Source organism: Apteryx rowi, unplaced genomic scaffold (genome assembly GCF_003343035.1).
Source record: "Apteryx rowi isolate R43461 unplaced genomic scaffold, aptRow1 scaffold_5, whole genome shotgun sequence".
Lineage (NCBI taxonomy): Eukaryota > Metazoa > Chordata > Aves > Apterygiformes > Apterygidae > Apteryx > Apteryx rowi.
In genome coordinates, this window is record NW_020450760.1 from 9225382 (window position 1) to 9369560 (window position 144179).

The 144179-nt window shown below is 35.3% G+C and overlaps 2 protein-coding genes across 11 annotated transcripts in view; one reads left to right on the plus strand and one right to left on the minus strand.

Annotated features, from left to right (window-relative positions):
- Positions 1-13062: 13062 nt before the first annotated feature.
- On the plus strand, positions 13063-109340 carry EML5 (echinoderm microtubule associated protein like 5). Its single transcript, XM_026079458.1, has 44 exons — positions 13063-13094; positions 13588-13747; positions 16867-16965; positions 17572-17640; positions 20245-20430; positions 29197-29332; positions 33519-33720; positions 34950-35087; positions 35840-36096; positions 38686-38898; positions 40695-40862; positions 44236-44342; positions 44709-44827; positions 51807-51993; positions 53738-53843; positions 55340-55433; positions 57773-57873; positions 59775-59977; positions 62429-62540; positions 63661-63788; positions 64665-64806; positions 66629-66781; positions 67882-68013; positions 68969-69057; positions 69699-69875; positions 70926-71127; positions 72412-72538; positions 73935-73949; positions 79972-79980; positions 87309-87387; positions 88138-88267; positions 89158-89256; positions 91375-91395; positions 94267-94440; positions 95949-96157; positions 98425-98582; positions 102319-102433; positions 102912-103100; positions 103343-103515; positions 105004-105166; positions 106138-106241; positions 107950-108103; positions 108860-108960; positions 109304-109340. The coding sequence occupies exons 1-44, from the start codon at positions 13063-13065 to the stop codon at positions 109338-109340; spliced, it is 5769 nt and encodes a 1922-aa protein (XP_025935243.1).
- An 8722-nt stretch (positions 109341-118062) lies between these two features.
- ZC3H14 (zinc finger CCCH-type containing 14) overlaps positions 118063-144179 on the minus strand; it is a 28145-nt gene continuing 2028 nt past the window's right edge. For 2 of the 10 annotated variants that reach the window (XM_026079534.1, XM_026079533.1), the window contains exons 2-17: positions 142701-142815; positions 139600-139640; positions 139063-139258; positions 138287-138707; positions 136216-136379; positions 134837-134937; positions 132263-132418; positions 130489-130563; positions 129845-130001; positions 127751-127968; positions 126631-126751; positions 125558-125694; positions 124438-124532; positions 120357-120463; positions 119404-119433; positions 118064-119165 (exon numbers count right to left, since the gene is read on the minus strand). In XM_026079534.1, coding sequence (XP_025935319.1) covers positions 119159-119165; positions 119404-119433; positions 120357-120463; positions 124438-124532; positions 125558-125694; positions 126631-126751; positions 127751-127968; positions 129845-130001; positions 130489-130563; positions 132263-132418; positions 134837-134937; positions 136216-136379; positions 138287-138707; positions 139063-139258; positions 139600-139640; positions 142701-142792 — 2118 coding nt within the window. In that variant the 5' untranslated portion in view covers positions 142793-142815 and the 3' untranslated portion in view covers positions 118064-119158. Of the gene's footprint in view, positions 119166-119403; positions 119434-120356; positions 120464-122754; positions 123045-124437; positions 124533-125557; positions 125695-126630; positions 126752-127750; positions 127969-129844; positions 130002-130488; positions 130564-132262; positions 132419-134836; positions 134938-136215; positions 136380-138286; positions 138708-139062; positions 139259-139599; positions 139641-142700; positions 142816-144179 lie in introns of those variants that run through there. The other 8 variants (XM_026079541.1, XM_026079537.1, XM_026079538.1 and 5 more) reach the window with 7 other exon arrangements.

Genomic DNA, 144179 nt, shown 5'->3' on the forward strand with positions numbered 1-144179 from the left:
TAACATAATTTATGTGCCATAGTGTAAAAACTTCCCTGACTATCTTAATAATTCAGTTAAGCAGCTAACCTAGATGCTATTGAATGTTCTCTTAGAAATATATATAGTCAAGATTTTCTGTGCGGTGAGATTCTGCTGCAAGTGCCATCTGGTTTAGTGTTAATTTCCTGGGCGCATCAGTGAAACACCTTACAAAATGTTATAGGTACATATAACTTGCATTAGGGCTCTCACGTTGCTCTGATTACTACAGTGGCTGCAAAAGACTTTCCTTTTTACAAGAAACCACCCAGCTCATTATTATTTGTGTTGTTGTTGTAGCTATTATAATAATAATAGACATTACCCTTCAAAATACAGTGCTTGATTTGCACGAAGGTCAAAATCAGCAGTAAGATTGCCTTAAATCTTGGTAGCAAATTATATGATTGAATTGTTAAGCCAGGTTTATGATTTCTGTCAGTCATATTCCAAAAGATATATGGAAATTTTTCAGTGGCTTCTGTGTACTTGCGTGATAGCAGCAGAAGTTCCAGAAGTTTATTGTTGACCACCTTTACTTTCAAGTTCCTGTCTTTGTCCTTCAGCTTGCTGTTCAGTCACGAACATGCCAAAAGTGATGTCAGGATTACTAAAAAAGTGGACAAACTGTGTTATTTGTTAACGGCTGACAGCTGATTTGAGTGAAATTAGTCTTAGAGATATCTTCATCAGCCTGTGAACATGAAAAAAATCTGTCCTTTAAAGACCATATCCTCACATAGTATTATTATTTTGACAATAGGTGAGATACTCCATTTCTATACTGCATCTGAAGGAAAATTTTTTTGACCATTTCTGTTAGAAAAATGGGTTTTCTTTATATTTTACCTAGCTTCTAGAGAATATCTGTATTATTAATTCTCCAGTGAAATATTGGATCTCTTGTGCAGAATGACTTTCCTAGGCCTAGTTGAAAAAGACTTTCCATTAACTGGAGGTCCTCATTATTATTTAGAGGTTTCTTGATAGACTTCTTTTCAATTGAATCTGTAAGATAGTGCTTGATGCTTATCCTCCAATTAAAGCCTTGGATATTCAGATTTTATTCCGACAGATGCAGGGGACAATCCACCCAGCAGTTTTTCCTGTTTTTCTTGTTTCATGCCACTGCCTGATCTTCCAAGCTTTTTCAGAGGATTTTTTTCTTTATAGTGCCTATTGCTTTGGTCTGGAGATTAAACAGATGAGCATCCTAACCTGTATGCCCAGATCAGTCATTCTTTTGCTTCAAAAACATTGGTTACTTTCTCCCGTGTCAGCAAAAAAAAATAAAAAATCCTATTTTAACTCTCATCCTAATAATGAAGTCCAAGTTCTTCTTGTTTAAATATTCATGGAGTCATCTTTGACAAATATTTTTGAGGGTTCTCTTTTCTCTTTGGGTGTATCTTAGTATTGTTTCTCCATGGAGAAAAGCATTGTTTTGCATGAGAATGATAATCCTGTCCTGAAAATCAGTGGATTAATACAAAAGGAGTAATAACTCCTCTTGACCTCTGAGTTGAAATGCTTCTTTTCCTGAACTCAGGTAAGCCATTTTGTTCACAGGAATAATTTATTTTAGACAGTTCAAATATTAACAATATTACTTCAGATTTATTCCAAGAGATTTCTGTGTTCCATTCAGCTAACACACTGTTGGGATGCATACCCCATCTCGGAGCCAGTCCTCAGCAAATCTTCACTTAGGCATAGGTTGCACTGAAAGGAATCCTAATTTTAATAGCTAGCAGGTGTGATTTGTGGTTAGCATAAGAGGACACTGGAGCTGACCCTAGACTTCTGTTGGGGTTCAAACCTTCCTGTTCACACAGATTGCTGTGGTCTGTAACTTGGAGTGGATGACTGTTTAACTCAAATTTGAGAAACAAATGTTTGTCTAACGTTTGACAGAAGTACAGTTGTAGTGAGGGCAATGAGAGCAGTATGATGCCTTCACAGTGCCTTGTTCTCCCTAGACTGGAGAGCCAGGCCAAAAGGATAGTCTGCACCTTCTTCCCCAGGGACTCTCCATGGCTCTGGATAAAAGTTGCTCTACTTGTACCAGGTGATGGGGAACCTTGTTTCCACGCAAGAAGTTTTTCTAAGGAGGTTGCTGGTTAAGAACTGCATTTTGAGAAAAGTTCAAAGATCTTGTTACCATTTATAGTGTTGAATTCACTAGAATTTAATTCCAGTTTTCAAAATCCCAACTTGTCTCTGAAGGTAGTCAGAGCCTGGAGGACGCTGGTAGAAAGAACGCAACTCTGAGGAGCTAGAGGGAATGATGTGATGTAAAGCCAGTTAAGAATTACACTGTCTATCTTCCATTAATATGTCTTAGCAGACAAATTCATGTAGATCTGTATTGAAATAAAAAACTGCCTGTCTTAAGATTGCTCTAACTACTGTTTTGCTTTCCCACCTCATTAAAGCATTTAAAATTCTGTATGCTTCTGAACTACATTCTTCCAGCCATATTACATTCTAGCAATCGTAATCAACACAAATTTGACCTAAATTTGTTGAATAAATTAGGCTCTTAGAGGTGACTTGAATGTTTTGATGCACGCTTTACATAATAACTTAATGTTGCAGTATCCTTTGGACTTCATAGTTAAAAAAAAAAAAATAAACTAAACCAGGACTTTAATAAGAAGAAAGAAGTTTGTTTATTCTAAAGCAATCCTGTAAAACTGGTTAAAATAGCTGTTTAAAAGGATATCATAGACATTGTCAAAATAAAGCAAAAATAAATGAGCCAGTTGATGAGCAGTATTGCTTAGAGGGAGGTTTTCATAGAGAGGATTAATCTGATTCTTAAATTATTATAAGCCTGTGTTTGCTAGACGTATGCTGAAGATATTTGCATCACTGACTTTGCGTAACAGTCAAGAGCTACCGTTAATTGTAGAATGCTTATACGCTTGTTGAAATATATTAGGTGTAGGGTAGATAGCTTGGTTAGTGAAGGTGTTCAGTTTAGGATGAAAATATGCTCTAATTCTAGGGGTTAAATTTCTTATGTGGGGAAAAAAAAATAATTTTTATTTCAAATGGTCAGACTTTCTTGAAATTCCCCACCACTCCTAACCCCTCAAAAAAGAGAAACCTGTCCAAAGAATTAGTGCTGTAAATCTGGAGAGAATAATGTGTTGTATTGAACAAAGTGGTTGACTTTGTAGCACCACTGGTTGTACTTCCATTGATGGTTCAGTCAGACTTGTGACAGATAACATGCAGGAAAATATTTCTTTTTATGTTGTGTTGACTACTGGGTGTATTACATTTTTAACTTCTTTTTTGTGTGTCTTCATACAAGCTATATTGTATTAAATATTTGACATAAAATTATATATAAATAGAATGCTTAATTAGGGTGAAGTGTTCAACTGAACCAGGGATGGAAGAGAAACAAAATTGTAGTAAATGACAGACCTAACAGTAAAGCAAATGTGTCCAAGCTAAAAATGATGTTTATAAAGTGCCCATAATTATAGTAGGATCATTGTGATCTCATCTCTAACTCATACTTTCCACTTGTGATTACATATTCTATTTTGTCTTTAACAGAATTGGAATATGAAGTTTGTAGATATGACACAGTTATATTCTAAAGATATTCTAAAAGACAAGATGGAAGAGTTGTTTTACTGCTTTGCTTCTTTCTGTTTATGTAGTGCATTTTTTGTGACTAAAACTGCTTTGATATCATGTTGTAAATAATAGTAACTCTACAATTTTCTTAATTGTACAGTAGCTTATTTTAATAGAAAGGCTCCTGAAAATGCCAGACTGTGGTATAGATAAGTGCACACACAGATACTCCTATACAATTTTCTAAAATTAACTGGAAAAAAATAACTAAGGGTAGAAATCACTTAAAAATGTCTAAGCAGTTTAGTCATTTGAAGGTGGTCCACACTGAGTGTGGACCTTGTCGTTAGGCTGATGACATGAGAAGAGATGTCTCATTTTTATCAAGACAGCATGGACACAGAATGAGTGGATTAATTCTACGTTTTGGTTAGCTGACAACTATATAAACCTCCTCCTGACTTTCAGAACTGTGTTAATCCTTGTTCTCTGTTTATAATCCCTCTTACAAGAGCAAGCAAGGTGAATGATGCTTTAGCTTAGGTCAAGACAAAGGCATCTGACAGCATCTGGAAATTGCCTGAAGATTTACTGTGGTGAATGTGACATTTTAAGCTAGATTTTCTTCCAGAGTACTTGCATAGAAAGAACAGAAAAATTTGGAAAACTGGTAAAGGTTTGGGGTTGGGTTTTTTAGATCTAGTTTGCATTTTAGATGGTATTTGCATTTTTAATTACCGGTTACTTTTTTACTTTATGCTTTATCAAGTTCTACCCTAGAAATAAACACCCTAGAATATATAACTTTTGGAACATTATTCAGCAATAAATTCATTTATAAATAACCGAGACTTTATCTTTTGCACATTACAGCGTATATTTATGAAATTACATTCCCTTATGGGGAATTATTCGGCTGGATCCCTATTCTTGAGATAAATATAGTTTTAGACTGAAGAGCTGCATTTTCTGTAAAATATTATTCATGAATGCCATATATCCATCTTCTCCTTTGTGGTGTTTTTTAGTAATGAAGTTTGTGAGTCCACATGCACAACAACCGTCTTTGCCTACCAAAGACACTTAGACCTTGGAGTCCTTTTAGTGTTCTTGCAACTTCCCTTGCTTTCCTGTTTTGTTAATGCTTTTGGTGGGGGGAGGGAGGAGTTATTTTGTTTTAACACACAGTTTTTCATTTAGATACTTCTGTTATATGTCAATGCTGTTGTTTAAGTGGTTAACAAGGCAGAARGCAAAACTGAGAAATTTAAGCACTTCCTTTTGAGTGTTCTGGTCTCCATCTAATTTGTATAGTTTTTCTAAATGATGGTTCAGATGGTTGTCCCAACTTTAAGTGCTACCTTGGTCCTTCTCAACTCTCCGGGCATGAAGTTAGATGCTGGAATGGTAAATTAAAGACAAGTAATATATACGTCTGACTTTACTTTCCTGTAGGAAAGCACCTCTGACTAACACCTGTGGGACACCTATAGGCCTGGTGTTCTCATGAGTTCAGGAAGAAATCTAGGGGTATGCAGTCACCAAAGCTGGCCAGATAAAGGATGCCTTAGTGCTCCTTTCTACTCTAACCCTATCTTGGTTTGTAATAAGATAAACTCTGTTGAAGCACAGAATATTATGCTTATGTCGGCTTATTTCATTAGCAGCTCTGCCTTTGCCTTCTTCCCACCATTCCTTATTTTTAAGCCAAGTGCTAATTTTATCAAGGTGACCTCTGTAAAAGAAAAACCTTTCAAAAGTCACACTAATTATTCCATTACTCCGTTCCTGGATATTCAAATGATAAGATATCCCATATTCAAATAAGTTATTTGTAATATGGGCCAGAGGAGAGAAGAATAAAATGCTGTTTAATCTATGTGGCTTGTTCAGAAATGTGAAAGAAAATTGTATAATACACAATTTTTTTCTTTATAATACTAGAAGATCTGGTATAATTTTCAAAAAGAATAGAAGGAAAATTAATCTAGTAGTTAAAAAGTAACAAATATGTTCTGGAAAGGAAACAAACAGTAATGACAATATGAAATTTGTAACAGTCTTTTGAGATACTTTCATAAAATGTGGTTTGAATATTGTACCATGATAATGAAAGTTTTAGGAATACGAGAATTTTGAACGTCACACAGGCTTATTTAGTTAGCTCATAGAGTTGGGAACATCCAGAATATTTTTTGTTTGGAAAGCATTTATGCTTTGAAATTTTCCTAGCTAACAGATTTGGAGTAAACACATCTTTGACCTTAAGTCTTTTATTCTGTATATTTCTAATTCTTCAAATAGTGCAGTGAGTTTTCTTGCACTGAAAAACGAGAGCAGTTATAATCGTGATAATAATTTGTCTTTCAATTTCCCTTTCTCCCTGTATTTCATTGTAAACATAATTTGAAATTAAATTTGAAATTCAGTGGCTAGAGCATGATAATCTTTACTTGCGTTAATTAAGTAGTTCCTTAGATTGTCACCTGGTTAGAATGGGAGATCAGTATTTACAATTTAATTCTATAGTGCCTCAATTTTTAGCTCTAATCATTTTGTGGATTAGTATACTTTCACCAAATGTGTTTGGGAGTGAAGAACTGGTTTTTAACTTTGTAACTGACAGATTACTGACCATATTATTTAACAGTGCTTGCTGATTTGGTAAGGGATCTCCTGAGGTCATCAAAGTATTTGACCCAGAGGAGCTAAATAGCTGGATTGCTTCACTCTTTTAAGCTATTGACAGTTGATTGCGGTATCTCTTCTTTGCCCAGATCTTGTTCTTTTGCATTCCTTTTTTTTCTTTTTTACTGTTCTTATTGGGTGTGGGGGGTGTTTGACAGTTTATGCCTAACAATGATTTAAAGAATGAGCCAAAGTCATTGCATTGTTTCACGAGGAAAGAACAAACTTGGATTTTTTAGGTGTATTCCATTCCTTGGTTACCTTCAGGCTTTAGTAGGTCACATTGTTGTACCAGCTGTTGTTATAATCAGAAATAAGATATTGCTTCTTTTGTATGAATAATTGCTAAAAGACAATGGGACATTGTCTTAGAAAGCAAGTTATTCTCCAGAACTTTTTTGGAGTGTGTGATATTTCAGGCTTTTCTGAGATCAATATTTGCAGAGATTTGTTCATGAGAAATTCAAATAAATTTGCAGCCTTCTTCTCCAAGGAGCATGTTAAAAAAATTTTTTTTAATTTTCTTTTTAACATTTAAGTGTCAAGATCATGTAGAATATTTGGTTTAAAAAAAACCCAACAACACTACCATCAAAACATGAGTTCTCCTATCTGCGCTAGCAAAATCATTCATATTTCAAAAGAAGTTTTGGAACAGATAAAAGGCCAAAGAAATTTTTATTTTTAACATTCTTTAGGTTGCTTATAAACAAGCCTGCAGACAAAGGAAGTGAAGTTTCGGTTCCACCATCCTGTTAAAGTATTTTGGGGGTCAGTTGAGCCTATAAATGACAGCAACGTCTGTGGACTGTATGAGCATTTCTGATAAACTAGATTTTGGTCCATGCTACTTTGCTGTACGGCTCCCATTGGCGTGAGCCCAGACTTTTGAATTCTCTTGCATTGCTTGTTTGAATGTTATGCAAATGGGCAGCCACAATCAGTAGTTACAAGCTACTGAAATATGAGAGAGGAGGAGACCCCTTTGCAACATGTTTTCTGAGAACGATTAACATCATGTAGAGTGTGTGTGTTGGAGCTGGTTATTTCAATAAATAATAAATAAAAAGTGTGTCCTCAAGAATATGCATAGATTCATATGAAAGTGTCAAGATCCAGATAAACTCTAGCTGATGGAGTAAATTTTGAGGACAAATTTCCAGGTGCTTTCTGAGAGACAATAATTTTTTGTCAGTCTAGAAAAGATGCCCCAATAAGAGCATAGTACCTTATTTTATTCATTGGGAATGCAAAATAACCAAAATTTTAAATCAGCCTTTACAAAAGCTATGTAAGATTTTGACATTTAGGATGAATAAAGAACTGTCCTCCAATTTTTTTGTTACTCAGAAGCGTGCAGATTTTTAACCAGAGCTGTTTGGAATTCAGTTTGTTCAACATTGTATGCATTGGTTGGACTGCTTACTGCTCCCTAAAATTATCTTCAACAGATTGAGATCTTTATGAGCTTTCACTGTAAATCTAAATGATCCTTTTCTTAGTCATCTCCCCAGCAAATTGAATAGTCAAAATGGCCCTTGTTTTTTCTAGATAGATCTGAAAACTATATATGTGGAGGATCTGCCTTACAAAGTGAGAATCCATTGGTGTTTGAAAATATGATGTCTTTTCCAATTAAAATTACAATAAAAGCTATTTTAGTGTATTTCTTATCTTAAAAAAAATTCCTGTATAAAAAATTACATTCCAGCAAAAAAAAAGAAATCTGACACATTTTACCAGAAATAAAAGTAGAAAAATCAAACTTTTAGTGTGTTATCTTGTCAAATTCAATGTTGGAAAGCTTCTTGTTCCAGTTTCCACTTGTCTTTTATAGATCTCCTGTGTTTTATTCTCAGCTGGTCTGGGCAAGAGTGCATCAAAGTTTCTGGAATATCTGGATGGAGAGCTTTGCTTTTATAAGAGAATGGAAAACACAAAGTGTCTAAAACTGTAGTTTTCAGAGCTGATGCCTTGCTATTTTAATCTTCTGAAATTATTTCAGAATAAACTTCAAAATAGAAATTCTGATAGGTACTTTTTGTTATGTCTTAATGATAATGTATTCTTTTTTCAGTGAATGACAAGTATAGTGTGCAGATGATGGACCTACTAGACTCTTCTGACAAGTTTTATGTTAGCCTCAACTCTTATTTCTTGTTAACCTAAAACTATTCAGATCTGGTAGGGTGAGAATTTGGAGCAGTACTGAGAGAAACTGCAGTTGAGAATAATCAGTATATAGTTTCAGTGATTCTTTTTTTCCACCCTAATTCCGAACAGTTTATCAGTCTCTCTTACTTTAAAGTTGTGTGCTATACTATTTAAGAAGTCTTCAAAAAGCTGTCTGTGACATTACTTGTATTATGACAGTAAGTATATGGAAGACCCTAGTAGAGATGCTCCTTGATGGATTCTGTTTTTTTTTTTTCTATGGGAAATACATGTGTCCAGAGATGATCTATTTAAACTTTGATAAGAAAAGTTTGCTGAACCCTTACAACTCTTCCTGCTATAATAACTTACATGGTTTGACAGAAATGATGTGCAGTTTCTCTTGTGATTCTTTCTGGGGAAACACGGGTAGTGGCAACAAATAAGAGAATATCCACAAGTAAACAGAAGAAGTATCTTTAAAACTTCTGTGAACATTTAATGAAAAGATTTTTCTGGATTTTGTCATAGAAGCAATTTTGCGCTTGAAATTAATTGTTAGTTAATAGATAGCTGAGATTTTATTGCAGTATTCTTTTGTGCATTTTACTGGTGCCCTAGTTTTATGAAGCTCGGGAATAGTCACATGAATGTATTCTCAGATTTTCATCCAATATTGTTGCTAAGGAAACATCATCTTTAATACTGTATCCTCGTCTGCAGCCTGTCTGTACTAATCAGTGCCTGTTAATGCTCGGGAGAAAACAAGAAAAGATGGAAAAGTGCTGATTTTTTTTTTTATTATTATAAAAAGTCTGCCGTATAATGTTCTTCTGGATCCCTCGCCACTAAAAATCTAATACAAATTGGAAGGTCACATCCATGTCTCTGTTCTCATCCCAAACAGACATAGTGTTTACAGCTCTTATACTTTTTTTCAAGAGGAAGGCATTAATAATTAACATCATTTATCTAACATAGATACTGTACAATGTGTAGGTCTGTTCAAAATACTGGGAAATGCTTGAGTGCTATTCTAGAAGGGAGTTTTTGTATAAAATATAAAAGAGAAGCTTAAATACCTTGAACTGAGAAACATACCCCTTTTCAATATACTGTTAAAACTGTAATCCTGAATTTCAGCGTGCTTTGAATACCTAGCTATCAGGCAGATGTATCAGTGGAACTCTCTGTTCTCTAAACGTCTGGCTATTTGGTGTTGCTGCAATAGTGGCAGGCAGATTTTTGGAATTTTCTACTGAACTCTTCTGAGAAGAGTGTCAGGTTTTATAGCCAATTTCTGGTAAGTTTGACCTAACACTTTGTTAGCCTAATTTTTATTTTGTTTTAAAACCACTTACGCCTTTTGAATGTATTAATTTAGCTCTGCCTCTTTGGAGGTACTACATTAGATCCAGTTTCTGCTCTAGGAGAGGCCTGGTCCTAAAGGCTGGAGGCAGGCAGGAAGGCCTGCAGAACTTGTCTTGTTAGGAATATTTGTTTCCTTTTTTGGACAGGCAGCGATTTCTCATTCATTGGCTTAGTCATCCCTCGATGAAGAGGAAAGAAATCAGACGCAATTTTACAGTCTAGCTGTATAGGCTAGGTGCAAGCACAGTTTCAGCAATTTAGTCTGGATAGGTCATCCCCGCATTCATTATCAGGACAGTAAAAAGAACTGGTATGACTGCAGAATCATCTTATTTCACTAAGCAATCCCCTCCTTTTCTTCTCTATATGAGAAGAAATGCAAAAAAGTGTGTGTGAGGATAACGTGTTGAAGTCCGTAGAGCCCACACCAATAGCTTTCGCAGCTGAAGAGGTGTCTTGGAGATTCCCACCAGGGGCATCCAGAGAGAACATACACTCATTGTTTGTTCCTGTTAACTGCATGACATCCATGAGTCCAAGTGGTCCCTGGATAGCAAACTTCTATGATTATCCATTTTCAAGCATTCATTCTATTTGTATTTTTTTTCTTTCTGCCACAAGAAGCTGTGTATAGACCATTGTGCAAAGAATGTTCTAATATTGGAAATTCCTGAATCTGTGAACTATATTAATGCTTTTATTCTGCAGGTTAGACCAAGATACAATATTTTGATATTAATAGCTATGTATGTAAGGACTCCTTAACTGTTCATACTCCAACAAAGGAAAGAACACACAAGGGTCTCCAGGTCTCTTAAAACTGCAGTCTAGTTCTTGAGCTTTCATCAGTACTCAACACTACATAGTGCCACGTGGATGAAATAAGTAGTCAGGACTTGAATATTAAGGAGGAGCATCTCCTATCTATCCTGATAGCCACAGCCAGTGAGATAAAATACTTGCAAGTAGTACTTTAACCTGCCCTTTACTCCGCAGTGTGAAACAAATGGTGAGGAAAGTGCTTGCAGGAGATTGTTAATTCTACAATATTGTCTGCTGTGATTAAAATGCAGGCTTTGGATCCTAGTTTGTGCTGCATTATCCCATATCAAGGCAGAGCTTGAGCTCAGTTGTTTAAGCAAGTATTTTGTATCATGATACAGAATGAACAAATACTGTGATATTATTAACTTATTAATTAGAAGGAGGGGAAAAGGATTTTGTATGTTTACCTAATATGCTTAGAATGGAGTTAGTTGCCAAATTTGGGACTAGGATATAACTTTTTCGTCATCATAATGTCAGGCTATGTTAGACTTCCTTTGCCTTCTCTTACAACATGGTGTATGATTCACTTCTTGAAATCATCCATGCTTTTTCATCTGTCAAATTCTGTGGGATTGCAGGTTCCTAAGCCTTTGGTGGCCTTTGCAACGGTTGTCCCTTCTGTCTCTGATGCTTTGCATTGTTTGTGGGTTTTGGACTTTAGTTCTAAGCATGCTAAATTAGTTACAAGGTGCTGGGAAGTGTTTTGTGAGGTATAGTGTACAGGGTGTTCTTGCATGTGTGTGTCCAGAGTGACACCAGGGAGCTTTTCAAACAAATTGTCTAACAACTCTGCAGTTGTGGGATGGTAACCCTAATCTATTCATCCCTTCTAGTATTTCTGTGTTCCTATGATTCATTTGCCTGAAATTGCACAATGCACTAATAGCAGAGCTAAGTATGGGATTGAAGAGCCCTGACATCAGGTTTCATGAATCAGTCATAAAACTGCTTTATTTTTACTTTTTCTCTTAGTTTCAATCTCTGACTTTTTTTTCCTTGCTTAGTCTCTTCACTTCTTTCCCCTTCTTGCATTTCTTTGTTGTCCATCAGGCCTTTGTTTCCCACTTCATGGTGTCTTTGTAAAAATTAGATACTTTTGAATGTGGTGTTTTCTCCTGCTTCAGATGCTTTCTACTATTTCCCCAAACATACATAACCTGCCTGTGCATGCTCTGGGAAGGGATGTGCTTGCAGGTTTTGGTCAGGACTAGGTAGCAGAGCTAGAGAGAAATGTGATAAGTTTTGTTTGCCAGTTCCTTTTTGCACTCTTTTTTAGTTATGAAGTTGCTGTATCAAATAAAGAAGGAACAATAGAACCAGAGAAATAACTGGTATTGATGAGAAGCGAAGTGGGGAAATATTGGTTGTTTGATTCCCGGTACCAAGGATAATGCAGAGTAGCAAGGAAGAGGAATTCCCAAAGAAAAGTTGCAAGATCCAGAGTCTTTACATTTTGTAGAACCTTTGAAGGTTAAAAGGTACTCCTCTCTTTACAGTTGTGCATGTGGAATTTTTCATGCAATAGCAACTATCTAAAACACTATGTTATAATAGAAAAATACAGAAGTATATGGCATGGTATAGCATGACTTACTGAAATACTAAATAAAATCTAATGCAGTTGTCTCTTACTCTTTTTGTACAGAAAAAAAAAATATATCTTTTTAATTTGATCTTTTTCTGATCATTTCCTGATTGCTTTATCCTGCCTGTTTCTACTATGTATATAGACTCCCCTTGTCTCCACGCTTTGAGCTTCATTTATCAAAATCTATGTTCAGGTGTCAGAACTTACTATCATTGCAAAGTGCTTCACCTCTCTCCTTTCCAAGTAATGTTAAGACAAATGCATGTACTGTTTGTTCATAGTTCAGCCCTCCAGTCTCCCAAGATCATTCCTCTATGATTTGTTGGGAGGGTGGGAAGGGGGGGCAAAATTAGCTTAGCAAAGTTAAATAGTCACCTTTCAAAAGCTTGTTTTCCTGTCTCACATATGACATTTCTCATTTCACTTTGGCTTGTTGTACCTAGTTTGTGTAGAATTTCATCAAATACCTCGGTTGGTTTTCTATTAGAATATCTTCTTCTTTCTTACTTTCCTGTATTATGACATACGAATCAACAGACCTCATGTCCCCTCTTGCAGCTTGCTTGCATAAACAAAGCAAAAAACTGTCTTAATGACTAACGTGCTCTTTAGCTTGGTCCCTGATTTGACAAAAATATTGCAGAGATCCTCTGTGGACTTTGAAAGACTGAAATATCAACTCTAAGAAAATTTCTGCAATGTTAAAAGTAAATAATTATTCGAAATCAACTATCTCCAATTGTTCTATAGTAAAATTAAGACATTTAAGGTGATCTTCATCTCACTTAACTGTAGCCATCTAGTCTAAGCTAATCATGCTTTGGCTTGCTACACCGTCAGTGGAGAGGTACCTTGAGAAGGCTATTCAATCCTCTCATGAAAAGACCATCAAATAATATTTGGAATGAAATGCCTCTGGAGATGTATATCTCTCTCCATTGACAGCTAAACACTGCTTTAGTTCCATATCCTTTGTCTTTGTATTTTCAAATGTCAAATGGCAAGAAAGGGAAAATAGATCATTTTTAGCACATGAAAATCTGGCTTAATTTAATAAATTGTGTTTTTTGGAACAGAAGGATAATGAATATTGGAGAGTTTGATTGGAAAAAGGCTTGAAGATTCAAACTGGAGAAAGGTGGGGATATGGACTGTATTAAAGGAAATTTTACAGCTATTGTGAAATCTGTGATACAAGATAACATGTTTATATCTACTATTAATGAAAAATATTATAAAATAATTTTTAAGGAGTAATATTATTGCAAAAAATAGACAAATGCAGAAAGTTTCATGCAAAAATATTTTTGTATTTTAAATGGTTTACTTTTTTTTGGCAGCCTGGCTTTGCATCCTGAGCGTGTGTTGGTGGCAACAGGTCAAGTTGGAAAAGAACCATATATCTGTGTGTGGGACTCGTACACTGTGCAAACTGTATCTGTTCTGAAAGATGTTCACACACATGGTATAGCTTGCTTGGCTTTTGATTTAGATGGTCAGGTATGTAATTAACATTCTTTTTTCACACCCTTAAGAAACTGTATATCTGTCAGAAGTCTTGTTTTGTAGCTTTTTCTTTTTTAAGGAAATGTATTGACCCAGGTTTTATCTGCTTGTTCTCAGGTCCAGAAAAATGTTGGAGTTAGTAGTGACTGACAAATTTTTACATTTGGCAAGAAAAGTGTAACTTCAAAAGAGATTTGAATGAAGATGAGGTGATAGGGAGATTCTTCAAGGTACAGTCAGGCCCAGGGAGGCTGTAAAAACATCTCTTGCTCTCTTTCTTGCTCTCTCTCTCTCTCTCTCTCTTGCTCTTTCTTTTTCTCTTCTCTTTCTCTCATTTCCATCCTGTGGACCACAGTTCAGGGTTGCACCACATGGTTGAAGGCAGCTGACCTCCCCTGTCTTGTGTGCAAAGCCCTGGCCATCTCATTGTGATGCTGATCTTGAACACCAGATGTTCTTGGGCAGTATCCCCTTGTATGTCATGCGTTTTGCATGTGCTCATGGCTCTCCATATTTGGACCACCTGTTTAGCATAATATAAATGCAAAAAAAAAAAAGGAAAAAAAAAAGAAAAAACAAGTAGACTCTCATTCATCTCTCTGGATCCAAGATATAAGAAATAAATTGTATGGGGTTACAGCTATGTTACTTCACAGCATTCTCTGAATAGTAAATTGCTTTCCACAGCTGTTACATATAAGGGAAGTTGTTTTACCGTACACTTGCTTCTATGAGTAGAGAGGCTTGTTTGGTTGGTGTATTACATTAGAAATGAGAAATACATATTAGTTGAGTAGTTGAAGAGGTACTAGCTAGGGAAGTCCTTCCTGCAGTAGTGCTTGCCTGGTCTTATGCAGCACTTCTTCCCTTCCCAATTAGCCTTGCCATGTGATACTCAGATTTAGCTATATTCTCAGTTCCCCCTGCTTGCCAAAAAGAGCAATTTCTGTTATTTATTACCGTGTTCCCAAGTGAAGGTTTAATGTTGGAGAGACCAGTTGCTGTCCTTACTATGATATGAAGCGGAGCGATATTGAACGTAAGTAGCGGAAAGCCTGGTTGTAAGTGTTGGTTTTGTTAAAACATCCTGAAATTATTGTAGGGAAGTTTTGAGTTTGTCATAATGATTTACAAATTTTATATTTTAGACTTCTCACTTTTTACAGCTTTTCAGAGTCAACTGCTTTCTGGAACATCATTTCTAGTTGGCAGTGATGTCTACGTCATCCTTGTCTGTATAAACCCTTTTCTCAGTTGCTCTCATGAACAGCCTTCATAATTGAAGGTCCAAGTTTACCTAAGATTGTTTGTTGAAGTCCCTTCACAATTAAACTTTCTTAGAAAGAGATTAGGTGTTTCCTGTGTGTATTGGAGAGATTTGACTGTAGATGCGTGATTTGTTTTAGGAATATCTGTGGATCTAAAGTACTGATTTTTATATTTAAAGCAATAAATGGACAGAATCTAGACTGCTTTTCTCAGCATTTCCATATGATCACCTTTTTCAAAACACTTGTTAGAATTCTGTGTTCTCAAAGGGAAGCTGCATACAGGTTTTTCAAAATCTATGTCATCAGAATTGTCTCCATATGGGAATGCAGTAAAACATAACCTAGTCCAGAAAGATCTGCAAAATATGTTGTTTTGCCAGCCCTTTTAAATCCAGATTTTCTGGTTCTTAGGAGAAACTGAAAACATCATTTAATCTCCCTTTTTGAGAAGTAAATGTTTCAGCTTATATCTGGTACACACACATTTTGTGTAATGCCTATTTAGTAATTGTAGAGCTAGCCTGCTTTTATTCCTCTCATTCGGAAGTAGGGCTGCAATTGAATTGTTTGGAGGTGTAGCTAGACTTGAAACTAGTGTTCTTTCTGAGAACGTTTCCTCAGGTGGAACAGAAAGGTTGGACTTTGGAGCATCTGAAAACTTGAAGTTGGCATTAGTAAATAAGAAATATGTAGATCACTTGCATTTAACTTCTTTTTTTCTTGTTCTTCCCATGATCTTTGAACTTTTCAGACAGTAAAGAAATAGTATTATTGGAAGTAGATTTCTGTCTTTGGGGAAAGTTTTGCTTATATCTGAGGTTTGTTTTTAATTTTTTTTCAAACTCACTTTGATCTACATAGAAATTAAATTTTCCTGAATATGCATAAGAATTAGCTATTAAACAGTGAAAAAATTGTATCAGAAAGATTTGCAATTCTTTCATCTGTCAAAATTAAGATGTTGCAGTTCATGAATAAACAATAAAATAACTTCACTTCCTTAAAAAAATTACTACACAACTTCATTTTGTATAGTTTTTAATACTGCTAAAATTTTTCTGTTAAGAATTTGTATAGCACAAATAACATTTTCATTGATTAACGGATGTAATAAGTGGACTGTTAGCTATTCTGATCAATGATTTGTATAAAGAAATTTTTGCAATATATCTTCGCAGATGAGAATAAGATCTTAAGGCTTGGAGAGCATAGGAAGATCTTAAATTTTTTTTCTGTGTTTCCTTGGAACAATCTTTTGGTCTGTTCTAGTTTTATAGTTTAATTGGCTTCACACTCTTTCTGCGTATGAGTATACTTGATGAAATCCTTTAGAGAAAGTTTTGGGCCTTGTTGGATTCTGATTTGGTAATGGATTCAGACAGAAAGAGTTATTCATGCATGTTTTGAAGACTCAAACAAAAGACCTTTCAACCTTTAACTATTTTAAATCTTTTATTTGTTGTAGGAATTTTGAAGAAAATCTTTTTTCTATGTATCTCCTGAACTTTTAAAATAAATACTGAAATTTTGCAAGTTATATGTGATTAAATGTAAACACAAATAGTTTCATTAACTTCAGTGATGTTGCTTGTGTTTTTTCTGTAAATTTGTCCAGATTGGTGCTTGCCATATATAATATATATAATTATACATTAAACATTGTAAATCAGCACTATGTTATTATCTGAGATGATGTTAGGTTTTTTTATGATCATGATGCAATTCAACAGATGGATATTGTTTCCACTTCAAATTTATTGTGATTTTGTTATCCCTCAAAATTATGACTTCCTTAATGTTTTGAGTTATTTTTATTTATTTATTTAATTTGGACATTTTTAGCGTTTGGTCTCAGTTGGTTTGGATTCAAAAAATACAGTATGTGTATGGGACTGGAGAAAAGGAAAGTTGTTATCAATGGCACCTGGTCATACAGACAGGGTAAGTATAACTAAACAATATAAGTGTCAATGTACTTTTAGTTTGTTAAAACATGTCTATGTACACATACTAGAGCTTTGTCTGAACAAAAAAATATTTTACAAATAGAAATTGATTTCATTTACATAAAGCCTGGGCTTTAAGATATTGGATATTTAAGATACATAAATCTTTTTCTAAAATAAAACATGTAACTCATTTATTTTTCTATGCTTTTTGTGACTGTGAGTGGGTATGGAAAGTGCTAAATTAAGGTGGTACTTAGACTGTAATCCCACTGTGGAAAATCAAAATACAAATCTCTTAGATTTTTCTAGTCCATAAATGAACCTTTATGTTATTTTATCATGTATTGTACTTACTCTGGAAAAAAACAAAAACAATATAAGGTGCGCACTGCGATTTAACTATTGAATGGAAGGGATGAAAAGGTCATTCCAATAGTCCTATTTAAAACATTTCAAAAATGTTTCTAAATATGTTTTCTGTTGTCTTTTGATCAGTGGAGAGCATATTGTCTGTTAGTTTGATATGAGTTGTTACTGTTTTCACTTGCTCATGCTAGAAAGGCCATCTCTACTGACATTCGTGGGTTTTTTTATGCAGATATTTGATATTTCTTGGGATTTGTACCAGCCAAACAAGCTTGTCAGCTGTGGCGTAAAACACATCAAGGTAATGAAATAAATGTTCATAAAGTATTTAAGGTACTAGTTTATACTTTGTGAAATATGTGAAAAATAGAATCTAACAGGAATATATAATTATAACATAAAAGTTTCTCCATAAGCATAATACTAATTCTTAGGAACTGTATTCATGGATCATACTTGATTACACTAGACATTTTACAATATACACAGTGGAAAACAGACCATCTCTGTTCAAAGGCGTTCATGGTCTGGCAGAGAAAAGCAGAAGGAATGAAACAGTTGTCAGGAGCATCATATGTAATGATCATGATACGATTTAAATTTTAGGTAGTCTAAAATACACTGTTTGAGATCCCAAATAGCATAAGAGAATATAAGAAAAAGTACACTGATTTGAGATTGGTTCAGGTACTCAAGTTTCTGATTCTCCCTGAGAAATTAATGAATTGGCACACTGCAGAGATGAAAAACACATCTTACAGTTTGAGAGAATACAGGGATATAGTGTAAAGATAAAGGAAAAATGCTTGATTTTTTTTTTTAATTCTTTTTCTGTTCGCTGCTGTTTTTCCTGTCTGTGTCATTTTGAACACCAGAATAATACTGCCCATTAGAGGATTCATAATTTGGACAGGTCACACCTTTTTCAAGTATTTCACAGAAACATTCTGCTGCTTTTGATCCATGTACCAACAGGCATACAGAAGCAGTTCCTCCTTCAGCCTTCTGTCAGCGGGATTATCAGTGCTGACTGCCATCACATGTGTTTCTCCCTTCTCCCATGTACTTCTTCTGTGTTACCACATAAAAGCAGTAGATGGCAGCTTGAAAGTTCTGCATTGCTCTTACACCTAGGTTCCCATGGTGGGAAAATTTTGTCGCTTTTTATACAATGAACTCTTAGATGAATATGTATGAATGGTTTATTGATTTAGCATACTGTTTAGTATTTGGTTTAAAGATTTCCACAAGCTTGATTAGTAGTTATCCTTTTCTGCTTCAAGATTTAAAAAGGCCATTATGCCACTAGTGAGCTAACATTTGCCAACCATGATTTAATATATTTAAGGTGTCTTTATGTTGTCAATACCTATCTCTTTAGACAAGTAAAAGTTTGTTTTAGCAACTTCGAGGATTTTGAAAGCGTTTTAAAATAATAATATTCTGAGCATTTTAAAAACAATGTGTTTCCTTAGAGATGACTTTAAATAAAAATCTGAATTCTAGAGAGTTAGAAGTATTTTGATCAGGCAAGAAATTTGTCTTTTTTTTCTTAACACATTCCTTCTTCATGTTTCTTTAGATATCAAATAATTATTTCCATGTTTGTAATATTATTGTGTTTGTTACCTCACAAAGAATTTTAAGCAAATTGTAATATGATTTAAGCTATGTAGACAATTCCAAATGAACAGATATCAAGGAATTACTTTTCTCAGATATGTTATCTGCTTTCGTATTGTGTCTGGATGTCTAATTTATGCAGTAATTGTGCAGTTACTTCTCAAACAACAACATAATCTGTGACTCCATGAGCTGTGATTAAAGAAATAACAGTTAAGATACAGGGATTTGTCTAATCAGTCTATGGTTATTTTTTAATTAAAGTATTGTTAGTACAAAAATCTCTTCACTGATACATTGCTTACATTATCCTGTACTAATTGAGTTCTCTGCTCAGAATTTTGAATAGATTATTGGTAACAAATAAATTTGCTCTGAAATGTAGTTTAGTAAACAAGTATACAGGGAAGATGTGTGACACAATGTAAATGTAAGCTGTTAGCAGTGATGAAGAAATGCTTTCATATTTAGCACTGGATTACGAGTTCTGTCCAGCAGCCTGTTGACTTTCTAATGCACGCTTACATATGTGGACAGGAGGGTTTGACAGGAAGATGCAATTGTTGCTTGTCTGAAGGGATGTCRGAAAATAGAGTGTAGCTGGAGATCTGCTTGGCAAGTGCCATATTCTGACAAGAGATTTGGCATGTTTGTCAAGCCCGTCTTTGGTTTAGGAGTCAATAGTGCACATTGCATCACCAAAGGGGAAATTCATCCTTACATCATTGCCATAATCACATGCTAACAGTTTATTAGAAAGATCTCTCAAATGTCTGCCTTAGACAGATGGCCGCTTTATGTGATCAGTGTTTCTGATGACAAGCGGTAAGTCTATAACAAAATGAGCTACTTGCAAATGGAGCAAGTGGCAACCCTATCTGAAACCTACATACTCAGCTTATAGATGCCTGAAGTAATATAAAGTACAAATGCAGCACTTGCAAATTGAAAATTCACCACTTGTCTTATATCAAAGAAAGATCTACTAATTCTATTATGAAACACTTTTCAAAAATTATTGAAAATACAGCCAACTTAAAAATTACAATTTGCTGAAAGTATTTCAGTCTGATTTGAAACTGATACCAGAAACTCTTGCTCACCTAGTTTACTATGTAGGTTTTATGGAAAGATAAAGTTGGTTGGTTAAATAAAAAATTGTTAAACAGCTGGAGAACTAAAGTAGTGAGAAGAGTATGGAAGATCATGTCTTTTGGAGGCAAGGTACTTTTCTCCTAGATGTACATGCTAAATTATAGAATTTAACCATTTTATCTTGCAGTTCTGGAGCTTGTGTGGGAATTCATTGACACCAAAACGTGGTGTTTTTGGCAAAACTGGTGATCTCCAAACTATATTGTGCCTGGCCTGTGCAAGAGATGAAGTGACATATTCTGGTGCACTTAATGGAGATATATATGTATGGAAAGGAATCAACCTTGTACGGACAATACAGGGAGCACATGCTGTAAGTATGTCTCTTTAAACTAATCTGAAATGTTAAACAGATTTCTGGAGAGCCAGAAAGGGCAGTACAAGATTACCTGATCTGTCTTGCTCGGAGAGAATGAACTGTACTGGTGTCATTCTTGATACGTGTTTGTCTGACTTGTTCTTAAACAATTCTGACGACAGAGGCTCAGTGCTCTGATTCCCCCCCCCCCCGCGCATTACTGAGGATCACTGTTATGGTGGATACTGAGTGGTGGATTGAGAGCTCCATTTAGGTGTCTATTTGTGTATTATGACTCCCATTATAGTCAACGGGGATTTAATCAATAATCAATGGAGCCTGAAATGCATTTTAATTTAGCTTTAATTAGGCATCTGTGGCTCTGTTCATTCGCTCACACATAGGCATCCAGTGCCATTTTAGATACCCAGGCTCAGTATATAGCTGCCTCCCCAAAACATCATGGGTCTGTCTTATCTGTCCTTTGTGGATGTCTGATTTATCCAAAAGCATCTCAGATGGCCTAAACTTCTGTATTTAGGCAATGGATGGTGAAACAATGGGTGGGAACAGATTGCCCAGAGAGGTTGTGGAGTCTCCAACCTTGGAGATACTCAAAACCCAACTGGACACAACCCTGAGCAACCTGCTCTGGCTGACCCTGCTTTGAGCAGGGGAGTTGGACTATATGCTCTCCAGGGGTTCCTTCCAACTTCTGCTATTCTGAATTGAGTGAATTGAGTCCTACTAGCTGGTCATCTGATAGCTCTCTACGTTCCATTGTTTGTACTAACTATGATGCAAACCCTAACACCTAGCTCATTTGTAGGCACCTATGTTTAGTCATGTTAAGTTGACTCAGTCACTTCTTATACTTGTCCTATCTTGCTGCCTTTTACTGCATTAATTCAGCTTTTAGAACAGTATACAGCTGTGAAAAGCGAAGAAATGTCAGTGAAAGTTTGATAATTTTTTTCAAATGTGCTTGGTAAGATTTTATTTATAAACAACAYGCTTAGTGCAACTATGATATGATTATATTTTTTTCTGTATAAGTTTTCATTATTTTTTCAATATTCTTTTACGCCATATGGTTTTCTAATAGAGGCAGGCAGCAAACCCCCCCTCAACTTAATGGTTCATAATCTACTTTGTACATGTCAAGCTATGATAGTCCTTTTCCTCTCATTGTAGTAGGTAATGTATGGCAATATAATGCAAGACTCAACTTCTAAGGTTGTCCGTGTATCACTCAAAAACAAAACCACCAGTTTTTCCTGTTCTTTGAACTTAAAAGGCATTAACTGTCAAGGTAACTTTATGGTGCTATATTATTTGCTGTTTGAAGACTGATTTTTAGTTTTGGAAAGCATTATATCTTCTAGACATTATTTGAAGCTGTTCCCTCATACTAATTGAAATAATGTGAAAATACAAACATATGAGTTCGTATGTTCTAATTTTGAAAGTCTGGATAAAAGCAGTAAAAGTTAATTTTATTTCCTATAAGAAAGAAAATTTCTGTATATTTCTCATATGAATATTTCTATTTCATTCTCTAATATGTCTCATAAACATTTGTAACTGGAACTGGCAGTATTGGACTGGATGTGATGATGCATGCAACTGAAATATTAAAACCACTCTTTATAATTTGTTCAGGTAGAATGGAGAGAACAAAAAAGTGATGAATGATCTATATGTGGGAGAAGTTTCAGTCAGTCTGTAGTAAGAAGACCCTTTTGGTTTACTGGTGATTTAGAAGTGTACATTTGGGAATTACCAATCTAACCCCTTTTAAATTATTAGTTAATTCAGAAAACTGTATAATATGATAGTGTATCTGATTCTGAATAAAAAGTAGAGTTATGAAGAACGTAAGTGTGGGAAACGTATCCTAGACTATATTTCTTGCTTTTGAAATTTCTTCCTATACATATATATGTATGTACAAAAAAATTTATGTACACATACCCTCCTATATGCACCTATTGGAACATGTAAAGTATTCATTAAGGCCCAAATCAGAAGCCAGAAAGTATGAGGGAATATATCCCTGATTCTTACTCTATACCTTAGGACTTTTTTTTTTGTTTGTATTCATATTTTCCTAAGGTGACCTGGATATTTACTTTTTAATATTGAAGTTTGGGAAAAGGAGTTTTTAAATGGTTTAGATGGCATATGCAGACCTGGATACCTAAAGGAAATAGCATACTTTGTCTCCTATCTAAAACTGATTAGGAGAATACCCTTCCATCCGGTTCAGTGCTGTAAAAGACATCTGTCCTGTATATCCACATATTTGTTACTTCAAGTATTCAAAATTTCAACTGCTTTTTGTCAAAATGATGTATTGCTTTTCAGCTGTTTCGGTATGRAAAGGCCCAACCGTTAAAGACAGGATGATGAGAACTTGTTGTTGCATTACCTTAGGTGCTGCATTAGTTCCTTGCTGAGCACAAGATCAAATTTGAAGTGCTCTGTTCCTTATCCTTATCTGTAGCATCAGTGGACAGAGCTCAGGTGACCTTGGAGTAGGTCTCRTCTAACCTGTTTTTGGCTGGGTCCTTTTGGATCAATGGAACTGTTCTCTGCAGTAGGTACACAAGTCCATGACTCTGGAATTCTTTCCACAAGCAGTTAGAGTCTCTACAAATCTCACCAATTTCAGAAAATACAATAAAATCTCTCTAAAAACCTTACTTTCTAACAAAATGAAAGCTAGTTTTATGATAAAATATTAGCTAAAAGGATAATATTGTCAGGCAGTTGTAAACACAAGATAAAAATTTGGAATAACAGTGTCTCCTCAGGCATACGAAGCTATAAAATTAATACAAAATAACTGTAAAATAATAAATTGTTTCTTCTTGTCTATTCTGTTAAAAGAAAATGCAGATATAAATAATATTATTTGTGATGTGAATATGTTGTTGTTAAAGGCACAGAGTGAGCATGGTAGGGAATTGGTATAAATCACCCAATGTTGCATTCAGTATGCTCCTATTGGAATCCTCATCCTTCTTGCATGCCTGATTATCATCCCTCATCATCACTCCCTACCAGGCTTGAATTAGACTGAAAATTTATTCGAGGAAACATGTCTCATTATGTGCATAAAGCACTGTGTATTCCTTTCCTGCAACATAAATAGTAAGGATCTGAGATACAGGAACACATTTTCTGAAGTGCTAGGGATTTGAGGACATAGTCTGTCCAGCTGGTAGTGGTCTGTGTTAATACAGCAAACAGGTTCTTTTCAAAGTTTTGGCTGCCTTTATTATAGTTACCTTAGTTGAAAAGGCATTTTTCATTTTAAGAATAATACAATATGAAAAATAAACAATGGTATGGTGTCCAGTATAGGTAACAGAGGAAATAGATAGCAGCTTTATCACTATCAGACAAAATAAGAATTCACAGCTAAACCAAATTATCTGTCTTCTGTCATAGCAATACTAAGAACTGTAGACAGAGGAAAGAAGAGTTGCTGGCAGATTCATATCAGAGTTTGACTGGGAAACGAAAAGGTGAAAGAAAGYAGCGTGTTGGAATGACTGGGGAATCATTTGGAAGAGGACTACAGTTCCGTCGAACATAGAAGTAGGAGCGAAAGGTAGAAAAGATGAAAATGAGCAGGAGTTAAGAGTAAAGGCACGGCGCTTATATGCAGAGGATGTTAGATAGCAATGGGAAATTGTAGAATTTTGTTTTTGCAAATCTCTCCTGAATAATAATAATAATAATAAAAGTTTTAAAAGGGAGAAGGAAAACAGGGCAACACTAAAGCATATGTAAACTTACTGGCAGTGGCAGTACTTTAGGAGTTTATTTGTAAGCAGTACATCTGATTCTGGAAAGTTAACAATATGTATACACATTGATTTTTTAAAAAAAACCCAGTCTTTTATCAGATGTCACATTTTTGTACCACTGAAAAGAGCAGACAATAGAACCTTTTTATTTTCATCGTCTTGTAACTTCTAAATTTGAGGTAGTTCATAATTATCAAGTATATTAAACATACACACAAGATGTTACTTAAGTACTAAAACTAAATAGTATGCTTATTTTAAAAACACTGTATATTTTAAAGATTCTTGTGTGCTGTGCTTTTGCCTTGCATAGTAAACATACGTAAGATGCTTTCTCAGCAGCTGAATAATTTATTTTGAGATAGTCTTTCAGAGGTACACATTAAAGTTGTGTGGATTGATGTCAGAAACTGAGGTTAAATAACAAGCTCGAGGTTAAATAACAGGCACACTGTTAAAACTATTGCACGTCTATGTTGGTTGGCTGAACGCTGATTAAATATAGATGGAAACAATATAATGAACTTAAATGAATGGTTTTAAGCTGGTATCGTGTACCGGCATATTAAGTTGCACAGTATTTTTCTCCTACTGCTTAGGCTGTTCATGAATTTGAAAGGTAACTGTCCACTTACATCGTTTCAGACATGAGAGGCATGTAAACAATTATTTTTAATTTGTTATAGTAATATGCACATTTTTGATTAACTGTTTTAGGCATAATTTGTTAGGAAGATTAAATTGCACTGTGATGTCTCTCCACTGTAAACACACCAAAACCAATTTTAAACATTTGCAATCCTTTTCCTTGTTAGGCAATATGTTTTTAGAGGGGTTATCTTAGAGTTAGGGCCCAGCATATGAGTTGTTTTATATGTTAGCTTGGATGACCTGTGTTGTATCTAGGAGTAAAAAGGAGCCAGTGCAGTTTTCATAGAACTGGTATAATGTTTCCATTTTCCGTATTGCTCAGTAGAAGACAGTTTCTTCTTGTACCTGCCTGACATTTCCATATATAGCTTGGCCCTAATTGCAGCTAACTGCAGTAATGTGTTTTAGGAATTGTGTAGTCAGGATTAGTGTGGTGGATTTTATATGAACTACTGCATTTTAGATAAATTAAGAATTTTTTGTCTGTTGGAGGCAAAATAGGTCCAGAAGCACTAGGAAACCTATGACTACCTCAGTATTGCAGATTTCTTGGAGATATATATGTGTAATGGAAAAATATTCATGCAGTAGAGACCCTCTTTGTCCAGTTTTTCTTGTGCTTCTCGGAGCAAATATCATTTTTGGTATATCCAGGCATTTATTACTTTGTTTGCTGTCATTCAGTTCTTTCTTTCTCAATTGGATGGAACACAGATGTAATACCAGCTGGTTATATTGGAAAAATAGGAAATGTCTTGCATTTTGCAAAAACTGCCAATCAATTTGAATTATTATTTCCAGGATCTTCCCATTCATTTTGAGCAGGCAAATATAACACAGTAAAAGTGCGTGATCTTTCATGATCTTTCTCATTTTCACGAGAAATTTCTTATAGCAGAAGAACACTGTCTGTAGGTCATATTTTTTAACTTTTAAGGTGGAAGACCTTGATCTATAACTTATTTTGATTCAGGAGGACTATTAATAAAAAAAAAAAATTGTTACACTCTATTTAATTGGAGCAAACAAAGTCAGTGCCTTTGTTTGCCCCTCATTACTGTTAGGAGACTAGTGACCATTAAGAACAGAATTATGTTAATGACAGTTCCAGACTGAAAGGATTAAGGGAAGCTGGAAGGCTCCAAAGTTGCTTTGCTTTAACAATTTTGACATTTTCTAATAGCAAAGATTTAGTGGAAGGATTATGACTGGCCAAGCTAGCCGAGTAAAGAATTTTTTCCCCCTTAAGTGCAGGCCTAACAAGTAAATGAAGGGTAGCTAAGCTCAACTTCCTCCATTACATAGTGACTCTCCCTATTAATAAGGGGCCTTTTTTCACTTTTGCCTGTAATTCTACTATTCCAGCGGCACATAGACTAAAATGAGGATGTCCTATTGCATTTCAAGAGATTGAGCAAGCACATCTGCCAAATCTCCTTGGCAACCAGTATGTTCTTGTCAAGATAAGGATATTCTGTGAAATGGAAAGCAGATTAATCCTGGACCCACTTGATCTTATCTTCAGAACATTCAGCCGGTATCCCATATCACTAAATGTCTGATTTGTTTTTAATACAGACTAATTAAATCATGGATTTTGAAAGGAGTTAATTAGAGAAAAGAAAATAATCTAATTCCATTATCAAGGCTGCATTCCAAAAAGAGCTTTAGAAGATTTAAATAAGCCAGAACTTGGGCAAAATTTGGTACATGATACATAATGAGCCCAAACTCCTTCAGCCTCAAATTTGCTCAATGGTGATAAAAAGTTAATGCAGTAGAACAGATGGGCATACACGCGCAAAACCAAACATAGTTTGGACTGTTTTTTCAAAAATCTTTAGGCTTCTAAAGAAGCAGAAAGAGGATTTTCAGAACATTAGAGATAATGTGAGTTAGCCTTCTAATGTGCCTATGACTTGAAAATTYCACTACATTTCTGTTTAGTCATAAATACTTATGAAAATGTGGCTCATCTTAAAAGCCAATGTCCTGAGGGTGGACATTTCACTTTGAAAAAATTGAGTTCTACCACATTTATCTTTGAGTCTTGATTGTCACTGGACATTTTACCAATGCTTTGCTTTTTTTGTAAAAACTGAGAAAGACTATTTATTTCTCAGCTCTTAGAGTGATGATATCCCTGGTAACTGACCCTGGAGAAGCAAACACAGTCCATACTTCATGATGATCAGTCCATTGTGATACTTGCTTTAGTTATAGTTTGAGGAGAAAAAACAACTTGGTAGGAGAGGATTGTCATGAATCCCTGGAAACTCTCACAAGCCACAACACTGGATTCTAATTTGTTGTGTTCCTGTATAGGTTTATTTGACTTCAAAATTAATCTCCCCTTTGGAAATAGTTTTCACTCTTGGCAGTAATGTGCTTTAATACTTCAAAATTGTGGCCCAGATAGAGAAACTATTGGAACTGTGCTTCTACTCTTTTACAAAACTGAAATTTCAAAACAATATTATAGAAGTTTTATGCTTGTTATTAATTGTTTTACCGTCTCTTGGATAGTAGTTCCAGAACCACATTTTCCCTTCCATAATTTTTAATGATTTCCTGCTTTTTTTTTTCTTGTCATAGCTGAATGTTAAATGTTCTCAATAAGTATAGGAACAATTTTTAAACTTCTCATAGAAGTATTAGCTGAAGTTGTGTTTTCAGTAGCACCACATACTGAAATGCCTGAGATGCTTTGGAAAATAAGTAAGACTGGTGAGTTGTCTTAGTTTTTGTTTTCTGAGGCCCACCTTTAAAATAAAAGCATATATTTTAAAATCACTTGTATAAATCAAGTGGTATAAAATAATCACTGTATTCATTATAAATTAATATTCTTTGTCACAAAATGTAAAAAATCCCAGGTATGTTTATGAACTGGTTGCATAGAAGCTGGCTAATAACAAGAAAGGGCCTCAACCAAGCCTAATGGAGATCACTGGAAACCTTTCTACTGACATTGCTGGGAGCTGGACCAGGCCCTAAGGCAAGAGGATGTGAAACTAAACTCCTTCTAGGRATAAGGAGCAGCAGCCTGAGGATCATCATCATCATGGCTGAAAGCAATATTGCGGCAATTCTCTCAACTTAGTGTTTATCACCAAACATATTAACCTACTGTTTTTGAGTTAGGTAATATGTGGACCAAAAATACTTGAGCAGTTCAGAATCCTTAGCCTGTACCTTCAAAACACGATGCAAAAGGGATTAATTAGAAGTAGTAAATGTTTGTTGTAGGAGTTTGGAGTGGTGAATCATGATAAATAATGTTTGAGAGGTCCAGTCTATGAAATAATTTGAATTCATAGGTTAGATGAGTAAAGTGTTTTAATGGATTTGTTTTTATAATGTGGGCATAGATTAATCTGGTAACTGTGTATACTGTTTTGGTTGTTCATTTGTTTGTTTCTTTTAAACAGTTAATGTGGGAAAGGATGAATGAACAAAATGGATAATCAGCTGAACATGAACCTTTTAGCAGCATCCATCCCTGGATATATAATTGCAATTTTTCTTGTAAAGGTAGAGGAATATAAATGCAGAATATAAAGCCATGGGTATTAACCCTGTGCTTAGCATTACTAAAATATTTACTGGAGTTGAAATGACTCTTGAGAAATTGAATGTGTCTGTTTTGKTTTTTTGTTCTAAAGTCATAAAAATTACTTATGAGAAACAAAGCACAGATATTTCGTATTGATCGTATTAATCACTCAATTTATCAAAGAATATATTTTATTCTGTCTCTTTTTCTTTCAAATGAAGATCAATTGACTTTCCAAAAAAGATTGGGACAACTGAAATGGAAGTTGTTGATTTGCTGCAGGAATTATGAATAAAATGTCATGCTTTGATTAATCAAGATTATAATATACCTTTTTTTTTTTTTTTTAAGAGTAACAACTGTGTATGGACACTTAAGGACACTTAATTGCTTTAACTGGCTTATCTTTGTCTATTTTAAACTTAACTTCATTTTGTCATAAATTAATTGGGATTAAGACAGGTTTGTAAACTGTCAAACGAAATTTGAACTGATGTAGTTCAGTTCAGTTCTGGATGTGCAGTTAAGCTAGCGCATATTTCTTGTGTATACAAGCCCTAAAATCTCATTTTGGGTGACTCTTTCATATGTAAAGCTTGCATTTGTTGCATATGTTTGTGTTTGTTGCCTATGTTTGTGCTATTTTCAACAGCATAACAGGTGGGAAGACATTCTCTACTGTCACAGAGAAGCATTTTGCTTTGCATCATGGTATCTGTAATCCGTATGTACTGTTAAACAGAATTTTATTTTCAGGCAGGAATTTTCAGCATGAATGCCTGTGAAGAGGGGTTTGCCACTGGTGGCAGGGATGGCTGTGTTCGCTTGTGGGATTTAAATTTTAAACCAATTACTGTGATTGATCTCAGGGAAACAGACCAAGGATATAAAGGTAAAAAGAACCCTCTCACTTTTGATATACCATCAGGTAGAAAATTTGTCACTGTTTTGAACAAGAAAAGACTTCTAAAAATACAACAACAACAAAAAAAGAAAGAAAATTGTGGTTTCATGTGTTTTAATATGAATTATTTGCCAGATGAGAAATAGTTTGTGTTTTGACGATGTCCACTTATTGGAAGATCACATAGTCCTTCAAAGATATGCAAAATATCATAAGAAGCAGTAGACACAGAGATTAAACTTTTTTCTTCTAAACTAATAAAATGCACATTTTTCCTGCAGCACAGCAGGTTTTACCAAGGAACGGTAACGCTGAAAGAGAACTTTAAAGACACAGTGAGGTCTATGATGAAAAACAGCAGAGTGCAGAAATTGCCTTACATAGTTAGCCAGATTTTTAGCAAAACTGTTTGGAAACACTAATTTATACTTTCATAGTATTTAGAACTCTGCCTAGATATACCAAATATATGATAAAGGATGACTTCAATTTATGGTTTATGTCACACTAAAGTGTTACATCTAGCAATTTACAGCATATTTAACATAATTGTCCTAGGTATTGTTGCTGTAGTAATTCAGGAAAATAAACTTATACTGCAACACTAATGTCACTTACAATATTGCTTTCATTGGCATTAGTTCCCCCTGCCCCAGTCATTTTGCTTTAACCTTTTCTAAGGTCTGGCCAAGAATTTGACATGTGGTGCAGTGTCTGAAGACAGTTAGATGCATCAGTGGCAATAAATAACTGATTACAAACAAGTAAAATAAATGTTTGTATTCTGTAATTGATTTGGAAATCCCACCAAGATTGTCAAATATTCCAGCAAGATTGAATGCAGTCCATTTTAAATGCCCTGGAGTACAGTGAATGTCATGGCTGGGACAATTTAAGAGAAATAATTCCTTCAATCTCCAAACAAAGGACAAGCATATCCATATTCATACTTTCTTTACTTCATAGGAAGATAGACTCATTTTCTGTCTCCAGTATTTTATAAAACTCCTCCTTAACTGACTTTTCTGGGTAATCATTTCAGTTTCTGTGATATCTGACAGATTTATTTCAAAGCATTAAAAAAAAAATCACAGAATTCATTATTTYTAAATACAATAATTACATATTAGGATTCCATTGAACCCCTAATTAGTGTTTCAAAGTAGGGTGTATATAATGGGACTTGCCCCTTCAAATTAGGAAGATTAAATCTAGTTTTCAATATATTTGTCAAGAGTAAAGGAAAAATATATGTTTGCATTCAGCTATGTTTCTGTCTTCTGGCACCCTATTACCCAATTAACTTCGTGTTCTTTGGAGATACTCCAGATTGGGTAATTAGATTCTAAGTGAATTTATACATTATCAAATGCATTTTGAAATGAAGCTATTCTGCTGTTGTGTCTCATTTTCAAAATGCTACTGATATCAGTGCATCTGTCATTTCTGCTATTGTTAATTAATAGTTTTTCTTCAAAACAATCTATTTGTAGATACTTTTTCTTTCAGTAGTTTATTTAACTGTAGCCCACTTTAAGTCTCTAACGAAATTAGATGTCTTTTTATTTTAGCAACAACAATAAATAATGTAGGGTAGCAGTGACTGTTGTAATAAAATTGTGAAACACTTGTTATAGTTTWGTCAGTCACCTCCAGTTTTTTTTCTTTTGAGCATAAACATAAGTCCATCTTCAACAAGAAGTTTGGTGGTAAAGTCATACACCTTCACACTGTTAAAATTTCCTACAATTTGAACAACCACAGAACATAGTTTATATAAGAATTAATATAAGAACTACGTAAGAACTTGACATTTGCCAAGGAAAATATCCCAAAGCCAGAATTGTGTTTTACCATTAGCGTAAAAATCCATCCAGGTTTGGAAAAGATATATTTGGGGAAGCTGGAAGAGAAAGGGAGATCTGTTTGCCGATATATGCATTAGAAACTTTGGTAGGCTTACTTCTAAATTTGCTGCATTTCTCATTTCTATTGTGTGTAGTTGAAAGCTTCATTTCATTCCCTGTTTTTTTCTTTCAAACTTGTTCTCCACTCCAAATGGTTTCCTTTGCTTTCAGCAGAACACATTCTTGCCAGGAGTTCTGCTGAATTCTTCCTGATCAATTATGAGAACTCTACCTTGTCTTGCTTGACTTGTCAAATGCCTGTAGCACAGCTAACAGTTTTATTAAAATCATATCTATCTTAAATTTAGGTTCCTGAATCTTCTCCCTTTGGTCTTTTACATTGCTGATTATTTTTACCATATCCCTTTGAGGATTGCCTTCRTGACCTCTCTTTCTGTTCATTTTCTTAGTTGCATTCTCTGTTTCTCCTATACCTTGTCTGTGGGTAGTTTTATCTGCAAATGCAAACTCAGGTACCGTTATCTGCATGGATGGCTCACAGAGCTGTCCGTTGACTTTAGATATATCTCTTTGCAACCAAACTGTTTTCCAAATATCTGTATCCACCACAAGAAGCTCCAGATTACTAAAACAGATCTCTTAATCAAACATCCTGGTTATTTCTTTCTTTATTTTTTAATAGCTGTAGACAATATAGCCATATAATGTCTAGATCATGGGAGTGAATGATAGGGTGGTAATGCCTATATTCACCAGTGCAGCACAATAGGAACAAATGTGTAAAGCGACACAGTTGATCCTGAGGGCTTGATGTCCATAATATATATTCATTTTGAGGTATGTTTAATTGAATTACTGCTGGTCTGGTTCTGTGGACTGAACATTGCTTAGCAGTTGGAGCAAATTTAATGCACTCCTGGAGCACATCTTTCAGTTCAGTTTCACATGGAAGAAATCTTGTTTGTGCATTCAGAGGCTGTTCTGGGGCACAAAGCATGGTAAGTAGGCATGATCAGGAGCTTTGCTTCAAAAGCTTGTTTTGTCAGAACTAAAACACCGATGTGATGCACGAGACTGGACTGCTAACCCTCACATTCACTGTTTCTAAGACTTAAATTTTTTTCTTTGTAACTTTAATACCTTCTTTTCCCTTTAAACAGTTAAAAACATTTTTCAGAAACACATCAACTCATACTATTACAATATTCCCTTCCCTAGCCTGATAGGTATAATTTTGCCTCATTTGTGTCAATCCAGAATAGTTTTTCAACAATCATTCTTGACCTGCCCTCCTCAAAAGTCAGTTTTTTGGCAAAGTGAGTTGGAGTTAGGCGTTGTTACCACCTGGTTGTTATCTACACCTGAAACTGCCAGAATTGATTTACACTAGCAGACTGTAGTGAATACAGTTTTAAAAAGTGCGTATTCCTAAAATTGGGCATCTAAGACAGTATTCCCGGTATACAAGTGTCCTAGTTTTCATTTTGTTTATTATTATTTTTTCATTTTGTTTGTTACTGTCCTAGTTTTAGTTTTGTTTATTATATTGCCAACCTTCTCCACAAACAAGTGCAACTTGTGAGTACTTGGCTCTACTGTAAACCTGGAGGCTATGTCTGTTATTCAGAAATGTGTGTTAGATTCCATCCTAATCCCATTTCAACTCTTTGTATGTTGTTGCCAGTAAGATCTATTTTTATTTTTTATTTAGTTGGAAAAATTGTTCCAGATATTATTCAGATGTTAGAAAGATTGGCTTTAAGGGAAACGTCTCAGAAACAGGCTGGGAAGAAGAGAATCAGGCTCTTCGACTGTTTTACATTACTTCTAAGATATGCTCCACTGATACTTCTGTCACTTATATAATTTGGATTAGCCCCATTAGTGATATAGGTTCGCTGTTTGATCAGAAATTGTATTTTATATTGTCAGCTATTTTGAAGTTTAAGAGTATTAAATATATCCTTTCAAATGCAAAGGTTAGTATTATCTTACTCTCTTAGAGATCTCATAATACAAGTATTGGCTACATTACCTTTATTAAATTACAGGCATTTATTAAAATTAGACTTTTTAAAATTGAGTTGAATTGGGTTGAAAAGTTGCTGTTCCAAGGGCAGTGGTATGTGATATAGTTTGGAATAGATAATGGGAGTAAATGGAAAAATAAGTGAAGATATATGGATATTTCTTGATATTTTCTTGTTTTTCATGATTTTGTTATATGTTCTTTGTCATATGTTATGTTACCTTTCTTTTTGCTGGTTCACAGAATGTCCCTCTCTAACAATCTTCTCCTTCTACAGGTCTCTCTGTAAGAAGTGTGTGCTGGAGAGGAGACCATATACTAGTTGGGACACAAGACAGTGAAATTTTTGAAATTGTGGTGCATGAACGTAATAAGCCTTTCCTGATAATGCAGGGGCACTGTGAAGGAGAGCTGTGGGCTTTGGCTGTCCATCCTACAAAACCATTAGCGATGACTGGAAGTGATGATCGATCAGTCAGGTAAAAAGATTTTTTTTTTTTTTTTTATACTGCATACTATTTTATACCCACAACTCATTTTATAGATAATGTAATTGAAATGTACCCATTTTTAATGGCACTAAAATATGGTATTGGAGTGCTTGTGAACCAGTTATATTATGCATGATATTAGGGATCTCCAATACTAAAATGTAGTGGAAATGGATACTTCACAATTTACAGAAAGTACCAAATTTTAACAAATTTAATGTAGCCTAAACTTAAGCACACCTACGTGTGTGCCAGTATGCAGTGTTTCCTTTTCAGAAATTATGATGGACATTCACAGGTTACACAGAAAATAAATTAGATGTCAGGTTAACCACCTGAGCTTTTGGCTGTATCTAGTGAATCATCCGGACTATGGATTTTATCTCTACTTTTATAATGTTTGCATAGTATGGTCAAGCACTTATTTTCACTCTTACCAGATTCACTTTTTTGATATGATGAGAATTAACTTCTCATTTCAGAATTGCAATAAACTTAATGCATCCATAGTAAATAAAATCTATATTCTGAGAAAACTGAGTAATGACTCCCTTCTACAAGTTTATCTTTTCTGCAAAAAAACCTTTTCTCTTCTTTCTTAGAAATTAAGTGTTGACATTTTTGTTAAATATCTAAGTGTAACATAGTTAAGCAAACATTTGTTGAATTATAAATTTTGAAATCCTGCTCTAGAATTCTGTATATATTGTAGATGATAGATGTTGTAAATGTTTTGTGTGATGTRTCTTGTAAATGGCTATTACTAGTAAAACTTAGAAGTTATACTATTACCTAGTTATATGTAGGGAGTTTAGATGTATTGTGAATGATAACTTGTTAATAGGAAAGCATATATTTATACTGTAAAATCTTTAATTGTTCTTTAACCTTTTTTAGGTAAAATGATTAACAGAATAGTTTACTCAGAATTTTCACTGAGTATTTAAAAAATATGTTATTCTCTTTATTTTGAGAAAGTTAAACAAGATTAATCAGCCCCTGAATTTTCTCAATAGACTCTTCCTCATTCTTTTAAATATAAAAGTGTTCTTTTCTGTATGGAAAACTGAGACTTTTGTCTTAAAAGTTCCTGATGGAAAATTATTTTAAAATAGAACACTACCACATCCAGCATTCTACTGAAATTGCAGGCCTCTTGCTTTCTATCACACAATTGCAAACTATTCCCTACATTTTTAATTATTACTTTGTTTTAGAATTTGGAGTTTAATAGACCATGCCCTGATTGCCCGGTGCAATATGGAGGAGCCAATTCGCTGTGCAGCGGTTAGTACTGATGGAATCCATCTTGCACTTGGAATGAAGGACGGCTCTTTCACTGTGCTTCGAGTCAGGTACGTTATAAAAATTAAAAATTGCTACATTATAAACGCCTTCAAACTTATAATCTAATTGTATTTATAAACTATATATATACACCGATACTGTAGTGAGCATACGGGAGGAGATCACTTAATTTCTGTTTGAAATTGCTGGTCCTGAGGGTGCTCAGATGATTTAAATATATTTGTGCCACTCTGATTTGATGGAAGAGACTTTCCATAACAGCACATTTGAAAAAGTATATTGTTCTATTTACAAAGAAAGGCAGGGTTCTAGGATATGATTTACTTTAGGTTGCAGCTTCATTAATTATTTGTGAACTGTTAGGAAATAAATTGTTGTCACTTCCTTAATTGTTCCCGTGTGTTGGAATGCTGCTGTCAGCCCATCACCCAGGCAGAACTGATGCTCTGATCCCACAGTTTTAAAGGGCAGATGAGTTCTGTGGCTCATGTCAGTGAACTTTCCTTCCCCTGAGTGAACGAGGATCTGGTATTCTACCAGATTCTTTTTTTTTTTTCGGTGGCCACAGCTTTTGCACTCTTTCCATCAGCCAATGCAGGACCTTCCTGTGTCAGTGTTCCTTTCTCTTTTTTTGGGACACTAAGACATACCCAACTGTAAAAGTAACAGTGCTGTGTTCGTACATATGGTAGTAAAGTTCACTTTGTCATTTTGTAATTTTGTCATTTTTTAAAACTGGGAACTTGACCATATGATAAGACTTGTCTATACTTATGACCTGCTTTCTTTCATACTACAGAGATATGACTGAGGTTGTTCATATCAAAGACAGGAAAGAAGCTATTCATGAACTAAAATATTCTCCAGATGGGAACTTTCTAGCTGTTGGTTCCAATGACAGCTCTGTGGATATATATGGTGTTGTTCAGCGATACAAAAAAGTTGGGGAATGTATTGGATCTTTAAGTTTCATCACCCATATGGATTGGTCTTCGGACAGTAAATATTTACAGACCAATGATGGCAATGGGAAAAGACTTTTTTACAGGATGCCAAGTAAGATTCTGAGCTGCCTTTATGATAATCGGTACATGTTACAGATGGTGTATATATAGTAGTTTTATGAAAACAGCTAAATATATATCCTGGTTCAAAGCACTGGTTTATAGAAAAAAGTTTTCCTTTTCAAGTTTGTATAAATATTTACTATATTTGAGTAAGTACAGCATTTTCACCAAAGTTACTTAAATATTTTTGTCCTTATATAATTACTCTTCTTTACTACATATATTTTAATGGTAGATATGCTGACTACTTATAATTCATTTTATTTCTCAAAAGTAAAACTTCACTCTCACTTTTTGAGAGAAAGAAAAAAAACCATATATTCAGATTCAGTTTTGCAGTATCTTAATAGCATTGTAGTATTGAGCTTGACTATTAAATGGATTATAGTTTGCACTGCAAAGATCAATAAATTCTGTCTCAGGTCATCTTGTTTTCTAGAACTGTGTTTGCAGCAGAATTGAGGAATTTAATTTACAAGGGCTTTTACAGTGGGAAATTTATATTTGATAGATACAATCACAGCAATAGAACAATAGAACACAAATGTATGTGGCAGTATAACTGGATTAGGCAACTGTATAGAAAATGACAATTGAGATAAAGATTACCTAATGTAAGGATATCAGTCTGTTAGGAATTATTCACTGAATGCAAAAGAAATGTTGAAGCTGTGATACATATATGATTCAAGCCTGCAACCTTCAAAATGAATAAAAATATTACAGTGAAATTTAGCTGGGCAGTTCACGGATAACATAAGTTGAAATGCAGGTTGTATTTCCCTTTTATGGCAGGGGACTATTAAATAATTATATTAATTAATATATTAAGATACAGTTTTTAGATTCAAAGTATGTGGCAGCCCCATTTTTGTAAATATTTCCAAGACAATAGGAACAGGCCATACCCATGAAACTGTTTTTGGTCAAAATAATGCTCTCTGCAGCGGACATTATATGTGCATATTACATAAATCTTCAAATTTTAAGTAGTCGTGATATGGCAGTGTTCTCTGTCACAAGGTTTAACTTGTTTCTTCTGTGTATATGCATTTATTACATAATTGCATTCTATATTTTTCCACTCACAGTATTAGTTTTAATTACTTTTTGTCATCATCACTTACTGTATTGCCCCTTCATTTATTATGTAGTATTTGCACTTTGCACTGTACTTTGTTCATAGTTCCATGGAGCTTTTTGTGACTCTTTTTGCTGAAGTATCTAACTCATTCTGTATACAACTCTGATTCTGTGCACCAAATGAGATGAAAGATGTATAAGAAAAGATAGTGAGAATTTTATTAGACTGTAACCAAATGCATGCACAAAGGAGGAACAAATTGAAGTTAACACAGGTAGCCTTCAGCCTGGAGTTCTTTAATATTAGAGTGCGTGATTTTGAAATCTTGTTAATGTGAAATATTTTAGTGAAGGTAGGGAAGTTAGAGGAATCTCCTAAATATTTTAAAATAATGAACTGAATCGTTTAACACTTGAAATTCTGCTATAAGTGAGTAAGGAACTTACAGCTGCCCAATAGGAGATCTGTAGGACTTAGTCATGGGTATGATCAATATTAGAAGTCATCATTTACATGGATTAGTGACTGGAAGATATACCTTCAGTTATTTCATCTTAGCTGAAGAAAGTTCAAATGGAGCACCTGAGTTCCTCCCAGTTTTTGGAGGAGGATACAGTGGTTACTCTTTTCTCTAATATTTATCATAAAGTTTTTGTTTCCAATTTATTTTCCATTTTGTTCTGTCTCCTCCCCATGGCTGGTCTTTATTCTTTTTATTCTAGTCTACTTCAGTTCTCCCTTGGCCTTTCCCTCCATCCAAAGCTCCTGCATTATGGTACACACGGCTGCTCTCCCCTGCTGACTGCTCAGAACCCTATTAGCATTAAGAAAATTGTAGACAAGGTCCTGCTCAGGTTCTGCAGGTCTGRCAGTTGCACGCTCAGTCCAGTTCACAACTTCTATATTCACTTGCACTGTTCTTGTGTTCCTCCATGGGTATCTGCTTTTGGCCATTCCTGGAGATGCTATATATATTAAATGGGTCTTTGGTCTGACTCAGCACTCGTGCTTGTATGAAACTTTGTGGGAAAGAAACATTCTTGTTATAGGTAGAGTTAATGTGAAATAAAGTAACMAGGATCTAAACGTAAAATTTCAGGAATTTACAATGGCCAAATCTAGATGTTTCTTCAATTTTTGCTCCAAATAATCAAGTTTTTAGAATATTTCAACAACAGAATTCTCTCAAACTTTATTGTACAATGGCTAACTGTATTTGGTAAAGCTTTAAAAATAATACAGCTTCAATCAGGTATCAACAAATAATAAAAACTAAAGTAAAAAAAACCCCTAGGTCTTCTGTTAAGTAGTTTTGATCACAGGCCTTAATATTGATATTGCTAATCATAGAGGATTTCAGATCAGGATGTTATTAGAGTGTCTGTTTTTAGTTCTGTCTCAGTTGGATTTGATTTCTGGATATTTTTTGAAAATTCTACATTATTCAGAAAATGCATAAGTGAATATTGAAAAATAACTGCATTTTTTTCTTAGGTGGAAAAGAAGTAACAAACAAGGAAGAATTAAAAGGCATTCAGTGGGCATCATGGACCTGTGTTTCCGGCCTTGAAGTTAATGGAATCTGGCCCAAATATTCAGATATAAATGATATAAATTCTGTAGATGCAAATTTTATTGGGCAAGTTTTGGTTACAGCTGATGATTATGGAATAGTAAAACTCTTTCGATACCCCTGTCTAAGAAAAGGTAGTACCTTTCTTTGAGTTCAGTTATAAATGCTTATGAATTTTAGTTATTCCTAGAGAAAAGCCTTAGGAAACATTTTTTTGAAAATTATATAAATGGCCAGTATTTATTCTTCGAAGTTTAATTTAAGCTCAAAGGTAGAAAACAGTAGCAGGCTGGTAAAATGACAACTATAAAAGTAACTCATAATGTATTCTTTTGTTTACTTTTGAATAGACTATTCAAAGGTTTTATGCATGTTTTTATTTGTTAAAAGTTTCTTCCTTTTTTGATAGAACTTCGTGAGGTGAAGCAATAGCTACCCTTTCATATGAGATACATGTATGCAAGTACTTCGCCATGGTCTTCACGTAGTTCTCTTTTCTCTGGCCCTGGGATGGAGATTTGGGCCAGGGACTTCCAAAAATAAATTTATTAAGCAGTGTGGGGCAATAAATAAGTGAACAGCAAACTGCTTCTGTAATCAGGCTATCCCACTGTCTGTGTTCTTTGAAGTCTGAAAACTTTTGAAAAACTTTTTACTCAAAAATTTACTAATGGTAAGGACAAATCTCAGGTGAAACTTTTAAAGCTGAAGCCAAAAGCAAGGTATCTCACACCTCAAGACTAAGTAAAGAGGGAGACATGTCTATCTTTAGGCTGTGCTTGGCGAGAAAGACTTCATTCTTCAGAGTTACTCAAGAACTCCATTGTAGGCATCATTCAAATAGAGCCAAAACAGTGCATCAGWCCCAGAGATCTGTTTGTCTTCAAACTTGTAATGTGATGGTGATAAGAGGAGAATCATCATAACCTAAAAGTTTTCCTAGGGACTAGATTAAATGTTAGGTTTTGAAAGAGAGAAAAAAAAAGTCTTATAGTTGCATCATACTGTGTTTAATGCTGTCTGCAACCATATGATCTTCTTGATGGGTCTTAGGATATGTCTTTAAGCAATATGTGTTTTTAGAGAGATGAAATTTTTAAAAAGACTGATATTCCTTCATAATTTTCTCAACTCTAAAATGAAATGCTTTTAATATTATTACCTTTTACAATCTTTCCAGTTTTGTTTTTCAATCTTGAGAGTGCTAAGGCTTTTATTGGCAACTGAGGTGATCCAAAAGTATTCTCTTGAAACCAATCTCCTCTCTAGTTGAAGTAAACTAATAATTTTACCCATTTCATTCAATTTTTGCACTAGAATCATGAAACTAAAGAAATCATGAGAACCTGTATAAGGGAGTGCTCTTAGGAACTTTTTTCAGTAACAGATCCAGTTATTGAGCTGTAATTCTGTCGGAGTCTTTGAAAAAGTTAACTTGACACAGTTATAATAAAAAAGGTGTGAGGATATGAATTGATGGAAGTGCCTAGCACTCAGATTCCACAAAGGGAAAAGTGGGAGCCAGCACTGAGAGCACACATATGGGGTTATTTTCACTATGCTAAATATACATGATTTAAAAATTAAATGAATGCATCGTCTCAATGTAGAAATATTACGTGGCAAAAATCTTCATTTAATTAAAAAAATTATTACACCTCATACTGGATTATCATGTGTCTTCTCTCTTTCTGTTTGACTTGTTAGAGATATTATATCATAAAACCCAAATTAAAATATTTATCTTAAAGACATATTAAAATTTGGGAATAGTGCCAAAAGTTAGTGCTATTAATTAAGGTAGCACTAGTAATTAAGGTTTCTTAATTAAACTATTACTTTATAGAAGGGTTCCTTGATACATTTTTCTAATATGCTTCTGAAAAATTTATTCCACACATATTGAAAGGGATTTTTGTTCTTGTTCTAGGAGCAAAGTTTAAAAAATATCTTGGACATTCTGCCCATGTGACAAATGTGAGGTGGTCCCATGATCACCAGTGGGTTGTTTCCATTGGAGGAGCTGATCATTCTGTCTTTCAGTGGAAATTTGTCCCTGATCGGAAGTTGAAGGACTCTCTTCATATAGCACCCCAAGGTAAGTAACTTATAAGATAAGGGGAGGAAGGGTGTTAATAAGGAAGCAAAGTTGTTTGGTGCAAGTAAAAAAATAAATATTCATAATTGTCAGGTTTTGCAAAGTTTTTGTTCTTTAAACTTTGCAGTTTTGATAGTATCACTTAAAGACTTGCTTGCACCCTGTATATTTGGTCARTCAAGGCTATGAAAATAACACTGAGTTCCCTGTGCAAGGGTAATCTTAAAAGTTCTGGTCATCAATATGAATTTATTCATATTGATACATCTTATTTCACTGAATTGAGGAAAAGTGGAGAAATTTGTGTCACTGTGTTGATGCTCAGATGTCACTGAAAAAAGATGTTGTATATGCTTTTTTTATTAAAATTTTTGATGTATTTTGGTGTGTAAAGTTTTGATGTGATAATTTAACCTTTTTTTTTTTTTAAAGACACACTATCATTAAAGCTGAAGCAGGGTATAGGTGCTTAATATTTGCAAAAAATGTAGATCATGTTTTCACCACTGACAAATTTAGTTATTATTAAAGGCTTTGTTCTATAAATATATTTTAAAATCTTGAACTCTACTCCCAGCATGTGAAGTAAAATACATGTGAATTTCTCTGGAGAATTAGTCATGTTGACTTGCATCAAAATCAAGATGTTAATTTCTTTTTTTTATAGTTCATTATTATCTCTTTTTGAGTAAGTTGAATGGGACGTGGAGAATTTGGCTGTAATTTGGGGAGTTTGTTATAGCTGAGAAGGAAATTTTTCTTCAAAAAGTAATGATTTGATGTAAAAATATGTATGGTGTTGGTTATGTTATTTGATTTTAAATAGAATGGATAAAAATATATTAGATTAATTGTTAAATAATCTTGAGAATTAAAATTCTTATTTATATTGCCCATGAATTCTTGTTGTGTAGTTGTTAATGTCTTAAGTAGACATTTTATAGATACTGTATTAGAATTTCTTAAATTTTAATACACTGATAATCAGATTTCAGGTCCTGTTCTGAGATGCCCTGTTTACATTTTTATTCATGGTTTTGGTCTTAAACTATTTTCTGCAACAGTATGATTGTCCATAATTCTTCTGTAGCCAAAGACAGAATATGTTAATATTGGAGAGTGTTTTTTTCTCTTAATTCTTTGATTTTGGGAAACTCAGAATCTGTGTTCCTTACTCAGAAATTCCTTTAGAGAATGTGTAATTTGAGTATGTGCTCAGTGCTTATGATAGGCTATTTGGGTGAGTCAAATATGCAAAATTGACACATGCTAAATTAGGGATTTTGGAGTGCATTTTTAGGAGAMAAGATAATAATGGGTAAGAAAGAATAGTCTTGATAGTTGGAAAAGCAAAACAAAGTAGAAAAGCAAAATGCTAGGTTTCATACAGAAATATGTTGATTACAAATAAAATATATTACCTAGGACAAGGGATTAACCATTTAAAAAAAAAAAAAAACTTAATTCAGTATTTAGTTAGTTCGTATTAGTCTGACGTTGTCGGAATGATTTTCCAGATTAGATAAATGTTTTGCAAAACCTTAATGTTATTTTAAGATATTTTAAGCACCATGCCTTCAATAACACTCTTCATCTGTAAATCTGTATTAAAATTAGTAATTGAATAAATGACCTTGGTGTAAATTAAACATAGTGACATAATGCTTCTACAAAAAAAGCTACTAGTTAAAACCCTGCATAAAATCTCTGTCAGTCTGCATGTTTATATATAAAGAGGATCTTTGTATGTAAGTGCATAGCATTAACCTCTACACTGATTTTTTTTCATAATACTTACAATAACACTCTTGTAATAAGCTACAGTTAAAATGAAATAAGTTATTTTACCCTTTCATTGGTTAGACTTGAATGAAGCTGTAACAGTTTTTTTAAATCTATGTTTCTCCAAATACACTCATTTTTGATTCGGTATCATTTCAAAATATGTCATGTTTATCCATAATTCCTTTAATTGTTGCTCAAATTCTCTCGGGTCTATCAGTACTTTTCCTGAATGTGAACATCAGAAGTGAGTACTCATTCAATACTGGACCTGTCAGTGCCAAATGAAGAAGCAATAGTTCTCTATATCATCTTGAAATTCTCCAAAAAGCCAGCTGGTTTGGCCCTTCATGTTGGGAACGCATTTTCAATCAATTCTTTCCCATGACCCAAATTTCTCATTAGCCACTGCTTCCCAAGATGAAATTCCCATACTGTAAGTGTAGTTTACATTCCTTGTTCGTACGTATGTGACCTTACTTCAGGCTGCATGACAGTATATACACTGCATACTACTAAATAGTATAGCTTGAAGGATTGTTCTTTATTGCATATTTCTAGAAACATTTCTACTGAATGATGATTCTCTGATTGCAATTACATTCTGAGATCTTTTAAAATTTGTTTGTGTTCTAGATTGATTTTGTGTCGTTTCTTAATCGAAATATTATGCAAGACCCAATCAAATATTGCAGAGATGTCCAAAAGTATTATCATTTATCAACCAGGATTATAATCTCATAAAAATATAAAGTGCAATTAATCGAGCTCTGTTTTTATGGATACTTTTTGATTAGCATTAATCTAATTTCATAATTTAAATTCTGTGCTAATCAACTTCCATTCAATCATTCAGTTGCTGATGTCCAAAATTGTCACAGTGACAGATTTATAATTAATCACAATGTTTAAGCCCCTTGCCTTTTTCTTTCTCTTCTTTTTTTAAACATTTGCTTTCTCTTGGTTTATTAAAAGAAATAGACGTGTTATCCAGACAAGGTGATTTTGAATTCTCTAGCTCCAGTAGCTGTCTATTTAACATTCTTTTTAGTTTCTGTTGGAATGAAAAATGTGATATGACATTATCTGGCTTTCCCCCACATGTAAAACAGAAACATTAAATAACTACACTTTCTGCACAGTCACTGAAAATTTTACCATTTCCATCTTATATATGATTCTTCTTTTTTTTCTTAATCTACCTGAAGAATTTCTACTTTTATGACAAATCTCCTGGCCATAAGTTTCTCTTTGGATCTCTTTACTTCTGGTGTTAGTTTTCTGTGAGTCTTAGTTTCTGCTTTATACTCATTACTTCATTCTCTTCTTTCTTCCTTTCCTCTGAATGCTGAACAAAAACTAGCTTGCTCTCAAAAACAAACATGCCAGAAAATCAGTATACTTTCAAGTTGGCTTATCTGTAGTATCAGCGGAATTCAGGAAAGCCTCATGGGATCCTGCCAAACGTTAGCAGTTAATSTTGAGTCAGTGTAAGCATTGATAATCTAATCAGAAACATTAAGTTGTTGTTTTAAACAACTGTCTCGTAATTAGGTTGCTTCATTTTCTGCTTCTGTTTTCCTGATTACAGAGAGTTTGGTTGATTCTAACAGTGACGAATCAGATTCAGATCAGTCTGATGTTCCAGAGCTGGACTCTGAAATTGAACAAGAGACACAGATCACCTATCGTAGACAGGTACAGATTTTAGTTCTAACAGCAGCTGGAATGCTTCCCAGGGCTTGAGTAAGTCTTTAATCAGCACCTCCTGAAATCTGAGCTCTGAGGAGAAATTTAGCAAAAGCTTTAGAAGCGTTATTCTCTGCTGCACTCAAAGTRTTCAAACAACAAAAAATAAATGATCATGTGTGTTCTTAGCATATTCTCTTAGAGTTTTGGTTGCAATTTAAAAATAAATTACACTGTATAATCACCGGCTACAGCTATTGAAGGTTTTTTCAGTGATGTCAGCAAACATTTTTGTGAGTGATAATTGTGGCTGAGTTCTCAGAAACATGCTTTTCTTGAGAATCTCTTAATTTATATGTATGCTCTTTCTTAAAGGTTTACAAAGAAGATCTACCTCAACTTAAAGAGCAATGCAAAGAAAAAAGAAAAAGTGCAGCTTCTAAGAGACGAGAGAGAGCTCCAGGGAACAGTATAAGATTACATTTTGTTCATGGGTATGAAAAACAGAATTCTTTGAAATATACAAGCAGACTGCACTGACTAACTTTGTGTTTTGTAGATTGTCATTTATGATTTAAGAATCTGATGAAAGACTTTTAGGTCAGTTGCTTTGTAAAGTAATTTTTTGTTTATTTGTGAAAAAATAAATTTATATTTGATAATTAGAAAGCTTTGATGCCAGGATAGACTAATTCTGAATATGTGTCCTAAAATGAATATGCACTGAAATTTTAGTTGATGCTTATATTTGAATAGTGGTGAATAARTACAATATTTGGCTTTCACCCATATTTTTAAGGATCTGAAAAATAATATTTCTCCTCAGTATTATATTACTGAAGCTGCCATAGAGACATCATATAGTTGAAGATGACTTGGATTTTATACTTAGTGGCTTTTCTGTCACTGTTTTGTGTAACAATCATGTATAAGCTCTTTATTTGCCTTTAAATTGAAGGCATTTACAAGTACCTCTGCTAATTAGTTTAGGATTTAAATATAATTCTTAGTAGGACCTGTAAGAATGTTAGAATTCGTTTTCATTCACTTTTTGGTACTAATAATTTCAGTAACAAAATAACTTCCACATGTCTCCTTGAAATCTTATGATTTCTTCTTTAGTAGTAGATTGGTAGTCTCCAATAACTTCTCAAAAGTGAAGACTTTTTCATCGGAACAAAGACGTGGTATTTTAAAACAAACTGACAATAGATGTTACTACATTAGAATAATTAACAGAAGTATAAATCCCCCTGATTCAAAAAACCCCAAAGCCTTTGTTAAATTAAGGCACTGGAAATTGGGTAATACTGTGTTTTCCTTTCAAAACATAACCTCTTTGCAGGAATGCAACTTACTTTGTAGAGTTAAATAAATGCACAGCTAAGTTACTGATACTTTCTTGCTGTATAGTGACGTTGCTGTCTGTAATGTCACTATAACATTTTTAGAAGGGCTCCACATGGAATCCTTAATAAATTAATTGTCTAAGAACAGTTAATCATTTAACTCGGTAATTTTGTCTGTAGAAAACAAGGAATTTGAGGAATGGTTTGGAAGTAATGACAGTGGGGAAACTGGGTACAGAGCTGTTTGATATATATTACTCTTTTTTGATACTTGAGGATTCTCAGTTGAAGATTTTTATACCTATGTAAAAAATGCATTAAGGCGGGTAGCTATAGTCTTTCAAATTTGTTCTAAGAATCAAACCAAACCATCCTGAGGAAGCTGTAGCACAAGCAAGGGACCTGGATCTTTGGGATTATTGTTATTTCCTTCACAACAGAAGTGAAGCTTGACCAGAATATCCAGGAATGACCAGAAGTAGAATGTCCAGTTGAGTTGTGTCTGGTTACCCAGTGTGCACCAAGGAAACTAATGAAGAATCCATGCTGAACAACAGATTTTTCTCAATGCCCAAGCTGTTAACTTTAAAGTGACCCACTTCCAAGTGAGTAATAGGCATATTCTCTGATTCAGGAAGTTTGCTTTGCTTCATCTTTTTTAGGTGCAATGGAAATGTCTTGGATGTTTCTTAAAAGTGTAAAGAGGGTGCTTTTTTGAACTAGGAAAATAGGAAGTTCTTTTTCCTTTCTTTGTGAGCAAGTTGTTCTTGTGTTTTGAATTTGTGAACTGCCTTGAAAGATGAACTTTTAAAAATCTTTTCATCTCCTATAAGAAATCTTTTAAGCCTCTGATTACTTCCTCTTTTGGAAGGGGATAAAAACAATAATGCTTAGCACGTGTACCAGCCACTGGTTAATATGGATAAAAAAGCAAGTTCCCCTATTATCAGGTTAATCTTTATGTGCATCTTTCTCTAAGAGATGTGATGCTATCACTATAAGAGACAGGTTATTAGATTAAAGTGATTTACTAGTTTGCTTTCTTTTTGGCAATTCCTGTATTTTCCTTCTGCCACGTCTTTGACAGTGGTGGTAAGGTAACATAAAAAGGATACACCTTCTGAGGTATTCAGAAGAATACCTTTCTTGGACTCGGTGCTTATGCTGCTTCCTTCTTGTYGGCAGGCCGTATATAGGGTGCAGATATAATGCTTTTGTCCTGTATTGTCTACAAGCTATACTGTTCATTTCACAAGAATTAGTTTTTAAATATTCAAGAACTTTAAGAAAAGTCTGGTTTGAGGTTTCAGCATGTTCATTGAACTGACCTGATCATAAGGTGAAATTTGGTTGTGGTTTGAAGATGACATTGGATTTCTTGTACTCTTAAATGAGATTCTTGTGACACCTTGCATAAATTCCTTCTGGGGGCTGTTAACTACAAGTTGCAATAATGAATATAACATCTGATGAGAGGGGGCTATGAGTGACTTTCTTGAGAAAATGTTGTTGTGAGGTTTGTTTTTTTAAAATCTCTACCTTTGTGCTAAAAACTCTGACCATCTACCATGTTTATTTTGACATTTGGTTCTTTTAGTGGGGTTTTTTTTTGGGGGGGGGGGGAGTGGTGCACTGCATTAAAAAAATCTCCCATAAATATTTTGAAGAATAACACACAAATTTTTGAACCATTTTCAGAATCAGACAAAATACAGACATTTATTTTTTTCCAAACAGGACACTACTTGTGAAGAWGCCCCTGAGTTCGCTATAGATGTGTAACTTGCAGCTGTGGGTGGGATCCAGCTTCAGATTAAAGCACTTACAATTAGAGTCTAAAAGTAGGTGTTTTATGCATGTATTGAAACTTCAGTCACAGTCAGTGGAGATCCAGTCAGCAGTTAATGGAGCGCAGATAGTGATTTGGCTCATGTAAAATTAAATGCGGACTGGGCTGGTCAGCTGAGTAGCCCTCCAGGTCCCATTGACTTTATTGACTAGAACTCTGTTGATTAAAATATGGGCTTAATATATCTAACCCACATATACAAACTTATGTTTACATGTCTTATTCTCAAAGTGAATCCAGCTCCTGCTATTCATGACCTTGATAATGGCATTTTGATTGTTTTTGATGCCAAGATGACAACAGGTTTTCTTGCATGTCATTGAGGTGAGGTAACTGTCTTCTGAAAATTACTGTCATAATAACTTTAATCAGTCGTGGACTGCTGGTTTGCTAAGTTGTTAATGAACACCACTTGGAAACACAGAATGCAGTGTTATGTTTATTGTGCCTTGATTTAGGTATGGAGTATATATGATCCAGTAGCTATGATCTAGAGCTTTCTTTCATTACTATTTAGTTTCTACTTGCTAATCAAGGAATTTTAGTAATCTACTTGCTAGTCTTTTACTTGTAAATTACTTTTGTGGTTTGTGTTCTGCATGCTGAGAAATTGCTTCTCTTTATGCTTTTTCTGAGAACTGAGATTAGCTAATAACCTCAGTTCTAATGGCCTTGATAACATGTAAATGTAAGGATTTTAGAACTGCATAGTGTATTGTCAGGGAATAGTCCTGAATGTTGAAAGGTGTCCTTTTTCATCTCTGCTTGGACTACCTGAGCCCGCTGCTTTACCCTTCTGGTGWAAAGCTGACCTTTATAGTTGGGGAGTTACTATACTGGCATGTGAGAAAGATAGGATGGGTTAGGTAGGTTACAAAATTTCTTTGCTTGCACCACTCTAATATTAGTTTTGGCAACATATGTTTTCTTTGATTATAAGCAACTGATTTACAAGCATATTTCATAAATGGAGGAAGTGAACTAAAATACAAACTTTAGTTATAAGAAGTTATAGATATGAGTAATAAGAACTATTTTTCCTATATCCTAGATACATTTGGGGGGGGGGTTGGGGTTTTTTTTGGTATTCCTGTGATATATAGCATTAGTATACTCGGTTTCACTATGCTTTATTTAGAATATATGGGTAATTGCCTTGACAAGAGCTAGCAAAATTCTGAGTATGTGAGTTGCAAGTAAAAGGGTCTTAGATCCTTTTGCTGCCTTAATGTTTTTTATTTTTATTCATTACTGCTGTGTATCCTCGGCCTGCTAATTATGCAGTGGATATGTTCCATTCAGGTTTTCTCAGAAAGTTTTTAAAAATTCCTTGATATCTAGTATTTCTAAAGCATTATTTTTTTCATCATACATGTTTTTGTARCTGCTTTTTTATATAGTCTTATTTATGGTGTGTATTCAGCACAGTTTTTATGATTCTGTGCTTGCAGAGGTAATCCGGTATTTTTAACAAGGTTGAGTAGACAGTGAAGCATAGGAAAAGGACGTCTGAGTGAGGATAGGTCCAGGTATCTTCTCTGGCACTGCACTTGCATTGTAATCCCTGCCCTTCACTGAATGTTGTCATGTCATGTTGTTATGAGGTTGATGTTGCATACTGCAACAGGTTATTTTAGTTTTGTTTCTTCATAGCTACTATAGGCCGTTGTATATTATGTCCCTTTAAAAGGCTACGGATGAACATCAGAGAAGGCGGCTGCCTGCTTGCTTTGCCTGGCTGCTGCACTTTGGGTCAGGCAGAAACCAGCTTCAAAATGGCTCGCGTGCTGCTGGGGAAGTTGCTAGTGAAGGCTATGGGTGGAGGGAGAGTGAAGCAGGGCTGAAGAGAGCACCTCTCGCATGAGTCCGAATTGTAGGTCACTTTGAGAAGAGCAGGGAGCAGATACATAACTCAGCCTCGGAGCTGATGGAGAGAGAGAGATTTTCCTAGAGACCTGGAAGGGGCAGTAACTCAGGAGACATTGAAAGGTTGCCTGACTGGGACCGAGCCAAAGTTGTGTAGTGTAAACTATTCAGGTAAGTTTTGGTGATTCTTTAAATGGGAGTTTTCCAAACCGTTTAGACAACAGTACATTTCCTCAGCATGAACATAAAAAGTAAATGTTCTTCCAGAACTAATTTATGACTCCTGCTAATCAGCATCTCTCTGGTAACAAGGAGCACAAAACCATTCACAGAAATTTTCTGTATTATTTGATAATAATRATAATACTTGCATATATAACAGTAGAAGTCACCAATTCTTTCGGTGTTCAAGACTAGACTACCAAGATAGCCTACTGTGGGAAATTCTGTGCAAAGCGTTAATCTTTATGTAGCTATTCTCATTTGCTATTTCACTGTGGCCAGGGTTTAGACAAGGTGGTATATCTGTGTTTAGAGTATATGATATTGAGGAAAAAGAGTTCAGCCACATTGCACAAGTTGCTGACCTTGACAGACCTTCTGCTGGTCTGTTTATAGTTTTTGTGAGATGACTTAAGCAATTTATCCCTAATCACATACGATCTGACATAAACACCATTACATATGTTGCAGGTTAGTCAACAGAAATACAGTGTGCTCAAACCTGGTCCAGATACGTGCTGCACCATCRTCCAATAATGCATAGATCTGGTATTTGTGAACATGAATCCATGGCTGGAGTTGTCAGAATAGTATTCATTAAGCTAAAGTTAGTCAACTGTCTTAAAGATTTGTTAGCTGACCACTGCATATTGTTGCCCTATGTATGCAAGAAAAGCAATATATAAATTTATGAAAGACTCTTCTACTCTGAATGCACTATTTCTGTTTTTCATTTGTACCTTAAGTGTCTTGTATCCACTAATTTTCTAATATTACCCCATTCACTTTGTGTATAATACATAATGGTACCTGTACAGATATATCTTGGTCTTAGGTGACAACTTAAAGAACTGCACTGTTACAAAAAGATCCTGCTTTTGTTTTCTGCTTAAATGTAATGTAATTTGTTCTGATGATATATGCTTTTAATTAAGCAAGTAATTAACAGCATGAGAAGTATCTTGTAACACAGACATTAGAGATTCCTGTTAGTTTTGAATTGCTGATGGTTATTGATTAGTTGTTTTGTTTGTCGTGTATGACTTGCTAATCATCTTTTTTTTTTTTTTTTCCCAACTGGCTCAATTAGTAGTTGAGTGCAAAAAATACTTAGGTAGAGCCTTATGATCCCTAAATCAAAATAATTCATAGCTAATTCAAACACATTCAGGCATCTTCTACCCATAATCATTCCCTTCTGGTAAATGTAACTGTGTGTTTAGAAATGTAACCAGATTTTGCCTGCATCTTTATGAAATAATTAAAAAGCTGACTTTAACAAAGATCTGGAAGAACTGGAACAGGAAGAGATTAAATGGGGGAGTAACTGCATAGAAACAGGATGCCTCAGGAATTTATAGAGCATTGTTTATATCAGAAGAAAGAAAGAAACCAGTTTAATTTATGCATTTAAAAATGTTATCTCCAATGAGAGCCCAGAAAAGAGTTATCAAAAGTACCATTTAAAAACTTGCTTGTGTGTTTAATTCTCTTTAGGTTTCTGAGCATCTTAAGGTGCTTTTGAAAGTATGACCCTGGACTTTTGAAAATACCACCCCTGGTTTTCATGGGATACTGAATCTTAATCACACCTAGGATGAAATATATATATAATGGCAGTTCATAAAGGCCTAAACTGGGAATTGGCCTGTTCATGCCATCTGAGAAAGGAGACAGTCCCTTCAGAAAAGAAAGTGATCTGGAAAAAAATATTATGCTTTAATCTTCCTGATAGAAACTTTGCAGAAACTTTCAATTTCCTGCAATCCATTTTGTCTATTTTTTGTGGAAACTCTGCTGTCTGATTTTTGAGCAGTAAGAGATAGCCAGAATTACTATTTTGGACATTTTATAATTTATATAATTATATGTTGCCTGTCTGAATTTCCCGTGTGGTCTGGAAAAAGTATTAGCCATTACATCCTTTTCCAACATGATGTGAAGAGTAACTATTAAATAGCAGCTACTTTCAAATTAGTGCTAGTAGTACTGATTTCTGAACAGTAGCTGAAAATGGTAAATTGGTATTCTGTTGGCATACACGTTAATAATCTTAAAATAGCAACATAGTAATTGATAAGTAATCTGAGCTTTTATGTATGTCAGGTGCATCTTGCATATTTTTATCTCATTAAGTATTTAGTATATCTGGTCACGATCTTGATGCACAAATCTTTTTTTCTTTAGTTACAGAGGTTACGACTGTCGAAGCAACTTATTTTACACTCAGACAGGTGAAATCGTATACCACGTTGCAGCAGTGGGCGTGGTGTATAATCGGCAGCAGAACACCCAGCGCTTTTATCTGGGTCACGATGATGACATTCTTTGCCTCGCTATTCATCCCTTAAAGGACTACGTGGCAACAGGCCAGGTAGGATGCACGTTTATCTGCTTATCTGCAATAGGAATCTGAAATTGCTACACTGAATTTAGAAAAGCATTTTTGGGAGGAAGAGGGTCCAGTCTACGTTTATTCAGTGAAGGACAGTATTTCTATTGCAGATGGAATCATGTTAAAAACTGTAGCACATGTGTTTTCCAGTTGTTTATGTTAATTCTGATAAGTGTCTTTGGTTGAAGGCTTTTTTACCTCTTCTTTATTTATGAAAAGATTAATGTTTTTATTCAGCATTGTTTTATATTGCTGCTGTAGGATAACAAATAGAGGAAAGTATGCAGCTAATTTTTTAAGATTTCTTAGTTGTGAAGAGAATTGCAACTATGAGAATCAATTAATCTTATATTCTGGCATTCCAGTTTAATGAGTTATGTATTTTATTTTTGGTTATCACCTCTAACCAAGCTGTCCATGGTTTGTACATGCAGCACAGGTATCGGTATTACTAAAGTATTTCTATACTAAAGTATAGTTCGTTTTATCTTTCTCCAGACAGTAATTTGAAGTAATTATTCTGTCTCGTGTTTTCTGACAAAGAACTCTTCCCATAAATGTTTATATACCAGGACCTGAAGGTTTGATTTGACATTTGAAGTTGAATTGTTGTTGTTGTTGTTGCTTTTATTGTTATAGGTTGAAAATTGGAGAACCTCTGGGCATAGCCAGAGACACAAAAAAATGTGGGGAGAGCTCCAATTTCTAATAGAAATACATTTTTTCTGATAATACTCTTAATTTGTATGAAAATCCTTGAGATAAACCTAAATTTATTGGTCACTGTATACATTAAATACATAAATGTGAAAATGGATTCAATTTAATTTTGGGGTAGTAAAGAATATGAATAAAAACATGCATGGATTTGCTATATTTTAAAGTACCTTCCTCTGTCAAAAGAATATTGAATTTGCAAAGTAAAATTAGGTAACGCAGTAATCAAATTCCCCATGCAACATTAGTTCAGATTCTCCTGAGAGTGGACATTACAAAAAGCTTTACAAACATTACATAAGTCTGTGGCAAAACCAGAAACAGAGCTTACTTTTCTTCAGTCCTATGTCTTACACATAGAAGAATGTCCTTCTGGTTTTGCAGCCCATCTTGTGTACTGTGCTGTAAGTAATGGCTCATAATGTTTGTACCTTCCAGCACAGTTGAAAAAGAATAAGCTATATTCTGTTCCTTCTTATCAGGTTCTAGTTATCTGAATTAGTACCAGTCTACTGAAGACAACTCCACAGGTATCAGTGCAATAGCACCTGAGTTGCAGAAACTTTGTTACTTGTAAATGACACCAGAAAATAATAGAAGTCACCTTGATTTCTCAAGCATGGAGTAGCTTGCTTACTAGCAATAAAAATAACCTCTTATTTTTAGACAGGCAATGATTGATAGAGAAGTAATTGATGGAATAAATATGCCACAGTGCAATCAATGAAGTTTTTTTGCAAGAAGAATCTATTGTAAGATTAGTTAATTGTATTTAATGTGTCTTTGGAAGGAAGAAACAGCCACCTGTGGGAATGGTAGTTGTGAAGCAGGAAAGGGAATAGTATTGTTAGCCAGAGCAAATAATACTAGGAAGATTTTATCACTATAAATTTTTCCAAATACTTTATGAAATATTTGTTATAAGGTAATATTATGCTTTAAAAAACATGTCAAATAACTGATGAAAGAGAAATGAAAAAATGCTTGTAACTATTAATATTTTCAGGTTGGTCGAGATTCCTCAATACACATTTGGGATACAGAAACAATAAAACCACTGTCAGTATTAAAGGGCTATCACCAGTATGGTGTTTGTGCTGTTGATTTTTCAGGTAATAAGTATTTATTTATTTATTTATTTATTTGCAATTTTCCTTTTCTGTATGACAGTGCAAACTACTCAGTTCTCCCGAGCTAGTGCGAATTCCTCTACACTGTATTGACGCTCTACACTCTATACACTAATACACTGTATTTGTATTAAAAATATTCTCCAGTGATGAGTCTCAAATGGCATTATCTCAGAGTGATCATTCCTTAAACAGTGCCACTGTACAGTCTTGCATATTGTAAACCACAAGGAAGGGTTCTGTGGCATTGGGGAGCTGAGCTGATCACCTTGTAGTTTCTTTCGATGTGTTAGGCAGGCTTACAGCTGTCAAGTGTTGAGTCTGCATTAGGACTGTAAGTTTTTGTTTGTTTTTTAGCAAATAGTAACAATTGGTCAGGTGTGTACTTTAATCCTGGAAGCCCACCAAGTAGCATATTGAATCACATTCTGGGAAGAAACTGAACCTCCTCTTTTTCCTGCCTCGTACTACCATGAGAGATTGTCGGTTAAATCTTTTGTGATTTCTGCACCCCATAATGTGAATTCCTGTACCAGCTTAAATTTCCTCTTCTCCACTGGCTTCTGTACGTTCTTTAATGGTTTGGTCTTACTAGATAGGACCTCTGACCTCACAGGGAATGTGTGTGGTGGCAAAGAATGAGTAGTATCGGATCTTAGGTCTTTGTTGCTTGTGGCTTCTTGCCTTTCTTTGCTCTCCTTTTTCAAGACAGTACCCAAATGTCATTTCCCATATTCTAGCATGGATACTTAGCAATTTCAAAGACGAGTATATAACAGAAAGATGTTGATCTCAAATGAGCACAAATAACATCTTTCTGGAAGATTCATGTGGTACACATTCAGAGCTGCTGAAAGATTTTACCCTGTTACCAAGTTTAGGAATGTTTCATAAACTTCCTGGAATTGCTTTAGTGCTTTCCCATTTAGAAATGAACAGGGATTCCCAGAGTGAACAGAGGATACTCATAGTACAACCTGTGTTGAAGGCGTTTGTGCAACTGTGTCAGCAACTGGCCGAACAAAGGATCTAATCCAAATGCAGAGGGTCTTAGTGCCGTTTCTAGACAGGATAATTCARATGTCTAAAAATGATAGTTGTGATGTTAAACGTCTAGCCTGAGATGTTTGCTGAGTCAGTTCTTCATGGTCACGTAGAATTTAGAGTTCTTAACTTGAAATCCTAAACTCCATCCAGCTGACCACTCTAATTTAAAATCTAGCAAATACCAAAGCTGCCCCTAAGCATACCATGTCATACTATTATTTACTTATTTTTACATTATATATATATGTTGTGTATATATACACTATTTGTGTGTGTGTGTGTATATATATATACACCCTCTGTATTTAGTCATACTATTTGTACAAATAGTATTTCTGAAGTTATAATGTTCTTAAATATAATATCTAGTTTCTTATTATTGCAGCATAATGTTATCTGTCTACTCTCTTATCATAAATTTACTTTTCTAGCGGATGGGAAACGCTTGGCTTCTGTTGGAATAGATGACAATCATACTATTGTTCTCTGGGACTGGAAGAAAGGAGAGAAGCTTTCAGCAGTAAGGTAGGAATTTAAGTTAATTTTAAAATTTCTACCTAGATTTAGTTTCAAATGACAGCGAACAAAATATATTAATTAAAGAATAATAGTTATCTAATAAATTTGCTGTTCCTTTCACTTGTTAATAATACATGATACATATATATACTATATATACAGTATATATACAAAATATACAATAATAATAATAAARGCAATAGCTTTAGCACAGCCTTAAAATTTTCTTTGGGGAGAAAAACTGAAACTACAATAGAGTCAACAGGAACTGCTGTGACAGCTCAACTGTTGAGAGAAGAAGACATAGAAAACAATTCATTTACAGGTTTGATGTGTTCTGAAAAAATCTCTTTAAAACTTTTCCCATGCACTTCCGTATGTTGCTTCTATAATTTGTTATGCTAAAAAATAATTACATCTGTAGTCAAAGGCTCTGTACATCTGAACTCTGTGATCAAAGTTTGTAAACAAGTCTTGCCTTTCCTCCCTGATAATCCTAGCTTCTGTGGCCCTCTTCAGCATTTCTGCAGCAGAGATGCATGCTTGTTCTTTAGTCGTTACCAACACTGACAGAAATAACTCAGTTTTTCCATGCCTCTCACACACTGTTCTCCTTTCTGCAGCTACTGGCTGTGCCTGATTAAGAAATATTTCTAGACCTCAAGTTTCTTGAGGCAAAAAGCTCAGCATATGCTGTACTCTTTCAGATCTTGTTCATCAGAGGTCATCTCTTTCCTGTGATGGTAGATTATAGGTTACAGCTGTTTTACTCAGAGGTCGTCTTCTCTTCAAGGTTCTTTCCTTTACCTTCGAGTCCTGAGCAGTCTGATCTAACTTTGAAGTTAGTCCTGCTTTGAACCAGAGGTTGGACTAGATAACCTGCAAAGGTCCCTTCCAACCTAATTTTTTCTGAGTTTCTCTCACTCTGCCCACATTATTTCATACTCATTTATTAAAGAGGGATTTGATCTACAGGATGGAATCTTATTTCTAATGTTGAGAAATATTTTGGAAACCTTTTGCTTTGTCGTATCTGAGGATCTGTTGCTTATCATTTGGCAAAAATGTGAGTGATATATTTTTTTTCCCTACTCCCTCTCAGGATTCAGTATACCTACTGCAAACATTGCTCTAGATGAGTTTGAAAGGGATTTATTATTGTCTGCAATTAAAATACAATTAAAAAAACTCAGCTTCCTACTTACCCATTAACTTCATTATTGCTCTTCAGTGACATTTACTCTTATTTTCTTTTTGAACATGTTTTGAGTTTCTTACCTACTGAGGAATGAAAATCCTGAATACATGATGCAATTAGAGAAAGGAGGGTCACTCCCTTCCCAGTTACTTACCAGAAGCCCAGTTAGCTTGGCTTCTCTGAAGATACCATTTCTGGTGCTTCATTTGTCTGCCTTTGGCCTAATGTATAGAAACCTTTTGGAGGTGAATTTTCCCTCAGTTTAGTCTGGATTTTGTTTCTGGGGAGCTTTTTCTCCTGCCTAGTCAGAGGAATTGAATAGAATATTTGAGAGCAACATCTGTACTTCGAAGATAACAGTGTGAGTTTTGAAAGGAACTGGTTTGTGCTCTTCATTTCTACTAGTTTATTCAGTGATCTGAAAACCATAGAAAGGTAAAAGAGTTTTGCCGTTCTTGACTGGGGAGCAAAACCTAGGAATTAGAGCCTCTTTTGCATTTTGAAATAAAATTATTAGTAAGTGTTTTTTTTTCTTGCATAGATAGCAAATATAGCTGACAGCTGTTCTTCAAACTATAGAACTGAAGCATTGGGTTTATATGTTTAAGAGCATAGTAAGAAATCTAAAATACACAACAAATTCTGACGTTTTTCAGCAACTGAAATTTTCATTTAAAATTGATATAACTGCAGCATTTGTATTATTCTAAAAGGAAAAACAGAAAAATTCAGTGAGAGGTGGATGAGAATGGCCATTTGTTTTCAGCACGAGAGACATTTAAGTAAGGTATGCAACTATACACCATTAAGTTTCATTATGAGCTGTCAGAGGTGTAAATGCCATTATATATTTGCATTTTTTAAGTATATTCTTTTGCAAAGAAAATGCCACCTAGTGGCTTTCTGAAGTAGCATAATCACATTCTTGTTCTGGAAACTGAAGGCGAGTGAAAATAGAACAGCACTCAGTACTTTAGTTGTCTTTCCTTCCTACTTCTCATTAAAAAAAACCTATTGTTTATGATCTGGACGTAAATGTTAGCAAGATAGAGAAGGGATACATTAGCAAGATAAAAGATTACATACTTAAAATAGGAGTAGATATATTTTTATTTAAAACAATAAAATATTTTGCTTTGTATTTCAGGGGAAGTAAAGATAAGATTTTTGTTGTTAAGATTAATCCTTATATGCCTGATAAATTGATTACAGTTGGAATTAAACACATGAAATTCTGGCGTAGAGCAGGTAAGGAAGGTATTTTTTAATTTTTCTTTGTAACAGCTTTTTATGTTCTTTAAAGTATAAATACAGCATCTGTTACAGTGTGCTTCACGCATTATGGGGAGATATTTTCTCTCTACATATCTCTAAGTTAGCTTTGCCCGAGTTCTATTACGAGTAACATGAATTAGCCTTACAAGTGAAAAGGACATTGGATTTCCTACTCTCTGTTTTTATATCTAATAATAATCTCACACATTTCAAAATGTTGTAGAGCTGCTCTAAAATAATAAAGCAATTTTTGGAAGAAGGACAATTTGAGTGTGATTTTTGTGTTATAAAGAGGCAAAAATATAAATAAATCTAAGGTGATAAAAATCCATGTAAAAAAATTCAGACAAAGTACTGGAAGTGAATTCATCTTGAGTGATTGTAACCTGTTTATTTAGATACTTTTTTTTAAACATGACTGTTAAAAACCAAGACAAGCAGCTTGCTTTATCTGCCTGGAAAATTTTGCTTTAGAACAGCAAGAACAGCTATTCCCCGATGTTAGTCTGAACTTTGTTATGTTGAACGTTAAAAAGCACATGAAGACAAATAAGCTATGGCAGATTAGCTTCTGTGCTAAGAATTCTCTAAGAGCCTGTGCACATCAACTCAGATGAGTCTCTGCTAAAGTAATTTTTGTGAGAAAGGTCTCTGAGGAAAATAATGACACTAATTTTCTCATTTAAAGGTTCCACCAGAAATCAGCAAAGATTGTCTGAGGGCAAGTGGTTGAAGTTATTTATTAATTATTAATTTTATTAATTATTAATTGTTAATTGTTATTACTAAGTAAAGAAAGAATGAAATGTGTCAGAACATATTTACTGGGGCATTACTATAAATTGTTTAGAAGAAGGTCTTAACTATGATGTCATGGTACTTTTGTCATGGTACTTTTGAACAAAAAAACAAAATTGAGAAAAATGCACGCTTTTTATCAGCCATTGCTCAGAGTTAGGAGGAAGCAGATTTCTATAATGCTAAAGCCCGTCTGGGCAAAACTGAAACAGGCACGCTGGCACAACAGTCACTCTGAAACACACTTCTCAGTGTCACTGTGAGGGGTGGAATCAGTGCACCTTAACAAATGCTACGTCTCGGATGAAGTCTGCACCAGAGCAGGTGCACCTGAGGGGAGAAGTGACTCCGATGTGTATTCTTAGGACTAAATTTCATCAGTGCAAGTGAGGGCAAAGAAATTCAGRGACCTTGCCTCTGTGAATGGGGGAGAATGATGTGAAATTTTAGATCCTGAGACGTTTCTGTTTTATAACGCATGAAGTTTCTCTGAGGATCGTGAAAATCTGAATCTGGCTTTCTACCCAGAAATTACTGTGTGTTATACCTGTCAAATTATTTTAGAACATCATGGTATTTTAAAGTATTTTAAAATTTATATAGCAGTTACATTTCTATCATCCAGAGGCCAATATGGTAACTCTTTAAATGAAAATTAGAAATCCTGCCACTGAATGCATACCATGAAAAGAAAAGGGGTGTTAAAGTGTTTTTTTTTCTTTTTTTTTTTTTTTTTCTTTCAAGTTCATTCCATTTAGGAATTTATCTGGAAGTGTGGTGGATGTTAAATTTTTGTTTAGATGTGAGTTTACAAATACACTTTCTCTTTGTAGTATGTCTGTGAGTGTATGTACATATTCAAATCCTGATTCAAGTAGCAAGTTAAAAGTAAGGCTTTATCTTCAAAGGTACCAAAYAGGTGTTTCTTGAGAAATCTTTTCAAGTTTTGTTTTTGGGGAAGTATGGGTTAACCAGAAAAAAAGGATTTATTACTCTGGGTAAAGTTGTTTTTACAGGGTTTTTTTCAAAAATAATTGTAAGCAAACGTTTGATGACTTGTTTTTGTTTTAAACTAGGGGGAGGACTAATTGGGAGAAAGGGCTGCATCGGTGCAATGGGAAGAACTGACACTATGATGTGTGCAGTGTATGGCTGGACTGAGGAGATGGCCTTCTCCGGGACTTCCACAGGGGATGTGTGCATTTGGAGAGATGTGTTTCTCATAAAAACTGTCAAAGCACATGATGGTCCTGTGTTCAGCATGCATGCATTAGAAAAGGTAAGTAAACTGCGAGGATTTTACATAAGACCTAATTTAGATTTAAGAAATGTCTCCTTTTTTTGGCTAGGTCTAAACAAAAATGAAGTCTTTTGCTATGATGAATTCTGGTGCTCTAGTTACCTCTTTGTCAGGCCAGAAAGAATTCAGAATTCAGAAAGAATTCTCTTAGAAGTGGAAAGATATGCATCGCATTGGTATGTCGTAGTAATCCTTTGGTTAATTCTAAGAGCTACGTGCCTTTTGGTGTTGTGCCAGTTAACTTGGAGTCCTCACTGATCATGATACTCTGAGGATGACAGTGAAAAAAGAAAGTAAAAGCAAATGGACTGTTGTGTCTGAGATTTTTGAAATGCACCCTCTGAAAAGGGGGGATAATTCTGTTACACTGCATTAACCTGCCATATTTCTTACTACAAGATGGTTTGCGTGGAGTACAGTCTGCTTAGCAGATGGAGGTCTGAGGTTTAGTTCACTCACTCGGTAACTTGAGAGAGATACTTTCTAACCAAGATAATTAGAATTTTATAAAAATTGATTATAATGAATCCTTTGAGCTTGGATAGTAATGTAAGTTATTGTGCTGTAGTGAGCTGTTGCTTGTGAACTGATCTGAGATTGCAGCATGAGCAATTTTAACTTATCTATAAATTCTTAATTTGAGTTAACCTCCCTCAGTGAAGAATTAATCACATTGGTAAGGCTAAGAGCATGTAATTGAACAGTCATTGAGGATCAGCTGACAGTATTTTATGTCTCTGGAAAGGATATATATTAAAAATAAAGTACCTATTTGTGAGCTAAAGAAGCTGTACTTTTTTACTTTTTTCTCATGTTTTATAGGCCATTTGCTTTTAGGGAAAATAAACATAATTTATTAAGACAAAAAATTAATTTTTTAAGACTGAAAGGCACTTTTCTCTTACTTAAAATATCAAAAGATCATAGCTGTATTACTTTTTATATCTTGCTAGTATTTACTCCTTAATGAAACAATTTTTTGATGTCTGGACAGGAAACCATCTGCAAACTTAGAGAAAAAAGTTCATAAAATTCAGATGCTGACCTAGGCCTTCCCAAACTCAGAAATGCATCACTTTACTTCCATTACAGAAAGCTTTGTGAGTCCAGATTCAAAACAGTGGTTTGTGCCTGTTTCCAATTCTTGTTGCGTAGCGTGGTGTTTCTCAAAACTCTTCAGACTTGTGACATCTTATTCAATAATTTTCATGGCCTCTTACTAAAGTAATAATGGAAATTTATAACTGATAAATAAAAGTACTTTTTTATTGAAGTACCCATAAGTTTAATGGAATGTGTGACTTTGTGAGAGAAGAAGAATTTGTTAAGATTTTCAGCACCTCACTGCTCTTACTTCCCATGACCCATTTTTGGAGAGTATTGGCTTAATGTATAAATAAAGCTAGGATAGCATGAAGAAAAGGATTCTGACCACTTCTGTAAGAGGTGCTTCACACCTATTACTACTAACTGTATACAACAGATTGATATTGTTTTATTATTTGTATTATTATTATTTTTTATTTTCGATGAAAGTATTCAGCAGAGACTGTGATATTTAATATACACTGAACATTAAGTATATGGGGATTATACATGACTGCTTAATAATAGTATTAATTCATTTTTCACTATGAGAGGATCATACTTATATTATTTTGTGCTGTAGTTAACAATTCCCTAGTGGAAGCCTTCAGTCTGTAAATCACTAAGTACTCTGTACTTACACTCAACTTGCCTTGACTCAGGAAAGCCTTTAAGCATGTGCTTAAATGTAAATGGTATTCCAGTTAGACTACTTGTATGTTTAAAATTCTGTATGTGTCTGTGTTTTGCTAGATTAGACAAGTTACAGCACCTTGTAAGATTTGGGTTTCAGTACAAAAGCTTTGGACAAATCGTATCTCACTGATTGCTATTGCAAGAATTAAATTCTCCAAAGGAAAGTATTAATGATTTCAGTATTAAGTATACCTCTGGCTCCATTAAATAGCTGTAAATCACTTTTGAAGATAAAATGGCATAAATATGCACATATTTGAAGGATATAAACACTAAAGAACTTTTTGGAAGTTGTACTAAGTGTGACTTAGAGTAATGAGTTGAAATACCAAAGGGACGTTGAGGCTAAATATCAAGAAAAACATTTTGATATGTTAGGCAGTTGAATTGCTCTGTTAGTGTGGTAGAAGCTTATTAGTTAGAACTTTTAAATCCAGCCAGTGTATGTGGCATGTAGAGACCTATGCTACCTTGATCAGGAAGAGAATTGGATCATTTTATTCCTGATCTTTTCGTCTCGGGTATCTGTAGTTTTATGCATGTCCAGTTACAGTGTTAGGTGTAATCCATCGTCGGTACTGGCAGAAATCACTGCAAAATTAAGTATAAATAATGAAATGATTCTAACTTGTGATTTTTTTTTGCCAGGGATTTGTCACTGGAGGAAAGGATGGGGTAGTAGCTCTCTGGGACGATACCTTTGAGCGCTGTCTCAAAACATATGCCATCAAAAGGGCTGCTTTGGCCCCGGGGTCTAAAGGTAAAAGAGCAGACTTTTTTTCTCTTTATAACTCTGTTTAAAGTACTTTCTTTAGAAAACTCTTTCTATGGAATTGCCTTCCCCAATGGGAGGAAATCCAGGTTTGTCATAATAAATACTAAAAATGAATTTCCATTAAAGCTTTATTGATTCCAAATAAGTCCTACTTCTGTTGTGTGTGTGGGAGGGCAATGGCATGTAGCAGTAGTTTGGTTGCACATTTGGTAGGGGGCATATTTTCATCTTTACCTTAACCTGCCTGAATGAGTTGATTTAAACTTGAGTCTCGTATATACAAGTTTGTTTGTTTGTTTTTTTAGTGACAAACAGAAAGCCTATTATTTCCAGTCATGAAGTATCTTGTCTGTTCTGTTTTTTCTGCAGGAGCAGTCTATAAGAGGAATAGAATTTAGAATTGTGGTTAGCTTTATAAGGGATTAGTGAATTTTGTGACTTATTTTTGTGTAAATACCTATCTGTGCTGAAATGATTTACGAATACTCTTTCCTTCCTATTCCTCCCATTTATTTTTTATTTTAGTGCTTATCTACAGTTTTCCCTATTTGACATTCTGGATAGTTTTCTCGCTCTCCCCTCTCTCTTAAAATTACATTTCCTGTATATGATCTGACTTTCAGAAATCATTAATGGGGATATCCATTTATTAAAAAATTCTATTACAGCTTATCTCATGTTTGATATAGTGCTAAGTTTGAAGATAACATAAATAGTATTAAGACAGTAATATAGCTGATACTTCGTATGCATGCTTTTTCACTAAGATTGCCAATAAAWCAGACTGATTAAATTTCAAAGGTAATCTGTTGAGCAGAAAGATCATTGGCAATTGCTTTATATAGCAGTTTCATTATGAAAAAAGGCCTCAAACCAGGAGGCTGGAAGAATGACTAGTGTACATTCTTTAATCAATTATGTGATTGCTAAATAGCCCCAAAGGAATCTAAACATATAACTTCTTCCATGCCAGGATATATTTTTACTTGTTTCCTACGAAGTATCATTTTCTGCAGTGAGAATGTAATATGCATATGTGTGAAAAATCCTCCTAAACTAATGCATACCTGAAAATCTTCTGTCTTCTGACATTTTAATATTCTAGGTCTCCTCTTAGAAGATAATCCTTCTATACGTGCCATATCTTTAGGACATGGTCATATTTTAGTAGGCACAAAGAATGGTGAAATATTGGAGGYAGATAAAAGTGGCCCAATAACACTGCTGGTTCAGGTACATGTTAAATGTCAATTAAATACTCCATACCACAAATATTATTTTAATTTTCAAATAAAGACTGTTGTGAAATAAAAAGATTTTAATTGTTGGCAAAGGTAGTGAGTTATTGTAGTTACTTCATAGATTTTTAAGGCTAGAATAGACCACTGCCACTCTTTAGTGGACAGAACACAGATCACAGAATTTCGTGTAGTAATTTGTTCATCAGGATTGTACTTTCAAGCAGAGCAAGATCACACTTTTGTACAAAAAAATAAGGAAGTAACTAAAAAATCCTGTCAAACAATGGACACTCCACCAAATTCCTTATTAAGTTGCTCTGAGTATTGATCAGTGCTGTTGTTTTTAAAAGTGGTCTTTTTCAGGTTTATTTTCATTTTTTTCTTTGTAATTATTTAAAAAACACTTCAGTTTTCTCTCTGTTATACTAAATATACTGCATTTCTTAAGCCTGACTGTAAAACAGATTTTTTACAAAATCATATCATCATATGACTTCCTTCAKTATTTAAATAAAATTCTGTGCATGTTTAATTCACTTATGAGTGGCCAATGCAATATGTAAATAACTAGATTTTTTTAAAGAATATATTAGAACCTCARTTAAAGGTAGAATAAATGTGTTGTGAGGGTTATTTCTCAGAGAATAATTTTCTCTAGTGTTAATTAGTATAATTAAAGTTTTTATTGTAAGCAGAAGGGGTTTTTTCTTTATTTCTTTTTTTTAGGTGTTTGTTTTTATTTGGAGGTGTCTTTATTATCCTGTAAGGATTTGTATGTTCTCACTCTGGTTTTCTCAACTTCCTTATATGTATTATTTTTGTTTTCAGTTTTTAATATGAAATTATCTGATTGATTTTGTTTTTTCAGGGTCACATGGAGGGGGAAGTTTGGGGTCTAGCTACTCACCCTCATTTACCTATTTGTGCCACTGTAAGTGATGACAAAACCTTAAGAATATGGGATTTATCTCCTAGCCATTGTATGTTAGCTGTTCGCAAATTGAAGAAGGGTAAGATACTTAGTATGAAGAAAAATTTAACTGAATTCAGTTAACATTTACCAGCATTGTGAATCTTGCAAAAGGAAGAGTATGAAAGAATTGATTTCTTTACTCAAATTATTTTGTTGATGATATATTCAGGAGTGTTATGTAGCCCTTCAGCTAATGAATTTGTGTAATGCTGTTTAAGATTATTTGTAATTGTAATATATTTAAGTCAGTGGATTTACAATAAAAAATTGAAGTATTAACATAGATCTGCCATCTTACATATAATATTGCAAGCATTTTGAACAGTGGGAGAATTCAAATCTAGAAGTTTTGGGAAGAAATCTCAAAATTAATGTGGAATTTTTATTCTTTGCTATTTGGGAATCTTAGAAGTAGAATCTGGAATTACAAGGAAAGAGAACAGTCATAAAATTCTTGCTAATTGTGTGCTATATAACAAAATTCTATTTTGACAGATGAAAATAGGTTGTAAGTGACATCACATAAGGAGATTTTTTTTTTTTCTTTAGGATTAGACCAGACTGGACTTAACTAGCTTTTTATAATACATATGCTTTCCTAGACAAAGGAATGCAATAGACTTCATCTGTTTGGAGTTCAGTAAAGCATTATGATCCATGCCTTATAGCAAACTTAGCTGAAGAGGATCTGATGTGATAAAGTAACTGTAAGAAGAGTCATGAGCTGGCACAAGCAGGGATGGTAATGTTAAAAGAGAAAGTTTCAASTTGCTAGGAGATTATTGGCGGAGTTTGTTGGAATCTTAAAGCTGATATTGTTTAATATTTTTAATAGTAGAGTTGGCATAAATGTAAGGACTGTGATGATGTAATTTGCTGATGGGACAAATTTTGAGGCGCTTTGATAGTGTTGAAAAGCATCTGCATACAATACAGAAAAGAATGGATATTTTTTGCAGGCTGCAGTAATAGAAATGGCGTGATATTTGGTAACTAAAAAGGCAAGGTCTGTATACTTGCCAACTGTAAGAAAAAATTGTCCATATCACTGAGGAGAAGGCTCAGAATGTTCTAGCTGATCAGAGAATGGCAATTACCTGTGATGAAGTGAGGTATTTTTTCCAGCGCATATTGAGATATTCATCTATTTTAAAAGATCAGAACATTTTTGGTTTACACTTCTACTCATCCATGTTCAGCTGCACTTAAAGTTGAGCACGGAGAAAGAACAGCTACAGGATAAGGACTGAAGAGCTTTGTCTAACGGAGTCAGTACAGCAAAATAAAGGACTACTGTCTATAAGTTCATCAGAGGAAAAATAGTAGGGAAAATATTTAAGCTAATGGAAAATTCTGGCATGGAAACAAATGTTTATAAACTGGCTATAAATAAATTTAGAAGGGAAATTGAGCTTTTTCGAATTAAATTTGACACGTTTATTAGAAGGATTATGTGACCTAGTGACCATGATAGCAAACGAGTGGATTCTGTGAGTCCAGAAGGCCTTTTCCAGCTGAGTGTTCGTTACTAGAGCACATGGTAGCAAACACCTGGCACCAGATACTAAGGAGAGCAAATTAGAAGTATGTAGCAAATATTGCTTAACCTACATTACATAGATGTTGATTAATATGCAGATAAATCTAATAAAGATTTTGGTGTTGTCTGTTTGTTGATTTGCCAGTAGCTTCTGTGTACTTTCACAGAACTAGAACTTGGAAATGATCTTGGTAGCATGTAAAAAATTTCATTAGACTGTAGACAGTAAGAACAACTTTTCTTTACTACTGTAGTAATAAATCAAAAAGAGGGACTATTCACTGTAAATGTACCTGAATGCCATTTTTGTTCCTTGTAGGAGGCAGATGTTGCTGCTTTTCTCCTGATGGAAAGGCATTAGCTGTTGGTCTCAATGACGGAAGCTTTTTGATAGTTAATGCAGATACTCTGGAGGATCTAGTCTCCTTCCACCACAGAAAAGATGTAATTTCAGAGATCCGATTTTCTCCTGGTAAGTGATTTAAAATTAAGATTTTCATATCCAGATTCTTTAAGCAAACTTTATATTCATCATCAATCATAAGGCTGTACATTGTGAATATTGGTTACTTCACTAAGAACGTTCTAGCCTTGTTCTGTAGTTGCATCAACTGGACTAATAGAATGCACTAAAGATGGGTCATGTTGCAAATACATAGTCCTGATGAAGTGCCTTTCTTCACTTACCCTGTGGGAAAAGGAAGCAAAAGATAACTGCAGTAACCCGAATCATATTCTTCATCTCCTGTTTTCCAGATATTCTTTAAAAGATTAAGGAAGTGGAGATTTTGTAATACTTTTTTACGTATAACAAATAAAACCCAGCAAAACTAATATTCATGTTTTGAATATTATTGGGTGTAAAGTCCTATATTGCTTGTTTAAGGGCAAGATTATCAGGATAGACTCACTCAAAGTAACCTCCTAAATGCAACAGTCAAATTTTAAATCATAAACATCCAGCAACTCCCCTGGGGACATTAAAAAAAAAAAAAAAAAAAAGTGTTCTACTGTATGAACTGTGTAACATTTTGGCTCTTCACTTAGGCTTTTTTTTTAGCTAATGAGAGTGCTTGAAATTGAGATGTCAGAAAGTTGTGGTGCCTTTTCCTTTTTTTTTTCCTCTACAGTGCTTAGCAGCCCCAATGAGACCAGTTTTTTCAAACAATTGAATTCTTATTTAGGAATTTAGATGTATGGCCTAAATTATTGGTATTACTTCAGTGAAAAACACTCTTCTGTAGGCAAAATGTGATGCGAAAAACTGGTATAAATTCTCATGCAACATTGCCTTTTTATTGCCTGAGCCTTGCTACTCTGAGTGCAAGAAATGTTTAAATTTTGGTCTAATGTTTTATTGTTTAAAAATGTAAAGATGTAATGGTTGTATATATAAAATACTGAAATTTTTATTCTTATGTGATATGAACATTAGTCTATCGGGGGCTATGTATGAATTACCAAACTTATTTCAAAGAAAGCTAAGTTGAATATACAGAAGGTATTTTGTTTAATATTGCACAAAACACTGCAAAACTGAAAATGTCTTTTGTTTCTACTGATGTATTTTAGGGACTGGAAAGTACTTAGCTGTGGCATCATGCGACAACTTTGTAGATATTTACAATGTAATGAGCAGTAAGCGAGTAGGAATCTGCAAGGGAGCCTCCAGCTATATAACACACATGGACTGGGATGTAAGAGGTAAGTAGCATTCATCTGAATTCTAAAAATCTACTGGAAGATTGATTATATTATGGACTAAATCACTGTAAATTATGTCTGCAGCATGAATTTATGGTGCCACTGACAGATACATTCCTTCAGTTTATGAAGATGCTCGTGGCATGTGAATAAATATAAATACGTGATTTTTTTTAAGTTGTGTAACTTGCTGAAGTAAGATATTCTTTCTATAGATTGCCATATTTTTACATCATCTATATTGTTTGACTGCTGCCTCTTGAATAATGATGCAACAAATGCGATTGTATCAATAGCTCAGGAATATGTATCCTTGCATATTGTCAAAAATGGAAGAACTGTCTCTCCTGCTTTATTTCTGAATATTAATATATGGTCATTTTAAACACTAACTTTAGTTCTGTTTCATACAAAAAGAAGACTGCACAACTGTGCTTTGTCCAATTTAAAATGAACTTGAAAGAGTGATAGAAGTTAAGTTCCTGTGAGAATTTTGAAAACAGGAAGAGGACAAAAACCTTAATGAGAATCTCCCTCAGGAAAAAAGAAGTATAAAGGGAAGCAGAACTCGGCCGTTTGGAAATGGCCATTGGCCAGCCAGAGCGCGTGCTTCTCAAGCCAAAGAGCACACCCAGTCAGCACAGATGAGCTCTGAATTAGACCCAGTGCATGCAGTCTACCGTCTGATGGGGCAGCCACAAATAATAGGGGAAAGTGCTGCATTACTGCGGTTTTCAAAGAGAGAAAGAAGGAATGTGAATTTAAGGGATCGAAAGAGTCAGATCTTCAGAAAACCAGACTTATAGTTCTGCTGTTTGTATGGGCAACAGCTTGTTCAGTGGAAACAAATATCTTGTGGAATGTTGTTAGCAAAAAATTTGAAAATAARCATTTTTTTTAATAAAATGGAATGTTCTAATTAATGTTAATATGCAATGTGTAATATGTTTTATAGGGAAGCTTTTGCAGGTCAACACTGGTGCTAAAGAGCAGTTGTTTTTTGAAGCTCCTCGTGGAAAGAAACAGACAATTCCTAGTTTGGAGGTGAGGAAACAGATTGCCTTCTTAATTTGTTTACAAACTAGAGTTATGGTATAACAGCCTATGCCATCTAATAGAGAATAATGTATAAAATTATAATCTTAACTGCTCTGCTGAAAAATTCTCTTTGAGCATTTGCTATGCTTTGTCCTTTTTTTGAAGCCTGCTCAATTAGATAATGTAATCAGAATGATGAATAACCTTGCTTTTGAAGATCTCATGTCTATCATTATATAATAATGAAGTATAGTATACATAGTATATATAGGCAAAAGTAGTTTATTATAGCTGTAATACTGTTTTTTCAGACATTAGAGTATTATTTTAAAGCAAAGTGAATATGGATGATTTTCAAAATAATGCTTTCCATGAGGTTGAAAAAGGTGATTTGTTTTCTCTAGCATTGAAGGATAAGTAAGGTCAAAAGTCTGTTTTAAATACTTCTAGAGACTTTGAAAGTGGAAGTTAATAGAGCTAAAATCAATGTTCTCAAATGAACTCTGAAAGAGTAATAACATAGTTGTTTAAAATATTATATTTTGGATGACATATTTTACAATGCAAAGACTTTTTCTTGAAATCAGATATGGAAGAAAACTGCCTGGGAAGAAGCATGCTCTGTCTCAAACAGGTTGTTTTTGTAGGTAGAAAAGATTGGCTGGGCATCATGGACAAGTGTTCTGGGCTCCTGCTGTGAAGGAATCTGGCCAATAATTGGTGAAGTCACGGATGTAACTTCTTCATGCCTCACCAGTGATAGTAAAGTATTAGCCACAGGAGATGATTTTGGATTTGTGAAACTGTTTCGATACCCTGCTAAAGTAAGTAACTTTCAGCTATGTGTGTGGGAACACTGGTTAATAAAATTGCCTATTCAAAACTGTAAAAAATTACCACTATGAACAAAATAGTGCTTTTAAACTTTTGTCCTTATCATCAAAGAAAACATTAAGTGTTATATTGCAGTTTGCAGTGGATTAAACTTTTAGTTAATAAGAATGGCCATTCCAGTTCAGACTAAAGATCCTTCTTGTCTAGTGGCTATCTAGTGGCAAATTCCTAGGAAAAAGTAGAATGGGAAAGGCATCTAGTGATACTCTACCAGACTCTAGCAGTTTGTGGGTCAGGCAATTCTAATAATGTTTTAGGCATTAATATGCTCAGTGTAGATTTATCAATGTAGTTTTTAGCCCCTTTCACTCTTTTTTTGGAAGACAATGAATGATTCTTCCTTATTTCTTCACGTCACATTATTTTATGGACCTCCATTCTGTCCYGCCTCAGTTGCCTTTTTCCAAGATGAAGAACTTTAATATTTTCTAATCATGCATCATACAAAAGCCATTCCAGAAGCACGTTATTCTTGTTGCTCTTCTAGGACCTTTCTAGTTCTCTTGTGTATTTGTCAGTGAATATATCTTCAGTTTTGAATATTTATTGTGCCAGTGATGTCAGCAATGCGCAGGCATTGACCCAAAATATTCTGTGTCCATTTTATTCTTAATCTGTTATTTTATTCTTTTTTATGAAAAATAGTCCAATACTTATTGCTGGAATCCATTTAAAAACAGATTCTTATGTGATCAAGCAATGAAACGTTGACTTGCTGCAAATTACAGTAATTTTACTCTTTTTTCATAATAAAGTGTTTCCCACTTGGTGTGGAAATATGGTTAACATTTTATGAAGCTGCTATAGGAGAGGAATGTGGCAAATCATGTAATACCTACAAATGCAAAACAGCTAAAGCATAAACTGTAAAGAAGTTAAGAATGTACTGTTGGACAAAAGTGCACTGGCAACTCATTCCAGTTTTATCTAGAGGACTGGTTAATTTTTGGTCTGTGCCTTTTTTTCCCCTCCTTTTTTAGGGAAAGTTTGGAAAATTTAAGAGGTATGTGGCCCACAGTACCCATGTAACAAATGTCCGTTGGACCTATGATGACAGTTTGTTGGTCACTGTTGGAGGAGCAGACACCTCTCTAATGCTGTGGACTTATGAGATGGAAGGACATCGGGATAGCAGGCAGTGTGACAGTGAAGAGTCTGATCTAGATTCTGAAGAAGATGGAGGTCAGTAATAATTTATAAGACAGGCTGGGTTATGCTGGCTTCAGAAAACCGGTTTCTTTATTAATGGAAAACTGCTAATTTAGAAATAATCAAGTTTTATATATGATTGCTTTAATTTTAAATACTTGAGATATTTCTAAAACGCTAATTAAACTTGCTGTTTGAGGAGAAGGCTGAAAAACTGTTGCAAAGAAAGTGATAATGAATTACTTGGCTTAATGTTTTGAGTCAGAATATATAAAAAGAATTTTGACATCTTTAAGATGAAAAAGCTTGCATGCCAATTATATGTAACTTCCAGAAATCTATAGAAAAGTAAATTCATGACAGTTTAGATTTTGGCACTATTGATATGAAATCATGTTGAAATCTATGCCGTGTGAGAACATAGTTATCTTGTGTTATATCATCCAAGCCCACACCATAAAAGCATAGTAGACTGAAGTAGACTGATGTTCATATTATACAACAAGCTATTGCAATATTATAAAATCAGTAGTTATGCCTGTGACCTATTAGCACGTCTTTGCCCCGCACTGATCCCGAGGCTCTGGTGCTTTACACAGAATCCTCTTAGGGTATGTGTGCAGACATGTTCTAAAACAAAGAAAAGGTCTGCTAGGCTTTACTAGAAAAGACACTGGCATCTTTTTCCACAAAGCTTTCTCTGCATCAGGTCCAACTAATTTCAGTTGGGGTAGAGAACTACTTAGAAAGTTGGTATTAGCAGTCTCAGGCTTTGAAAGAATTGGAGGGTAAGTAACAACCATGTCACTATTTTACCCTTTTCGCCATGTTTACTACAGTAAATATCATCCTGATGTGCCTGACCCACTCTAAGCATTATATAGGCACTTGATATAAAGCTATAGATACCATCCGAGGGTTGGCATTTGATAAGTAGATCCTGAAATTGAGAGCAACCTGGCAATAAATATTCCAGAACTTAACAGCAGGTGTCATGTAGTGAGGTGCTCTGTAACGACCCTGAGTTAAAGCCAGCCAAGCAGAATGGGCTAGATTTGAATGTCCCTTCAATCAGCTGTAATAGTCATTTTCCAATTTTAAAGCGTAATGTAGAGGACCTTTTCTTAGAATGTTTTATGGACAATGTTGATGATTCCCATCTACTTCCTTTCGATTGTGTTTTTGTGTTATTAATGATACATGTTATAGTTGTTCTTGTAGTCCAGTACTTTGAGAGCTGCAGAAATAAAATTACGATTCTTAATTTTTGTCTCTTGTTTTGTTTTAATACTGTTCATTCTGTGATTTTTTTATTAGGCTATGACAGTGATGTGACAAGGGAAAATGAAATTAATTACACCATCAAAGCCTTATCAACAAACATTAGACCAATGTTTGGAATTAAGCCTCATCTGCAACAAAAGGAGCCAACATTAGATGAAAGGTAATTGCTAAATTACAATTGTAGCAAGAAAACGAAATCTCAAAAGGTGATTAATAATAAAATAAAATTATCTTAGAATGTATATACAACTAAAAAAGATGTGTATAAAAAGAGTGGAAATACTTTAAAAAAAAAAAAAAAGGAAAAAAAATTTCCTACCAAATGTCATGCTTTGGGGCTAGGCTACATCTTTCCTTCAGAGAGAACAAAAGACTACAATTGATGTAGGTATATTTATTATGTTTGTAGAGTTTCTTAAGATAATTGAGTTATTTGCTATTGTTTGAAAGTATCATGTTCTTTTTGAAACTTTTAAATACCTAGTGGTAGCCAGTGATGGCACCATAGTCGTGGGCACCTACAATTATTTTATTGTAAGGCAGCTTTCAGTTGTTTCTGGTTCTGCCCAAATGTGACTAGTCAGTCTGAAATTGCTTCATGCGTGGTTTCTCTCTCCAGGTAACTTCCTCCTCTGAAAATTTCTGTCCACAGTGCTTCTCCAATTTCTGTGCATGAGCCTTGCAAAATGAAGCTGTTTGCTTTGCATTATCAGTATTAACAGTAGTATTAAAGAGTAGGAAGTGAGGAAAACACGCACTACTTAGGAGGAAGGATATAGAGAAATAGCAGATAGATGACTTGCTGCAGGAATGCAAGGGGTTCTGTTATGATGATGCCTCTTTCTTCAGCGAAGCCGACTATCTGTGATGCCTTCATTGAAAAACGCAACCTGAAATCTGTTCTTGTTGCTGAAATCTGTTGTTGTTGCTGAAATAAGGAAAGGATAGCTTTTTTGTTTTGTTTTGTTTTTATGTTGCTGAAATAAGGAAAGGATAGCTGCATATAAAGCTGTGGTTGCCAGTCTTGCATTTAAAATTAAAAATCATCTTTCTGTATATTAATTGGACACATTTGATGTGTAAATCCAAAGGAAATAATATTCGTGGAATCAACATTTCATGTTTTATATTTACTCTTGTAAATCAAAGCTGTGATTAAAGAGGCATTTTTTTTTAATGAAACTGTAAACCTCTTGTATTTCTTTCAATAACTGTTTTCTGATGCCGGTTGAGTTATGTTTTTCTGTTCAAATAGAAAATTAAAATAAGTTCTGTAGTAAGGTAACTAAGTTCTGATTCAAAATGCACAAAGTTGATGAAAGGATTCTGTTGCCTTCATTGTTGAAAAGGGGTCTAAAGTTTGGGGCCCTATAATTTCAAATGGAGGGAAAGAGAAGTTTTTGAAGGGTGAAAACAAAATATGTTAACTGTATGCATTTTAACTTCTGGTCTACTGAAGTTAATATTGTGTAAGACTGGTATATGTTTTAGTAGGTCTACTTTTATAGACACTAATTTTTTTATTTTATTTCTCTTCCCCTTTGCTTCCTATGAAGGCAGGGGGTAGTGAGGTAAGTTTATTTTCACAAAGTACAGGATCAACGACATTTTGATAATTAAACTGCTTGGAAAAGTAGAATTATATTTTGAAATAGATGTGAATGCTTTAACAGTTTACTATTAAATAGTAGCTTGTTGTATAGTAGCTTGATAATATATATTGGAGGAGGTGGTCAAATCTTACCTTGTGTTCCCTGGTACTTTGGAGCAGCTAAGGAACAGCTTGACTTAAGTAGCTATAGTCTGAGAGCTAAACTAGCTTCTTGGAGACATCTATATGACATTGTTTACACGGTTGGTGTAGAGGTCCAAGACAGAATAAAAAGTACGGGGAACATCTCGCAGAGATACCTGAAGTGGCTACACAAGCAGTATCGCCATGTCTGCACAGTTGTGCCGGAGCTAATGAGAGCTCCAGGGGTGAGAGAGGTGTTATTAATTTTGCTGCAGCATTGTGCCAATGCACCTTCATGCTTAAGGATCTGCACTGCTAAGTCCATACAGCATTATTCTGTGACATAAAGATTTACTAGATTAGGGATCTCTCTAAGGTAATGAGTTTTTGAATGTACTCCGTTTAGAATGTATGCGTACTTACAGATATACTCTTAAATTTGTAGGACAACAAATCCACCCTTTCTCAGAGCTGTATATTGAGCTGCTGTGACACTCAGTTCTGCACTGGTTAAGAAAGCAGAATGCCTCTCATATCTACCTGGCTCCTTTTCCGCAATGAAATCATACCCTTGTAGTGACAGATGATAGGGCTGTGCTAATCCCTGGTAGGATCGACACTAGGGATTAGTGCATATCCCTCTGTAGGCAATTTGACACAATCAAGAACACCAGTGTTTCTAGTGAAATTTTAGATCATCCCAGAAAAATAGCAATTTATATCATCTTATTTCTGTGTTTAGGTTTATTAAAAAAAAAAAAAAAAAAAGTGTACCTGGAGAGTCTGTATAGGATAAAATAAGTGTTTTTCTTCTATGTTCATTCATTCACACAATATTTGGATATACTGCTCAGAATGTGGTAGTACATCAGTGACATTCCACATTATGAGTAAGCTTGTTATATTGACTGTGTAACATTAAAAGAGATACATTTCCTATAGTAACACTTTTTCTGAATCCCTGTATTCTCAGGAACACAGGTGCACACCAATGTAGACTATGCTTGTGATGGAATGTGTCTTCCAAATATTTTTAATCTGGTGTATAAAGGATAATTCATTTTCAGAAGGTATCTGAATGTTTTTTGCTAATTAGTGTAGGAAGAGTCTACTTCTGTATGGGAGAAGAGGGAGCTAAATACTACCAGGTAATTGAACTCTAAGTCTATGTAGGCTTTAAAGGCCAGATCAAAAATGTAGTTACTACTTAGCATGATTGCACTTAATTTTGAGATGCCTGACAGCAGAAGTGGACTTGATAAACCCTAGTTAAGTATTGAAGTTCCCAAAGTACAGAAGCAAGAGGAAAAGATGCCTAGGAGTATGATTTTTCATAACCAGAATGCTAAACAAGATAAGTCAAACAACAGGGCAGCGCTAAAGAAAGAAACATACCTGAAATCTCACCCGTCTCCTGCTTCCCTCTAACAAAAGCACATCTGTGAGGCCAGGAGCTGTAGTCCAAGACTGTGGCCTGAATTTAGAGTCAGAAATGATTTTATTGGGTACCAAAAACTGATTCCCTAGAATCATTTTGACTCATTAGGATAAGAAGTTGACCTCACCTTTTATGTAATGGCCAAGTTGTAAGTAGTAGGCTGATGCAGGACATAAGAGTTTTAGGGCCTTTAGTCTGCCAAGAGTTCAAATACACATGCTAGGCCTAATTATCAGGTGTGTCAAAATAGAGTCACTCCTTTCTGTTAAAGCTCTGCAGAAAAGAATAAAAGAATCATACAGTCAGAAAGAGAGAGTAAGCAAAAAGAGACTGCAAAATTCTGCGGTCTGGTGAACGGGGAGCAGCTTCTCTGTGCTAGAACTCAAATTTTCATTCAGATTAATATCAGTTTAAGGACCTCTTGCAGTATTGTTTAAGGTTACCTCTACTAATGATGTATCATTTCCTAGTGAAGTAGGACTGCCATAATATATCATTGGTATTGGAATATTTATTTTAACTTCTGTCAAAAAGACAAAATGGCGTTGGCTGTGAAGTATCACTTATGTCTGTAATTTGAATTATTTGTATTTCTGAATAACATTATAAGATATTTTTATGTGAAGGATGTCTGTTGTGTGTCTAATTTTGTCTTGTAATAGCTTTATGAATGTTTGGGATCACAGAATAAATTGGGACACCATTTATATCCTTTACTAAAGTTTTCTTTCCTAGTATATTTTTATGCTAGGTCAATTGCTCAAAAGAAAAATCCATCCTGGACGGTTAATTATGAAAACGCCTCTTGCTCCTTGGAGTTTGGGAGAGTATTCTGGGGAATATCACTGCATTCTTATTCCGTTGTTATGCTTTCCCAGAGGCGTTCACTATTTGTCACTGTCAGAGGGAGGATAATGTGATTAATGTCCCTTAGATTGGAATGGCTGTACCAAGAGCTATCGAAACTAAAGAATAGGGAATTCTGGTTTAATTCACCACAGATTTAACATAGTAAAGATTTGCAAGCAACCAAAGCCTTTTAAAAAGTTTTAAAAAGTGTCTGATAGTCATCACTGTCCTGTTTTTTTAATAGATATCATTACTCAGTCCATGTGCATGTCCTCTTGCATGGGAAGATTCCCATATAATATATTTCTATTGAAAATCCTTCAGATGTTCTGCATCCACTCCCAGGTGCAGTTCAAAACCAAGCATATCGCAAAATTGCTTCTGAATATTTTTTGTCTCGAAAGGGTTTTTGTATGTGTGAAAGGATGCGTACAAAAAACAATCAATTTTAGATCCTTGCATATTTGTAATGGATAGGGAACTAGCAAACTAGTCCTCTACTGACCCAGAAGTGAAGAATTTTTTTGGACCTGATACAGAAAGTAAATAAACCTAAACTGAGCTCACGGCGGGGAAGAGGAAGCTGTAGAAATAGAGATTCCTTTATCTGAATTTGAATGACCTCACAATTGCCACCTTAAAAATTGGCATTGAAAGAGAAATTAAGAGATTTCGTACAAATATGTTGAATAAGTTTTGGTTGAATAGGTGGAATGCAACCAGACAATTCTGCTAACCAGTCTAGTCACTTCTGATATGAATGTAAATAGCACGAATTCCAGAGTTTTTATAATCTCTTCCGCTAAAATTCTTTCAGGATTCTTTTGTGAAGGTCAGAAGATGTCCTATGACATTCTTCTAATCTGTAATTGCAAAATTATTGTTTTAATTACATAAGTTTCCCTTTATAAAGGGAACTTGAATGTATTTCTACCACTCATTTGTAAATACAGCTTTTTATAAAAAGTCTGTTTTATAATCTCCTTTTCCTCTCTCAACTTGTGTGATTCAGGGGAGGGGAAAAGCCATGTATCAGAATGAAAAATTACACCAATGGACTTAGTTTTAGTAGTGTCTTCCCTCTCTCTATTCACCCTGTTTGTAGAAAAAATGAAATAAATTATAGGATAGTTTAAATGCTAAAGAAGGCTTACACATCTGACTTATTCAAGTTTATCCTCTGTAATTTCAAGTTACTATTCTAATGCTAGGWTTTGGCAGTTGGATTTTTTTACGGTTTTAGAAAAGGAGGAGTTCCTTGGAAAAAACTCTCTGTGAATCAGTTTCTGCACATTGGCATGTACATTAGTACAAGGCATTAACCTTGAGGTTAAAAAGCATGAAATTTCTGGAGATTCATTCTTCACGAGCAAGAATATCATTATTATTAGTTGTATTTCTGTGTATCTGAGCCCTAGGATAGACTAGAACAACGTTATGGAAAGAAATGCTCTCCCTTTTCCACTTAGAGGTAAATTTTTTTCCTCCCAAAGCTGAGCTGGTTAACTCGTCTCTTTTAGGAGATTAAAGAGCCAATTAGCAACATATCAAGGTTTACAAAATCCTGTTTTGATTGCAAATAAAAATAAAACTATTAATTTTGTAACGAAAATAAACAGATTTAACCAAGAAAGAAATGCCTAGAGAAACAATTACATGGCCCAGTGATGAGGGTTAGAGTATTAGTATTTGGGTTAGCAATGATCTGTGTAGATTGGCTTTATCAACAAAACATACATTACATATGCATTTCCCAAGGAGGAGAAAGAAGGGGGTTTAGACACAAACTGAGATGAAAAGGAGGGGCCATGTTGAACAGGACTTTAGAGGACTCGTATAGGATTATTTAATTCTGTTGAATGCAGTAACTATAATGGCTAAAGGTGTGATAAAATGTTACTTTCACAATTTTAAAAAGGTTCAGGCACATTTAGATTATTTGGAAGAACTAATCCAGAGTCTGAGGTACATGGTAAAAAAGCCAGTATCATGCAAGGTGGAAAATTGTTAATCCATACTCCTGAATTTAGAAACTATTCCTTCTAGGTAAAGATAGGAGGTAAAGGCTTATCTTGGGTTCACTATCCTTTGATTTATCCAGTTTATCTGGTTGAAACCTTTGTGGCTTATGATAGGATTTTTTGGATCTCCAGGGAATGTGGCTTTTACCTGGGTTTACTAAAAACTGGAATCCAAGTGAAAATCTAGGAGAAATTTTGAATCTGGGTTGCAAATGTTGTTCCAAACTTAAGTCGTGAGATTGAAAAAGTGGAATYGGAGATTAAAGAACTAGAATGGCCCAAATGCAACCTAAAAATTACCTTCTGACTATTTATATGAACATTCGGTTCAGCAGACTGAGAAAAATTATAAAAGTTTTTCCAAGAATGGAGTACAGTTGTCATTGTCTCTGCATCATGCTTATCCTAAAATGTATCTGAAGATATTTGAACTCTGTAGTCCATGAAGGATCATGAATGTAAAATCTGATCGAGATGGATTTGAATTTTATTGGGATTAACAACCACGATTTAGTGGTTTCCTTTATAAAGAAATAATGCATCAGTTATTCTTAGAGCTTTGCCTCACAGAGTAAAATTGGAACAAATCAGAAGAGATTCAGTGAAACGGATTATTTTCCTTGGGAAAAGAAAAATCTGTTAGTAAGTTGATAACACTATTTTCTTTGTTTTGGGGAATATTTTCCCTTCTAGGCGAAGTAAAAATTAATTTTGCTTGACCTATAAGTGAAAAGATTGATAACTAGTGTCTCTCTTACTGCAGCCACATTGCTTGAAAGTTCTTAAAGGGAAATCAAAACAGAGAATGTGTACCAGCTAATGAGACTAATGAAAGTGCCAATTCATAGTACAAATATTAGGAAATAATCTGTACATACCCATATGTTCTGATGATTAATAATGGCTTTCTGCTAGTCAGAATAAAGGAGCATGCATCATACGTGACTGAGAAAAGCCATCCAACGAATTTGTAGAATGGATGCCCAAGTATTTTCAGTCAACATAAATTGAATTAAATAATCAGGAAAAAAAGAGTAGCTATGTATCAGTAGTGCTCAGTACCCCCTATGTTTTGGCTAGCTGAGGTAACTGAACATATTTTTGTGAGTGAGCTTCTGCATCTGTCTTCAATAGTGAATTGAATCTGTTTTATCTATATCCTCTTTTAGAGAAGTTAGATCTGCTAAACCTTTCTTTGAATAATTCAGGTGTTTTATTTGCCAACTCTTTAAATACTTGATATGCTTCAGAATTTTTTGGGTCTGCTTCTGCTTTCTTTCTCTGTTTTGTGTTAGGAATTAGTCCTAAGAGTTATATTCTCATGCCATCGCATGTGTGTAATCCCCATGTAAATGAGTGGGAGCTCTCTGCATAAATAATGGAGTCACATAGCCTATGGAGTTGTGAATAATCCCCTTATTATAAAATGTATTTGTTTGTAAAAAGAAGTAAACAAACCAGAAATTCTTTCTGAGTAATTCACTGACACATAACTTTCAGCCAAAGTTGTATAAGTAATTCTTTTCTCTTTCTTACCTGCTGCTGAAAAGAGGTTCCAGGTAATGCTTTTTTTTTTTTTTTTGCTAACTAGTCCATGTTTTACTGTCATCTCTCATTACCCTTAAAAAGCCATCTGTCATGTTGGTGTCATTTTGGGTGTTATACAATACACCTATTACTCTTCAGAATATCAGAATATTGCTGTACTACCCAGAATAAATGTAAAAAAAAAAAAAAAAAAAAGTCCTCCTTGCTTTTGTAATTCATTCTCTACTTGGCACCTTTTGGAAAGGGTGGTGAAGTCACTCTGTGCTGAAGGCTAGTGCAAAATCAATTGCCTAAGTCGTATGCGGTTCCCCCAAAGTATAAGGTGTAGCTATGGTGACTCTCACAGGCAAAGAACTTTTTCTTTGGTGCCAACAGCTGTAATTTGCTCTATGAAATCACGCTCAAAATAACTTTTTAATTTTTAAAACAGAAACAAGAGTCTTAATTGGCATTGTCATAAGTTACCATGGAACTCAAAGAATCAATGTCAGTTTATATGAAACCCAAAGCAGAACAATTCAAAAGACCATCCTTTGTTCTGCTAGTAACTTTAGAAACTGCATATCAAAAATAAATAGAGGGAGAAAGATACGATAATATCATACAAGGCAACATTGGTAACAGTRTCAGTAATATTGAAACTATGTCTAAAAGCATAAAGGGAGGGTTTCTTTTTCCAGTAAACTACTTCAAAATGTTTCTATTCCTTTTTTTTTTAAATCTGCTAACAAGGAATATTAAAATACAAATACTAATTCTRTTTGCAAGCTGAAAATAAAGTGCCCATTCTAAGGTACTTGTTTCCCCTGTGACAGATGGCTTGAAATTCCTCCTACATTTTCAGAACAACCCCATCCACATGTCCACTGACCTCAAAATGTTATTCATGCCTCTGCCACCCGTCTTCTGCCCACAGTTTTTGAGAGCGCAGCCAATATGATGCATGCAGATATATGACCATTATGTATTGTATGTGCAATACATCATCTTCCTACACATTAAATTTAAGAAATAGCAAATGAAAAAGATCTTCAGATTTTGTACCTTTAAAGAAGCCCTTGGAAAATGTAGTTTGCTGTCCTTTGATATTCCTGCTTGTTAATGCCCCAGTTGTCACCCTGACAGTTAATTGGGAAAAAATATATAAATTCTTGTAGTTTGCATTCTAATTCCACTGCTCTGAATCAATATAGAGTTAGTCTTTCTTAGATGGGTGTTTGCATAAACTGTTTAGATGACTTGTGAGACATAACTGAGCATAAATTGTCAAGTCAACTTTTCTTGACTCAATGTACATTCAATTTTCCTACAATTTTTTTGGTATGATAATATGCAATACAAATATCCCAACCCAAATGTTTGGCTAAGGATGGATATCTGCCTATATCTACATCTGTCTGTCTGTACAGCCTTTAAATATAGATGATCTTTTCAAGCAGTTGTATAATGTGAGGTTGTTTTACCTCTTCTCCCATCCTGTCACAAGAGATTAGCAGACAGCAAATRTTATAAAAATGCCACATTCTAAATGCAAGCAGCAGAGAATTCTTCCAATCTAGTCTTGATAACATAAACCTCTGCCAGAAGCATGTCCTTTCTGTTTTCATTGCTTTCTTTACTGAGAAAAATGAAACATAAGAAACTTCAGTTATGCTCTCCTGCTCTGTTTAATTTTTCTGCTTTTTTCTCTAACTCACTTTATATTTCAGAGACTTAAATGAAAAAAGGGAGAAAGGAAAGGGGAAAAAAAGGAAGGGGGAAGCACTTGAGTGCTGTGTTAAATRTGATGGTGATGAGTGGAAGAAGGGCTCCTTATGCTGTGGTTTGTCAATTCCTAGAGCAGTAGTTGCCCATCATCAATCAGAAACTCCAAATAGGAAATATTAGGAAGCCTGCTGGACCAAGAGGTGGAAGGGGCACAGTTTTGCTCCTTCTTTGCCTTCCCCCATGTGTGAAACAGGGCTGAGACCAGTCATGCCCACAGCCTTGGCATCCTACCTTCCTGCTCAGCAGCATTTTCACTTGCTTGTACTCCGGAGCTGTTTGGATGATCTGTGGTCATCAAGTTTCCGACTGCTGTCAAGCTTGGTTTTAGCGGGTATTTCTTTTTCAGGGAAAGACCTGTTGAACCCCCTATTCATTTTCTTTTCCTCAAACACGTGTCATTGCAGGGATTTCCTCTGCYGTTCTAGCTGCATCCTTTTCATCTTCTTGAATCTCTCCTGACCCATGTAGTCCTCCCCATCTCTGATTTTGATATCCCTTTGTCTGCAACACCAGTCAAACAGCACTAGTCTCTGACTACTGATAAATGTACACAATTCCTCCTAAAAATAGTATTTCTGGGAATGCCTATTTTCTTAGAAGCTCTAAATCGAGAGAGGCGTAAAAATATTCTTATGGATAGATGAAGTCAGGAACTGTCCTTAGGGAATAGGACCCAATTCCCTAGAGTTTAGACTTCTTGCTTTGGATCAGTTTTTCTTGGTGGTACATGTGGTAGATCCTGTTTTGATCTGAAATCTTCATTTGCTCTTGTGCTACTTTGCATAGGTTTAGAGAAAGGCATTAATTACTGATATGCTTCTTGGTTTGCTCTTCAAAATACCAGAGAAATTTATGCAAGACCTAGAATCTGACATCCTGTTCTATGTGCTAGCTGCAATGTAATCTCAAGGAAGCCACCAAGAAAGAACAATTTATTTGCTGTCTGAAAAGCAGCAGAAATTATGCTTTTCTCTCAGCTAGGAAGGCTTTCTGGAAGTGTAAGAAGAGTGTGACACTTGCTTCTTATTCTACTTTTCTTTCTTCAAGAATGTTTGGGGTTTTGTCAGCTTGTGTTTGCATAGGCTGGTAATCATATTCTCAGTTTCTCAGTTTATGTTTGGCGAGAGAAGCCGTTGTTTTTTGGGTATTGATACTTCTTGGCTGAGTAAGGTGGCATTGCAGTTATCCTTTTAGTCCTTGATATGTCATTGACAGCTGGATTTCTTTCCTCCCGAAGCCTTTCCGATTGCACAGTTCTACTATTAGGGAAAGCATGGCAGTCTCTCATTCCTGGGTTACTCMCTACTATATATTTGTTTTTGTAGCTGCTGAACGGGATGGGAGAAGAGGTAACATGTCAGTGGAAAACTAGTGAACACTGATGCTGTTTATCAAATGTTCCTCATTTTTCTTCCTGTTTCTGGGGGAAACTAATGGTTAGAACCAACAGAATCATTGGTACATGATCTTTCAAAGTTCGCTGCTTTGACATTGTTCCTGTTTACCATTTTAAAAGGAGAAAGGTACATGTTGTCTGGTGATATAGACTGCTGTATTGGTTTGATTTGAAAAAGGATATAAACTCAACATTAGTATAAGTGGTTTTAAGGAACTTTTTGCATATATGAGCTTGCTCCTAGTCAACTAATAAATGAGCAGGAGTTGTAGAGGTATCAAAATACCTCTATATAATAGAGGAAATAAGGAACTTTATTTCAAAATAATAACTTGTAAGTAGGAAAAAAATAGTTAGCAATTCTTAATATCATTAACTCGTTACACAAATAAGATGTTAGATATTTTTTGATGAATACAATTCTTAGCCATAAAATAACGGAATATGTATAATCATGAGTATATATAATTCATTTAACTTTCTAATTCTGTCCGTTCTTCAAAGACTATTAATTACATGTGTATAGAACTGGTTATTATTTATATTTATTTATTTATTATTTATATTTAACTTCAGAAATTGCAAGCACTAGAATCTGTTCAGTATTAACCAGTACTTCTCAGATACACATGTAAGCCCCCTCCCCAAATAAAATGCTACTYGTTAGTTCAAGCAGGTCAGTGCGACCATTTCCAGAAAGATATTGAAAAGAAATGTTGTTCTTTGTAAAAGATGAGGGAATTTTAAAGTAAACTTACATTAAACATTTGCTCAAGCCATCCATTTTTTTCCCCCATCTAATTTTACTTGGACTTGGGCTGTATTAGTATCTCTCCCTCTCCCTCTCCTCCTTTACTTGAATGAATAAGGGCAAATTTTTATTCTTACATCACTTAAGTGCTTTTGAAAAGCCCATTCCCCATAGAGAATCCATGCCTTTGGATTTTTGTTCATGCATTTCAGTGGTTTTATTTGATTGGATTTGATTCGATTAGCACACAGCACTAAGAAGGTTACTATGCCAATAGGAGACACCTATTACCTCTGGAAGATCTTGATCAGTTTTTTTGTAACTGAAATTGCTCATCTACCATAATGCTGTAGAACAAACATGATCAAAGTTTTTTCCTCTGCAAATCTGAAGATGACCCCTCCATATATACCTAATGGGATAAACATATTGTGACCTATTGGGAACGTTTTCAGGAGATAACTTAGAAACTTTCATTTAGAAGTTTACTTTCCCTATTTTTAAAGAAAAGTAGAGAATCTTTATTGTGCTTAGTGATCATATTGTTATAATATAGAACATGTATATGTTAATTTACAAGTACTAGGAAATATTGTTTAACAGAACTTACCAGGTACAAAACAAAAACACTGGGAGGAGGAAAAAAAGGTGATTCAATAATTTACGTGAAAGAACACATATGGTAAAAATTACAGAAAAGCTTCAGGAAAGAAATAGACTTTTAAAAATGGATTGTTAAAAAGGAAAGAGAGGTCTGCTGCAGAGAAAAGATGGAGTGGCTATTAAAGCATGAGGGCTGACATAAAGCTAAGCTAAAAGTCTGACAAGAATGAAAGGCAGAGTAATAGATGTTGGGAATGTATCAGTCAAGAGTTAGAATAGATGAGAGGATGCTAGGAGTCAGTGATGACAGGGCAGGAGAACCTACCTGGAGGGTACCTGGGGAGACTGGGAGTTTCACATCAAATATAACACCTGGAAAGTCATGTTTGAGAGAGAGTTGTCATGAAGTTGGGTGTTGGGATTGCTGACAGAAATCAGATGTATTCCCTGCTTCTTGTATTGGCCTACACTTGTGTAGAAGATGAGGGCAGCCCAGCCCATGCTTGGTTTGCTTTTCTTCCTCTTGTCCCAAAGTTGGGAGCATCCTTTTTCGTGTTCACGAAATAAGGCACAGGATGCTCTGGCTGTGCGCTAGGTCCAGGCTATATCTGAAAGAGAAAATCAGCTGTCTTGCTTCTCAGTCTTGATCTGCCCGTGAATTTCTTCTCACTGGAGACCTCTGGGAGGAAAAAAGATCTGTAACTGAGGATCTTTAAAAATGAAATCTGTCAGTACATTCCCGCCAAACTCCTTTCCAGAAAAACTGAAGGAATGTATTTGAATGCTGTTATCTTTTAAAGTTTGTCTTGGACTAAGACAACCTTTAGTGCAAGTCCACATTGGACTCCTTTTCTTACCTGCTTTGCTCTGGTAGTTGTCCCCAAACTTTGACTTTGCTGCCAGTGTATATTAGAAGTCTGTTCTTCAAGAGTAAGAATTTTGGACTAGCAAGAAACAACTGTTAGACTACAATTCTTTGTGAAATGATGAAAGTCTTACTCTGTATTCCAATTAATGCTCTCTAATTTCTGTTCTTAATAAAATTTGCACTTAATTATGAATGAAGTGTGAAATTCAGTATGAAGTATGAGAGTTACTTTTCTTCCATTCCTTGGGTTTTCAGTCTTTTTAACTTTAAATTATTATTTTTATACATTTTTCTGAGAAGGGTTTGCTTAATCTAGCCCATATTTTATTGTAAAATACTGTGAAAAGACACATTATGTTAACTGTCCAGTGTAAAACAGTTTTATGTTTAGATCTGRATTTGGATTTTCTGTTGTATCTCAAATGTTATAAAATCTAGGCTTATGGTGTTGAGCTAAATATTTCAATATCTTTCCTTTCTTTCAAATATTTACTACTTGCCCTCTCTAACAAAATAGCCATTTTTATTGAACTTGATCATGTTTGGATGTCTGCATCCTGCATCCAACAGACTTTTTTTTAGCCAGACAGGCATTTTTCATCATGTTTTTCTTTTGGAAATTTTTATTTCCTAGGTCTGTATAAACTTTCAGGGATAGAGGAAGTAACCGAAGTATCTCAGAACACAGTTTGTAGTTACACTGAAATTTGCATCATAATATGTACAAATGTTTGAAATTTGTTTGAGATTTATGATATGACTTACATTTGCAAATTGTACTAAAATTGAGCAGGRAAAATGGGAGAATGTAAGAAAGCTCAGAAAATAGGGATATGTAACAAAGCTCAGAAAATTGTATTTTATTTAAGTAACAGAAATAATACAGAAATATATAGTGTATAAGCAAATCAAGTAGTCTGTTGGACATAGAGTGCTTATTCTGCATCAAATCATTACTCAAATGCAGAGATGTAATTAAAGGATAAAGTACTTCTTTTAGAAAGGGAATATGAAAGACAGCTGAACTGCTGCTTTATTTTATATTAGCTTGTCATCCTGCCCACTGGATTAAATCACCTGGATTTCACTGGAGCTTGCTATAGAAATTATTTTTAAATGAATTTTTCCTCTCAAGGGGCAGTTATTTTGTACATGTAGAATTAATAACCATTGCACCTGCAAATTACTAGAAATAATTTCATAGCTTTGATAAATAAATTTTATTTTTGTTTTTACATTTCTTTGTTTTTATACAGTTAAACATTGTCTGAAAGATGTATGCTGTCTATGATATAAAATTGTGTACAGCAAAGATGATGAGGTATTTATCAAGCATATCTATTTGAGATTTCTTAAATCTGGGCTATTCAGAACAGTGGAACATCTTATGCTAACATTCATGCCTTTGCATGGTGATAGTTTACTTACAACTGGGTGTTCTTCGGTAATTTTTTCTGTTGACGTAAGAACTGAGTGGGCAAGGGTATCTGGGGTTCTTTGCACACTATTGCAAGAATAAGAAAAGAAAGGGTCTACTGAAGAAATGTGGGAAGAGGGAAAGATGATCTCAGGTATTTAGATTAATCAGGTAAGCCTTTAAATTTTATCCAACARTAGTTGCTACAGAGAAGGTGGAAGTACCTTAAGAATATGCCATGAAAAAGCTAAGAGTATTASATCAATGGTCATGTTCATTAAAGAACAAGATTCTGCATTAACCTTATGGATTGTTGAAGAACTGTCAGAAAATGTACCACATTTAACATGTACCACATCTGAAATCAAAGTTTTTTTTTCCCTCTGACAGAGGCATCTCTTTTAAAGATAAATGCAAATGCCAGTTAAACAGGACGGTGCTATAAGTTTTTCATTTGCAGTAACAGGTTAGAAAGTACTATGTTAGTATGGAATGGGTGACAGACAGCCTTCTCTTATTCACAGTTCTTTATTTCAGACCACCAGTTAGTAGGGCATTGCCACAGCCTGAGAAACTTCAGACAAATAATGTTGGGAAAAAAAAGAGACCTATAGAGGTAAGAAAAAATACACTGATTTCTCCTCCTCTCTTCCCTCTCTTTTATTTTAAAACTTTGTTCAAAATTCACTCTTGTTAACACTTGTAAAAGAAGAATTTATTCTTGATGACTTCTGGCGCCCGGCATCGTTTTTTTCAGTACATGGCCAATGCCCAATGCAAATAGATAGATATACTCAGTTTTGATTAATCTGAAATGAAAATTTTGTGAAATKAAATTAAAATGAAATGAAATGAACACTTGCAGTTTTTCATAGCAGCTGAAGTATTCTCTGGGACTTGAAACAAAATGTTTGGTGTAGTATAATAAATGGCGTTTTGCCATAAGTGTTCTAGAAGTTTTAGGTGGTAATTCTTTCTTAATTGCCAGCTGATACTAAATTAGTGACCAACATTTATCGTTATTTGTTTCTTAGTATCTTTTGTAGCAAAAGAGCCGTGTTCTCCTTGGCTCATTGTAGTGTGTGTGTGTGTGTGTGTGTGTGTGTGTGTGTGTGCATGCACATATAAATATTCTACAGAATCCACCAAAAAGAGGTGGTAGGATGAAGGGACTGTTTACAGCAAGGATGGGAAACAGTGTAAGCTGACACAACAAGCAGTACCTCAGTTTCCATCAGTTTGAGGCATCGTTAGAGCTCCTCTTCCTGTACTGCATAAGGACAAAATAAAGTCCTGGAAAAGAATATGAAGTTCATAATTTCTTTAAGTTTTTGAGTATCTAATAGATTTAAATATCTTTTTTTAGGACCTAATTTTGGAGCTGGTATTTGGGTACCGAGGCAAGGACTGCAGGAACAACGTGCACTATTTGAATGATGGTGCTGATGTAATTTATCATACTGCATCTATTGGGATCTTGTATAATGTGGCAACAGGTAGGGGAAAAGCTACTTGAGACAAATGTTTCTTCTCACACATTGAAATATGGTTCTTATAATAACTGTTATGTTTTAAATCTTACAAAATTATGTGAAAAAAAAATATTTGTTTCCTGTTAAAATTCAGGCTGTAGAGATGACTTATAATATCTGCATAGGCCAAACTAGATATATTTAAATCTCTGACTGAATTTTGAAGGCAGTAAGGATTTAATTAATTTGCTATTAGCTTTCTGAAACTCAAAGCTTGTTGAAAACGATCACAGAAATTAAAACAGCTGAACAAGGTGGCCGTTGTACTTAATTTAGAGAATTAGAACAAAAGAGTTAAATAATTATTTTTCACTTTATTTGTTTTACTTTTCAGTCCTCCGTACCACGTCCATTCACTCACTGTAGCCAGTTTAGTTTAAATGACTTGGAACTTTTAGAGAGTAACACAGTGCCATTTGTTTCTGTGGTGTTTTAGCAGCTGGTAGTTCAAATTTGGGAGGTGTCACTCTGAAGTCCCCATATATCAGAATCATTGCAGTATCCTGTTATAGTGTCTGTCACATTTTTGCTTATGTATAAGAAAACTTCCACCTCTTGGATACTTAACATAGCAGTTAAATGTGTGAAGGTCTTACCAATAATTCTGCAACATTATCTCTGGTTTTCTAATGGAGGAGATTGATGCAGAAAAGTTCATGGAATAGTTCAGAGTTATTGCATGTTGTGTGTTAAAATAAAGATTAAAAAAAAACCCAACAGATTCCTGTTCTCCAGTTTTAAGCTCCAAAGTGTAACATCACCATAATGTTGTTTTCTATTAAATATTATAAAGTTTTCAAGCATTAATCATTCCACGTGCGTGCAAACAAAAGTTGGATTTTCTTTTTTTTTAGGCTCTCAGTCCTTTTACCAGGAACACAATGATGATATTCTGTGCCTCACTGTAAATCAGCACCCCAAGTTTACCAACATAGTGGCAACTGGCCAAGTAGGTATGTTTGTATTTTTTGTAAAAAGAAATTAACATAAGAGCATGCAATTAGGGCCTTGTGAGTTCATGATAAATCACAAAAATATTTGATTATGCTATCTCCGTTTGTATGAGTGTTACTCAGTTACCTGTCCTCTTTATATGTTTTTTTCAGTGTAATTTAATAAAGTTAAACCAAAAACAATGAGGCGTGTAAGAAGATGAAGCTTATCTTTTGTATGGAACATTATCAAAAATATTTTTTAGAAGTTATAAGCCCCATGTAATTAATCTGTTTTTAACTATCAACTTCTATTAGGACAATCATAGGCCTTCCAAAGAAGGTTAATTAAGCTATCCCTCATCTCTCTCTGGACTCAAAAGAGAATTCTTAAAATAGTTGTCAGTTTATGTAGGTTTATCCCATCAGGCAGGTTTATAATACCTACTTAGTGTTTTGATAATACATAGTTTTAATATTCTAGGAAGAACTAAAGCCCTAATGTTTTTTTCCCTATAGATAAATTTAGATTTTTTGAGAAAACAAATATGTTTCATAGTAACATTAAAATTGATCTATGAACTTGCAAAAATAATAAATGCCCTGTGCATCTGCATAGCTGAATTAATACTGCTGTTTCTATAGTTCTATCAAATAGTGTAATTATCTGTAGTCCTACAAACCAAGTGCAGTTTTCATACCTTCAGTTCTTCCTGAGCAGATTCAAGAACACACTGTCTTGCTTAGTGCATATAACACAAAAAATCTTGTTTTAGACAGAACAGCTTTTTAATTTTTTCTGTAGATTTTTTTTTTTAGGTGTTTCATCTAAATATGGTCAGTTTGGCAGATTTTATTACCTACTTCCCTGTGATTTTTGGATTTCTAACTGCATGTTTCATTAAAAGTGACTCATTGATAGCAGTATATTATATACAAGAATGATATTCACCGTCACTGCCTAGATAAAATAGCATCATTTCTTGGTGAGCTTCTTGCCTCACATCAATTTAAAGAAATCGTTAATGTATAATGGAAATTATTTAAGGGGGGGAGAAAAATCTGGAGATTTTTACTTATGGTTTAATTGCAAAGAATATTTGCAGGAAAATACTTTTTGTTGTCTTGAGGTTATTCATTTGCTTTTTCAGTGTGTTTCTTAATCTGGCCCTGTTTGCCTTTCCATAGGCTAGAATATATGGGAAGAATGTAGTCATAATGTGAAAACTGGTTCTTTGCATGGATCGTTTTCTTCAGTGTTTGTCTTACCGAAGAAGACACATGGGACCCTTAATGCTTGTTTAGTTCCAAATCATTCCTGCATCAATTAACTGTAGAACAATTTCAGCTGTTTCATAGCCTGGATTAAGGAATACAGAGCAGGAACAGATGACACTTAAAACTATTAAAAAATTTATTTCAAAGGGGAAAAATCTGAAAAATGAGCTGGAAACAAAATATTTTCCAACAAGACTTGTTTTAAAATTCTGAACAGACATTAAGGAGTACATACTTAATATACTTAACTGCTTCTACTTTTCCTACTGATATTACTGACACAAACATAGCTTCACCATCATGATTTAAATCTTCAGAAGATGAACAGAAATGTTATTTTAAAGTATTTTTCAAGTATAATGCCATTATATAGAATCTCAGTAATATTTCCCAAAACCTGAATCTTTATAATCCTGATTTCTTACCCCCACCACAGAATAATATTGAGAGTGCTTGCCACTTGYCAGGATCAGACTCAAACATGGCTTCTTAGCAGAATAGCAATTGGCATTTTTTTCACTTAATTTGTTTAAAATTTCAGTAAAATATAAAATATGGGGGTGTTTTTTAGTTTGGCAAAGACAGACCTAACATACACCAAAATGACATTTTTGTGTTGTAATTCAAAATGGAAATTAAAAGATATTCATTTTACTAATTTATGTTTCTGACGTGACTACCATTTATGCTTAGTCATCAGTAATTGTTCATCTTTAGCGCTAAAAGCAGTATTGGTGCTGCTGCAATACAAAGAGATGACATCAAGGTGTGTGCAAAGACATTACACTAAATATGGCATATATTCTTTAAAACTTATCTTATTTCTGGTCTAATTATTTTTCTGCTGCTTTTCCATTACAGGAGACTCAGCAGATATGTCAGGTAAGGGAAATAAAATTTTAACATCTTCAGGTGTAGTTAGCCTATCTAGTAGCTGTCTACAACTTTATAGAGCAATAAGTTATATGAATTCATTTCTAGTTTATTAAAACCCTATATCAGTCATATTACTGTCAGCACTGAACATAAACCACAACAGCTCAGCAAATTGTAAATATAGAAACAATTAAAATGTTAGAACACATTTAAAAAATACTTTTGTTGTAACATATTCCCTTCTTGCTGCCCAATGATGTGAGTTCTAATACATATTGCTACTGTAGCATACCTATATATACTTCTACATTTTATAGACATGTTGGGGCTGACGATTAACATTTGTTTTAGATACTCAATTGAGTATAATTTTTAATATGTATTTTTAAAGTAAATTCCATTGAGGAGGCCTAGGTGACTGAGTGAATAAAACAATCACCTTTCACATTTATGTATGATCGTCATGCACTTATTACCACTGATCCAAAATGCTTGTTATGATGTCAGTTTAATTTTTTTATGTATCATTTTGGGTCTTTGACAGTCTTGACTGAGCTATTTTTATTAGTATGTTGTTTTTCAACAGTAATCTTAAAAATTCATCGCCATCATGTGTGAATGAGTTCATTGTTGGGCAGACATAATTGTCTTGTGACACATCTTCGAAGAGATGCATAAATGTGTGTTCATATGTACCTAGAGAGTATAATAATCTTCATGTGGATCTAAAACTTGTTCTGCGAAGAACAGATGTACATTGTCATTTTTAATATATATGTTGACATCTTTCAAATATGCCAAATTGTGCTTGCTCTAAGGATGGGAGGAAGAATATAGGTACCTTTTCCCATGCTTTTAACCTGTATAAAAGAGGCAGTGATGATATGATTGTTTATATGAAAGAGCCTCTCTAGTCCTGCATATAATGCCTGGACACTTTTCCTTTCTCACTTGCCTTCTTCCTATCGCAAATTTAGTTTGAGCTTGCATATATTCACTGCCTGAAGTCAGCACTCTGTTTTTTTGTTCTTTATGGAACCATTAGTCTGGAATCCAAGCTGCTGCCTGCCTTCATTATAAAGTTGCAGATAGTTTCACTTCAAATTGATTGATGAATATTTGACAGCCTTCTTACCAAATTTCACTTTTCTAGTTCCAGTTTCTGTTGTCTRTAGTGATGCAGGGGTTTTCGAAGCAGAAATGTTTGTTATAGACTGGAATGGCCAATGAAGTTTCATAATGACTTGGTATAGGTCTGATTCATCTTAGTAAAGATATTTTTTTGTCCTGCTCTCCCATGGTAGCTTTTTTTCAAATTCTCCCAAAAGGCAATGACATCTTAGAGAATATTTCTTGTGAGAGCAGGCACTGAGCAGCTGGAGTATTCCATAAGCATGGTACAAGGTCAGGATAGGCACTTTCAGAACACAGTCAAGTAGCAGGAATCAAGAGTCCACATCCTCTGTCCTGACAGAGAGATCTTGCTCTGATATACTTCCTCAGTTCTTATTCATGAAATCAAGGTGAAGGTTTTCATCTGCCACCTGACAGAAAATTTCAGTTGAGGTTATGTGGGAGGTCCACAGACCAAGGGCAGTACGTAGTTTTACGAAAGAGAATGTCGAAGAAAAAAAACTGTTCAGAGCCCATAATAAAACTTTCCATTTCCTCAACTTCCCACAAGGACAACAAGGAGCTTGTTGAAAATTTTGAGGAATGCTGGATGTTGCCAACCCATGCCATTTCTGCTTAATGACATGTCTATACTTTGCTGTAGCATGTCTCAAAAAAGTGACGATAAAGGGATTTTGATGCCATGTGAGAAAATTCTGATGGGAAATGGAAGAAGTTAGATTGTTCTAAAGACTGTTTTGGAACAGCTGTGGTATTATGCACTAGGACCTAGATTCATGTGGCTGATATTTTACCTAAGTTCCTGTGCCTGCTGTTTCCTATTATTAGATGGGTGCCTTTGAAGGGCTAGATTTAGTTGATTAGAAACACAAAGCATAGAGCTGAAACAGAATTTGGTTTATATGAATTTGGGTCTAAGACAATAACCAGTAACCTCCAGGCTCTGCTGTCAGAGTCACTGAAGAAGTATGTAAAGTGCGAGATACACTCTTACTGTGCTGGAGTTGCCCTAGGTGTTTTTCAGAGATTGTAAACTGTATTTAGATTGTAAGATCTCTGGAGAAGGTGTTGCATCTGAAAAACCTAGATGTCATCATAATAGAAATAATCATGTACATTAGTAGCATGGAAAGTTAGTCCTTACTGCAAAGAGCTTTTAGTCTAAACAATACAAACTAAATTAAATACCCTAGTTCTTCTACATCAATAAGCAAGCTGATTATTCAGCTGCCGTTTTCCTGAGAGAGCATGCATTTTGGACAGATGGCTGTTTTATAGAAAAGGAGATTTTGGTCTTGCACTGTAAACTAATTTTTCTGTAGCTATCAGTTGTCTGAAAGCCCCACGTAGAAATTACATTCTTGATGATATACTCACTATTTGTGAAAGTTTTTGAGTTAGCATGCTGAACTAAGTTTTACAGGGGGGAAAAACAGAAGACGACAGCTTGTTTGTAGAGCTTTTGCTGTGCTTCAGAAGTCCAGTAACAAGTTAAGCAAAGTTTACATCTCTAGTTAGTGTTACGAAACCAGTGAGTTCTCAGTCCTGACTTAATGATCCTGTTTGCTGTAAATTGGTTTCCAAAGGAAGGCCAAAATCTCTGCTTTTTCTTTTCTTTCTGTTTTTCTCCTTACCAGAACAATTTTATTTGTCTATTATTAAAAAATCTTAATTGCTTCAGTAAACAAAATCTTTAGGCGATTCCAAAACATATACTAATAAATTGTTTTTATATTTGTGTAGCTACAGCCCCTTCTATCCATGTGTGGGATGCAATGAACAAGCAGACGTTATCGGTACTGCGGTGCTACCATTCAAAGGGAGTTTGCTCAGTCAGCTTCAGTGCCACTGGCAAACTACTACTCTCTGTAGGGCTGGATCCTGAACATACCATTACCATTTGGAAATGGCAGGAAGGTAGGAAAGTGATTGCTTTTGTAGAATGCRTTTATATTGTTACAGGCATGCTGGGTTGAGTCGAGGCCAATTGTAACATAAAAATATCAGCTGATAGAAAATAATTACAATAAATGCTGTGTCGTATGCACCGAACAAGAAAAGGTAAGTTAAATGTACTTATCCATTCTAATAATTGCTAAATATATCCCCTTCGGAACTTTTGGGTAAAGATCAAGGTGCTTCCTTGATATCCAGTTAGAATAATGAAAAAAAATCCTGTTCTTCATTCAGTTTCTTATTGCAGTCATTACTTTGCTGCAAAGTAAAAACTGTTTATAAATATTTTTGCTCCCAGAAGAAATTCCCTAGTCTGATTACTATGTTGTTGTACTCCTAAAATCATCCCAAAATGTTGTAATTTGCAAAAATATGATGTCGGTACAACTGCCCTATGCCACTATGTAATTTGTGTCTTAAACTATACTACAGATTGGCTAAAGGGATTTGGTCAGCTCCTTTCTTCATCTCCTTTCTGTCTAACAAAACCATGCCTAGACTGTGAAGTTGCTTCTCCAGGCTTAGGGGTTTATTTCCTCTCCATTTGGAGATTTCTGCTGATCAACTAATATCTCTCAGGTATATAAAGATCAGCTACTGAGKTATTAAAAATGATCCTTTGCAGTTTGGGTCTGCTAGATCCTATTTGGCTGAGTGCAGTGTCAAATGTGTGTTTATAGAGTCTTAGATTGTATGGAGGTTCTGTGGTGAAAGCCTGCGGTGCAATTCACTGCCATTTCAGTCTGAACATCTCTGGGCTCGCCCTTAAGAGTTCATACAGCCTCAGCATGGCAGTTAAGTGATACATGCCCTGGAAAGGGCAAAGTACCTTAGGAAGCCTCCTAATGTAATGTTTTTTCAGGTAATAAAAGTCTCAAAGAATCTTTCTTTGGGTCAAAATGCCTGATTTTTGACACCGCTGCAAAGACTGGAAAAGCACTATCTTTGAATCTAAGACCATATGTAACAAAGTCAGTTTCTTCATTTTCTGCAGAAATAAATAAAACAACTTTGAACAAAATTTACAGCAGTCATCCATTAGTCTCATGCAATTTAGACTCATCCAGAGTTCAGAATTTTCAGAGGAATGTTAGGAATATAATAGGAGTTGGATACGTGCTTGGATTTCGACTCCTAACTCTCTCGGGCTCTTGAGGAAATTGAAAATTATAAGCAGACAGCATCTTCATTAGGCACCACCCTTGGATACTGGGTATTATTAGACAATTTTTGTTTCATCTGCATCTTAATCCAAATTTTTTCCACTCTGGGTACATAGCTTGAAAATATTTTTAGTTTTCAAGAATTTAAAATGTTGCAGAACATGTTCGAGGCTCACATTAGGAATAGTTTGTGCTTTTTGTGGCCTGTCTGGTCTTGGATGATTCATCATTCTCCAAAATAACTTTTTTTAATTATAAACACATATTTTCTTGGTGAATTCAAAATGTCCATTTTCTTTCTGTCAGGTGCCAAAATTGCCAGCCGAGCTGGTCATAACCAGCGTATATTTGTAGCAGAATTCAGACCAGACTCAGATACCCAGTTTGTTTCCGTGGGAGTAAAACACGTGAGGTTCTGGACACTGGCTGGAAGAGCTCTTCTCAGTAAAAAAGGGCTGCTGAGTTCCATAGAAGATGCCCGAATGCAGACGATGCTATCTGCAGCTTTTGGAGCTGTATGTACCATAACAAACTATTTAAAAATGCATGTGTACAAAAATGTCTTGACTCTTCTGCCTTTTTTCAGTTCAAGTGAGACTTTTCCAGCCTGCTGATGAGTATGTCAATTGTTTTAAGCTCAGTTTAGCGTTTCTAATACTTGCCTGTTAGTTAGAACTAATATCAGCTTTCTTTAGAACAGAAAAGAAAAAAAAGATTATGAATTAATATGTTTTCAGAAGAAGCAAATAGAGGTGCTTTGGGATGATTATTTGCTGGTTGGCATTTAATCCAGATAAAACAATGCTGACTGAAGACTGCAGGAACCAAGCAGAAGAAATGAGGCTAATCTTATGCCCACCTGGGAGTGATTTATGTTATAATCTGTATGCGTTACTACTCATGGKTGATCCGAGAGCACCACCGTCCAGGGGCATTCATTAATATTTATGGCTGTTAGAYGACTGGTTTAGGGTTTGGTATTGTTTTATTTTTGACAGGTGCGGGCCTTGTTGCTAAGTTTTGTATCTTTGCCATTTCAAGTCTTGCTCTGTATGAGCAGTGCTCTTATCTTCAGCTGGGCCGAAAGCCACAGCCTTCTTATGAAAGGGTGCTTCTCATTCATTGCATCTGTTACTGTTCTGCTTTCTGAACTGCCAGCTGGGTCCAGACTGAATTTTTACTAYTGATTTTTGAATTTTTGAAACTGTCAATGTCCTGAGGTTTCACTGTTTCTAAGACTCCCTCTTTCCACAGTGGCATCTCTTTAGCTATCTCTGATTTAAGAGAGGGCAACATCCTCTTTCTAGGAAAGACCTTTGGCTGTGAAAAGAAAACCTGGTTAGTTGATTAGAGTACGGTCTAAGGAACATGTATTTGTTGAATGTTGATATTTGATGAGGAGAAAAAGACATGAGGTTTGTGTTTTGTTGGCCATTTAGTTTTGTCTCTGTCTTGTGTTGCATATTTCAGGATTGCTTAGAGGAGTGGGTATCAGGACTCAATGATTCATTCTACCTTTAGTGAAGTGGAGACAAATTTATAATCAAATAAATATTACAAGGCAAAAAGATAGCTTCCAAAAGATAGGTGTTAGAGAAGCACAGCCCAGGCATTCATCTGTGGTTTGGGAAGCCTCTGTGAACTTTCTCATGAAGGGACAGACTTTTAGCAGGAAGATGAGGCTGTATGCTGAATGCCTTGGGGTGTGGTATTAGGGCATCCAAGATTGTTTGAGGATACAAAGCTGCAGGGATTTTGTGAAAAGGTGTGCAGAGAGACTGAAGCCATAGCTGGTGTGTTCCCCATGCTGCCTGTAGGGAGCAGTTCCAGGAGTGCACTTCTTCCTTGGTTTTGTATCAGAAGGAGCTAGTTTGAGGAATCCAAAACAGGGCTTGGAAACAGCTTAGAAGTTATGCCATGAGGATGATCAGAGGATCTTCTCCCAGGTTCACTTCAAGTTCTCTTTTATTTACTTATTTATTAGGGGCATCATCTTCACACCCATCCCCCCACCCATCCACCCCTTTAAATAAGGATGTAGAACAGCAACACACCCAGTCAAGGAAAGTGTTCTTGCCAGATCTATACATGAATATCTGTACTGTAAAATACTACACATAATATTGAACTTGAGGGATTCTTCACTTAAGTTAAGAAAACAGTTTAAGTCAACAACCAGTCCCAATGGGTTTTAAATGTATCCTAATAAATTCATTTTAAAAACCAAAGATAATTAAAATGATTTTTATTACTTTTCAAAAATAGGAAGCAAAGTAAAGAAAAACAGTTTTTTACTTCTGAGTTAGTATCAGACAGTTTTCTTCTTAAACTAATGGTTACTGTAATCTGGTGAGTACCTTCACTTAACAGTGAAAGTGGCTGTAAGCATAATGTGCATAGCAGTGGTACTGCAACTTGCCTGTTTCTGGGTGAAATGTCAAAACTGTTCTTGGTTTTCTACATTTTTACCACAGTTGTACACATCTGATAGGGTGACAACACAGAATATGCTATGGCTGAATCTGTCATTGCATTTCTTCTTGCAGTGGAGAATGTATTAGCTACAAGAAAGCACCTTTCAGACTTAAAGGGAGTATGTAGCAGCTGATTGTTCTGACCCTAGAGGTTCTTACTGCCCCTCCACAATCTGCTCTTCTACAGCAGCAGTTAATAAAACCAGTCTAGCCTAAATGCAAATGGTGATGACCTTTAATTATTTCTGAATGTTTTTTTTCCTGCCTTACTCAGAATCAGATGATGAATATATTTTTCCCCTTTTCAGAATAACTTGACATTTACAGGTACTATCAGTGGAGATGTTTGTGTTTGGAAAGATCATGTATTGATACGAATTGTGGCCAAAGCTCACAATGGACCTGTTTTCACAATGTATACTACATTAAGGGATGGTTTGATCGTTACAGGAGGCAAGGAAAGACCGTGAGTCTTTTTTTTTTTTTTTTTTTTTTTCTGTATGCGCACATATTCTTTAAAAATTATGGTTTGGATTCATCCCATCTAAAACTGGGCTTCTGATTCAAGTGACTGAGACATCAAAGTTGGAAGAGAAGTCRCTTTAGGACCCCTAAATAGTTGGTAGAAAAAAAAGTAGCTACCACCTCCAAAATGTAAGCCAGCCCACATGAGCTCAGGAACCTAATTTTTTTCCATTGATTATAAGAGAAAACCTACAGTAATTAGGATTCCACCCTGGGTGCCTTGCTTAAATACCTAAAGTCAATGGGGATGAAAGAGAATCTAAATGCTGCACAAGTAGTTCTTCATAATTTTAACTTCTAGATAGCAGTCATTCTACTACAGCACATATCATGAAATGCCTGAAGTAGCTTTCATGACTTTGCATTATTTTGGTTACAAATAACTAGGCAAGTGTAAAATAAATGAATGATTAATTACACTGCATCACACCAGGCAGGTAACACTTTTCCAAGTGCATCAGTTCTGAAAGAGATGGTGCGCTTTTCTCTCCCTAAGCTGAAGGTGGCTGAACTGTTACAATTAGAAGTAGTCTTGAAAGCACCTTACTTATCATTTTACTAAATAATTCAATGGCATTTATCACAATGGTATTACTTTTGAGAGAAGGCAAGTACATTTATTTTGAAAGATAGAGGTAAGCATAAAAAAGTTACCTAGTCCTTGTTGGGTTACTTTCTTTTGTGAAGTTGAATTGAGTAGAAGGTTGTTAATCCAAGTCCAATCCAAGTCATTTGCACAGTGTGAATAAATAAATGTATGAAACATTTTGTCATAGCATAAATGCACAGCTTCTTTTATAGGAAGCATCCTGTCTAGTTATGATGGCAGAGGTAAACTGTCTTCTCTCAAATCAGAATGTACAGCATCATCCTCATTTTGTTTCCGGGGTTGTAAACAAAATACTTCTTCAGACATTTTCATCTTCTCTTAGCGTCTTGCTGATGAACAAGCAAAAAAAAAAAAAAAAAAATCAGTTCAGTTGTAATACAATCCATCTTATGGCATCATAGTGTCCCATTTTGCAGGGCAAAGATCACTTACTACCTTTTCCATAGTCTTGAAAGGTCCTGGTTGATGTTCAGATCCAGTTCAAAACTTCTCTATTCCTGTGCTTAAAATATTTTCTTCCAGTGTTTATGAACCATCACTGTAATTTAATGAAGAGAGTGTTCTCTCTACCACTTAGTTTGAAAGCCTCTTAATAATTACTGTTTCTGACCTAGAAGAAACAGTAATGAATAACCTTCTCTTAGTTCAAATATCTTCCTAAGGTTTGAACTTCAAATTCACTTTAGCCAGCACCCAGCCTGTCTCATTTGTCAAGAGGAGTTACAATGTGGAAAAAGCTATTAAAACAACATATCAACTAATAATCACAGTTCTCCACAGCCGTACTCATCTGCTGTTTTCATCAGTGAATTGTGACTACAAGTGACAAGTGTTACTAGGAGATATATTTTCTTCTTCGTAAGCAGTATGTTGTGAGATTTGTGCATTGTTCACATGTATCAGCAGTGGATAACTTTTAAAAATGTAATTGTAAACCACAATAATAATTTTCTTAATCTTAGGAAATGTACTTTTCCATTTTATCTTGGAAACAGCAGTTCTTACTGAGAAACATGCCTTTTTTATTTTTTTTAATTCATCTCCTATCGGAAAATGGCGTATTCAAATTATTCCAGACAAATTTTGAATTYAGGAAAATTGCATATTTACTTCTGCCTTGGCATTCTTAATTGCCGTTCACCAGGCTCTTTTGATAAGTCTTTTTGCTGAGCATGGTGACCAGTCATTTGTCAAAACAGTACTATTGGGAAACAAAGAATATTGCATTAAAAGGTTTATCAATTTATAACTCATTACAATTCTCTTGGTAATAATGCTGTAAAAGCAGTAATGGTTTGTGATTAAAATTTCCAGAGTTCTTTGTTGGGTTTCCTTCTGTAATCAAAGCCGTAACACTGGCAGCTCAATACTATGGAACATTATGTAAGTTTTTTTTTCTGTTCAGGAGAGATTCTTTTCTCTTTGAAGACAGACAAAACATACATCCCATCTGAACTGGAAATGCTAGGTTTATGATTGATTCATTAAATATTAGCTCCCTTTTAAAAACTGTTTTGAGTCAAAGGTGTTCTTTTTCTTTACTGAAAATGCATTTCTCTTGAAAAGGGATGGTAATACTTTGTGATTTTATGATTAACATTTATTTGTTGGATATCTTGTGCTTTTCTCATGTRTCCTCTTTATCTCTGCTTTTCTCATGTATCCTTTGTCATTTGTTTTGTAACAAATGTAGTAAAAGTCATATTTGTCCCGTTTCCCTCGACTATATTTTGCTAATCTCTGCCTTTCTTAATAAAAAGATAGCAGTTTTTTCACTTAGCCAACTGCTCCTTTGACCAGAAAAATTCCAAAAGAGCTACTATACAACCATTTTTATGGACATGGAAAAATGCATAACTTACATCTGTGATTGTCCATGTCAAGTAGTTAGAATCAATTAACATAAATTTAAGGCTTTCCTCCCTTATATTCTTTGGCCTAAGAAGATCAAAAACTAGAATACATAATTAAAATAACCTCCAAAATCTGGAGCACCTATTAAAGTAACTACAATTTCACTGGTTTGTTGCACACATCAGTTCTGCTCTGTAAGTCTGATTTGGACTGGTCGAGCTTGCATTAGTTGTAGCCTAGCAACTTAAGTTCTGCAGTAGATTTTGGGAGATACAGAAGTAGTAATCCAAAGGCACCTTAATTCCATTTTTCTAAACGTGGCATGAGAATGGAGTGACAGAGAATCTGGCCCCTTTTTTATCCTTTCCCGTCTTCCTCATTGTCATCATCTTGTGCATTTTCTAATTTTAGACTGGGCTTAGTAGAACTAAATGACCATCTTTCAACTTGTTTTTTAAAGTAGCTGCTACAATGAGGGCATTGAATCAGTATTTGTCAATACACTGCTAAAAAAATGTGCTGCAAATATTTTCTATTTCACTGTAAATCCCTGTTTCTCTTGGTTCTGTTCGTATTTCAGCGCTCTCCCAGCTTTCACCTCGTGATGTCTTTTAGTAGCCATATTCCTTTTTTTTCTCAGCTTTGGAAATTTTTGTGACAAGAAATATTTTTTGTTCCCAGGTAGTAAATCAACAATTTGGGAAAATATACTTTCATTGCTAAGTGCTATTTTACAATTCCTTGCTGAAACATTCTAGTTGAGTAAATAAATATGCTTAAAATCTAGGAGCTGCAATACAAGTGTTGGTAGTTTCCCTTCTGAAAAACATTGTTCTGGACAATGATACAGAATGTGATCACTTTAACCAAATAGTGCAGCCTAAAAGAATACTGTACTTTATTAATTTGTACCAAGAAATAATTGAGAAGTTTAAAAATATGTGAAGAAAATCTTCAATCAGTTTAAAAGTGATCATGGTTTCATAAATGATCACTATGTAAAAGCTGTGTTCTTGTTTACTTGCTTAGCTAGCAAGCTAAGCATATTAGTATCATCTGTGTAGTAAAAAACTAATGGATACTTAATGGTTTAAAATAGACTGGAAATGTCTTGATTTACATTAAATGACAGTAAACAACAAAGTTCTTTATACATTCATTGTTTTTTTTGCACCAGCCATTATACTTATGGTTGTTCCTGATTTCATGGTAGATCAAAGGAAGGAGGAGCAGTTAAACTATGGGATCAAGAGCTGAAACGATGCCGTGCCTTCAGACTGGAGACAGGACAAATGACTGACTGTGTTCGCTCTGTTTGTAGAGGCAAGGTAAAGCATGTTGTCTTTAAAATAAAGCTTATAATCTGGGGGTTGATCTCTGTCAGCATATATGTGTTAAAGTGTTTGCTTCCTCTTGCTCTTGCAATTAATTGAAATTAAAGATTGAGCTACAGCATATCTACAACTGCCTTTACAGAAGAAATACAAATCTGTGTCAGGAAATCTGGGCCTTAATTTGGACAATATTTTGTATATGTTTTGATAAAGAATAATTAGGGATTAGTTTTCTGTGTGATAGTAAAACAAGTACCTATCTTAGAAGCAAGAATTCAACTAATGCCATGATTTATATACAGCCTTGTCCTATAATAGATCACAGCTGAGTTTAAAAAATAAATTAGCTTTGATTATTTGATTTGAGCAGACCTTCCTGACAGAACTATAGCTTTGGCGTTTACCTTYATTGCTGTTCAGCACTAGTAGTTAATGTATTGTATTGGGGATAATTCTTTCACTGTTGTTCAAGGGAAAAATTCTTGTTGGGACAAGGAATGCTGAAATAATTGAAGTTGGAGAGAAAAATGCTGCATGTAACATTCTAATTAATGGTCATATGGATGGACCGATCTGGGGCCTGGCAACACATCCTTCCAGAGATTTTTTCCTTTCTGCTGCAGAAGATGGCACAGTAAGACTCTGGGATATTGCTGAAAAGGTAGGTGTGAAGGATAGTTGCCATTTTGGCAAAGCCAAAAATCTTAGATTTGTTTGATTTTTTGAGGACTTGAAGTTTCTTTTTTAGTGTGGCCTGAGAAACTAAGCTTTTATAATTGTTTGACATGGACTTTGATATTTTGAGAATAATTCATCTGATAGTAGCAAACTGTTAGCACAAGGTAATTTTGAAATATGAATAAATAGGAACATTTATTCTTCTCTTGTGTTATTTTTTCACAGAAGATGCTGAACAAAGTCAGTTTAGGACATGCAGCTCGTACTGTTTGTTACAGCCCAGAAGGCGATATGGTAGCTATTGGCATGAAAAATGGAGAATTTATTATCTTGCTTGTGACCTCTCTAAAAATATGGGGGAAAAAGAGGGACAGAAGATCAGCTATTCAGGATATCAGGTCAGAACATATAATGGCTTTGTCTGCTGTAGTTTGCTGGAAACCTGAAAAATAGATGGGACTACAAAATTAGAAAAATGAACTTAACATCATGGAAGAGAAAGTATTGTATAAGAAAAGTTCCAAATTTAAAGATGCTGTTTGCCTGGCTTTTGTACCAAAAAGTATATATTAATTTCTTCCCAACTCAGCATAACTGTCAAATGCACTCTGATTTTTAGATATATATATTTGTATGTATTTTGCATACATATTGTATACATTGTGAGAAGCATTACAAGGGCATTTYAGAGAGCTGGAATCAATGAGTGAATTATAGAGTTCAAGCAATTACTCTGATACCAGGGATAAAGAGGAAGAAGGAGATGCATGAAGATAGAAGATAGCAAGCAGTTTAAAAACAGGTACTGGAGTAGGGGAAGGCTTAGGAAATATTGCCAAGGATTAGTTAAAATGAAGGGTGAATAGGGAGGCAAATGGACAAAAGGAAGCAAGAGTTCACCCTAATCGGGGGCAGACTGAAGGTGTGCAAAGGAACATGGTGAGATGATGGTTAAGGAGGTAAAATGAGATCAGAGGTTTACAGAAGAAGACTGGATTGTGAGAGATGATAGAAATGTCTTTTGGTCAGTTTACTTTTTGTTGTGTTTTGTTAGAAAAGATACAGTTAGCAGAAAGAAAATTTTGCTAATGCACCCTGGGTAGGGTAGAAGCACCCTTAAAGGAGGACAGAATTGTTCCTTCTGTGAGATAAATCGCACATGATCAATTCAGAGGAACTTCTGGAGAGCAAAGCAGGGTGACTGGGAGGAATAAGAGCAAACAGGGACCCTGCTGCGGGAGTGCAGGAGAGCACCGCTAGGAGCAGAGGGGTGCTCGAAGCAGAAAGCTGACCCAAGGGTATGTCTTAGAGGTGAAGGAAATAAAAAAACTTCCCCAGTAACGTGTGTGTCAGTGAGAAATTTGTTCAGCCCAGGAAGTTGCTGAGTTCTGAGACTAGAAAGGAAAACTGGAGAAAAGAAACCACCATGCAAAGATATGTTGGGCATATGAAAGATTTGATTTCAAACCTTTTTATTCAGTCTGTTTCATCTAGAAGATCTGAGTTTTCTTTATTTACAGTGTTTCATTTTTCCAGTTTGTAGTCGTGTGAAAGTAGCTTTAGAGAGTCAGTCATCAGTGTCATGTCACAAAGATGCTGATTCACTGAGGTGGTAATGAGATCAGATAAGGAATTGTTCCAGAGGTGTTTCTAGTTCATTTATATGTGACAGCTCTACCAAAATTATTGCCATCTTCTAATGCATATACATTCCCTGAAAATTTTATTTCGGTTTCAAACCTGCTTTGCCTTAGCAGGCAGAATACTCTGCCTCCCTCTTCAGTTCTGAGTAGCAGATACTTGAARTGCAAATGCACCTGTGATTCTCAGATATTACACTCTATTGCAAGTGCCAGTCTCCGTTTTAAACCCTTTTATCTGTTCAGGTTTAGCCCAGATTCTCGTTACTTAGCGGTGGGCTCTAGCGAGAACGCGGTGGATTTTTATGATCTGACTTTGGGTCCCGCACTAAATCGAGTCAGTTACTGCAAAGATATCCCAAGCTTTGTGATCCAGATGGACTTCTCTGCAGATAGCTCTTATCTTCAGGTATCAATTGTTAATTGTTCAAAAAAACTGACTGGCAAACATACTGATGACAGATACTGTGCAAGTATTTTCCTGTGACAACTATGCTGTATTTTGTGATGAAGTGCTGGATACTGTCTTACTGTCACTAGGCTGTTATTTCATTACGGTCATAAATGAATGACAAAAAAAGTTATCCTGGGTATTAAATGCAAGAAAAAAGCATAGAAAGGAGAAACAGATTTCAAAATGACTCTTATGTGTTTCTCTGCCTTGTTATCTCCTTGATGTGGACGGGCTGTCTTGAAGGAGTACAGTTTGTCATTCGGTAACCCCGAGGGAAATGGGAAATCCTTCATATCCCTGGCCGAAATGGTGCCATTACACCTCTTTTCTGTGCTAGCATTCTCTGAGCAGCACCCAAATCGTGGTGTTACAACTCCCAGCCAAAGGGCTAAAAACATTTCTTAAAACCAAAATAAAGTAGGGATACTTTCCACATTTTGTTCACGTTCAAGAGGAGGAATAACATGAGCCTGGTTTTGCCTCTTCATTATCAAATCAACATCTACAGGCTGAGTAGAATTGCTTCATGTCAGTTTTAAAGATTTTAAGTTCAGTTTTCCTCATTTATTTATTTATTTTTATGCACATATGTACTAGCGCACACTGAATAGATACATAGAGTGAATATTATGTGCAGAATATGAAGTGTATTTAGATTACATTTTATTGATTAGACATTTTAAAATTATAGATTCTTTACTCTTTCTCATTGTTAATTTATATTTGTATAGATTTTTGAGAATTCTCAACTCATTGAGCTAGATGACTCATAAAGATGGCTTTATTAATAGATAAGTTACTTTTAGAATAAAAGGTACTATCAAAAAAAAACTTTTTAAAAGCCCTTTAGAATTCTGTCTTTGTCCTTTCAAACAAGTTCATGTATTTTAAATTCATCTGAACTGTTCTCTTTGTTCATGTCAAAGGTCTCTACTGGGTCTTACAAAAGGCAAGTCTATGAAGTGCCTTCAGGAAAACAGCTTGTGGACCAGGCTGTGATTGACAGAATAACATGGGCTACTTGGACCAGGTAACTAATTCACAGATTTACACGTTTTGAAAGACATGTAACTTCCAGGAGAAGCACATACTGTTTAGATGTGTATTTCAGCTCTTCATTCAGTCAGGTATTTTCTTTTAAATGTACCTATCTGTTCTGGGAACAAATCAGATAAGTGCTATACAACAAAATAAAGTACATTACACATTTTCTCAGGGGAGGATGAGCTGTTTGACCACTAAGGATATAAGATAAAAATTCTCTCTCTAAAAAATGCCATTCTATTTATTATGCATCTCGAGCCTCCTTAATCAAGTAGCTATAGCAGCCTCAGTAATTTTTCATTCTGCTGTTCCAATTACTTGGAATGTTGCACTGTTTGCTTCAAAACAGTGATTTGGGGGTAAGAGAACAGTGAAAATAAAAACATGTCAAAACAAGAAAAGATAACACAAGACAATAATTCAAGTTTTACATTATTACATTATTTACAGTAGTATCTGTATCCTAAAATTGTGATTAACATCTGCATATTAGAAAGCATATGAAAATACTTGAAAATACATTAAAGTGATAACACATTTAAAATTAACTTACAAATTATATGAAAAATGACACTGTATTTTATTTTTATTAGATATTTAAATCATATATTTTGCTTTTTATGCAAATCTGATAGCCTATGCCCTATTCTAGGCTTCTTTGTGAACTAATTGCCTGCTTGCAATTATTGTCCTCTGCCTAACATCCTCAAACAAAAATTGAGAATAAATGCTTGAAAAATTTCCACATTGGACCACTTTAAACAATAGTAATCCCTAATATTTTCTTGCAAGACCAGACTGAGATTAAGAGTTTTTTAAAGGGTTCTGAATCGTTTTGCTAGCTTTCTATTTTTGGTTAAACCATTTTGTCACTTCTTTGGTATGAAAACAAGAAACCTGCGTGGCCTTTTTTTGGTCCAGTCCAGTACGTCCTAAGTAGATCATCATTTCCTTTTTGAATATTGTATACTGTGTTCTGATTTGGGGAGGGAGAGTCCCAAAAAATTTCCAGATCATCCACCTATTAAGAAATAATAAAGTCCTGGTTTCTGTGCATTCTTGGAAGTATAAGTGTACATTCTAAGCAGAACTGAATAAAAACCAGCTTTTCAAAAGCTTTGGCAAAGGAAATTTTGTTTCAGTGTCTGTTCTTGGAAGGCTAAGATCATTGTGCTTTCTGTTTAGGACTATTTCTCTCTCTCTGGTATTAATGAAAAATCTTCATTGGACTTGAAGGACAGAGAACTTTTTCATCTAATTGATGTCTCTGAAAATGTTATAGAATCAACAGAAACACAGTTATAATGAAAATAAATCTTGTGAATTTTCCAACAACTAAAAGTAATTTTTGTAACTTTGCTGTGGAGTTCTATTTTTCATTGTCCTTTCTTTTTCCTTCATATTTTTGGCAAATGACTCTCTGATCAGTATTGGCACTATTGATTTCACCTTTGTCTTTTTGGTGTTGTCATTGGCCACATTATTTATATCATTGGATCAATTTCCAAAGCAATTATAGAATAATATAAAAATCAATTGCAGAATAAAATCTGCATGAGATTCATATGTATAAGCATTAAAACATAAAATAACATTTTTATAAAATCAGCTGCAATATAATAGTTGCTTACTATGTCCTGGCTTTATTGTTTTTCCCGCAGTTTTCAAAAGAATTTCTCACTCTTCTATTTCAGTGTTCTGGGGGATGAAGTAATTGGAATCTGGTCCAGGCATGCTGAAAAAGCTGATGTAAACTGTGCCTGTGTGTCTCATTCGGGAATCAACCTTGTCACGGGTGATGATTTTGGCATGGTCAAACTGTTTGACTTTCCATGTCCTGAAAAATTTGTAAGTATTTTTTTTTGTGTGACTATAACAAAAAGTACTTTCGATATTATGACCTTGTGTTGTTTCCCTGGAGGAAGTATGATAGAAATATTTTCTTCTCTAAATTTGTAGCTTTTTAATGCATCTATGTAACTTTAGCCTGTAGTATTATAAGCATGCTTCATCTCCAGCTTTTCTTAACATTTCGTACAATAGCTGTTGCTGTAAGCTCTGATAGGTGATAATATTGCCTGCACTAGTATGGTACCTTTATACTGAAAATTTCAAAGCACTTAGTTCTGTTTAACTACATTTACAATCTCCATTTAACAAATGAGGAAGACAACTGGTAATTTGAGCTCCATCTGTGTATTTCCATGGATGAAGAGTTTACAGATTTTTCACTAACACTAGCACTGGTAATTTCCAGACTGCACTGTGTAAATTGCTTGCACACTTACAATGAGAATTATTTTTTCTGTGTAGGGACTTTACACAAAATTTATGCAGGTTAATCCTGTGACAAAATATATTTCATATTATTGTGTTAGCTTGAGCTTTGTCCCCTGTTTGCAGGCACTTTCTCATTTGGAGACAATTTAATCTGCATTGCAGCTCAGTGGTAGTTCTTCAGGAGATCTTTCACATCCAAAAACCTTTACAATATTCTGAATGTTCTAAATATATGGTGCAGTAAGAAGGTAGATACAAACATGCATACCTTACTTGATTTGCAAGGCTATCCTGTATTTAGACTTCCATTTTATTTTTTTTCAGGCAAAACACAAACGATTTTTAGGGCACTCAGCCCATTTGACTAATATTCGCTTTGCAAGTGGAGATAGATACGTTGTTAGTGCTGGAGGGGATGACTGCAGGTATGTATCCTTTCCATTACTATCTAAATAGGAATGGACTTGGACAATCCATTAGAGTATAAAGTTTAAGTTCAAAATTCACATCATTTTACCTATGTGCTTTTTTTGTGTATAAAGAAGTGGATATTTGAAACAAAATAAATAGACCAGATGTTGGTATGAACAGTTAAGATTTACTAAAATAAAAGCATGTGTATTTCTATAGTCAATAAAGACTAAAATGTTTTTAATTTAGAGCGACCTACTTTTAACTGAAGCTTTTCTTTTAACCTTATTAGCCATTTCTTTTTAATCGTATTGTGGTGTTTTATATCTCATGTTTAATATCTTTTTGAAAATGCAGCTTATTTGTTTGGAAATGTGTGCATATGCCTCACTGAGAGAGACATGGAGACTTGCAAAGAGAACACTGCATGAAGTGACAGGCATGAAACACCCAGGATTGCGATGTGACATTCTACTGTGCCCTGCATGCTTACGAAATGGTGCTGATCCAAGACACCGAGCAGTCTGTCTCTGCAAGATGGTGTCTAGAGTCTGTCAGAAGGATGGACTGTAACAAATATGCTGAGGCCATTAGATCTGCTTCAGTATCAGATAATCCATGTTTGTATTTCACTCGCTGCCAGATGTTGAAAAAGAAATACATGGATAAAAGGAAAAAGTGAGTGGTTAAGCAATGTACAGTTTTCACAGTAAGATCCTGGGTTTTTAATCAAGAGATGTTATTTCTGACCTAGTGCTGTACATTGTCTATTTTCAGCATGAATGTTTTTCCTTTAAGTTTTGGAGTCTGAATATCATTGAAAAAAAGAGTATTCCATATTTTATTACTGAAAGAAAACATATATTAACTCTGAAGTATATAATATTTTAATAAATGGTTAAATATTAAAATGGAAAATGATATTTCTATGACTGGTCAAAGACGAAAAATCATCTGGTGAAGCAAAAAAAAAAAAAAAAAAGACAGAGCAGATTCCTTAGGACTTAAGTATTTCTGTATTTAGAGGCCTGGGTCACAATCATGTCTGGTGAAAGCTGTTGGATATGCATGATCTTCATGGCTAATTTAGTGTTTTTGTTGCACTTAAACATTAAATTAGTTCTGTGAGCAAAAAGAGATTTGCTCACTTTGCGAGTGCCTTGCCCACAACCTAAAAGTCTAACTCCAATTTTTGCCTTTGAATAAAAGTATTCTCAGTGGAAGAAAGATTATTGCTGTGTTGCTTGAGTGAGCTGCTAGCCTCTGTGCTGGAAATGTGAACTAGGGTGAGCAATTTTAGTCTTCATAACTGATAGAACTTGGGCTGTCACCAGTTGCAAAAATAGACATTCATAGCAATATGAATTGAATTTATTTTCTCAGCATCATAGGGGGGGATTCAGAGAGAATATAAACTTTCCAAACATTATATTTTGTACATTCAGACTTTTTAACAAAATTGGGACTAGCTGGGTGAGATCTTTACTCAGATTTCTCTCCTGATTGTAAAAACATCCAATCATATGCTTCTTTAAATGGACCTACTGTCACCTCTAGCATAAGTGCATTTATTCTGTACTGGAACATAACAGAGACTGTGGGATGAAAAAACTTTTCAGTGATGATAAAAACCTGTACCAAGTTACATTTTGGGTACAAGTGAGGAAGATTTCATCAGCTGTCTAAATCATGTTGTCGTGATGCATTGCAGACTAAACCTGTTTTTTGATCAGTGCAGTTATTTTTCATGCAACATAGAAGGGAAGTAATAATTTATCTCTTCAGTTATCATCACTACTCTCGTAATGGCAGTTTGCTGTGAACATAAAGCCGTCCTTGTCTATGTGAGTGAGTGTTGCTTTAAGGACAGCGTTTGTTTAGGTCAGTCAGCAGGCTTGATCTTATTCACCTCTCGCATTCTCTCATGCCAGATAGAAGTAAAAATGAAACAAACCTCTTCTTGTATGCATCTCGTGCGGATGGTGGTGATAGAGGGAATGGGAGGGCTTGTATATATGAGGAAAAAGATAGTGAGCCTATGTCCAAAACTCTTGTTATGCACTATACAAAGCTAGTTACCCAACAGTTTTAGATAATGTATTTTATATATCAAACTATAACAAATGTTTATTTTAAAGAAGATGAACTTCAGGTTTCTCAGCATGATGATTCTTAGCAAAGTCTTGCCAGTCGTGCAGCTGCTATTCTACAGGCACAAAAAAGAGAGTGGATTTGGTCATGGCCGTACAGGGAGATCTTATCAGTAACATTTTTGACTTTAGGGGAACTGCAGCTGAGAACCGAGATTAGACTTGGTCCGTTTCATAACTTTGTTGCTTGATGATGTTATGTGAAAATTAGTAATTGGCACTTAAACCTTATCTATGCCAGAGAAATCAATTGTAGTATGCTATTTTAGAGCTGTGGTTCTATCCCTTGTTAAATGCATCTGTGCAGGATCTCTTGACTTGAAGATTTGTCCTGCCCCTAATTTAAGGTTGCCTTTCATCAGTTCGAGTTGGACGGCTGTTAACAGCTCCCTCGTAGTCTGTCCTCCGCAGACTGCCAGATCGAAGTTCCTCTTCTGCCCCTTTGAGTTTTCCCCTCAGAATCCTAGGCTCAGTATCTCCCAACCACATGATCTTTTGTAGGCCTTCATCCAATGAAGGAGGTACGGGCTGTCAAGAAGTTTGTTCCTCTGGTCCCTGTATTTCCCCACTGTATCATCACTCTAGTCATCTCCTCTTCCCTCCTGCCCCCCGCCCCGGTCATTAATACTGTTGCTCTAGCTGTGCCTCTCCTCTGATAATTTGTCGAGGGGTGCTTTCACCCTGAGGAATCTCAGATGCTGCATCGGAGGTGCAATACTGGTGAGGAGTCGAGGGGCGACCTGCAGCAGGGCTGCGTGCAGCGGTGCGGGGCTGGTAGCTGTGGTTTGCAGTGCTGAGCCTCCAGCTCTCCCTGCTGCTTCATGCTCTTCCAGACCTCCCTGGAGCTGTAAAGGGCTGGGTGGGAGCTGGAAGCTGCAGAGCTATTCAGAAACAAAGCTACCAGCCTTGTTCCTCCTATTGCAACCGATTTGGCAGGTAGTATTTCCCCTGATGACCCTGCAGTGGTTTGCCAGGTGGACTGTGGGCAGCCAGCTGGAAGTGGCCGTGAGTGGTGAGGAGAGCAGYGGCACAGGCCGAGCTGCAGCTTGCTTGCTGAAGGCTGTCTGGAACGTAGTTCGCATGACAAGATGCAAGATACAGCTGGTTGTAACCACAGTTAAAGGTGGCAGCTTTGTGGTCTTTTTGGTCGAAGGTGCCCCTGATGGTGCTCATCGTTGTGCCTCATTTGCTGTTTACATTAAGTGCTAATGTAGTTACTTGCTAATTGTTGCCGGCCAGAGCGGCAAGCGGTTAAAGCACGTATACACGGGAGCAGAGTGTCCGTTTCAGGGGGCACTGGGACATTGTAATTGCTTGCTTAGAAAAAAAGGTAGAGGACGACATACGCCAGTAAATCAGGAAAGAAGCTAGAACGTGAAGGGCTTGGTGATAGACTTTCCTGTGGGAGCATCAGAGAGAAGTAATGTGGGACAAAAGGCTTTATCCAAAACTGGAGATTTTGCAGCCCTAAAGAAAGGGAGGCAAAAGGTCTTTGTGTAATTCACTTGCTCGTTCTGGATGATTTAGTTTTCTAGCTAATTATTTTTCTAACTCTCTTTTCTAGTTGGCAGCAAACAAATCTTTGAGATCTTTAAAGTCAGCAATATCTTTTTTGTAATAACAGAAGTAAACTAGAGAATTGATTAAAGCAAAATGCCATTTTAGTTAAAAACAAGCGTGCTTTTGAAAGCTATTTAAGTAAGCTTAGAAAAAAAGAGAGGGAGAGAAGGAAAATCCAGCTTATATGAACGTATAAAAATGAAAAATAAATACATTTAGAACTGAAAATTACCATAGTGCAGGAGCTGAGGAAAACAGTTTAGGATAGAGAGGACTAATTAGCCAAATGTACTGAATCATTTAGACTTGAAATTTTAAATTTCTCATTCTTAAAGAGACAAGTCATCCTATATCACTTTCTGATTTTGACAGGGAAGGCAAGAGACAATGTAAAAACTAAGGATACAAGAAAGCATTTCAGAAGATTAAGGCTACTTTTTCACTTGATTTGATAGTTGAAAGAAAGCACACAGATCAACTTCTGATATTGCTCAATATCAGGATTTCAATTTTAGCAGAATTTTCATTTCAGAACAGCTCAGAAATTTATACAAGTCTGGTTAAAGCAGACTTGGACTCATAGCATCAAAAAGCAGACACACTGTAGACAAGTATCTCCTGGATCCAGAAGCTAGATCAGAATAAAGGACTTCAGTACCTAGAGCAGGACTTTGAGAGCACTCAGGAGTGGCTTAGTTCAAAACTGTGATCCCCTTTTCTCAGCTGCTGCCTAAACTCCCTATTTGACTTTAAAGTTTGCCAAGGCAAATGGAGTCCTGCTCTCAAGAAGCCCAGAATTTCTGTCTGTGCTGCTCCAAACCTGCTGCCTGGATTCCTCCCAGCAGTGCTTATCTCGCCACTCGCACATGGATTTCACTATCGACCTCTGCATTGGAGGCCCTTACCAGGCTTAGTCCATATGTTGTAACAGTGTGAAAAGCTAAGGAACTTGGTTTCAAACACTCTTCTTACAGAGGCAAGATGATGCATTTCCCTGTTTCATTATCAGTGTCACAGATGTGACAAGCCTTAATCCCTTCTTTTTTCTATTCATTATCATAGACTATAGGCAAATGTCTTTTTCTCAGTATTTTGGACAAAGTGAATCATCCTGCAGTCTCCCTAAAGAAAGGGAAGAAAGATTGCAAGTCACAAAATCAATTGTCACACTGGTCATGGTTTTTCAGTTCAGCATCACTAGCTGCGTTGCGCTTACGTACTGTTCCGTTCTCACGGTTTTCTTATGCTTCCTTGCAATCATCTGCTCCATTTTTCTAAAGCTTATAGCACTGCTGGATTTTACTTGTGGATAGATACGTGAGCTTGCCAAAGCCTACTATGCATTTTTTATACCAGTCACTGTGGTATGGTCAAACTAAACCCTTTTTTTGATTCTCTCCAGCTTCTGATCTGGAATCAACCTTATTTTCAAACTTAAATTCTGTTTATCTTATTTCAGAAAAGGAAATGGCTTAAGATGTATAGTATGCATAAATGCCACAATTGATTTCCTTGCCAAAATCATTCATAAGTAACTAAAAATAATCTTGGCGGGGGGGATCCTGGTCTATTTGATGATGAAACAGGTAACCGCTCACTGACCCCTTCCCAGGTTACCTACAGAATACCAGTCATAATCTTGATCTATCTTTTGTTAGCTCTATTAATTAAACCAGTAATCCAACCAAATCACTTTTTCTTATTAAAAATAAAAAGGAACACATGTTCTTTTTCCCTTTCAATTGAAAAAGAATGTGTAAGGTCTGAGCATGGTGACAACAGGCAATTGTCATCATTTCTTGTCATTATTAAATTATGGAAGATGTGATGGAGGAAACAGCAACATGGAACCAGTAAATATAAATTTAGAGAAACAGAAGGAGAAAGAAGGGAAAATGAAGGAAAGCTCAGAAATAGGCAAAGGCAGGACTGACATTGTGGGGGGGAGGAGGAGATCATACCAATTACCAGCAGATGGAAAACATCCTCTTCAGCTGGAGACCAGTCAGTGGCTGGTGTTGGAGTGCAAGGATGAGCAAGCAGTATGGGGTTGTGCAACCAGGGATGTAATGCCCTGAGTTGGTTTCTGGATGTCAGAGGAAAAGCCACATGCAATTTACCTCTCTTTTTTTGGGGAAGATGCAGCTGCTCCCATACTAAACTATGGGACAACTACTTAGTGCTGAAGTACAGTGGGTAAAACAGATTAATTACTGCTGGCATTGTTCATATGTTGGTAGTGAAGAAAATAATATAAATAAATATAAAAATGCTATGGAGTACTGAGAGCTCAGGTAAAAGAGTTTAGAATGTATTTATTTTAAAATGTTACTTATCTTACCCATATTAACCAAACAGGGGATTATGTTAATTGGCCTCTTCTGATATTATCCATATTTCAGTTTTCTGTGCAACTGTGTTTAAATGCTTTCTTTAAACAAAAAAATACTAAGCCAAAGAAATATTATACTTTTGAAAACTCTCTGCAACCAACCTCTATCAATTACTGGCTCTTTTATCTCTTTTCTAATGAACCTTTACTCACAAGTTCTTGTTTCAGTTCCCAGACATGCACAAAATGCATTTGTTCCATTTAACACTAGGTACACTCAGGTGATGGACACAGACATGTATCTGCAGAGGACAATTCAAATCATACATGGGCTGAATTTCCCTTTAGTGGTTCCTTGTCTTAGGCCTCCAAATATGGGTATAATAAGTAAGTCAGGTGAGATGAAGGTAGGCCTATGAATACACATCAGTAGAAAAGAAAATCATTAAGTTCTTGATTATCCCACAAGAAATGATTACAACAAAAGGAAATATTGAGATAAACATTAAATTAAAAAAAAAAATCCAAACTCATTACAGTTTCCAGTTAGGCAACCAGCCTTGACTTTAGCATGTAGCAACTCTTGGTAAGAAACGGAGTTACAATCTGTGCATAAATATACATGCAGATTCTGCCCCACCTCCTGCACCTGCTGAATGCAAGCTGAGCGTCTGGGCCGTGAGAGGCAGCATATTCCTTTAGCCCAGTGTGTCTGGATTTCTCTACCAACAAACAGCCAAAAATAGGAGTTTCCCCAAGTTTCTGTTGCTTGTTGTGGGATAACCTTGAGAACCTACAGAATGCTGCTGCCCCTTACTTACTGGTACATATCTTGCTCACTTTTGTCATAGATGTCATGTGGGACCTTATTTAAGAAAAGGTGTTTTTTTTAACAAGATATTCAGCAAATTGTTGCCATGTTATTTCCAGTGATTTAAAGATGCATCAGAGTCATACCATAATATGGTATTCCCCATGCTTAAGTACTGCAGGGGACTAACTGACACCGATTGATTGCTGCCACCTGCATCTTACCTAAGATTCAATGTCTTTTCTCCTCTTTCTGACAGTCTTAAAAGATTATTGTACCCACTTCTTTTAAGTGAGCGCAATGTAACAGGTATTTTAAAATAGAGGATTAATACTGTTCATGTTTTACCAGTTTTCATAACAAATAATAGATGCTTTCATGGGGGACAAATCATGTTATCCTAGTCATTCTGTGCAACTGACTCTTTCATAAAGCTCGTGCCATCTTCAGCTGGTCTCTGTGGGCCTGAGGCAGTAGATCAAAGCTTAAGGAAAAAATACAGATTATTGAAATAAGTATTGAATTGGTGGGTTCTGAAAGAGGGAGTTACTACAGGTATTTTTAGTTTCAGTCCTCTTTATGAGTCTAAGCCATTTGAGAAAAAGAAATGCTTCATGTCATTTCCTCCAAAAGTTAACAATTTATTAACTTTTGCCATTATTCTTAATTTTTTTCTCCCACCACCCCAAATAAATACTTCTTCAAAGGCAGTGGCAGTGAAAGGTCAGTCAACCTTAACCACAGTTAAGTGGTTACCACAGTGACTTTAAATTCTGCAACAACAAAAATTGCCAATGCAAAACATTGCAGTGCTGGAAATGAATTGTATGGTAACATATTTACTTGCAAATATATGGGGGGGGGGGAATCTTTCCATGCCAAGCAGGTAAAATAGGATATTTATTCTTCACAAGAAGCAGAGCAGTTAAATACCTTCTTTAAGGATATTACTTAAAACCTGAAAATGTAAAATGTAATACTCAGCTACAGAACTGTAAATGGTACTTCTGTAACTTTGTGATTTTTTTTTTTTYCCCAAACACTAGTCATACCCATACTAGTCTATACTGTATTTTTGGGGAATTTAGTAAGCACATTTTCTAAAGAAACTCCAAGCATGAACATTGGCACAAACTGCATGAAAAAGTTGGTTTTCTGTACTTCTGTGAAATGTTGGTGCTGTCAGGTAATATCTTCCATATTTCTTGTCTGTATTTCCTTTACTTGCTACTACTTATCATTGTGTGGATTTTTTTAGGCTTGATGTAGCTATTCTATTTTTTTTAAAGCAACATGTGGTAATTATGAGCTTTGTTTATGCTTTTTAGTTCATTTATGGGTATACAGCATATTACACTAATGGAAAAGCTGCATTATTAATTTGTGAAGAAAATTAATGTTTTTTAATGTAAAAATTCACATAAGAATACACTCAAGACCACATTGTTCCTTTAAAATAATGTAACAATCTAAATAACATCCATTAGAACCATTCCTTTTAGCCAAAAAGTTATGTATTTTTAACCTTAGTGGCTTGGTTTACCCATTTTTTTATTAGCAGAGAAGAATCAGCAGCTTGCCTTATGCTAAACATGTATAGTAGGAAATAAAACATCAAAGCTGTTGAAATTCAGCAATGGAGGTAGTATTAGTTTTCTGCTACCCTATGTATTATGAATGATTATCATCTCATCTCACACTGAAAAGGGAAAATAGCTTCATGGTGGCAGCTATTTCTGAATGGGGCAGTTAATGAAGGCATTGGAAAATTCTCTCAAAAAATAATGTACTTTGCAGTCTTTCATCTCTGGAAAAACAAAACCATTTCAGCACTGTTCTTTACAAAGCAAGAGCCAATCCTCTGGCCCTCCACTCCCTGTCAGGTCCCCCTAGGAAAATATTTTACTGTAGTTCTTTAAGCTTAAAATCACTGATCCAGCTGTCTGTTTAGCTTTGTTGTGTTTCATTACAGAGTGTGTCAGATAATCCCTTGTGCTTTAACCCCCCCCCCCCCAAAAAAACAAAAAGAATTAACTAGTCTAAAGGTATGGTAATGTATTACTGTAATAAGGATCATGGTTTTACGTGAACTCCATTTTGGTTTCCACCATGAACATTTAATCCCTGTAAACATACAATATTGTAGTTTGTTATTTAATACATATTCATTTATATACACACACAAAAATTAAACGTTCAGATTTTTGCATAAATTAAGATTTTTTTTAAATTTGAATATGAACTTTGAGTATTTATTTCACAAATAATATTTAAAAAAACTTTCCTGGAGTGTTAAGTTTCAGAATTCAACTATATTCAACTATATTTGTCAGATTTAAGTTTAAAATATGTAGCTAACATTGTTTTCTGATATCTAATGTAAATATTTGTAAAAAGAAATTCTTTTGTATATTTTTGTGAAAATGTAGTTCCCCAAAAGATACAAAAGATTTAATAAAAAAAGTGCATTTATGTTTCTGCTCAACACTTTCCATTATTATAACAACATTCAAAATACCTGTGGTCACCTATTGGGATTCCTTTCTTCAGCGCAAGTCACAGGAACTTTCTCAAATGAGATAATTACAGACAAGTGCACCCAGTAATCATGTGTGCTGGTAAAGCAACAGATTCTGGAGAAAGAGCTTCAGAGAGGTACTTTCTTCCTGATACAAATATAGATATCTGAAATCATTTATTTTCAAGTTAAGTAGTATTTAATTCAGTAGCTTTTTTTAAAATATAGTACAGTGTCATTAATTGTTTCATTGTTCTTGCTTACGGTGCACTTGTCCTTGTCTTCCACTGTTTGAATGACTATCAATCAGGTGTATGAAGACTATTACATGGAACAAAACCCAAAAGACAAACCATTAACTCTCCTTTCCCTGAGAGCGGGTGAAGAGTTCAGTCAGTATTTGCTAGAACATCAGTTCAATTGTATGCATGATACCAAGCATTTGCCGAACAAAAAATATTTCTAGTACAATCTGAATACAGAAATAAGCTTTGTAAGAACTTCTGACAATGCACGCACTTCATCTAATGTTAAGCAAAGAAACATTACCCACATAGAATACAAAATATGCTTTGAAAGTTTTTAATGGAATTTAAAGTAAATCTTTTCTTACACAGACATTTTCTTCTTACAGTGTAAAAAAAATTTAAAACTGCTCAAACTTACAAACTTGAAAAATTAGAGACATTTCAGGTAGGCAATCAACTTCATTTTATGAAAACAATGTATATTAAAAGTTCAAAATGCATGAATTTTTCTAGCATCCTGTGCCCCTGGTGGTTAATCTTCCTTTCCACTACTGTCCAAAGGAAGCAAATTTCAGTCCCAAGTTGTAGCATAATTATTCACTGGGGGGGGGGAGAGAAAAACAATACAGGTAAGTAACAGTCCTACTATCTTGTAAAGATGATTTGAGAACTGATTAAGGCCTTTTCAGGTAGGATTAGATAGAGTGAATGGTTAAGTGATTTGAGTATCTTTAAGACAGGCCAATGACTAAAACTTTAGGAATCTAGATTTCAGCAGCAATTTCATTTTAGATATGTTAATTATACATCTCTATCAGTTCATTCTGAGGATACCTACCTATTAATTTCAGTCAGCGTCTGTGCATTTCTAAAAAAGAGACCATTTTTTGAGATGTCAAATTTGAAGCACAAATTTTTTAAACATAAAAACCCACTCAAAATCTACAGCTCCTGCTGACCCTGCAGGCTGCAGGCTTCCGAGTACCTGAATAAGGTCAACTGAAAGATTTTCTTAACGAGATTTTACAAAGGCTTTCCTGGCACATAGTTTGTGGCCATGCCAGCAAATAAGTACAAGCAAAAACAACATTACCAAGCTGCGTACAGCATGCAGAAATAAAAATACTGACAGAAAAAGAAACAGAAAAATGCCATTTTTGGTGTTAAACATTGGCTTAATCTTTTAGCTTAGTTTAATAGCAAATTCCTCTTAAGGCAATCTTTTCAGAATACATGTTATCATCTTTTGTTTCATAGCACTTGAAGAAAACACACACTGTTAAACACTGACTAATTCCCATTATATGCTGGAGAGTGCCAGTTCGCTACTTATGAAATCATGGATAGATGACAAGAGGGAGCTGTTCTGTCAGAAACTCTCCTGGCCTGAATAGAGAGTTATAGGGTTTACAAACACTCAGAGAAACATGGGAACATGTTGTGGGACAGACAGCTTGGATGCAACATAAAACAAAGGTGAAGAACTTATATTGGATTTTCAGCTTTATTCAAACAAAACCCAGACCACGGGGGTTTTTCCTAGGTCAGGAATCCAGTGACTTTGCCATACCCAAACTGCAGAGCACTTATTTTTCAACATTACATCACATTAGTAAATGTTTATATACTAAAAACAAACAGTACAGAGTTCTCTTTAGAAGAGAGCTACCCTATAATAAGCATCTTTCTCCATTCTTGTTGATCATTTGCAACTTAAATATTTTTAAGGCCAGAGCCTCTAAACCTAATCAATTAAATAAATAAATAAATAAATAAATAAATAACTTTTACCTGGTTTGAGTTCGAGTCCATTTCAAGGCATGGCGTGGAGGTACAGCAATAGTTGGATGGTAAAAAGTGCAGTCTGGTCTTGTACACTGAGTATTAAATCTACAATGCTAAAAACAAAAGCATTTCAGAAGAGGCTACTCAAAGTTGGCTGTCTAAAGTCCTGAACAAGCTAACCTGGAATGTGTTACATACAAATTTGTATTACTGTATGATCTGATAGGTAACTGAATCAACAGCTTCATAGTCCAACACTGCTACCAATTCAACCCAATGACAGAAGGGAATCCTCTTTCATAAGTACTAATTACAAATAAAGTGCTCCAAAACCACCACTGAACTCACAGGTGAAGTTTCTTTGTTTTAGGGATTTACAGAGTTTAGCTTCAATTGATCTGTGCATAAAAGTTAGGAGCGTGATACAGCATTAACTGAAAGAGAGCAAAAGCATCTACCTAGTAATTTCTAGGAATGAATCCTGGGGACACAGTGCATTTCAGCATTGTCAGGGCTTGAAAAAGCAGGAAACTTACTGGCATAAGAACATACATGGACACAGAATCCAGAACAAAAGTACTCAAGTTATAAACTGTTGTGCTATATAAATTATGCTGATATACTTTAAAGTAACTGGGCAATTATTTTAAGTTCCTGGTAATCACAGCACACCAAAAGGGAAAGTCAGATTTTGAAACATATTCTTTCCACATAGGGCTACAGAGTGTCCTCCCCCTCTGCCCCCAGCATCATGGCTGGACAGATTCTTGACAAGCGCTGCAGCTGTCCGACAGTTTGAAATTCCCCAGAAGCAACTAATATTTTTTTCTCCTGGAAGAGCCAGGTGAAGGGGTGACCTCTGCTGGTCGCCAGCCAGCAGGCTGATGACAGAGGAATGAAGGACCACTGAGTTGTGCTGGCGACAGCACAGAGAAAGCAGCAGTTTCCATAACAGCAATGGGCTTGTGCAGGGATCTGACCCAGGGGTTATGAAGCAGGACAGGAGAGAAGAGTTGGGAAAGAGAAGCTCAAATTCAAATTCAGCTGAAATGTGGAATGTAAATATTCTTCACAAGATAAAACACTGCAGTTACATACACAGCATTTACACAGTATCGAGACAACTGCTGGTTTTATGTAATTTGTCTTTTACTTCTCTCAGCCAAGAGAAGATTCAAGACCACTTTGAGACAATAAATTTATAACCAAGGTCCAGAGCTGATGTACAGATTTCATTTTTTTTTCCCTAATCACAAAGACAACTAAATAACAGCCTGTACTACTTGCCAGATCTAGTAAGCGTAAGATCTGTTCAAGGCCTGTCACTCAAACTCCACTGCCAAAGTCACCTATCAATCTTTAGTCTGGAGACCACTGCCTTACACACAAAGGTGGATCTCACAGTAGCTATGAATAATCATGCACTTAGCTGCACACCCTCATGCAGCTGTCAGTCACATGAATATCTGCTAGTATTACCTCAAATTTGCTTTATCATCCCTCAAATTCTCATCCTTCCTTTCAAAAAAAAAAAAAAAGCAGATAAATTAGAAATTAAAGAAGTAACATTTTATCCACTCCAGTTAATATGTCACTCTTCCACCCTTCCAGTAAAACAGCCGGAAAACAGCTAACATGGCTTCAGAGCAGTATTAGGCATTAGGAGTATTCAAAATGGAAGTAAGCGTAAGCAGGAGAGGCATGCTCTTACAAGAGGTAACTGGCACAACTACAGTATCAAAGGATTAGGTTAAGAAAAGTGCCTTCCTATCAAGTATTGACAGTAATCATCTACATACAGGACTCCTCAGTCAGTCAAGAAAATACTGTAATTGTCATGAAATGTCTCCCTAAGAGATATTTACATGCATAAAGTAACTGCATTGGCTGGTCCAAAAAGCATACAGAACAAGCTGGAGACAGAATCAAGAAACAAGGTTTCTTAATAGAAAACATATTTCTTATGAGATTTTGCGCATGGTTAAGATTGCCTGGAGTCTTTCATTTTATAATTTGGTAAAAGAGGTCCAAAAGTATTTTCTTTCAGAGAGAATTACCAGAACCCATCAATCTCTGAAAATGAGGATCATTCTTTGTGCAAAAATCAGAGTCATTTGTTACAAAGCATACATTAGGAAACTGGTCCATAAGCACAGCTCAATTTTCAATTTCCTTTGTGCAAAGAGCTATTTTTTTCCATAGAGACCATTTCGTATTATCTAGAGGGCAATTCAGAGAACTCTTTCTGTCTGCACCTGCTCTGGAGCAATTCCTCTCTTCTCTTCTGAGAGTAACGTGACCATGAAATCTAACCAAGAAGCTGGCTAAGGCTCAGTGATACAAACACTTCCCTGAATTCCCACAGGGCAATCCCAATTATGAGGCATTCTCAGAGCATGCTTACAAATTCTGACAGAGGTCCCAGGTTTCTGTGCCTGTTCCCAGCAAATTGGTTGTCTGCTTTATCCAGTGACAATTTAAAGCAAACTAGACTAGCAGTCAGGAGGACAGCAGTGATCGATATTTCAGACTCTTTGCCAGAAGGGTCCCCTCATACTGGGCGACAGTCATTCTCTTCTCTGACTTGATGCATCAAAGAACTCCAACAGGAGAGATCTGGCTGGCCTTGCTTCTGGCTTAGCAGCTAGGATGCTCCTCAGACAAGTGGAGAAATGGATCTGGACACTAGAGAGACTTAAGGGACACACTGATAAAGCTGGTTCCGATGTTTTCCTCTAAAAATGGAAGTCTGACTAACGAAAAACAAAAACATAGCTATCTAGTCTTCTGTCTCTTCTAAAACATATACAATACTAGCCATTAAAAATTATGATTTGAAGATTTACAACAGATACTGGAACTTTTCCTGTACGTTTTCTTAGCCAGCCCCCCAGTCATTCTTATTAATATTGAAGGCTCTAGAGAAAGGATTCACTTTGAGAATTCTAAGTACCCCAGTTTTAAAGCATGTAATCAATGGAATTTCAGTTAGTTAATACACTGTAATAAACGTAACAGTGTCAAGAGTTAATCTGTTAGGAATTTTATACTGTGACAAATACTGCCAATAAGTAGCCTGGCAAACTATTTCTTGCGCTTTTTATCTCTTCTCATAAAAGCAATGAATACATCACCTTCCCTCACCTCTCATTTTCACAGCAATAAAGCAATGACTACATTAGGGCAAGCACTGATGTCAAAAATACATTCAAGTATTCAATAAGAATCCAGATGCTTCCTTTCTTCCATTGTATCCCTGTGTCTAACTCCCAAAGAACTGCTCTCACACTACTCTCATTTGGTGTAGCACTACACCAAATTTATTTCTAGACTGAATGTTAACAAATGAGAGTTTGAACTTTTAAGCTATTTCTTAATAAGATCCTAGAAAATACTTCGAAGTCCCAGAAGCCACACTCTCCTTTCATGAGTATTTGAAAGATAATTAGAAAAAAGCAGAAAATTTTGTCTACCACTGATCAAAATGACAGAAGTTCCTAATTACAGAGCTAGCCATGAAGAGAAGGAAGACAACCATCTTAGCATCCAAAAAACAAAAACAAAATTAACCAAGGCATTTACTTTACATTTCTTACTTTGATGACTGTCATTTTACCAGCACGATCACGTCACTCTCTGCAGATGCTCTGTTAAATATATTCAACTCCAGGATGGCATGTCCTCAATGAGATAACCATCTATTAGCACATACTCTGAACTAACCATATGAACTAACCTGCCCAGCTGGCAGAAAAAATCCCAAATCCAGCATTCTCAGTGTTATCATCAAGCCATCCTTGTGAACACATAGCACAGTGCCCCTGACTTGTCTGAAGACAGTCTATTGCAGCTGCTGGCATCTAACATGCAACATTTGCTACACTTTTATAAAGCTTATTCAACAACATGATTTTTTACGTTCTTTCTTTTTAGTCACTGCTTTTCCATATTCTGTTTCTGAGCTACAGTCAAAACATGAAGAGTGAAAGCAAAAAGTGTGAAATGCTAGTAGCATTTCCTGACTCAAAGTAACATACTAGAAGTATCTTTCCAGAAAAGAAGGAAAGAGATAGGAGATGATTCTTACTTTTGGATGGTAAAATGGACATTCCATTTTCTTACAAGCAGGAAAAAACTTGCACAGCAGACTACTGGAGGATATAGGCGGTGTGGGCAATGGCGCTGACAGTAGAAAAGAAAAGAACAAGAATACAGCCTGGATCAGAATAATATGTATTTTTAACATGGTTCCATACATATTTAAATATCTCAAATCTTCTGCAAGGAATTAAGTCTTAAAATAACCGAAAGCTCTGCAAAAAATATAGGAAGTATATCACAATGCACTAAATGAATCTCATCCTGAGCAGAGCAAGACCATTAGAATCAGTTCTTCACCATTTCAGGACAGAAGGTACCAACGTACTGCTTCCAACAAATTAAGCAGAAATTTTGGTAGGCAGAAAAATTCAATTTTTGGATTTAGACAGCAGCAAGCCTATTAAAGTACTGGAAGTGATACAGGAGCACATTGTACTCTGCCTTCTGGCAAAGTAACAAAATCCTACTATGTATGCAAGTAACTGCATCCTACTATGAATAAGGGCTAAGCCACTTCCAAAAGATCATGACTTCAGTGATGTAAAGGCCTCCACCTTGGTACTGTTCAAAGGCTCAGAAATACCAACCCAGATTTCAACCACAGTAATTGTATTCATTGAGCAACCTCATCCCCAGAAAGTCATTTCATCATTACAAAGAGTTAACTCCTACAGAGTAACATATGAAATAAAAATGTTCATATAAATTTTAAAGACAGAAACAACTTGTGTTTTCAGTTTGTGTCATAAGTTCTTGCTACAACAGGAATCCAATCTGAGGAACAAATCTGAGTACATCTGCTCTTGCAATGTTGGCTAACTACTGTATCCCTCCAAAAGAAGGGACTATTTGTGCAAGTTAACCCTTTGGCTTTCCTTCATATGGACTCCTACATAACTGTGTTCAGGGATTTTTCTGAGAGCAAAAACAGTTTTTACAGTAACACTGGATTATTATTATTCACCTGGCATTAAGACTTTAAGGAAGAAAGTCAAATCAAGCAAAAAAATTTTTCTTTCACCTATGTCAGTTTCTGCTTTCCCCCTCATTCACCATTTTCCCTTCTGTAAATTTATCTGAAGCACAGGAAAGCCAGAGGTGCTCACCTGGTTTAGGAGCCGGAAGTGGGGTTCGCCGACTGGCATGGGTGTAAGGGCATTCTGGCTTAGTGCATTTTGCATCATATTTACAATTTGGATGGATGAACAAGCATTTATCAGCAAATTTGCAGTTAGGAAAGACTCTGAGGAAAAAGAAATAAAACAATTATTTTATTCCTACTGTATGCTGCATGTCCACTTTCAGAACAAAAAGCCCAAGAAGTTGCTGTGCATGAAAATCAGGCTATCGCACAATATCCAGAACTATAGCAGGGCTTATATATGTGTGTTAGTTACTATCAAAGGAGGGCTTGCAGGTGTAGTGTACTAATCTCTACTCATTTTCCTTTCGAATAGTCTTTACATAGAGTAAATAAGTGAACTACTTTACACTCAGCAGAGTTTGGTAGCTTGCAACAAGTAGCTTGCTAACATACCTCGTTCTTAGTGTGCAATGCAGCACAACAAAAGAACTGTGAATTCAGACCTTTGCTAAGGGGGACTAGAAATTCCCTACATAATATGGTTCACTTATTGGAGAGAAAGTGATACGTCGAATTTACTTATGTGTGATTTTAAAAGAAAATTCATACATCTGAGTAAATGAAGCCACCCAATCTCATAACACCTATCTCTGTAGGTGTTTCTAATCTGTTGCTGCTTGTGGAACAGAAATCAAAGACACAATACACATTCAAGAGTTAGCCTTTGCTTTCAAATCAAAAAATTGCTGCATTACCATATTAGTGTAACATAACGTGTTCTAAAGCATTGTGATATTTAGCAGAGGAGTGCTGTTCTTTTAAGACGACTCCCATTCCCACATCCATAAGCAAAACGTAAAAACATCAGCCTGCATGTTAAAACTAAGCTTTCTTCTGCAGGAGTACAGTTGTGATTCCACTTACTATAAACTTCACTGTATTCTGCCACTTGGTAGAAGAAATTACAGTGCAATAATCTAGCTCCTATCCTTACCATAACAGATTTAAACTGCCTTGAAATATTTAACGAAAGAAGGGAACATTGAACTAAAAATAAAAATCAGATGTCAAGTGGATGAGCTTTGTACTACTTACTTGCAAGGAAGTGTGGGGTGATGGTACATGCATTCATCTCCATTTTTACAGGCAGGCCAGTACTTGCAGCGCTCAAGCACCTTCTCTTGTTTTTGCAGCACACTCAGCTGCTCCACATCCACTACGAGGGAAAGAAAAAAGGAAATATCCAAGCTGGAACCTTAAAAATTTCATGCGCAATTTGGCTTATAAAATATATCATAACTGAAATTCAAAATATTTCCTATTCTTTCCCTATTTCTAGCCAAATGTTGATGAGCTTTTATTAAAAAAAAGTCTTTCACAGTAAAACTTTACATACAACCATAGTATCTGAAGGAACTTCCAAAATTAGAAAGTGGAACAAGCCATAATGTTAGACTGAAAGCTGCCTTTTAGTGATAAAAGATCAAAATTCACTGTTTACAAGTAAAATAATTCATTTTCTCAGTTTCTATTAGAAAGTGAAATGGATCAGATCTTGATTGAGCAAGACTAAGAAAATGATTCTTCAGCTGAATCTTAGTTATACTGTTCTGCTAAGCTATGTATTAATTGGGCTCTGCTTCCTTTCTCCAAGATATTTTTGGCTCCAGAAGACTATTTCAAGAAAAAAAAAAGTCAATTTGTACACTAATCAGATACAATTTATTAGTATGGGGGCAGACCAAAAAAAGAACTACTTTCATGTAATTACTTTGACAGACATTTACCTCAGTTACCTGAATCTAGACTCTCAAAGAGGATTTTAAGAAATTCCAGTCTGAAACTACCTTCACTACTATAAGAACATGGGACTTTGACTCTTCCCTATTCTACATTATTTCTAAAAACCTCACTTTCCCCAAAACAGACTATTAAGCCAGATATTCTTACACTTTCACTGTTCTCTTAGCTCTGCAAATCACCATAAATCTTTGGCTTTTCAAAGCCTTCCAGGATTCCTAGACATACCTCTCTAACCTCACTAGCGATATACTTGCTGCAGCTTTATTCCATCCTCAACCTCATTTAGTCATTCTCTTGCTTAAAGAATTTTCTAATTTAAAGAATAAACACCATCACTTTTATTTGTTAAGAACGCTATATTCAGAATCAAACCACCATACTACTGTTGGGTCCTGCTGGTTAGATTAATTACCATCAGAGCTCTCCAGCTGCCTGGTTACAATTTGCATCTGCTGTGCTCGAAGGCCTTTTAATCCTTTGCCTGCACACATATTTTGGGTAACTGGCTTTAATCCTTCAGTTATATCTTCCTCTTCTTGATCAGAAAGGTATCCTGGTGGACTGGGCACACCATCCAGTGTCACTATGAACTTGGGACTAGCAGGTTTCTCTGGCTGTGCAAGCTGCTCTCTGCCAAACAAAGAAATATGGTTTTGACTCAAGGGGCCTGAGTAAAAGTGAACAGTGTTAACTAACACGGCAGCACAAGCTAATCTGTAGAGTGTAACACAGTAACAACCTTCTATTAAGACAAATAATAATTTACTTCAATTAACAGTTTGCCTTCTGGGCTCTCTGAAGCACTAATAAGAAATAGAGCTTACAACGGCATACAGCAAAGGATTTCACAGCTATATTTCAGTTTGTTGCATTCTGCTCAACAGACAGATCCAAAAGCTTGTTTACAGACAAAGTTTAATAAAGGATAATGATTAACCTGTTAAGGAATTTACAGTTTTGGGACAAAAAAGTGAGGGTAAATATCGGACTTGGAATCATGAACCTTTTAACAACACACCAGTGGGTGTTTCCTCAGAAATGCTGAACATGATGAAACAGTGGGTATAAAGGTTTGTAGGGCTGGGAAGGGAGACTTGAAATACTGATGTGTAAAAACTTTCATGCTCAGCCTGATCGAAAGAGCAATCTAGCCTAGTGTTCTGTGCCTGATGGTAGTCAAAGGGGATAAAATAGGGAGTATAAAAACAGGGGATGCATCCATGATATTTTCTCCAAACGCTTTTCCACTGTCCCACAAATTCCACCTGAGGGACTTCCTGAGCAGAATGTGGTTCTAAATATTTGGTGACCCACTACAGAGTTCTCATCTTTGATAAACAGTGATGATATAAACTTTGTTTCCCTATGAAATCAAGCTAAAAGCAATTATGGTGTATAATGCTGCTAAAAATAGAGAGGAGTGAGACATTATTAAAAGAAAAGAAAAGAAAAGAAAAGAAAAGAAAAGAAAAGAAAAGAAAAGAAAAGAAAAGAACAAACACCCCCACACTAACCAAAACTTTCAAGTGCTAGAAGTCAAAAGCAGATTTATTTAGATGCAAAAATTCACCACTCCCCAACAGCAGGAAGTCACAGCTTTAAACCTTTACTCTGTGAGGTTACCCTTTTTGCTCAGGGAAATGAAGCACTGAAAGTTTCCACAGTGGAATGACAGAGCACAACAGCATGCAGTGATGAAGCACATCACATTGCCCAAGGTGGTTTGTACCTAACAGGTAAGGCACATACATATTGATATAACTATTCAGTAGCAGGAACTACCATGGCATAAAAAGAATAAGGAAGATTACAGTTCACTGGTCACTCATTTAAGTGAATGAAAAGACATCCACAACACATCATTTGCAGCTGACATGAATTTTAAACCTCTCTTGGTCGAACTCCAGAGTAAATAGCCTTAAATGACTTGTCCCACACACCACTTACTATTTGCTGGCTTATGGGTACCTAGCTACACAGACAGTGTGCTGTTTTTCCTTCAACACTCCTATGAGACCTCAAACAGGGCTTACCATACTTGGTAGTGAGTTAAAAGGCATTTCATAACAAATGCATCTCAAGGTCAAAGAGGTATAAAACTGAATTATACTACCAGGCTATTTGAGCAAAATTATTATATAACTAAGATTTCAGAAACCAGAATAGCTATGAAAGAAAAGAAGCAGGCTAATGCTCTAATATATTCAGTTCTTCTGCTTTCTTAAAAATCAAAGAACTACTCTAACTACAGCTCACCCTGGGAACTACTTTCGGTTTAGAAGGATTTCTGATTTTTTGCCCTGGCTTCTCCCCCACCTCTCCACTCTTCAACATCAGTCCATTTTTCCTGATGTCACAGACCCTGACTGGACTTACGCAGCACAGGAACGACAGAACGATCCCATTTAGATCACAAACAAGCACTCTAGCTAATAAAAGATTCCTATTATGACAGCATGTAGGGGCTCTTAACATTTTTAGCATAATAAAAGCAATAACTTTTTACCGCGTCTGTATTAGACGTCCCGAGAGTGCTCGCATTGCCTCTGTGGCCCTCTTTCCCAGCTGCTGATTCTGAGGCATTATTTCCTCAGATAACTTCGGCTTCTTCAGGATAAATGACCTAGTATCTGTATGGACCACAGATTCTGCATCATAGTAATCTGAATTGGAGAAAAATTACACAGAAAAAAAATAAGAGAAAAATGATCACATAATTGTACTCTAACTTACAGCATATTTCTGAATACTAATTTTATACAGCTGATGAGCTAATTTTCTTTTCAATTCTTACCAGTCGCTTACAGTAAACAGTTTTACTTCCTCGCTTATTCCACAAAAAAATTACCAACAGAAGCCATAGGCCATATTAGGCCTGACCAGGAAACTTTGTTACTGGATTGGCTATGCTGAAACAGCATTGAAGGGGATCCACACACACACACACACACGCACACACACAAGATCTCTCAGGCTTTGAGCACCTGCTGATGTAACACTTCCTTTCTTAAACACGTAGAAATTAGAAAATGCTAAAAATCAGTATAATTAATTTAAAAGGAAATTATATTTTAATATTCACCAACCAGTAGGCGTCAATTTGAGAACTAGCAATTTTTTTTTTAGGAATAAAAGATCATGAGACTTAACCTTGAGTCACTTGCAAAGTATCTTCAATCACAGGGTCAATCTGGAGCCGAGAAGAGAGCTCCTTTTGTTCAGCTCCTAAAAAATCCAGGAATTAGGAGCATATTTTACTGCATGTTAAAAGAAACTATAGATTGAAGAACTGAAGCATACTCCTCTAATTCTTTTGAGAGAAAAAAGAAAAAAAAAAAAAATCAAAACACAACACCCGCACACACCTCTAAAAGAAAAGGCAATTCTCACTAATATGGACCCCTTTCTCATTGTTTCAGAAGCAGTAACAAGTTTTCTCCAGCAGGATGGCATGGCAAAATCCAATTATTAAAAGAATTTAGTCTTTCCCATAATCATCACTCAGTACAGACTAGATCTGTGGGTGCAAAAATTGATAAAGGTCAAATTCTTCCTCCTCATTTTTAGAGGTGTTAACTACTTCAGAGAACATACATACACATGGAAAACAGCTCACTACAAGGGACTACTTTATAGTCTAGTTAAAAGAGGTGAAACAAACCAGAATAGCACTGTGCTACATTTGATTTACTGTTACAGTTTGAAAAGAATTATTTTGCTTTCTGTAGGTTAAGCTGTCATTTCAATTTCAATGGGAAAAGAGCCAAAAATATTTAGCATAACTATTTTCTGTACATTAAATCAAAGACGGAAAAAGCTTCTTCATACATATTCCACATAAAATGTTCAAGCTACTTTATGCTGGCAGAAAAACTCCAAGTATAGCTACATGAAAAATAAGAGGCTGAAAGAAGGGCTCCTTTTGTTTTAATGACAAATGTCTACCACTCCTTGACAATGACAGTGAGCCGCTGTAACAAAGATCTTACTCCAGTCAAATTTTACTCTTACTCTTTACTCAATCTAAATACTTTGCAAGAGTAAAGTAAGTTTATTCTTACAGAATCACTTTTTAATGTTAAGTATATAATTCTTTGTAATGCACAGACTTGGGTTTCTTCATAGCATAATCATGCTGAAAAAATATTTGGTTGCCTTTAAATGGTATGCTGTTTTCCTCTAAGGAGTTTTATAACAARCAGAAAGAAAGCTTGCTGTTCATACAGTTATCCTAATATCCACTGTCCTGTAACAGCAGCTGTAGTACTCTAATACTTACACAAAGTAAATGAAAACATTGAAACTATTTATGCAATAACAGTATCTTGGAAAATATCTTCTAATACTTCATACACTGCAAAGTTATCCAAACATACCATATTTTAACTCTCTCACATAAGTTTTCTGACAGAATTCCTCCCATGAGACATCAAGCATGCAACAGGTGGGGAAAAGAGACTCCATCTCAATATAAATGAATACATTTGCTTATTGCTCAATTATGCAAAATTATTCTTCAGTGATATGCCAGAATGCTAAACAACCCTTTGCTCCCTGAGTGGCTGATCTGAGTTATCAATATATATAATACACTCATGCTTCAGAAAGCTTCTTGATTTTCTGTTCATTCCCATATGAAACTCGATGCTGACTTAAACATTAAAAGCATTTTACCCAGCACTTTTCATGTTTCTACAAGATGCTTATAAATATGAGAGCAGCTAACAAAGATGCACTCGATAAACTCAAATATTAGATGTTCAAGCCAGACTCTCCAATGMATTCTTTTCTTCCCTCTAATGCACCCCAGAGAAATTTCAGTCTATACAGTATACTGGTAAAGCATGTGTGAATAACGTGCTGCTCAGCCTGTTGTAAAATGATGTTCCCAGGTATAAATTTTTAAAGAACGTTATCAAATGACCTTGAATTCGTTCAATTGTCTGTTCCTTTGGCTCTTCTACTTGAAGCTGAGAACTCAGAGCAGGGAGTCTGCTTTGCACATGGATTACTTCTAACTGAGATTCTTCTGGGGCAAATCGAGTTCTCGGTGCAACTGGAACAGTCTGTTTCTGCGGAACTTTATTTAAAGAAACAATGGTAAATCATTTTAGTACTACCCAATCACTCAACAGTACTATGTTTGTATATGATCCTAAAATAACTTTGAATAAATTCAGAAAAACCCCAAACCTAAAGTATCTCTATGAAAGTATCTATAGCTACCTGTAAAATTCATAGTGTAAAAGTGCGCTCATGGATGCATATAGAGCACTCCACGAGCTGCACCTCAGAACATCTACTTGCAAGACAAAACTAAGTCTTTTATCAAAAGCTGAAATGCAGCATAAAAATAATTAGACTGACATCAGCAAAGCATTCATTCATCCACTCCTACGTAGCATTAATTTAGTAAAAACTGGACTCTCCTGTGATCTCAAAATCACTTTTCTTCCACTTTTTCATCCAATTATGGATTATCAAGGTGTGCTTCTAATACATGCGATGCCAGATAATCTATGCTAAGGTGCTTGTAAACCAAATACAAAACTTGATGACAACAGCATGGAATGTGGGTATAGCAGGACGAAAGGTTGACTGTTTTGCCTGGCTTTTGCCAAGACCATCAAAACTGCTTGTGAAGAGCTAGGCATATCCATTCCCTGGCTGAATATCACACCAGCACTATTAACCTATTAACCACTATCACACCTGACTATTAACACAGAGTTAAAAGATACAGCTCAGTACTGGATGTATCATTTAAGACCTTTTTGTTTTACCTATTTAGCTTACTTCCATATTCTGTTCAAAATATTTAAACAAGATATGAAATATTATCCCTAAAGTGGAAGTACCTACATGGTATTTCAGATAAAATTCACATATCATCTTTCTGTTAAACCACAAAGTGGTGCTTTTTGCTCTCTCCACTGAAATAGTCTTGTGTTGGTAAGTCAAACTATGAAGATCACCACTGCTGCAAATCAACAGTTTTCATTTACTATGAAATTTTCTGGCTATGTTCCATTTCCTGCAATATTGCTGTGTGCACAGCAAAGAGCTTCCTGCATCCCCTCAAACCCCCTCCATTTCCCATGTTGCTGCTTTTCCCACCATAAACACTTTTTTCACTGTATAACTGGAATCAGAACTCAGGAGTATTAGAGCTCCTATTTCTTCTCTTTACAAAAACTGCTCATTCCGCTTCCCATCCAGAATGAGCTCTTAATGCTTGGGAGGCACTCATGCTATTCATTATGAATGAAGAAGCTTAATAATGTTCTTTTAAAAGAAGAAGTTCATTTACTGTATTTTACTGTATACTGTATTTTGTAAGTAATCAAGCAATTCAACAGTTATTCACTAGAACAATTCTTAAGTTATTTCTCCTTCAATGCTAAGGTTGGCGATGATCTTTACTGCCTCATTTGTACAGTTTCTGTTTTACAACCAGCCCACTTTACACCCAACTTCTAACATGCAAGGACACGTTCCCCAGTACAAGAGCCTTTGAACACAAAACTCCCATCACATTTCTCATGCCTGTAGATCTACTCATCAGCACCCATGCAACTTTGAAAATACATGCAACTACAAGAAAACAGGGAAGACATTCACAATGACTGTTTTTTAAATATGCTAACATAGAAGGAAGTCGTGTCTTTGTTACAGTTAGCTTGTAGGTTTTGAGAGACAGCGGGACAGATTTTGAATAACTTTAACTCTTGCTTCAGATGGCACTAAAGCAGAGAAGTCATGGTTTAGGTAATTTAGTGAATACTCTTCCCCAGCAATTTGCAACGTTTCATGCTGACAACACTAGATTTATTAATATCCAATTATACGAAAGCCCAAGATCACAGCTGGATTTGCCCTTCTTCAGCGGAAGTCTTTCCTAGCTAAGAAAACTGAATACCTAGAATTAAGTAACTGCTTAGTTGCAGTATGAGCTGCAACTCAATATCTAAAACTACAGTTACAAGCTCACTGCTTGAAGAGAATATAGGTTGATATATCATTAGCAGTTTGTTGCTTGTTATTTTGTACCTCCACTACCTCTGTGCACTTTGCTTTTTTACTGTTTGGCCTTTTTCTTCCTCTCCCAGGAAAGAAGGAAGAGAGTGCAGAAAGGGTAATCTTTTGAAAGAAAGTAGTAAACAGTTAGCTCAAACGACATCCCTAATACTGGTCATTCTCACACATGCAACTATTAACACTTTGGAAAACTTCCACCACTGGCATTTTCTCTATATACTTCAGAGACTTATCACTTTGATTAATATGTTTTAAAGACATTTCCTCTCTTGTTTATGCTTTTGTAATCTATCACTGAAGATTCCTGTAATGTACACAGGACATGCAAGAGCCATTAAGTATATCGCTGACATCCACTATTTCACTTTGTTTTCTCTCTTAGCACTACATTTAGCTTGGATTTATAAAACAGGGCTTGGAAATACTGTAGCTTAGCACAAATAAAAACAATGCTAATTACCTGTGGAGTAATTGGTTGTTTTTGTAACCGATTCCTGTGCTTCAGAGATTGCTTTCAGTATTAAATTCTTATTGGCCTGTTTGGAAGGTGGTAGCGAAGGTCTAAGGGAGATGGAAAAACAATTAGTTGCACATGAATTGCAACAGTCATTGTATCCATGTTAAACATGATATTTTGACATGTTAAACACAGATAAGCACAATACTGCTAAATTCATCATCTAAAAATTCACTTTATGTATGTTTTCAGCCTTTTAATCCATTGAGTGGATTGGGATCCACCAAATACTCTCAAAAACTGAAGTCCAGAGGCATGATTTCACCTGTCAGCTTAAGCTGCTATAAAACCATGCTGCATCCAAAAGGCAAAACTCTGCCCTTCTCCTCCTCCCACTTCTGCCCCTCGCATTCCTGATGCTACCTCCGTGTCTGCACTAGTAATCATGTGGCTGCCTCAGGGAGTAAGATCTGCCTGAAAACCAACACTCTGACTCTCTCTGACTTTCTCTCTCTCTAAAATATATATAAAAATTAGTTATACAAAAGCTTCCTGTTTCTCTCCGAACATCAACAACCAGGAAGTTTAAATCAGACATGCTGTAGGGCTGAAAATAATTTCAATAAAATATATTAGCTTCAAACAAGTCTAATGATTTGATGATCTCAGGGCTGAGCTAACACTGAAGATCAGGAGAACTGTCTCTTCTCTAGTTTAAATGTTCTTCCTCTTACTATTGAAACACAGATATAAATCATGAATGAACCCTGACTGACAGAAGTCAGGAAAAAAAAAAATCTCTCAAGTCTTTTGTAAAGTTAAAATAGTCTTAAGGAATAGAGCAACATAAAGAAGCAAGTTTTATTAAAAAAAAAAAAAAATCACTGAAGTATTCCACTGATTTGTTGGTTTTGTTTTACAGTAATAGAGACTGCAATAACATCAAAAGGCACAGTGCAAGAAAGAGAATCAGGCTGGTCTGCTTTGCCTGATCAGTCACAATTGGTTTGAAGACTATTCCTGAAGTAAAAACAAAGTAATCAAAACGCTTGGAAGTTATGACACTAAATTAAGTATGTGGTCTGAAGCATGCCAACTTTAACATTCTTTCGCCAGTGAACTTTTCCCAGAGAGTTTAAAATTTCAGTCAGTTGCAGCATATGCACAATAATAAAAACGAGTTATAAAATTAGAGGAAAAAAAAGGTGGTATAAGCAGACATCTCACACACAGAGGTGTGAAACAATACAAAAAAGGCTTACTGTCTTTTTTCCCTTCAACTTTCAGGGATTGCAATCAATTTTCAGCAGCTTCCATATTCAAAGTTTTTGCTCATTAAATTCATTCTGGAAACCAGACAGAATCACAGAGGTCTTAAGTACCTTCTTTCAGGCTTTGCAGGTACAGACACACTGCTGGAGATGCTTCCTATTCGCAAACCATAGTCTTCCTCCTCCTCCTCCTCCTCTTCCCCATCATTACAGAACTTTTTCACTTTGACTACTGAACTTACAACGGGCAACCTTCTCTTCCTGGAGCTTTCTTCCTACAATAAACAGAGCAGCCAAAACAATTTAGTTAGCATGAAACACATTAATAAACCAGCAATCAAAACACTGCAATTCTGCTTAAAGCCAGAAGATTGAGAACTTAAATTCAAAAGTGCATGAATGGTACTGTACTGCCCGCAGAAACAAAAGTAACAGTACTAGAGAATATCAAAAATCAGACATAATTACACTGAAACATATCATTTTAAATGTGACAGTAAATAATGCTTAGCAAGGGAAAAGAAAAAAAGTCTAAAGGACAGACAACCTATTCAATATCTACAGAAAAAACAGAGTTTTTGGAAGCAACTCAGAGCGCCCCTCGAGGTACACGTTTAAAGTTTAATAGTCATTCATACCAATTTCATTTTCTCTCTCTCTCTCTCTCTCTCTCTACTGTAGCAACTCTAGTTTCAGATTAGTGTAAGGATTCATATCTAGAAAGCTGACATATTCCAAAGGATACTAGTAGCTATGCAGAGCCAGACTAGTCCAGTGTAGGCAGTGCAATACCCCTGTTTTCATACAGCCAACCACCACCACAATCCTTCATGAAGACGGTAGTGACAAATGTAAATGCTAGGTTGCATGAAAACACAGGAAAAGGGATGCACCTTGATACTTTCTTCTCTGTGGGAACCATCGCTCAACACTGAAACACACAGGAGTTCAAAGAGGTATTTGGACATTAGAGTTGTACATAATATCCTTTAATTGTTCCTTTGTCCTCCAAGAGCGAGGAATAAATATCCTAAAGGATAGTTCTGGGCTACACTGATATGGAAGACATATACAGTAAAAAACAAACAAAAAATCCCACTAATATCTAAAAAAAAGAAAAAAAAACAAAAAACTTCCAAGTCACAAGAACTTGTCTAAGAGAAGGCAGAATACAGCAAAGGCTCATAATCCTAAGAAACACTCCTGGAATAGCTCTGTTCTGGATACTATTAATAAAACAGTAATAAAAGAAAATTATCATAAGACCTCTTTCTAACATATGCCAGAGAGAAAGTGACTATCATTTGCCAGTCATTTATGCACAGCCTTAAACAAATCACTATATTCTCATTCTCATTTCCTCATTTTAAAAAAATATATCAGCACATATTTTTGTAAAACATTCTAAATTTCTGAATAAAAGTCACTATCCTTTATACAAAATTATGCAAGTAGCAGCAAAGACAGAATTATGCAAGTAGTAGCAAAGACAAATCCACTCAAAATAGAAGGCATGTAAAACTTCTGTCATTACAACATTAGCAGCCATAACAATCTTCATCCCTTCCACAAAGGGCTCTTAATTGACCCATATGAATAGTCTTAAAACTATCAGCTGGGACTATCAACCTGCTGGATTATTCTAGCCTCTAAAGTAAGTAGCGCAGCAAACACATTTGAGTTTGCATTTGATTCCAAAGAGTTCTTAAATTCCATGAGTCTACATAGTGTAATTATAGTCCTAATAAGCAATATTACCAAGCTTAGGAGACTAATGTTTATCTAGCATACGTACGAATATACAGCATCCAAAAAATACAGATTTACAAAATTCTGTGTAAAGCTGGAGATTTACATATCACTCATGGAAAACTATGCAATTCCACAGAGAGTAAAATGATTCTTTCTTATTCATCAAGAGCATCATGCCAATGTGCTAACTCATTAGTCCAACTCAATATGGCATCAAGATGTAGATGGTAATTAACAAATCAGCAACCTGTGAAGTGTTAAACTATGCAATTGTTTTGATCAGTGAATCTAAGGGGTGAAATCCGAAACCTACTGATATCAGTGACAGAAATCCTTTGATTTCTCCAAGGTCAAGATCTTACTTGAGAAGTATATAGCAATTACGGTGTCTAGCAAGCGTGAAATATAGCAATATTTAGATCACACCAACCTCACTGCCTACTTTATCACCACAAAGTTTGGAGGTGGGTCTGTAACTCTCTGCTAAGCTGCCAAATGCTTCTGGATTGCACAGCTGGACTGTTTCCAAAGACCGGCAGCTCTGCCCATCTAACTGCCGGCTCCCCTGTAAGTTGCCCTGTTGTGACAATCTGTGCACATGCACATTGCCATCTGCACTCCTGCTAGCTGGTGGTCGGTAGATTTCAGCAGTAGGACGAGAAGACCCATAAGTTACAGTCACAATAGGTTTCTTCCGTGACAAAGGATTCTCCTGCACGAAGTTCAGGTCTTCATCAATTAGATCATCTGGTTCAGGTTTAATGTCAATTACAGCTTCAGAGGGTGACAATTCCCTTAAAGGCTTGACTGTAGACGTTAAGCGGGATGCAGAACCATCTTCACAAGACTGCCTGATAAAATAAGAGATTGTGAACTATTACCTAACTTGCAAATAAACTTCTGGAAAATGAGAACTTTCCTTTAAACAAAGCCAGCAAGGAGGAATCATGAAGATACTATTGTTTATAAAAAATCTAACACACCTGACSTCTATTTTTAGTTTCGTTAATTAATGTAAGCACATCTGTTGCTTAAAGACATGCAACGGAATTCCTGATTTCACGTTTTATGCAACAAATTATAGCAATGTTTTACTCCTCAAAACTATTCTGATCTTTTCAAGTATCTGTGCTCTTCAGAATGACTATCACAGTCATACAAGCCCTAGAGTCTGAATCCCTCTCAGTAAACAATCAGAAGCCATACCGTGAAGTAGTGTTTCTTTGTTCCTGTGAGCTAGTTGAAACTCTAGAGTCATTTCTTTCAGTCCGAGTACTGGAAACTGCAAGAGGTGGCAAGATATCCTCACGCCTCTTCTCATCATTCACACATGAGCTGTTTTTGCTGGAAGGATGGTTGCTCTCAAAGATATTAGTTTCCGAAGATTTTACACTAGTTGTTTCTGTGGACACAGGTACCTTTTGTTTAAACCAAAGTATATCAATAAAGCTTTTGCAATAAATTTAACTAAGAAACTACAAATAAGACATTGCCCAGCACAGAAAATACAACATGCTGAAACTTATTTCAGCTCAAAACATAAGCAAGAACCACTCAGAAATAAATTCTTTATTTCAAGAAAAATCAAAGCAATTTTCTAAAGAGTCAGGACCCGAAAAGACCATATAAATTGAAAATGAACAAAAGCCAGTTAAGATCTTTTTTGAAACTCTCTAGACTTGCAACACTACACAGAAGAGATGCATATATCAACTTACACTCTTAAATCATTTTCTTACTTACCAGTAGTCACAGATCGCAGCTTATCTAAAACACCATGGAGCCTGAAAGAAGGAAGGGATGGAGAACAATGCAAAAGAGAAAAAGGAAAAATAGAAGAACTGTAACATTTTCCAGAAACAAATCACATTTTTCTCCACATATAATAAGTGTCTTGTTTATCTAAGACTTCACTTTCAATCAGCTGACATATGTCTGAACTCAAAAGGGAGTGGTTCAAGTCTCTCATCTCTAGAGAGTCAACTTTACATGTGCAGGTAAGGTATTCATCACATGATCTACTTTTGGCACTTAGCTGGTTTAGAGAACTAAAGCCAATGTTAAGTGCTACATCCCAGTCCTACACCCAATGGGGTGACTCAAGTGTCTCCAAAAGGAGTGACTTAAAAAACCTCAGTTAGAAGCTTAAAGTATAGATGAGAATTTTGCTTCATATATGAAACTTTCAGTTATACAGCAAATAGTTAAAATAACTCTAAATCCAAACCTAACAAATTTACAATTCATAGCACATAATATACTCAGGAATAATAAACTCTGCCCACTCAAAAACATGCTTTGAGACATGCTGGTGAGCAAAAAACATTTCGGGTAGTAGCAAATATGCTGTTTGCCTGTGCAAAATGCACCAACCTGAAGCAATACAGATTCTTGAAGAAAAATCAAAAGGCTACAAAACAACACTGTTTAAAAATCTACAAATATTATAGAGAAAAAAATTAAATGCACATCCTAGTTGAAATCCAAATGTAATTACAGGCATCTTCATAATTTAGACTGGATAATACAAAGGGGTTGAGAAACAAAATCATACTGAAAAGTGTGAAAAGAAAGACTGCATGTGAACATAAGGAAGGCTTTCTAAACCTCCTTGTGCGTTTTCACTAGAACACTCTTAAAAGCTTCGTCAGCTGAGCTCTGCTCATGTGACTGCTACATATCATTTTCCACATTGACCTAAGGAAATGTGTGACCTGACACTTGGTTCAGAGTAAGGAGCACTGGCCACCCAGCAGGAGTAGCAGGTCCAGTGAGGTGGAACTTTTGCTAAGAGACCCAGAATTACCAGCTACAAAGACAAACCAAGGAAGCCAGACCTTGCTGATGATTTAGTTTAGCCACAGACCCAATGCCTAAAAACATAAAAATTCTGGATTGCCTTTAAAAGAAGTAAAAGCAAAGAAAACGCCCAACTACAATGCTATATAACATTTTTTCCACCTCCTCTTATAGCTTACTGCATACATGTCATCTAGTCTTCTTTTCCACTGTTCTTTTAACTAATACCTACTTCATTGTCTGATAAAACAGACTGAAATTAAACTTGTATTTATTGACAGATGAGAATACTGGATTGAGAGACTTAAAAGACTCATTATTTTGGGAATTTTAAAAGATACCATCAAAACAAGCAAGAAATGTAACTGCTACATATAACTGATATCCAGTTCTAAATGTTAAAAAAAAAAAAAACACACAAAAACAACACTTAATTTCCCTTCCCTGTTGAAATTCTTCTTCTCTAGTTCTTTTTTTTTTTTTTTTAATAGAGGTTTAGTTTTAACTACAAAGCCATAAAACCATTTTTTGCTACAGATTGTGTTATTTTTTTACTGTGCATCAGAATTCAGCCAAAATCCTAGTACTGGAGTAACTTTATCAACTTGTTAAACCTCACTGATTTGTCTAACTGATTCCCAAAAATCACTGGGAGAAAGACAACTGCATGACTTATTGATACAGTGAAAGTCAACAGTTTTGCTTAGGCAGGCCACAGGAACAAAGAACATAGAAGCCTGAGTACTTAAGAGAAAAAAAAGGGAGAGGAGAGTTAATTGCATTCTCCTTTCTTATATTTTGACAAACGCCAAGAAAAACTTAAAATTTTGAAAGCAGACTCAAATTATGTCCATACAAGTAACACTGACACAGGAAAATCCATCAGTTTAAACAGTTAACACAGTGAATCGTAATAACTGGAACTAGTTTTCACTTTTTGTCAACTTTTATGCTTTAACTAACATACTTATTCAACTTCTAAAATGTTTCTCTTCTGACATTTAATTGCACAAAAGCTCCTTACCAACTAAAGGGGAACCTGACTAACCATGGAGAAGAAATGTTAGAAGTGAACATAACCAGTCAGTATGAAAATTACAAAGGAAACGAACTGAAAAAGCAGGAAAAATTTAATATATTGTCTTAGCTATACAAATCAAAATAACATTCCTTAAAACTGTCTTAGGTTAAAGACTCAGAAATAAGGTTAACTTGAAAAAAATATACAACTGTGAATGACAGAAAAATTCTGGAGTGGCCCAAAATATGCTTTAATACTCTGTTTAAATACTTTTAAACCTAGAATTAATTAAAGGTTAATACTATAAGCCAAATTCAGCATTAGAAAATGCCTGAGAAATATTGTAATAGCTAAATCTCTCATGCAGCACAGCATAAATTAATCCACTACTGTCAGAAGCTTGGAAAAGAACTCATCTATTGCTAATTTTTCCTCCTCACAACAATTCTGGGGTTCTAGTTTTGCTTTGTAGAGCTGGGTGGTGGTGATAAATGAACGGACCGAGAGGTGGGAATACCTAAGCATTTGGTGCTAAGCCTTGTCAAAGACGGGTATACAGAATTAGATCCATTGGTTGTCTGCCCTGATATAGTAATTCCCATGTACAATAGCAATCTGAAGCACTATTAGCAAGAAAGCAAATAAGTTTATTTCTAAAGAACTACTTTACGTGTGACTGCAGTGAATTCTTGCACTCACAGTGGGCTTTGCACAAATAATTTTTTGAAGTCAATATGGCCCTCAGTTACCTGAGCATTTCACACTTCATTAAGAAATTCAACTGAACCTATGAGCAAAACCAAAATATAAGCTCTCCAACCCTTTGTCACTTAATTACCACCGCAATGGCTTAACTACTGACAGACTAAAAGTAGTTTATTTAATAGAGCTGAACAGTAAAAAGCTTTGATTAATGTAAATAACACAATGAAAGGATACTTAACTTCTTACATTCTCAAGTTTCATTTACAGAAAGCAGTCCTGAATATTGGTAAGAAGTGTGACAAGTAGCTCTCAAACATACCATACAGTAAATCTGACAGTATTGTTTCCAAGGAAAAGGGAAAGGTCCTCTGTCATCTGCTCCTGACTCTTCTTATTGGCCACCATAACCATAATATAATCAGGGAGCTCTTCATCTAATAGAAAGAGAAAGAATAGGCCTCTATATTACTTTTGAAAAGCTCACTAAAATATGTTGTTTTAAAGTTTAATAAAGGATATAGCAAATAGAACCACAAACAAGTCATCATTTTTTTTTCCGGTTTTACTATAAAGACTGCAGACAGAGTCTTAGATAAAGAAATGACCAAGTCTTCCATTTTCTCTGAGGATCAATACAAGTTTCAGATACGAGTGAGGAATAAAGATAGTCAACTTCACAAGAGCACAAACTGAAGGTAAGATCAAAATCTTTAAAATGCAAGTAAATAAAACCAAAAAAGGACAAGATAGAAGAAAGCCATTCTTCTGTTGCCTAAATCCTTTTCCTTGAATGTTTACAACAGTCCACAATTTTCATTACTTCAAATATTGTTAAATATAGTGCCATCTCTCTGAAATTTCCACTGGTTACAAAGACCAAACAGATAAATCTTACTTTCTGATTTGTGCTTTAAACAAATCAAAATTGTACTAACTCACAGATTTTCCATCTACAAAAACACAGAATATCAGATCTAAAAAAAAGAAAACAAAAAGCAATGCACTATGATTCTCTAACTCCCTAACATATACAATTTCATACACAGTGAAGAATCTGCTCCCATTATAGGACTGTTCACACTGGCTAGGCCTACCAATAGGAATGGATATGCAGGTGCTGAGAATCTGACATCAACAAGTTAACAGTTTGGGAAAGTTGATATTCAAGCTTTTTATTTTGAACTAGCTCTGGTCTACTCCAAAAGACTGAATGCCCATTTGTGGTAGCATTAGGTGTGCTCCTTGAGCACCTCTTYCAATTTAGTTTAATCAAACAGCTCATAGTCTCCAACACCATTCTATGAAATGAACCAAAGAACAGTAAGTGAAGATAGTTGGGTAATCCACTTTGAAAAGTGAATCTGAACTAAAGCACTAATATAGCTGCACTAAATCCATCAAGTCAAGTCTGCATACAATATTACAAAGACTTAAAAATGAAAAATCTTAAATAAAATCAAAGGAATTATATTTCTTCTGTACCTACGTACACTACAATCATCTGTACTCTAAACTACAAAAATTACATACACATGTTGCACCTGCACTCCACTATCACTACTCAGTGTTCCAGTCCAAGCGTTCCAAAGGTCACCCTTAAATACTAGGTTTTCTTTGGTGGTAGTTTCATGTAAACTATAAGCTTCGCAAGATGCATAGAATCTACTTCACTGATCAAGGAACTTATGACGTTAAAACCAATTTACTTTTTGACCAAGCTAGTTTTAAACTTGATCAGCTCCTCAGTCTGATTCAATACATGATATAAGGCTAAGAAAAGGATATTTTAAACATAAGT